At 35.7% G+C, this 112,715-nt stretch overlaps 9 protein-coding genes across 10 annotated transcripts; 7 read left to right on the forward strand and 2 right to left on the reverse strand.

The window, feature by feature from the left end:
• Positions 1–925: 925 nt before the first annotated feature.
• On the forward strand, positions 926–8,569 carry LOC110686152 (thiamine biosynthetic bifunctional enzyme TH1, chloroplastic-like). Of its 2 annotated transcripts, XM_021862741.1 has the most exons (11): positions 926–1,087; positions 1,416–1,649; positions 3,063–3,137; positions 3,915–3,990; positions 4,078–4,153; positions 4,701–4,835; positions 5,946–6,010; positions 6,127–6,254; positions 6,458–6,512; positions 6,621–6,708; positions 7,794–8,569. In XM_021862741.1, the coding sequence occupies exons 1-11, from the start codon at positions 1,049–1,051 to the stop codon at positions 8,323–8,325; spliced, it is 1,503 nt and encodes a 500-aa protein (XP_021718433.1). In that variant the 5' UTR covers positions 926–1,048; the 3' UTR covers positions 8,326–8,569. The 2 variants fall into 2 exon arrangements, with proteins under 2 accessions (XP_021718433.1, XP_021718432.1); XM_021862740.1 differs by having other exon boundaries at positions 6,458–6,708.
• A 2,698-nt stretch (positions 8,570–11,267) lies between these two features.
• Positions 11,268–16,070, forward strand: LOC110686154 (26S proteasome non-ATPase regulatory subunit 10-like). Its single transcript, XM_021862743.1, has 5 exons — positions 11,268–11,600; positions 11,699–11,831; positions 14,503–14,627; positions 14,774–14,920; positions 15,671–16,070. The coding sequence occupies exons 1-5, from the start codon at positions 11,412–11,414 to the stop codon at positions 15,803–15,805; spliced, it is 729 nt and encodes a 242-aa protein (XP_021718435.1). The 5' UTR covers positions 11,268–11,411; the 3' UTR covers positions 15,806–16,070.
• A 1,478-nt stretch (positions 16,071–17,548) lies between these two features.
• Positions 17,549–18,891, forward strand: LOC110686155. Its single transcript, XM_021862744.1, has 4 exons — positions 17,549–17,893; positions 17,981–18,070; positions 18,253–18,349; positions 18,589–18,891. The coding sequence occupies exons 1-4, from the start codon at positions 17,671–17,673 to the stop codon at positions 18,725–18,727; spliced, it is 549 nt and encodes a 182-aa protein (XP_021718436.1). The 5' UTR covers positions 17,549–17,670; the 3' UTR covers positions 18,728–18,891.
• Positions 18,892–19,863: 972 nt separating this feature from the next.
• On the forward strand, positions 19,864–28,085 carry LOC110686156 (protein GDAP2 homolog). Its single transcript, XM_021862745.1, has 15 exons — positions 19,864–20,124; positions 20,590–20,979; positions 21,433–21,510; positions 21,903–21,958; positions 22,488–22,607; positions 22,690–22,760; positions 23,405–23,498; positions 23,638–23,847; positions 26,108–26,359; positions 26,555–26,663; positions 26,760–26,827; positions 27,010–27,079; positions 27,181–27,255; positions 27,360–27,451; positions 27,682–28,085. The coding sequence occupies exons 2-15, from the start codon at positions 20,662–20,664 to the stop codon at positions 27,755–27,757; spliced, it is 1,689 nt and encodes a 562-aa protein (XP_021718437.1). The 5' UTR covers positions 19,864–20,124; positions 20,590–20,661; the 3' UTR covers positions 27,758–28,085.
• A 3,810-nt stretch (positions 28,086–31,895) lies between these two features.
• Positions 31,896–34,715, forward strand: LOC110685727 (pentatricopeptide repeat-containing protein At2g03380, mitochondrial-like). The gene is made up of 2 exons (XM_021862250.1): positions 31,896–31,907; positions 32,021–34,715. The coding sequence occupies exons 1-2, from the start codon at positions 31,896–31,898 to the stop codon at positions 34,193–34,195; spliced, it is 2,187 nt and encodes a 728-aa protein (XP_021717942.1). The 3' UTR covers positions 34,196–34,715.
• A 1,842-nt stretch (positions 34,716–36,557) lies between these two features.
• LOC110686157 lies at positions 36,558–44,034 on the reverse strand. The gene is made up of 4 exons (XM_021862747.1): positions 43,191–44,034; positions 40,133–40,368; positions 39,188–39,989; positions 36,558–38,992 (listed from the first exon to the last, which is right to left on the reverse strand). Exons 2-4 carry the CDS (start codon positions 40,364–40,366, stop codon positions 36,927–36,929), a joined length of 3,102 nt encoding a protein of 1,033 aa, XP_021718439.1. The 5' UTR covers positions 40,367–40,368; positions 43,191–44,034; the 3' UTR covers positions 36,558–36,926.
• Positions 44,035–56,560: 12,526 nt separating this feature from the next.
• On the reverse strand, positions 56,561–62,562 carry LOC110686158 (malate dehydrogenase, glyoxysomal). Its single transcript, XM_021862748.1, has 9 exons — positions 62,312–62,562; positions 62,014–62,232; positions 59,987–60,301; positions 58,647–58,736; positions 58,483–58,566; positions 57,679–57,714; positions 57,384–57,473; positions 57,177–57,271; positions 56,561–56,938 (listed from the first exon to the last, which is right to left on the reverse strand). Exons 1-9 carry the CDS (start codon positions 62,381–62,383, stop codon positions 56,866–56,868), a joined length of 1,074 nt encoding a protein of 357 aa, XP_021718440.1. The 5' UTR covers positions 62,384–62,562; the 3' UTR covers positions 56,561–56,865.
• Positions 62,563–71,529: 8,967 nt separating this feature from the next.
• LOC110685728 (LRR receptor-like serine/threonine-protein kinase HSL2) lies at positions 71,530–74,562 on the forward strand. The gene is made up of 5 exons (XM_021862251.1): positions 71,530–72,458; positions 72,521–73,148; positions 73,496–74,047; positions 74,190–74,235; positions 74,327–74,562. Exons 1-5 carry the CDS (start codon positions 71,530–71,532, stop codon positions 74,560–74,562), a joined length of 2,391 nt encoding a protein of 796 aa, XP_021717943.1.
• A 10,973-nt stretch (positions 74,563–85,535) lies between these two features.
• LOC110686159 (tubulin alpha-1 chain) lies at positions 85,536–88,630 on the forward strand. The gene is made up of 4 exons (XM_021862749.1): positions 85,536–85,819; positions 86,967–87,201; positions 87,282–87,652; positions 87,744–88,630. Exons 1-4 carry the CDS (start codon positions 85,727–85,729, stop codon positions 88,398–88,400), a joined length of 1,356 nt encoding a protein of 451 aa, XP_021718441.1. The 5' UTR covers positions 85,536–85,726; the 3' UTR covers positions 88,401–88,630.
• Positions 88,631–112,715: the final 24,085 nt, after the last annotated feature.

Raw genomic sequence — 112,715 nt, forward strand, 5'->3', positions numbered from 1 at the left:
TAGCTTCCCTATGCAAATTTTGCTTTTTCTATATACTTTTATTACTTTCTCTCTCTACTTTTTTGCAATTTCAATGTAAATTTCCCTTTTCAATGTACTTTTCTTAGTTTCCCCATACACTCTTACACTTTCATTTTAACTTCTTAATACCCACGAAATCAACCCAAAAGGGTCGAAGTTTCGGGGAAGGAGGGAGTAAAAAAAATGATATGTTTAAAAATTTGAAATTTATTGAACCTATTGAATTAATTTTTACCAAATCATAGAATTGATTTGATTTTTAGAAATGCGTATTGAGATTGAGAAACGGAGGAGGATTTTTTTTTTCCCCATAAATAATGAGAAAAGAGAAAGGTGAATATTGATATTATATATGCAATTACATTCTTTGGTTACATCCATTCAAAAAAAAAAAAAAAAAAAAAAAATCTTTGGTTGCATTATTTATATTTCAAGATCCAAACAGTGGATTAATAGGTGGTGGAAATGTTAACAATACATTAAGTACATCATAATAAATAAGGGTGTTAATGAGTCGTAGACACTTGAGAAAATTGAGCTCAAAACCTTCGACATAAGCTCGGCTTAGGGCTCAAACATCAAATGCTCGATTCTAGTCTCTAAATTACTTGTGTTTTTATCAAATGATAATCAAAATCCCTCAATAAAGCCCAAATATGATAATAACTTTTAAAGTCCAAATGTTAATAAATAATTTTAGAGTACAAATTTTATACTTTAACTCGTGAAAAAGAAAACAATACTTCAACTTTTGAATACAGTAAGAAATCAAAAAATTAAGTTTGCTCACAAGATTGCGAGTCCAGTTAAAGATAGCTCAAGTCTTACCCTGTTAAACTAAACCTGATCTTGAGATGAGCCCACTCGAGCCGAGTTTTGACATATACTTAATGCTTTGTAATTGTAATCCACGCATTGGCTTTCTAGAGGGAAGAGTTCATTTAACCATATCTAGCAACTCGCCTTCCCGGCTTCTCACGTACGTTAGAAAAGCGGCATTTTGGATTCTGGAACATCTTCCATCTTCATGCTGCATTCTCACTCATTTTCTCTCTCCTCCACTCTGGTATCTCTCTTTCTCTCCTCTCTATTTTTTTGCTCTAATTCCCCTTATATTCTGAATATTTATTCTAACATTGAATTGCATGATTACGACCCAAATTACAACGTTTCATTTTGGAATTTGATTGAAGCCAAAGAACATGAAATTTCGCTCTTAATTTGTTTTCTTTCATCGAAAAATGGACCTAAAGTCACAAGTAGCAACTCTGATTTTCGTTCCCCAATCACCCCAATTGATATACATAGAGAACAAACCAAATTAATTGCTAAAATTTGTAGGTTTTCATGATTTATTAATAGAAATGGGTATTGACGTTTAACATTTGGACCAGGGCAAATTGAGTTTACATAGGGCTATCAGAAGCTCTCATTGCCCTAGATTTTCAATGGTTTCAACGGAGAACAACGGCCCCAAGATGAAAATACCGCATGTTATGACGGTGGCGGGTTCGGACTCGGGGGCGGGTGCGGGAATACAGGCTGACTTGAAGGCCTGTGCTGCACTTGGGGTTTATTGTTCAACTGTGATCACAGCTGTTACGGCTCAAAATACTGTTGGGGTTCAGGTCTATTGTTTATCTTCCCTCATTTATGTTTAGAAAATATTTATTCAGTTGTTTATGATGTATATGTGATTAAGAATTATGTGAATTTTAGCATTTTGGTTTGTCTCTTAAGGAGAAATTGAACACAATTGTGAAAAAAATTCAGTTGTTTTATTGATCAATGGTCTATGGATTTATAACCGCTTAGTATTTGTAGAGGAAGGCTAACAATCAATCAATCAAAGCAATCCCATGAGTAGGGTGTAGAGGAAGGCTAACATTAATTGTAAATGTGATGGGAAAGCTGGATAGATTTGACCCTGTTTAATCCTGCGTTCTAGGTTGTAGCCTTGTTATTAAAGTTGGTTGTATCTCGAAGGAACAAATGATAGAAGCATAAGGATAAACTCTATAGTGGTATTGGAAGTTCAGCTTGATACTCACTGAATCTTGTGAAATCTTAAAAAGTTAGAAGTTTAGTCCTATGTTCACCACATATAATGCCGACCCTTGGGTAAGGAGCCTAAGGTACCAATTCTTAATTTGACATTGGTAAGGAGCCTAAGGAGACTAAAACATGTATGGAGCCTACAATTTACAGCATTAGTTATTGTTTATATACTTATATGAGTTTTATCCACAATCATTTTGATCCATACATGTTTTAGTCCTTCCAATTCATTGTCATTGACTGACAATGAATTCATAAAAGAAAGAAATGGCGGCAGATGGTTGACTGTAGGATCGTGGATTAGAGTATCTAGCTTGCAATTATTGTTTGCACACTTTTAAATCTTGAGGCTTCTCAATTGATGAGGTTTGTGTGAAGGTTGAAGATAACTCATGGTGTAGGAGTTTTAATATGCTAAGAGGTTTCGCTAAAGTATCAAGCACTGTTAAGTATCGGGGAGTGCAGCGTGAAAATATTTTTCTAATCCAGCTTAAGTCGACGAAAGCACAAGCTTTTATTGAGGGTGTAATGGAGTTTCTGGATAAAAGGCGTGCGCAAACAACGCAGTATGTAGGGTGTACAATTGCGCATTACATTACACATTAGTATCTCTCAGGGTGTTAAAATTGTATTCTTAAGTGAGGGTGAGAAAGTGCAATTAAATCCGAATAAAGTTACAATTGTATTCCACTATTTTTTTTTTTAATTGGGGACTAACCTTTGCAAAAGAGGTTGTAGTGTAGGTCTATCAGGGGACTAAAACTCATACTTATTGTGTGGTCTCAGTTCTGTCTTCCTAGATGTTTTACTATTGGTTGATCTAGTTGCTTACAAACACTTGTGGAATCCTACAAGGTATTTTTTTTTTTTTTTTTTTGGTATTGTATTGTATTGTTGGTGCTAACATGTCAGGTTTTAATGCGTTGGTGAGCTGTTTGCGTACTTTGATGATTTAAATGGGAAATATTTGGCTTGTCTTATAGGGTGTCAACATATTGCCGGAGGACTTTGTGGCTGAGCAAATGAAGTCTGTGCTTTCAGATATGGAAGTTGATGTGGTAAGTTCAGTTAAAGATATCTGAATCCATTTTGTGAAGGGTTTTTCTTCAAGAGGGAAAGGTTTTTCTTCAAGAGGTATATAAGTGGCTGAACTTGGTCCTGATAGGACATTCTATGGGTTAGGTTTTGCTGAGCTGCTACTTTATGCACAGTTGTTGACTGCTTCAACTTAACATTCTCCAGTCTCTCATGATGTATAAATGTATTTATGTCAATTTATTCAAACTATATGGCCCGGCATTCATCAGTTAATTGCTTCAAAAACTTTGAAGAATATCACTATAGATCTGGTTCATTTTTGTTTCCGTGCCGGTATTCATTAGCTAATCAGAAGCTAGTTGCTTAATTTATCTGCATTTGAATTAGTAAACTTTTTTGAACTTTTTCCAAGAACTTCCTGTGGTAAAACTTAATTATCTTGATACTTGTTGCATTAATGTAGGTCGAACCAATTATTCAATGAAGTATGGATTTTTGTCCTGCTAAACATCATTTAATTATATTTTAGAACAGGAGAGCACAAGTGATTGAGATTAGATGCTTTGTTTCAATGGAGTTTTGATCATGGAACATGAAAGAGTCCTTTTTGTTTTGAACTCTTGATGTGATTTCCACCCATCCCCCCCCCCCTCTTGCCCCCAGCTGTCACCACTTATACTAGTTTATCTTTTGATCCTCAAAAGCTTACATTCCTACAACGGAAGCTTACATTTCTACAACTACAAGTCCTGTCTCGTGTTACTAAACTGTGGGTTTGCTGTAATGATTTGACTCAGGTAAAAACGGGTATGCTTCCTTCTGTTGGTATGGTCAAGGTCCTCCTCCATTCCATCAAGGAGTATCCAGTTCAAGGTATGTATGCATCTCTGGATTTAATTATACTTAGTTTTTGCTGCTGTTGTGTATTGTGAGCTGAGTTGATCATGTTATTGAAGGAAGCTTTGGTGGTGGATCCTGTGATGGTAGCAACCAGTGGAGATGTGCTGGCTGGTTCGTCTGTTCTACCTGTATTTAGGTACGTGTCAATGTGTGACAGTTCTATGATGCATTGCCACCTTAGTGGAAGTGAATATGATATCAATGTCTATGTGTGATGTATAATAAAATTTTATCCTACAAATAGGAAAGCAGAATATTGATCAGTGGTGTTCTTTAACCAAAGATAGTCACAAAGCAATTAAGAGGCAAAGTCAAATTGAATTTGTTAGACTGTAGTTGCAAAAAGAGGTTTATATGGAACTAATGGAAGGTAGCATTGTTCTTTCTGTCATTGTTTTTGTCAGTTAATAGTGGAACTTTAGGCTTTTTGGCTCGATTAATTATTTCTTCCCTTTTATCAAGGCTGTAGCGTTGATACCGTGTCATTCAGCTTTTAATATACGAAGTAATTATTTTCCATTTTCAGTAAAAGAAATTTTAAGAAAAAATCAGGCTTTCTTTTGAATTTGGATGTTTTAATTATAATATTTGTTGATCTGTTTCTTTCTGGAATTTCTTTTGATAGTTCTACATGCTACCCCCGTTTCTTTATTAATTTTTTTTAAATGAACTGTATAAAACAGGGAAGAGTTGCTTCCTATGGCTGATTTAGTGACACCAAATTTAAAAGAGGCATCATATTTGCTTGGGGGCATGCACCTTGAATCAGTTGCTGACATGCGGTCCGCTGCAAAATTGATACATGATATGGGTCCACGGTAAGATCTCTACCACCCTTTGATTTTCTTATTGTACACTTCTCTTCTTTACTGTGCATATTAGTTGTAATAAGGATTTTTCCTTTTATTCAAATGTTTGTAATTTGTAACTGATATATGTGACTACTTTAAGTGTGGAAACAAAATTTGTATGATTTTAGTTGGAGCTACAGAACTTGATGTAGTTTTTACAGCGAACCTTGGCCTATGAAATGGGGAGACAAGTGAAGAAATATGATTTCCATCTGGTGAGAGTTGCCATTATTATCCCAAGCCTTGGCCTTATTATACTAAAGAACTTACAAGCAAATTCTATAAATGATTGCAGGTGCCCTTTCTAAGAAATTAGCATGAAAATTAATATAGAACAGCATATTGCAACAATAAACTACATAATGATTTCAGACCATAAAGAATAAGCTGCCATCTGGTTAAAGCTAAACAAATCCAGCTATGTTTTGGGTTAGTTTTCATTGATAAAAAAATGTTTCTTGCAGTTTGTTTTAATTTTGAAGTATGTGGATTTGTGTTCTTCATTCTTCTATATCTAATACTACAATCATTGTATCACATTCTTAAGAAGCTGATAAAATTATCTCTTTAGTTTTTTTCTTGAGCTATATTGCCTTGTTGTTAAAGGTGAAAGTTACTTGATGCACCAGTGCACATTTAAGCCCATACCAATTATATATTTCTAGGTCACCATGTATCTGCCCCTATTTTTTTCCTAGATGGCCCACCACTCCCAACACTATAAATGCTTTGATCAATAATTGGCTTGGGTGATGATCACATGATGTTTTTGGTGCACGTAATAACATCTCATGCAGTTGCTATATGTAGGAATTGTATAAAAACCATCACTCTGTGGTGATGGGTCTTTGGTTAGTAGTTGAGATTGAGGCCCTGGGTCCTGGACTCTGGGTTTGACTATTTGTAGAAGAATTGCGGCCAAAAAAGAAACAGGGAGAAAGTTAAATGAGGGATGGATAATAATGTCAAATTGAAAAACTAAAATTGTGAATCGATTATTAATTTTTGTGCCTGATGAAGAACACAAGCTGCAAGGTTTTGCTGCTAACAAATACATAATATACTTTTTTATTTCAGAAATGTGCTTGTGAAAGGTGGTGACCTCCCCGCCTCAATGGATGCAGTTGATGTATTCTTTGATGGTATGCTATTACATCCCTTAAGGTCTACTGAGGTCATGAGGATGACCTTTTCTCTCTGCTATTTCACCTTTTCTTTGTCAGGTTATGCAGTTTTTTAATTATAAATATATTTACAGGAGAAAATTTGTATGAATTGGGATCAAAGCGCATTAATACTCGTAATACTCATGGCACTGGATGCACATTGGCATCAAGTATTGCAGCTGAGTTAGCGAAAGGTTTGCCAATGCTTTCAGCTGTTAAGGTAATATTTTTTTTTTTTTTTTTTGTGCAAGTATTTAAAGTTTCTAAACAGTGTGTATGGGGAGGTCAATTTCTTGTAATCTTTGATTTTTGTGTCATTATGTTCTTCTAAGATCTCATAGACTACTAATAGACCCATTTGGTAGATAGTAATAAATATGGTTGTAATGAACTTCTAACATCTTTCTCTATTTTCTTTTGCAGATTGCCAAACGTTATGTTGAGACTGCCTTGAATTACGGAAAAGATATGACTATTGGTAGAGGACCTCAAGGCCCCTTTGATCACTTGTTGAAGCTTAATGTCTGCAGATCAGTTGCACCTCGTGCTTTCAGTCCATCAGATTTATTTCTCTATGCTGTTACAGATTCTGGGATGAATGAGCAGTGGGGTCGTTCTATTACAGATGCTGTTAAAGCTGCTATAGAAGGAGGAGCGACCATTGTTCAACTCAGGTATGTTTTGATTACACATTCATTTTACTTCAACTATAGACTTGAGTGTGGCGTGAGTTCAGTTTGGCAAGAAACTAGTGTTAAGTAAATTGCAGCTTGAGGGAAGTTATTCTGTTCTGTACTGGGAATATGCATTTATGTGTTCAGCTGATTTTATTTTTAAATGGAAGTTTTCCTGAATATTGGGATTTTCTTTTGAGTTCTGATTGGTGCTGCAAGAATATTACTTTGCACTTCTTCTGGTTTATGTCTTTTATTCAATTATGAACTAGGTGCTTAAGTTTATGGACCCTTTTCTCCAACATAACACATGAAGTATAGTATAGTATTTCACTAGTTGAAACGTGAGCATGACAAATTATTTAAGGAATCTTAATTTTGAAAGTTCTGAACTCATAAGTGGTGCTAGATCTTTCAAGTTCAGTTGCTATGGCAAAGTAGTTAAGATTTGGGACATCTTGGGACTATTGTTATTTTATTTTCTCCTGATCATCAGTCATCACCTTCTCTAGTTTCCTATACTCGCACCAATGATTATCTCTCTCCACCTCTTCCAGAAAAGCATTTTTTATGATAATGAGCTCTCCATGTTTTGGTCCGGTGCTTTCTAAGTGAATTCGAAATGAAGCTGAAAATTGGCAGGCTAATTAGCCAAGGGCTCTATTATGTTCGAAAAGGATTCTAATGATGGATTGTTTTAAACGGAAAAAAAATTATTTTTAGACAGTAAAAGAACAAATTCTACTCAGGGAAGTGTTTTCTGCTTTTTATTTAAAATTTGTTCTTGAGGAAATACATGTATAGCTTGTTGCTCTTGGCTTCAGAAAGTTGACAAAGTATTTATGTACGATGTTTTCAAACAGTTGGCCTTTTTCTCCTCCCTTTTGTGTGTTACCTATCTTCCCTATTTCTCTTTGTTGCTTGGACATTGCCACTTGTTTGCAGCTAACAATTTTGCAGCTTATGGTAATTATATTTGGTTTTGTTTCTGGACATGATACTGTTTCCAAGATTTGCTGCTAATATGTGCTGATAGATCTGGATTTAAGTCCCTTTTTTTTTTTTTTTTTTTTTGTGCTTATCAGGGAAAAGAATTTGGAAACCAGGGACTTCATTGAAGCAGCCAAGGAGTGTGTCAGCATTTGCCACTCTAAAGGAGTCCCAATCTTAATTAACGACAGAGTTGATGTAGCATTGGCTTCTGTTGCTGATGGTGTGCATGTTGGCCAATCTGACATGCCAGTATCTCTTGTTCGATCTCTTCTAGGACCTGAAAAGATTATTGGTGTTTCATGTAAGACCCAAGAACAAGCTCAGGAAGCTTGGATCAATGGGGCTGATTATATTGGTTCTGGCGGTGTTTTCCCAACTAACACTAAAGCAAATAATAAGACCATTGGCTTGGATGGCCTGAAAGAGGTCTGCTTTGCATCAAAACTACCCGTGGTTGCAATTGGTGGTATAGGCTTGTCCAATGCTCATTCTGTTATGGAAATCAATGTGCCAAATTTGGAAGGTGTTGCTGTTGTCTCAGCCCTTTTTAATGCCGAATGTGTTTCTTCAGCAACTAAGCAGTTGCATGAAATTCTAAAGCAGGCGGTACAAACAAGAAAGTAGGGAAAGAAGAGTCGTGATGGAAATGCTGTTGCTCTTCATCATTCTGATCATATGTGTACTCTAAAAATGCATTTTTTTTTTTTTGATGAGGTGAGTTTAAAGCTTAACATACAATGCTCAACAGATGAGAAAGATCATGTGGAAAATATTAGAGATCACATGCCTTTCATTGACTCATTCTATTTGTTTATGATTTTATTGATTTTGGATTCATTGCTACAATGAGGAATGATAGATCCATTTACCGCGTTGTCATTTGCCCATCTATTATATTCTATATATTTTTGTTACTTTTCTTTTTTTTAATAATGTACTTAAAATGTGGCAATTATAAATTTAAGGGTGAGCTTTTTGAACACTTGTAATCTTTAAATCCAACATTTACTATTGTTGGTCTATCATTGTGATTTGTGAAGCAGATTGATGTACTGGTAGATTATTGAGTATTAGGATAAATGGTTTTTATGAAGGATGACTTTTGATTATGCGATATGGCCCATATGTAGGGGTGTCAATTCGGGTAAACAGTTTGGGTTTGGGTTGGGTTTGGTTTATCAGTTTTGGGTTATAACGGGTTGGTTTATAACGGGTTGAAATGATTAGCAGGTCGGTTATGAAAATCATCGGGTTAGTTCGGTTTGTTTTTTTTTTTTTTTTTCTATTCGGGTCAGGTCCAATCGGGTCAAGTTGTAGTTAGTTCGGGTCATAATCAGTTTGGGTTGAACCAGGTCGGTTTGAAAACAAGTTTAGCCAGTTTTAAGTGAGTTTCGGAGCCAGTTTTAAGTGAGTTTCGGTTCAAAACAATTCAGGTTCTAATCGGGTTAGGTTGTAATCGGTTCGGGTCATAATCAGTTTGGGTTAAACCGGTTCGGTTTTAAAATGGGTTTCAGTCCAAAATAGATCGGGTGAATCGGGGGTCCGGTCATTATCGGTTCAGGTCATAATCGGGTTGGATTGAACTTGTTCGGTTTGAAAACGGGTTTACCTAATTTGTAGCGGGTTTCAGTAAAAATCATATTGGGTTAAAATCGAGTTGGATCATTATCTAGTCGAGTTAGTCAGATAATGGGTAGGAACGGATCATGTTATAATCAAGTTAAGTTATAAATAAGTTGGGTTTATCGAGTAGTGGGTTGAAACGGATCAGATCATAAACATATTGGGTTACGTGTTGTAAACGACTCAATCATAACGGGTTACCAGTCGTAAACGGTTCGGTCTCAACAGGTACGAGTCGTAAACAGTTCGGTCTCAACGAGTTACAGGTTGGAAACGGTTCGGTCATAACGGGTTATGGGTTATAAATGGTTCGGTCACAACGGATTACGGGTTGGACCGGTTCAGGTTTATCGGATTTTTGCTGGGTTTAAACGGTTTTCGGTTTAAAATTGGTCTGGCTACTATCGAGTTCAGACGTAATCGGTTCATGATGTTTTCAGTTTCGGGTTGTAACGGTTTGGCTTGATAACGGGTCGGGTTAGTAACGGTTTGCACAAATTTGGTTCAGTTCAGTTCAGTTTCAGGTTAAAAAAAATTGGATCGGGTCGATTTTCGGTTTCTAAAAAACAGGTTTTAGACAGTTCAGTTCCTTTTTGAATTGGTTCGAAACAGTCGAGTTTAACGGTTCGGGTCAAAAACTGACGACTTTACCCATATGGAACGATCTTTCATTAAATTTGGCGTTACTTGACTTCCTAGTTGGATGTATTCATGTTATGCACAAATTTGCAACTTGGCCAATTTCACGAATATCTTGTGTATGGAGTATGGACCCAATTATTGGTAGATGTAACAAGTAATTATACCAAAAATTAATACTTTGTATTAAGTTTACGAACTAATAATAACAACTAAACAATGATACTGATGGATTTGTAGTCCCGATCACTTTTTCTCTCTTCCCTTATGCTTGTCAGCCGGTGCACGAAACCTATCTAATTTTCCTTTCTCTGGACTTCCTCGGTTCCTCGTGTTGTGTGCACCTTTTGGTGTGGACATGTTACATTTACCTCTAGTATCAAAACGTATGGAGGATGTATTCATCAACTAGTGTTACCTAGTTTCTTAGAAAATTATGGAAGGGATGTATGAGTTTTGTACAATTGTACGTAGTCTTTCAACTCCTTACTCTTCTAACTACTTGTTGCCTTGTTTTGTTTGTGAAGAGTGAGGCGAAATTAAATGACAACATCATGGAAGAATTATGTCAAAATAACTACCAATGTCGTCATGTGGCAACATAATGTCATGATTCAACCTTATAAAAAACCAAGAATATCAATCATATGCAAACAAGTATTAAATCAATGGAGAGGCAAATACAAATGAAACTAGAATTTAAGTCCTAAAAAGAAAATAGGAGATACACCCCAGAGGAGTGAAAACTGAGAACACAGGATGTAATTAGCTTAATTTGCATTATTAAGATTGCTAATTATCTTTTGTGTTCTCAGGTCACCCCTTTGGGGAATATCTTGTTCTTCAATATTATTGTTATTCAATATTTATACGGTCAATTGCTAAAGGTATAAGTTTCTCTTGTTATATTGCCTATTTTTAATAATGTAATAATGTAAGTAATGTTTATACTCTATAACACTGCTATGTGTGACAAATAGGTCGTTCAATAATGAATATCTAAATCAATTCAATTCTTATATTACCACTCCGTCTTTAAAATGAATTTCTCAAGATCTGTCTTCTTTCCCATGTATCCTTTTGTATTGCATGGTTCTTTAATCTAGTAAGAAGACAAAGGCTCGAGGGATTAAAACAAAATTTTCATCACGAGTTTATAAAACAAAGAGGAGAAGAACCGTGTTAATTTTGGAGTAAAATTTCTCACCGCAATAGAAAAAGGCGGCAAAATAGGTTAAAATATAAACTAATGGAAGTCCTTAACAAGAGGTTAACTTTAAAAAGTCGTTTTTACATGGGTCACTATGTAAAAAACTCAATAAGAATTTGAGGCCTAATGGGGTACTTGACGAGTTAATTTGAGTTTCTCTGTCCACATTCTACATTGTACAATACCAAAAATACAAAAAAAAGAGGAAATACTGAAAAGTAGTGATCTTCTACTGAAAATGGAGATGGAGACAGACGCTTCAAATGACACAGAAATCACCTCAACCCAACTCTTCAAAGCCGCCGAATCCGGCGACGCTTCTCTCTTCAACTCTCTCTCGAAAACCCAACTTTCCAAATTTCTCTCTCTTCAAAACGACGACGGTCGCTCGCTCCTCCACGTCGCCACTTCCTCTGCTCACTCCAAGGTTGCATTCTTCAATTTTATTTAATTTTTTTATTTTAATTTGTATCGTTAGGGTTTTTTCTGGTTTAAATCAATTCAATTTTTCTGGGTATTACTTAGGTGGTTGAAATTCTAGCAGAAGCTGATTCAACTGGGAAAGTGATTAATAACAAGGATGAAGAAGGGTGGGCCCCAATTCATTCTGCTTCTAGTATTGGAAATCTTGACATTCTCCGAATTCTCCTTACTAAAGGTTTGTGATTTCCTTTGTAAATTAAGTGGAATTAACCTGGGATTTTATTTTATTTTAGGATTCTTGTCATTTACGCTTCAAATTTTAGCTGGGGTTTTGGGTTGATTGAGGAATTAGGGGCTTAATGAATCGGTTGTTGAACTTTTAGATTAGTTTATAATTTGAAATACTCCGTATATGTAGTAGTTCATAACAAATATACAAGTACTTATATTTGGATTGTGATTATCTTGTGGTGATTATATGTGAACAAGCATTTGTAGTAGTATGTTTAACTCGTGGGCAGAGGCACGTTGTGTTTGGGATGCATGAAATCTGAATGTTTCTGGTTATATAAGTTGGTATTAAGTAAGACACATTTTTGTTTGACAGGAAAGATGCATATCGCCAACATTGGTGTTGGTGTATACTTGTATTGTTGTATTGTTATTATTGATTTTGGTGCGGTCTGATGATAAGTTTGGGTTCAAATGATGATAGTGGACTGAGTGCATGAAATGAAATGAAATGTGATACTTTAAGCCCCATTGTTTTGGCAGACAATCATTTTTTGCATGGAAAATATAAATATAGAGTAGTTGTCATTTGTTTCTTTACAAAATATATTGTAGATGAAGGGGGAAAATGTGAGTGGAAGAGAGGAGATAATGGGAGGAGAGGAAAGGGATACTAATAGTAAGAAAAATGTGGCAATCATTTAGGAAAACTATTTTTCACTTTTGAGAAAATTGTTATAAAATGTTTTCTGTCAAAACAAAAGCAACATTAGTGTGCTTATAAAAAATGAAGCAACTTTAGTGGATGAAGTGATTTCTTGTAGAAAATCATATTCTTTGGTTCTTAACTTAATGATTTTGTAATTGACCACTGTTTGTGGTGTGATCCCTTGATTCCATCTCTTTACTTTTTATGTTTTGAAGTAATAGAGCTAATTTTACACTCCTTTCTAACTTTATTAAGTTAAAATGTTTTCCTAATTACTATTCCGTAATCCGTATATTATATTAATATCTACAAATTGACACTCATATATATTTACACTTGATATAATCTTGCAATTATATTGTCAAGTAGGCTTTGAGTTAATTTAGTTATCTAATATAGTGTACTGATATGTCCTAGACTCCTAGGTCTCTGGACGACACCTTTAAATGCTCAAGTATCGACGGCATTGTCATAGAGTTGAAAAGCCTCTTAAGAAACTATTAAAAGGCTACGGGTGTTGATGTGCTGTGTCAGTAGTATGGTACTACTTTAAGAGGAAGTTCATGGAGTGATGCAATAGGTGAGAGAGTGGTTTTAGTTTCCCTTGTTCCTATGTCCTCAGTCTATCATAAGAAAATTAAAAGGTAGCAATAGGTTTATAGTTTATACAATTGGAAAAATGAGGATTGTTAATGAGCGAAATGAAAAGAAGTTTAAACTGCCGTTGGTTTCAAATCTCTTGCTAATAGGATCAGCTTGTAGGAAAATGCAGAGGTTGTAAGTGGGCAGTAAGAGTAAATTATATACTAACTTTCCTTCGTCATCTTCTTGTTTGTTTGTGTGTCAGTAATAGAGGGTATGACAAGTTTTCGTGTCGGTGATCGAATTGATAGATGCTGAATGCTAGGAGTAAACCGGCCTCTGTTCAAGGCATAGGAAGTGAAGTCGAAGTGGTCAAGGCCTACTCATAACATCCTAGAGTTGAAACAAGGAACCAGGGGGTTTTACCTATGACAGAAATGCAGCAAACTTAGGTTGTAGGTCAGTCATGATTAGGTTTTCCCATGAGGAGTAAATGGGTCCATAATTTGGAGCCAACATTGAAGTACAGTGAGGTCTTTGTTATTCTTTTTATTGGAAAATTAGGGGCACTGTCGCACTGATGTATGACTAGGAAAGAAATATGATGAAATGACAAGCTAGGGATGCTGGTAGGCATTGGTTAGGTTAAAACAATCTGTGAGGTTAGATGTTTTAATGGAACGTAACATCTCTGAAGGCAAAACGTTGGTTTGTCAGTAGATTGAGTGATTTAAACCCCTTTAGTGTTTGAATATATCCAAAAGGCACAACTTTGGTGATTTTATCTTTTTTAGTTCTTAGGACCTGTACGTGTGAGGGGGAGTGTTGTTCCTCATGTTATTCATATGTGAGCCGGAGAAATAGAAATATATTTATAACCTTATAAGCTCTAGGAGCTACTCTGCCCAATGCTTATCAGTTTTGGGATGGAATGTTTTAGTATGGAACCTGACTTGGGGTTGAAATTGGTCTAAACTCTAAAATTGTCATTTTCTGTAAATTTAAACATTTACATTATTGGGTAGAGATGAGATTTTTTTTCTATTTTTTTTTTCAGGGTGTGTTTTGTATACCTAGATTTTTACTTCTTACCTGAAATTATCAAAACTTTATTTAGCTATAAATTAAACATGGATAATCCTTATCAAAACTTATTTGAACTTGTTTTCCTTGAAAAAAGTGGAAATAAGGTGATTAAAATGGGGCCTTTCGTATAAAATAATTATAAATTTTTAGTTATTTTATAAACACACAAAAATTAGTCGAATTAATAATTTGAGAATCTAGTCATTCTAGTGATTTAATTTACAGCATGATATATGGGTATATAATACATGGTTTTGACCCCCCTAATAAAATTTCCTGGCTCCACCCCTGTGGACAGGAGCTGATGTTAACTTGAAAAATGATGGTGGTCGAACTGCTCTTCACTATGCTGCTAGCAAGGGATGGGTGAAGGTTGCTGAGTTGCTGCTTGCCCATGGTGCAAACATCAATGCTAAGGACAAGGTTCATTACTTGTCAAAATAACTTTTTATAGAGAAAATAAACTTTTTATTTTTTTATTTTTTTTTATTTTTTTTTAATGTTATTGTACCTTTTGATCTATGTACTCGTGTTGCACATTGTGGCTAATACTCAAGTGTTTGTTTTAGGTTGGATGCACACCACTGCATCGTGCAGCTAGCACAGGGAACTCAGAGTTGTGTGAACTCCTCATTGAAGAAGGAGCTGAGATTGATGCCCTTGACAGAGCTGATCAAACTCCTCTAATGACTGCTGTCATTTGTGAAGACAGACAGGTAATTTTTAGTTGACTGCATCTTTGTGATGTCTTCTTACCAGCCTTAGCTATGCAATTCTTTTTCTTTCCATATTCTTTCTTGAGTCTTCCCTTCAAAATATCACTAATGAATGAAAATTTAAAGAGGGTTAAGTTTGGTGGTTTTCATCTTGTTCTGTTGAAACTTTTGAAAATTGGCCCTGTCGCTGCTCTTGTGATTAAGATTTCTTAGATGATTGACAGCAAACATATTCCAATAAGAATTTGTTGTTACATTGTCCACCCCTCTCATTTCATGTTGTTATATAATTTTCAAATGCACCCTATATAATAACTGTGTAATTTTTTTCTTCTCCCCATAACTTGAATTAAGGGCATATTAGGATTTAGGATATCGTATACCCTATATATTAGAATCTGAATGGCTAGTATATGTACCAACCAATATTGAACAGAGGAAGTTGATTCTATTCTAGAATAAGATTTACTGCCACTGTCCAGTCTCCAATTAAGTTTTTGACAATGTGACCAATATGAACTCTATTCTTTTTTAGTCTTTGATATCATTCAAAATTGCAGCAAATCACCTTGATAATTTTCTTTCCGCTATTGCCCGCCTAAAACTCTGTTCTTGTTATCACACTATTAACTTTTTAACTGCATTTACCGGTTTCAAAAACAGCACTTCATTGCTATCAGCAGTATATACCTCACTTGTTGTGAGGAACTTGGCTTCATAATCTGATTTCTGGAATTGATTTGGTGACAGGTTGCACTACTTCTAGTAAGACATGGAGCAGATGTGGATATTGAAGACAAAGAAGGTTATACAGTCTTAGGTCGCGCTCCAAAGGATCTTAGGGATGCTATTATTGATGTTGCAAAAGCCATGATGGAAGGCTAAACCAAAAGATGATGTGGTTTCAAACTTGACCAAGGGAAACTCCCTCCTAAGTGGTTTTGGCATGCTTTAGGTCATGCGTCCATATCTTCCTTGTTGAGCCTATACACTGATGTTAATGGTGTTGGAAATCCAAAGGCAGTCTTAATACTTGTTAGACTTCCAATTTTGTAATCAGCTGAACTTTGACATCATTTACGGAGTAACATTTTTGTTATTACTTGTACACATTACAATCATCTCAATGAGTCATGCCTCACTTCTATCAGCTGATTGCGCTAAAACCTAGGCTATATAGAAGGGAGTAAACCAAGTTTTCACTTGAATTTGAGAGGTGAACATTTGCGGTGGTGTCAGTCAAGTAGTTTTGAAATATAGTCCAAGTAAACACTTCTTTGTAAGTGTTATTATAAATCATGAATCCACTCATTGAACACTTGATTGAACCAAGATTCCACATTATTATAATCTCCTTGTCGAATGACTTTTTCTCCCCAATCGGAGTAGAAGGGTCACTATAATTGATGTTATATGAAGGAAATAATCATTAACTCAATTAGTAGGTGAATAGTGCATAAACTTCAGTCATAGTAGATTAGTAGGTGAATAGGCATTCATAAACTGTTAATTGAATTAGAGGTTTATTAAATTAAGAAAGACCAACTAGCATAATAAATCGCTAGATGCCTCAACGAATTATCGCAGACTTATTTAATAATGATTAACTTGTTAATTTGGACGGTATGAGATTGTAAAAGAGATAGTTTGATGAATTTGAAATCTTTTACGGAGCGTTTGGCATGCGGGAATGGAAATTTGGGGAATATAAAGTGAAAGTGGGAATGGGAATATATCAAATATTCCCAATCTCTTCTTTGGCATATAAGTGGGAATAAAATTAGGATTAAAGGACAAATTTACTATTTTATCCATATTGTTTTGAATTTCAAGGGCTCAAAATTAATATGCATTATTAAGTTGAGGGCAATCATGTCTTTTACTTAGCTAGAGAATTCCCACCATTTTATTACCTAGAGGAGTAGGTAATAAAATGGTGGGAATAGAGGGTAAATATTCCCAAGCTTATTCCCACTCCCTTGATTCCCATCAAATAGACATGGGTTTATGGAGACTTGGGATTAATAATCCTATTCCCACCTTATAATCCCACATACCAAACACCCTTTTAATACTTCCTATTATGTATTATCTAGGGAAATCATTCCTCCAACTTGATTATTAAATTGGATTCCCTTATTGAAGATATTAAGTCTTGAATGATTGGATCTCCAATGATAAATCATTTGCATCCTAGTATCCTACATAATTCCTAGCTTCATCCTATATTAAATGATTCACGAGGAAGTAGCATACATTTTAGAAAAAACACATGAAGAAAGATACTCCATAGATGAAGAGAGATTAAATAAAAATACGAGACAATATGACAAAGAGAGAGATAAAGTAAACATTTTTTTTTTACAAAAAATTGACAATCAACAAAAAGAGATATATATATAGCTCGCCCCTTTTTTAGCATTCCATATACAGAGCAAAGTTCATTATTAAGATGTGAGATAAAATTGTGCACATAGGGTTGCAAGTAGGGTTAATAAAGAGGGAGAGAAAATTTACCAAGTAGTATCAAGGGGCACCCCATAAAAAAATACGGAGTACGGAGTACGGACGTAATACTCTAATACGGAGTAGTTTAGGCCTTTGAAAAGGTGAGAGCCGTGAGATAATCAAAAGTTCAAAACTAATGCCAACCGTTTATTTTTGTTCTCTTGTTATCTTTTCTCTACTCTCTTGCAAGAGAGGGAGTTGAAAGGAAGAAGAAAGAAGGTGAGAAACACCCCTACTTTCCAATGATTTCTTCATCTTTACACTCCTCCTTTCATGGCTCTTCTCTTCAATTTCCTCTTTTTAATCAATACCCAAAGAAATTCCAATCTACAATTTTCATTTCCCAAATTAAATCTCAAAAAAGCTTAGTTTCCAATCATGTTAACAGTCCTCCTTCTGCTAAACTCACCCAAAAATATTGTGTACCTTTAGCTATTTCATTAGTCCTTTGCTGGTCAACTCCAGGTAATCTCATTTCTAATTTTCTACATTTTTATTATTTGCTGAATTTTGGATTTTACTGATTTTTTCTTTTTGGGTGAAATTATGTAGCTCAAGCAGGGTTTTTGTCTGGCTCTACTGGAATTGAATCTATTCCAGGTCCTGAACTTCCTAATATTGAATTCCTAGATCGCTTTAATGGTATGTAGTCCATAAACTCGTACTACCTTACTCCGGATATTATCCTCATGTCATGTGTTAACAGTGTAATTTGAACTAACAACGTGACAACTAACTGTGATACAAAGTACGGAGTACCAGTATAAGCTTAAGTCCTAATGTTTATACATTGTGTTGTTTGATTACTTTGATGATACCTGCAGAAGAGAACCAAAAAAAGTACGCTGAAAATGATGAGAGAATCAAGTCATCCCCTATCATCAAAGAGCTACTTGAGCGATCCAAAAAGAATAAGGAGAAGTAAATTTCTTATACCCATTACAAAGTTCAAAGTTACAGTATTATTTGATGCACTTAATAACATCATTTTTATACTGCTAGGAAATTTTTGTAATGTGTTTGAAATCACTCTGCCAGTCTGCTTGTTCAAAATTAATTGTCACGTTGATAGCATGTAATAATTTGCATCCATAATGTGACAACTGAATCTGAGACGAAGGCGTAGTATTTAATTAGTTTGGTTATGGTAAAATTGACAGGAACAAGCAAGAAATATTGGACAAGTATTGCTTACGAGGAGCAGAGTGGGGAGTTGGAGATTGCTCTACCGAAGGAATGACAGCAGAGGAAAGAGATACTTTCATAGAAACGCTCAAGCAGAAGATTGGCACCAAATGATTGATTTTTTTTTTTTTTAAGAGAAAAAAAAAGTTCTTTTTGTAAGCCGTTAATTAGCTAGTCATGATCCATGTACACAAAATGTTAAAGTTTTACTCTTGTTTGATCTCATTTGAATCTAATTTTCATGGAAGTGTTCTTATAAAAATTACTCTGTTATAACTTATACTACATACATATAATTTTTATAGAGTATCTCTAGTATTATATAAAGAAAATAATAGGCGTAATAGGTCCTATGAAGAAAATACCATATTATCAACTTACCGTGAAAAAATGTTTTAAAAAACCATTAATTAATATAGGCATTTAGACATTTGACTTTAACGCTATTCTAATGTTAATTATTATGAAGTATATATTTATATGCATGTAGTTACATTATGAGGGAACCATTTAACTCAATACTAGATGTTTTGAGAGGTAGGTATCAGTGATAAAACTTGATGTGTAGAATCAAGAGTGAGTATCATAGACTCTTTCAATTTTGGGGCAACTAAGGTGACTTTTACTCATGGTTAGGAAAACCTAAAAATTGCAACCAAAAATCAGGGAGGAAGCAAACTCCAAAATTGAAGATCAAAACACATACAAGTATACAACATAGTTGGGTGTATCTTGAAGGAAATTCTAAGAGGGTCACTATTCATTACTCACTAATGATTAACTTGTTACTCGTATAAGTTTTAGGATTTCAATCATACACACTTTCGACATGGATATCAAATTACACCTTCTCACATTCTACACATAAAGGAAGTATACGAGAGAAATAGTTATAGAATGAACATTGTATTATAAGCCATCATGTAACTCTTTAAATCTTGCTTATATTATAAAGTTTTAAACCAAAGGCTCATGAATACTTCAATATTTCATGAAGTAATGTAAAAGTCTTGTTAGTAAACAATATAGAAGAACGCAGTCTACCCCAACACAGTACCACTGGACGAGGACCTGAGACCCGGCCCCTGTAATTAATTTTGATTAATTAATTATTAAACTTAAATATCCCTATTTTATGATTAGCTTTGAGTGAAAGGTTAGAGATTCAAATCCCAGTCTTTCTACATTTTCGACAAGATCTTCCATTAAGTACCACAATACCTAAGTGATAGAGAATCGAACACTCAACCTTTGTGATGCGATGCTATTTGATCCTCCTACGAGGCTAAAGAAGCTAGGCTGGCAAACAAAAAGAAAAACAAATGGAATAAGCCAATATCCAAGTCAAAATACCCAGAATAATTGCAACGAAAAAAGAAAGGAAAAAAAGACGTCTTCAATCATATGTCGGGTTCTGGTACAAGTTGATCCTTTCAAGCTCATCGATAATTCTCCAAACTCATTCGCCCACCTTTCTTCCTCTATCTCCATCTCTCTCTTTCTCTCTCCAGGTATTTTTCTGTTCTACCCACTTCTTTTTATTATGAACTTGTTAATTTTTCATCACTTTACTTCGTTATTTTCAATTCTTTCTTAATCATAACAATTTTCAGGTTATATGGTTGCAAAAAGTGTTAATCTTACTGATAATATCCCCCCATGTTTAATTTTGATTCTCCTTCTTTCTATTTTTAATTTGGGTTTTTTCTGTGGTTTTTGGGGATGTTTTGGTGTACTTTGATTCTAATTGCTGACACAATATTTTCTGCAATCGATTATTTAATCATTCTTATTTGGGTTTTGTTTTTGTTCCAAGTCTAGATTTAATTTAAATATGTGAAATTAATTGTTTATGTGCTGTTGAATTATGGATCTGTATTGGGTCATTGCTCAAATAAATCCTTTTCATGGAAGTTGAATTGTTGTTTCTGCAATGCTGAAGAAACCCTTTTCATGATTATGTATTTGGTGGGCAGGAAAATGAGGTGTTAGTTTATGAGGGTTGAGGTAGAGGAGCCCAGGAAGCTTTGTTGAGTAATTGGGGAAACATGTATAGATCAATGCCTACTGAACCCACTAGGGACGGGTCACCAGCTGATACTGGAGATTCTGTTGTGACTTTGGATCAAGTTCCTCGGTGGAGCGATACTGAGGTTCGTTGGTCTTCAGAACACAAAGGTGATGACTCGAATTTTCCTAGTTCTCATTTCCCTGATCCTCTTGCATCAGCTTCTACATCAGAGAATGGAAGTAATGGGATGGTGTCTAGATTTCCTGTTGACCATGAGATAAACTCGAAGGTTTATCTATGGAGGGGAAATCCTTGGAATATTGAAGTAGATGCTGTTGTTAACTCCACGAACGAGGTAACTTACTATCACACTTTTGATGTGTTTCTCTTTGCCTGTATTACATGCATAAATTTCTGCGCAGTCTATAATGACATGATTTACTTCATTATGATCTCTTTGTTGGCGCCAGTAAGATGTCTTAATTAATTATATTGATAATTACAATTACAACTGGGCCTGGAATATGATCGTGGTGTACAAATGAGGCTGCATTGTTTATTTAAATACTTGAGCGTGCAGTAGAATGCAATGGGGTCACTCGTGGTTTAAGTCACTTCGCTGCTTTTGATTGTGTATGTTATCTTTCAAGGTGCTAATCAAAAGTCTAGATTATAAAGGGATTACTGTTTTAGCTAAAAAAGTCAAAATTGCTCTAGAGGTGAACCTATGTATGAACACTTTTTACCTGTATTGTTTTTACAAAATTGGCCTGATGATTATTGATCACAATGCAATTCTTCTGGACAGAATATGGATGAAGCACATAGCAGTCCTGGTTTACATGCTGCTGCTGGTCCTGGCCTGGCTGAAGAATGTGCTACACTGGTAGGCCTTTCCACTCTCCAAGTTTCTCTTTCATTTGATATAGGCGTCAATTTAATGTAGAATCTCATTACCTTTGGCTTCATTTACATGCTCCCTTAATTTCCTAGTATTTTAGCAGATCAAACTTAGACTATAAATTTGTCTCAAAATAAAATGTTTACATAAAAAAAATATGAGGTTATATTCAAATAATAAGCTAGAAACTTAACTTTTACTGTGTAAATTAGAATGGAGGGGTATTCTTTTTAATGTTCATTGTTTGATCTTTCTTTTACTGTGGTTGATATTACCCAATGGTCTGCTACCAATCTCATTGGTTTAGCTACCCATTTACTTGGTTGGGAATTTATAAAGGGCAGAGTTGAAATTTAATATGGCATTGTCTTTGGCAGGGTGGGTGCAGAACTGGGATGGCAAAGATGACAAGTGCTCATGAGCTTCCAGCTAGGTATGTTTAACATAAATATTTTAAAGTGATATTTCTGATAAATCTTGTTTCATGATTAACAAGGTTTAGAAGCAATACTTTCCATTGCCCTGGAATCTCAGAGCAGTTTTTCAAGCACTAAATATAATTCTGTTTTTATTTATTGAATGTTTCAGTCCATCTGTTCATCGTTCTATTGAAATTGATTTTTACTCTAATTGAGCCTAATATATGTCATGCTTAAATGTATGCAATTGGTAGATCAAGGCTGTAACATATTATTCAATTCTTATTTAGGTAATTGTTTAATTAGGTTGCATTACTCATCTAGTCTAGGAAAGAAAAGTAAAGACCAAAAGAATATGAAGATGTTTTATTTGGAAGCTCTATATTCATGAATTCTTGATTCTAGACATGTCGGAGCATTTTTATCTGTTGACTCTAGGACCTTTTTATTTATTTATTTATTGTTTTTAATCAATTGTCATCCCCTCAACTGATGCTTTATTTCCTTTGTATTAGACTGACTTGTGTCCATTTATTTTCTTAGGAAGGTTATTCATACTGTTGGCCCTAAGTATGCAGTCAAATATCACACTGCCGCAGAGAATGCTCTTAGCCATTGCTATCGGTCATGCCTTGAGCTGCTTATAGAAAATGGGCTTCGAAGGTTTAGGAGTGTATACTTGTTTTTATTTACTCCTGTGGTATTTGTTCTCTGTTGTATAAATTTGATGTTTTTTCTTGTGCAGCATAGCAATGGGTTGTATTTATACAGAGTCAAAAAACTATCCTCGTGAACCTGCAGCACATGTGGCCATAAGTAAGATGTTTTAAAATCTATTTTCTTTCCTTTTAGAAAAAGTGACTTCCTTGATGGGCTCCTTTGAAAATGTAATACTGCTAAAAAAAAATGGAACTATATAAGACCTTCAGACTAAGAGACAAACATTTTTTTTTTTTTTGCCTTATCATTGCTCACTTTTATGGGATTGGTGTTCTAATAATTTTGTTGTATGTGAAGATGAGTAGCTTGATCTTCCAACCTCCTTATAGTGTTAAATGTCACTTTGACTTATGTAGACTAGTACCTTTGTTTTAGTGGCTTCCTTAGAAAATATAACTACTAGACATGTAGAACTATGTAAGGCCTTCACACAAAGAGGCAAATAATGTGTTCGCTAATGTGCCTAACCGTTGCTCACATCTATGGGATTGGTGCTCTTAATCTTGTTATATGTCAAGCTGAGTAGCTCTTGACCTTCCAACCTCCTTATGGGTTCTATGACAGTTGGACTCTTCATTTCACTTCTAGTACCCTTGTCATATTCTCGACACTCCGACATGGGTGTGGGTACTTGACATTTCATTTTGGACTGGTATTTTAAGTGGATAGTTTCTCTTATTGCCAGTTGTGTAAGAAAAATGGTCAACATATTTCTGAGTAGTTCTGCTTTTATTTAATAGGGACTGTTAGACGATTTCTCGAGAAACAGAAGGACAAAATTACTGCCATAGTGTTTTGCACTACCACATCAACTGACACTGAGATATATAAAAGGTAAAGCGCTTCTGTTCATAACCCTTTATTTTTTTTATTAATACAAATACAAGTCAACTTAAACACTGGATGCTTCTAATTGATTTCTGCTGTTTATATTCTTATATGTGAATTATTTCCATGTGCTCTTTATGTTTAGACTACTTCCACTCTACTTTCCTCGTGATAAACATGAAGAAGAGGTTGCTATATCAAAACTTCCTGCTGATGTTGGGGACGAGAATGGTGAAACTGTTATAGATGAGCGTAAAATCAGAATAAAGCCACTTCCAAATGCTAAGAAAACAGAGCCCAAACCTTCTCAAGTCTCAAATGACCTTCCTCTAAGTGAAGTTGGATTGGCTAGAAGGTTAGTTTCTCTAAAGTCTATGTTTTATTAGCCTACCATTTGTTTACGTATTGAATTTTATTTTTACTACAGTGCATGAATAAATCATTTGGAAGCACCAGTTCTTACTGTAGTATTTCTATTCAATGTTCAATGATAGTATTTCGTTTGTAACCCATCTGTCTCAAACTGGTTGGGATATAGATATTTTACCTATATCAAAATATGTTATCCCTTTTAACTGTAGCATTTGATCAATGGTATATAAGCTTAACAGCTTAGATAAAAACATTTTGTTGAATGTGCATTTATGATTTACTTATTAAATATAGGACAATCAAACAGGTTATTACTAAATGGAAAGTTAAACAATCTTTATGGGGTGGAGTTATATGGCATGGATGTTAGTTGGACAATCTGATTGAGAAACTTTTTTCCGACTCTTAATGTGATTTTAATGTTGACCATACATGCCAAGTGGCATTTAGCTTTATGCTTTTTAAGCGTTTACCATGGTCACATCACTCACTTGCTTCATGTACTCCTTCAGTTTGCTCATAGAGCCTCAGTAGACCACCAACTTACCTGTTCCATGTAATAGTAAAAATGTTGCTTTTGTCCTCTAAGTCTCGAACATCATTTATTGATCAAAGTATTGAAAGTGTGTATGCCTTTTCCTTTGTTAATTTGAGAAATTTGACATTGATGGAAAATTGTGGAAAAGATACGTTATGTTGAAATTTTAAGGGAAGAAGGTATATATTTGTGTTTTGTCATTTTTAGCTGAGAGTAGATAACTAGCTGGCAGAAATTTGTAATTCTAAACAAATCTAAAAGAAAGCTAGACTCTATGGTGTAGTTGCTACTTTGTTATCTTATATGTTGAATTCTGTGGTGTGAAAAGCTGCAGTGGATTGGAATGTGCTGATGGTGGTGGCAATCTATAAACTTGTATTGAATATATGGTTGTTCAGCTTTGGTTCTCTTATCAGTTGGTTCTTGATTCTGTTTAACAGAGTGATGGACCAAAGGATTTGTACACCGACTGCAGTTATGAAATCTAAAGCATATTAAACATAAACAGGAGAGTAATTAGAACATTATGCTGTTAAAGATTTGGGATCCGTCACTGCATTAATTCTGGGAGGATGTTTGAGGAGGGGTGGCAGTTTTGGTTTTCATTTTCCATCAATTGTATAATGTTTCTTACATTTCATGGCTCTTCTGTCTCTGCTTTGCATGTTAGTAGTGTATGGGGAACTTAGGCATCCTCCTGACATGTGATAGATGAGCTCACCTTAATTTTTTGAGTTTCTATCTACTCTATTATGAGTGGAGGATCTTAGGTAGTGGGTGGGTGATGCTTCTGAAAAAAGTTCTATGGAATTACTCCATCTAATTTTATTTGGAACTTTTGGAAGGCCAGGGTTCCTCTTAAGATGAGAGCCTTTATGTAACATTGGGTGGAGTTAACTTAATGATGTGATCCGAATGATAGACCAAGGATGGCTATTTACTGTTTATGTCATGATATGTCGTGCCTATAGAAGGTCTTGCATGCATGTCTTCCTTCATTATGAGATGGCATTTAATACTCTGAGGAGGCTTTTTGATGAGTGCGGGAAGTCCTGGGTTTTCCTTTATACTATTCGGAGTTGCTGCAGATTTTTTCTGTGGCTTTTGAAAAGGCCAAGGAGATGTTATGTCAGAATGCGTTATGGCTATTTTGTGGTGTTTACTAGGCATCTTTGTGGGCCAAGGTGGCAGCTCTTCAAGTTTTGAGCTTTTCACAGTATTTTGTTGGGGAAATTCAAAGGAACTGGGTTAATCAGAAAAACATTTCTGATGTCTGAGGACATCTTGTCCTCTTTCACACTTTGTGTAATCTTAGCATCAAGCCATCAACAATGATCAGTTGTTAAAAATACATACAGATTAACACCTCAATCTCCTGCCAGAAATGTCTGATTTTACCCTTGCACAAACTAAATTTGTCCTTGCATAGCTACATTTGAGCTCCCTAATTGGCATTTTCATGTTCATGAATAGAGATGTCAAAGTCTTCAGCCGCATAAGTGCATAACCGATTAACCGTGCATGTTTTGCTTTCCCCCCCCCCCCCTCCCTTTTTTTTTCCTTGCAACTGGAGGCTGTTCATGCCTGTGACACACATCTGGCGTGGAAATTCCATGACTTGTCCGTGAAATTTCGAAGGTCTTAATTTTGGGTTCTATGAATCAACATATTGGGCCTAATTAAATTTTTTTACACAACCTGACAGGAATCCCTCCTATTTGGACACTTATTTGGATCCTGCATTTATGTCACTAATTAAGGATCCAGATCAAAGACGAAAGGAGCAGTGGGAAAAGGCTGCTCAAGCTCAAAGTGGATGGAATTGTGCGAAAATGCTTGGATATGGAAACCTTGGTGGCCCTCCACTATCTGCTGCTGAAGAATATTCTCTCCATTCAAGATACCTCGCCAAAGCTAATTCTACTAATCTTTCTGAGATTGCAGAAATGAAAATTGTGTAAGCATTACTGTGCCTCTCCCCACCCTCAACAACTGCTGCTATTTGCTCAGCCTTTCTTGGGGAAAAAATATATTAGAGAAAATTTTCTACTTCGGTCTTGATTTTTTGCTGACTTAAACTGAAGGTATATTTATCAGACCTCGGTATATTAGGAATCCACTTAATTTAAGTTATGCTACTGGTTTTCTTCAGATATCGTGGTGGGATTGACAGTGAAGGACGTCCAGTTATGGTAGTTGTTGGAGCTCATTTCTTGTTGCGGTGCCTTGATCTTGAGCGTTTTATCATGTATGTAGTGAAGGTAAAGTACTTTTTACTTTGATGATTTTTCTTCTTGATGTGGACGTAATGAGATTGTGGTTTCTTATAATAACATACACTCATGATTGTTTCTTAGGAATTCGAGCCTATAGGTCAGAAGCCGTATTCTATTGTCTACTTCCACTCTGCTGCCTCTTTACAGCCGTAAGGACTGTCTCTTTAAAGTTTGTATGTGATGCTGTTTACTTTTTATGTGTCATTGATGTTGTGTGTTCACATGTGTGAAATTGAACATTTCTAAGCTTGTTATATATTTTGTATTTCGCATGTATAACAATATTCAATTTATGTCCCAATTTTTAATATCTGCTCTTCTGGGTCTACAGTCAACCGGACTTAGGGTGGATGAGAAGATTACAGCAAATTCTTGGCCGCAAACACCAACGAAATCTGCATGTATGCTACTGGATGACTTCAATCTTACAAGATAATCTATTGCCTTACCTAACAAAAAAGAGATCAATTTTAGGACTTATGGTTTGATTTGTTTGATATAGGCAATATATATACTACATCCAACATTTGGATTGAAAGCGGCCATTTTTGCCTTACAAATGTTTGTGGATAATATGGTATGCATCTATCATATTTTATCTTTTTTTTGATGTGTTGTTTTTTCTCACTTCCCGGCCACCAAGTTTTTCATTCTTTACAATGCATTAAAATTATTGTTTAGGTCTGGAAGAAAGTTGTATATGTTGATCGACTACTACAGCTGTTCAGATATGTCCCTCGTGAGCAGTTAACCATCCCTGATTTTGTATTCCAGTTGAGTATACACTTTCTTTTCCTCTAGTGTTACATCACCCCCGCTGTTCTTTGAACATACGCTCATTTGTATCTTGCAGTCTCCAATTTGCACCTTGACCATAATTATCATTAGTTTCATATTATGAAAATACGCATTAAAACAAATTTAACAAGATGCCACATGATTATGTCTTTTCTTTGTATGAATCACGTAAGTTTTTATGTATTAATGATGATGGGTTAAGCAGGCATGATCTGGAAGTGAACGGAGGAAAGGGTCTTATTGTAGATCCCAGAACGAAGTATGTGTATCAACGCCCTTAAGCTAGAGATTGGTGGTCTGTGCAGTTAGGGACTGTATTCTTTATTTTCTTTTCTCTGGACCATAATTTGTTTGAAATTTTACTATAATTTTTTTTTTCTTTTTCTTTTTTGAGATAGAATTTATCATCAATCTTGTATACTAGTTTCACATCTTTCTCTTTAGCTTTTCTTTCCTCTGCTTGATTTTTTCTGTTCTATGTTTAGTATAGCTATCCAAGAAATATCTTGATGTAGTAAGATGCTAAGAATAAATTTTCATTTTATTCAGTGTATATATTTTTATCTAATTGTAAATTTGTAACATAGAAAGGTTTTTAACTACTCCGTACATTAATGGGCGTCGTCTCATCCTATCTGCTTACATTTATTTCCTTTTACTACTAATATTGGAATGTCATAGTTAAAGCCACAACTTCAATCATATTTATTGATGTATAAAAAATAAAAAGAAAATTCTCTTTGATACTCTTGTACTTTTTAATTTTCTCTTTGGTGAAATGCAAAAAAAATTATCATCTTTGGTAATCTTGAATTGTTAATAAAAATTAATCATGACATTAATGATAAATTTTCATTAAAATGTTTAACTAGGGTTAGTTTTTTTATTTGTTTAATAATTAAATTATTTTTAGGCCAAATTAGAAAATAACACCTGCTAAAGACCCCGATTTTGTTTTTAACACCTGTTAAAAAAAAAGTTTTATTATAACACCTCCAAAAATCCCAAAATTTTGGTTTCACCACCCACTAACGGATTTTTGGATGGAAATCGTTAGTGGGGGCCATCATGTACACGTGTCAGTTGTTTATTGGCTTAAAAAAAAGAAAATTTAAAAAAAAAAAAAAAAAAAAACCTAACCCCCTAACCGAGCCAGCCACCGCACCGGCACCACCTGCGGCCAGTTGCCTCTTCCCTTCCCCTTCCCTATTTCCTACCCTGATTCCCAATTTCCGGCGCCAATCACCAATTTCCGACACCTCCCTTGCTTCCCCCACCCCAACCTAGCCCAGAAACCTTAGTCATCGGGAGCTTAGGACCGTTTTTGAAGGTGGGAAGGGAAGAGGTCGGTTTCTGGGTTGAGGGAAAGGAAGGGGAGCCGGTTTCAGTGGTGTGGGAAGGGAGGGGGCGCCGGTTTCGGCGGTGCGGGAAGGGAGGAGGTCCATTTAAGGGGTTGCGTTGGGGAGGGGAACCGTACTTTGGCGGCTTTGTGAAGGATGATAGCGGTTTTCGAGGTGGGTTAAGGGTGGGGGAGCCGATTTCCGGTGTTAGAGGTGGTTCGGCGGCGAAAATCGATGGCTGGTGGTCGGTGGTTGGTGGTTGGTTGGTTATGGGGTAGGCAGGGGAGAAGGCCACCGTTTGTGGCTGGCCGCAGGTGGTGCCGGTGCGGTGGCTGGCTGAGTTAGGGGGTTAGGTTTTTTTTTAAAAATTTTTTTTTAAACTAATTAACAACTGACACGTGTACATGCTGGCCCCACTAACGGTTTCCATCCAAAAATCTGTTAATGGGTGGTGAAACCAAAATTTTGGGATTTTTGGAGGTGTTATAATAAAACTTTTTTTTTAACAGGTGTTAAAAACAAAATCGGAGTCTTTAGCAGGTGTTATTTTCTAATTTGGCCTTATTTTTAAAAGTAATAAAAAACGAACCCACAACCAACCCAGCCACCTGCCCCCGGCGCCAACCGCGCCCAGACACCACCTCCCCTGACAGCGACGCCTCCCCCTCCCCCTGAACCACCAACTCTCCTCCCTCCCCCCGAAACTCTACCTGAAAGAGAATTGAAAATATGGGAGGGGTGGTTTTAGGTGAGTGGTGGCTGAGTGACTCATCGGTGCGAAAACAGCTTGGAGGGTCTTTTTCTCTCATTCAAGTTTTCTCTCTCATCTAAAAACCACCAAATTTCAAGCTGTTGAATTTCAATTCCATGAAAGAATTGACAAAGATTCAAAATCTTTGAAATTAATAATTTCCTCAAATTTTAAAAATATTTAGCAAAGTAGAAATGACTGTGAGGGCGTTCGGGCAGCGGAACAGCGGGAGATGTTTGTTTTAATGGAGGAGGAAGAAGACCCTTTAAAGCAACCACAATGAAGAATGAGGGAAGAGAAAGAGGAGAGAGAAAATATGGGAGGAATGGTTTAGCTGGGGTTTTAGGGAGGCGCCGGCACCGGGGGGGGCAGGGAGTCGGGCTGGCTTGGGGGGCAAGCGGTGAGCCGGCGACTGTATTGGTGGTGGTTTTTTTCACATTATTTTAATAATAATTTAATTAAAAAAAACCAACCCTAGTTTAAAAAATTTAATTAAAATTTATCATTAATTAATGTCATGGATAATCTTTATTGATGATTCATGATTACCAAAGAAATAAGTTTTTTTGCATTTCACCAAAGAGAAAATTAAAAAACACAAGAGTAACAAAGAGAATTAAATATATATATATATATAATAATAATAATAATAATAATAATAATAATAATAATAATAATAATAATAATAATAATAAACTCATGTTGAATCTTGTTAGATTCATATCGATGCACAATTTAAATTAGTAAAATATTTATGTATTTTATATTTTGTAAATAAAGATATTAATAATGTGCAATAAAAATTGTAAACATATAGATGGACTCATGGGAGATCAATGAACTCTTATACTGAATGTATTTTAGTTGGTGAGAATGTCAACACTTTATACTGAATGTTTTTCACATTATTTGAGATTTTGCAGGGAAATATAAAAGGACTTGGCTAAATTAAAATGTAAATTTGTGAGGCTTGAGTGGAATAAAGAAAGTTAGGTAAACTTCTGATGGGAAAAGTGATTAAGATAAAGACTTGAGAAGAAAGGGCTGATCATGGAGAAGACACTTAATGAAGTATACCATTGCCTGTTCAGGGATGGGATATATTCGATCCGAAATCGCATTTTGGATCGGATATCTGAATGCTCGGATATCAGAAACTGATATCCAAATCCGATTCGAAATATCCAAAGTTTTCGAATCAGATGCTAAAGATACTCATTATCTAATATTAAGTAAAATTGATTATGATTAATTTCTAAATTTCACTAAATTTCACTCATTATCTAATATTAAGTACAACATATTTTAATAAAATAATAGATTTTTTGCAATAAAAATTATCATCAAATATATTAAGAATATTATAATAAGTTAATAATATAGGGTCAGTTTTATATGAATAATTTAAAAAATTTATATATATTTCATTATTTCACCTTTTACATTTCGGATATCCGAAATTTTGAAAATCAATATCTAAATTTGCATCCGATATCAGATTTTTCGGATCAGATATCCAAAAATCCGGATTACTTGCGGATCAAATTATCGAATTTTCGAATTCTCGGATAATTTTGTACATGTCTACCATTGAATAAACTGCTAACTGATTACACATATAATAAGCGACCTATAAGCTTTAATGGGAATCATTCTTTAAAATTTCTTTGAGATGTTATGGTTTGAGCAACTTTTGTAAATTTAACTCCGTATTTAAATTTGTTTAGGTTCAAATATGGAAAAATCAAAGTGAATAAAAGGCACACCTACTTTTTTTTTTATTATTATTATTTTTTTTTATGAAAAAGTACCTTAGACCCTTAGTTATACAAAACTAATTAGTTATAGAAAATTAATTGTGTTCATTTGTGCAAATAATCAACTGAATGTACCTCTCTTCATTATACCAATTTTATGTAAAGATGGCACCGATACTTTGCCAGCGCAAAAATAGCATGGCACAACATGGGCACGGTTTAGGTATGATACAAAATGTTATTGTGCGTATCGGACTGTTTTTTATTTAGGAGAAATACAATAAGGCACAACATGACTTACCACAATAAAATCGATAAGATTTTTTCTCGATTTTTTTGTCGTCAAGAAAAAATCTATAAGATTTAACTTAGACACGTGAAGCCGCATGCACGACATATCTGACCGACATAGTGACACGTGGACTTGGGTTTTGAGTCGTGCATAAGCTAAACTTTTGACAATTTCGACGGCACAACAAGTAATTTGTGAGCTGGGCCATAGACCACGCCTAGCTAGCCCCAAAACCCGTGGGCTCGGCATGAGGCACGGCCAGGCACCATCTTTAGTTATATGGCCGTTCTCGTATTAGTTGCCTTAAACAAACCAACAGGCAACAGTCGATTTGCCGCCAATGCCAACAACCAAAACCTGCCCCAATTAGAAAATGGCGACAGCAATTTCATCCCCCAAATTAGAATCATCTTCTTCAAATCATCATGAATCAATTATCTCCCCATTTTCTGAAGCAAATTTCTGCTTTCATCACCAAATACCCTCATCAATGGCGGGCAATTTCTCTCTCTTCCTTCCCATTTCTCCATCCTCCTCCCAAGGAGTACCACACTTCCCAGCAAACTAAAGCTTCATTGCTCTCCATTTCTTCAAACCCAGCCTACCTTCTGCTGGGTACCTGCAAAAATCTTTCTGCTCTCCAAAAAGTTCATGCTTTACTCACTGTTCATGGTGTAGTTGATAACCTTCTTTGCCTCACTAAATTGGTGAGTTTGTATGGTTCATTTGGGTATTTGAGGATTGCCCGTAAGGTGTTCGATAAAATTCCTAACCCAGATCTTTATTCGTTCAAAGTTATGATTAGATGGTATTTTTTGAATGAATTGCATCTCGAAACAATTATGTGCTACAGGTGTTTGAGGAAATGCCTCAGAGAGACCGATGATATTGTTTTCTCTATTGTGTTGAAGGCTTGTTGTGAGTTGAGGGATGTCAATGAGGGGAGGAAGGTGCATTGCCATATTGTCAAGGCAGGGAGTCCTGATAGTTTTGTGCTTACTAGTCTGGTGGATGTGTATGCTAAATGTGGGGAGATTGATTCTGCTCGGGGAGTTTTTGAAGAGATAGAGGATAGAAATGTTGTTTCGTGGACTTCGTTAATCACGGGGTATGTGCAGAATGATTGTTCTGAAGAGGGTTTGATTTTGTTTAATAGGATGAGGGAAAGCCTTGTTGATGCAAATCAGTTTACATTGGGGAGCTTACTGACAGGTTGTGCGAAGTTGGGAGCTTTGCATCAAGGGAAGTGGCTTCATGGGTATATGCTCAAAGCTGGGATCAATCTGAATTCCTTTCTAGCTACCGCGCTTCTAGATATGTATGTCAAAAGTGGGAGCATTAATGATGCTCGTTTTGTATTTGATGAGTTCTGTTCTACTGATGATCTAATCTCTTGGACTGCTATGATAGTTGGGCACACTCAATGGGGCCAGCCTAATGAGGCCCTTAAGTTATTTGCAGACAAGAGGCGAGCTAGAATTTTTCCTAATTCCTTGACCATAGCTAGTGTACTTTCAGCTTGTTCTCAACTTGGAGATCTGAGTATGGGCAGGTCGGTTCACTGCCTTGCAACTTTGCAAGGTTTAGAAGATGTTGATGTCAAACATGCTCTCATTGACATGTATGCAAAATGCAACCTGATGAGAGATTCTCGGTATATCTTTGATTCAATACACAACAAGAGTGTGATTGCTTGGAATTCAATAATTTCAGGTTACGCCCAAAATGGGTATGCTATTGAAGCCCTTAGACTCTTTCATCAAATGACTTTAGAATCTATGTCTCCAGATGCAGTGACTTTGGTCAGCGGAATCTCTGCTTGTGCTTCTATAAGTGCTGTTAAAGTTGGTTCTTCTTTACATGCTTTATTAATCAGAGAAGGGTTGTCATCTGTTAACATCTATGTTGGCACGGCACTTCTAAATTTTTATGCCAAATGTGGTGATGTGATATGTGCACGTAAGGTTTTTGATGAGATGGGAGTAAAGAATGAAGTAACTTGGAGTTCTATGATTAGGGGTTATGGAATGCATGGTGATGGGGAGGAATCTGTGACACTGTTCAACAATATGTTAAAGGAAGATGTGGAACTGAATGATGTCCATGTTACTGTTCTTTTGTCAGCATGTAGTCACACAGGAAATGTCGGTGAAGGATGGAAATATTTCACTTCTATCTGTCGGGAGCATAACTTTGTGCCCTCCATGAAACATTATGCATGTATGGTAGACATATTAGCTCGTGCAGGAAAATTAGAGGAAGCTGCAGACATCATGGAGAATATGCCTATTCGGCCAGATATCACTGTCCTAGGAGCATTTGTTCATGGATGTAGCCTTCATTCCCTGTTTGAACTGGGAGAGATTGCAGCACGGAGAATGTTAGACATGCATCCTAACGAAGCTTGTTACTATGTGCTTTTGTATAAGTTGTATGCTTCAGATGGAAGATGGGACAAGGCAGATGAGATCAGAAAATTAATGAAGGAAAGAGGGTTGAGCAAGTCACCTGGTTGGAGCTCCTCAGAGATGGAAAGTTTTAACCAGCTTCCTTCCTTGCAATTATCTTCTACTAGGTAATCGCTCAAGACAGAAGATGTCAAGATGGTATTATCTGCAGTGTCACTGAGTAAAAGATTAAAAAACACTGGTGATCATCTCTGGAGCTTCCTTGCCTATGAATATCAACAAAATCCATGTTGTAGTATTGTGAGGTTTTGCATTCTGGACCTGCGGGCTGTGGCAAAGCCATCTAAAAAGACTGAACTTTCAAGAAACTGAGATGGCTTAGTGGCTATGACGCACAAATTTGTTAGCAGGAAACAAAGTGTTCTCTCTTCAAAGATGATTGTGGTTTTATAAGTTGATCTCTGTGAAAGAGTGAATTTTTGGGGGAATTGAGCTGGTGAATACAGAATATAATACAGCTAATTTTGTTCAATGATGTTTACCAAATACTGTATCTGACATAAAATATATAGAGTTCCTCCACATTGTAATTATGTAACTGTGTTATATGCAAATGGGGTTTGCCCAACGCTTATTATCCTTGATCATCTAGTACCTAGTTCATCATATAAGAGAATTTTAATTTTAGCTAGTGGAGTGAGGTTTCTGTGCAGTATCCAGACCATTGAATTACTAGAATGACAGAGGAAGTAAAATTTAGTGACCATGGTACTCATATTGAAAACCCTCTTCCCATTCTTACTTTAATTAGACCGTAAATCTCAATTCTTTCTTGAGCTTGTTTTTTTCATCTAATTTTCACTAAACAGAAGTTTTCTCCGCATTTTTTTTCACTCCCTCCGTCCGTGGAGGAATGCAGGACACAACTCGAGAAAAAGCAGAGTGAAAAAAATTCTTAAAAATTAACTTGGGAAAGTAAATTATGACAGTCCAAAAAGTAAAATGGACCTAGTAAATGGGATGAAGGTATTAATTAACCTAATTTATATGGTTAAAACTTTCTTCTTATGTTTAAAAATAGTTGCACCATTTTGACTTTCACGTTAGTAATACAATATTGTTAAAAATAAAAAATAAAAAATTACATACTTAAAAAGTAAAAAATAAGACAAATCTTTCAAGATCCTAAATTACATACTTTTATGATGTACTTTTCTATACTTCAAAAAATTATAAAAATTACTTTTTTTTGAAGTATAGAAAATCATAAAAGTACTAGATTTATTTCCATTGGAATCTCTCAACATCACAAATGAGACAAACAATAGAAAACTGTGGGAGTATATTTGTAAATTTTTCTAAAAGATGATATTCTTAATTAGACATTGAGATAATGAGAAACATCCAATTAAATTTATACTCTATATTAATTTTATGATTTTATATATCACTTAAAAGAAGGGTTAACGTTAGTAAATTCATAGTGCAAAAAGTTAAAGTAGTGCAACTATTTTTGGATACATTGTATAGAAATTGAAACTGATAGAAGTATATTAATTCAGTATTACTCGCATTATTTATTATGTGAGGTTGATGGTTCGTGACCTATAATGACTCAAACTTTTTTTTTTTTAAATTGATTAAATAAAATTCATTTATTAAATTTACTTATGGATTGTGATTCTCTTGGTGGTCCTTATACACTTGAAGTCAGGAGATGCCTCAAAACTTGGTGCTTGTTCTTTTGTAAAAGTATCCATAATTTTTCCTTTTATTATTTTCCTACATACTTGTGATCAAATAATTCTTTACAGGACAAAAATAAAATAAAATAAAAACAAATAATTTACTTTGGAAGTAGTAGATTTTTTGGCAAAGATGTTCAACAAGAGTATTTCTTTTGGTAAATATTACGGATATATTTTGTATATACACAATAAAAAAAATAAAAAAAAAAAAAAAAATCGACTTTAATATCTCCGCACTCCCATTCTATATCTAACCATATTAAATTCCGTATCCATTTCAATGCAATTTATAGAATCACCAATAAAACGGCGATTTTAAAACCCAAGTCAAAAATCTTAGGATACACAATCACGATTCTTTATGTATAGAGTTTATTCCAAATTAAGTACTATACAACAACTCAAAGACTTTAGTCCCAATTAAATTTAGTTGAAATTCAAGTTTTTCAATTTAATTAAACTCCTATATCAGGCAAAATCAACACTGCTGTTACATTAAATAGACAGCAAAATCCCAACCGAGTGAGTAGGGTCCAAATAAAAGGATGAAATCCCGCAACAAATGCGGTAGCACATGGCCACATTCAAGATCATACTTTTAGACTGAGTCATAGGACATTTATGAACATTTTTATATAACTTATTTTAGGACAAAAGAGACTATAACATTTATGAAAATCTGTGACAAAATCTTAAAAGTATATGAAACTCAAAAATGATTATATAAAATATATATGTCCTAGATTTGAGCAGAAAAGGCTTTGTTAATAATCATCAGAAAGATATGAAGAAGACAAGCACACAATACAGGTGCATGATCTACTATAGTTCAAATTAGCTCATGCACAAAAGCATAAGCTAAGGACAAGAAACCCCATGCAACATTATTCATGAAACAATACAAAGTTGGTTGCAAAAAGGGGACCCAAATTTTGGGCTAAGGAACATGTACAAAGACAATCCCCTTTTGTGACTAAAAAAAAAAAAAAAAAAAAAAAAAAAAGAGAGAGAGAAAGAGGAGGAGAAAGGAGAAAGGAAAAGCTCAGTTCCGAAGGTCTTCAACGAACAACTCTACTCGAGCATCTTTTTTTGTTTTGTTTCCCTCTATAGATTTTTTTTCCCGATTCATGAAATCAGAGCCTCGATTCAATAAATTAGGTCAAAGGTACGGGAGGAGGGGCAGATGCAGGATTACCTGCAGGGCACCTTTGTCTTCTGGGACGTCTAGTTGTTTTTCCCCATCCCGTCAGGCTTCTATCTTCCAAAACCACTTCTGTATTACTATTCTGTAAATGTTGCTGCTGCTGCTTCAATGGAAGGGCACATACTGCATTTGCTGTTGAAGGTGCAGGTGCAGGTGCTGGTGCTGGTGCTTGTGCTGGGGCTGCTGTGACAGACCGTCGCCTGCCTCTTGCACACCCAGATCTAGTAGCATTCCGCCTATTTGGCCCAGATTGCCAAGGATGACCTGTAGCTCTCATCAGACCACCAAACATCTGGAGGTCTTCAGTTACTTCGTGCCTTGCAAGTGATGTTAGGCCAGGAAGAATGTCTCTTTGAAAGTCTCTTCTTTGTCTTCCTCTACGACCATGTCCCTTTCGTGCTCTAGTTGTAGTTAAGACACACATCCCTTTTTCTTCAATATTAGGGACTTCAGGAAAGCTTGGTTTCGGGAAGGACTCTTCCGCAGTGCACTCCTTCTGTCTCAAAGTCATCAATTCAAAATCATCCAAATCTTCGGGTATCCCATCCACATTTTCAAGATCAGATCCATTAGAACAAGCGATATCAACAAACCACTGAAGGGGATCATCCAAGTCAGTTTCGACTTGTAGGAAAGTTGCTTCCTTGGATTGATTTGGGTTAACAAATGATGAAATGGCAACAATTGCCACTGCTGCTGACTTGGCAAGTTCGGCTTCTCCATCACCAGCATTATGTTGGGGTAATTCTGGCTCTTTCTCTGTCTCTTTTATTAAAGAATCTTCATCTGGAGGAATGACCTCCTCGTCTTCAAGAATGAAGGGAGCTTCCAAATCTATACCAGTGCTGATCCTCATGGAGGTTTTATTTTCTGGAAGAGGGGTTTCACTCGGAATTTCCTCCTCAAATATGCAAGAATTAAGATCAAAATGATGTCTGAGACTAGCAGATTCAGTTTGAATATTCTCTCCTACAATCACAGCTTCCTCTTCAGTGGGGTCGCAAGGTAAATTCATATCAAAACCACCTTTTCTCCCACTTCTTTCACTCTCCTTGTTTCCTGAACATTTGTGAATAAGCAAAGGATTGGAAATCTCTTTCTTCGGTGTAGGAGGGTTTTCAAAAATGGGTACCCCAAGAATTTTTCTGCTGCTATCAAGAACCTTGGCTTTAACATCACCCTCACATGAATTTGAAGCGACTGAACCCCATTGAGAAAGGGCTGACTCCAGCGAGTTAAGACCTTTCCTTGAATTCTCTGCCTCCTTATTGCAAGCGCCCTTTCCTCTGAGCCATGGCAAAACAGCTACAGGATCCTCGGATCTGTAATCCTTGTCTAAGATCCTAACACCTTGCTTGCTAAAATGATCGTCAGACACACCATTTGGAAGTGCCACATTCAAGTTCGCATCTTTTACAGGATTCACATTGGAGCAACTTGTAGCCTTGAAGTAGTTGATACTGGAACAAGGCACCTTTTTCTCACTGTAATTGCCATTAGCATAATCAACGCCTTTATAAGAATAAGATGAACCTTCATAAAAACCATTTCTCACAGGTGTGTCAGTCCCCAAAGCTGAAGGGCTGCTATTTAAATTCCACTTATTATTACCAAACAAATCATTGCTTTGGGCAGACGATTGGGGACTCTTGCTCAAGGTAGCAGAAGTTGGATATGGACTTGTCTGAACTGGTATGGGCTTTTGGCCAAAAAAGCTGCCCGGTTTCCCCCAAGATGAGTTACATTGATCCCATGACTGAAAAAATCCCGGTTGATTTGGAAGATGAGAGGCACCTGTTCCAGGAACATTATAGCTGGATAGAGAATAACCTCTGTCAGATTTTTCTACGATGCCACCAGATTTTGCTTTCCAAAGATCTCCCTTGACACGATCACTGGTCAGAAAAGCCGGAGGTTGACAAACTTGATCAAGCATAATATGTACTGGCTGAGATGGTACAGGCACTTTTTCTGGACAGATTCCTTGATTGATGGATCTAATGCTACCTTTATTATCTGCAATTTAAACACGGAAATAATGATCAACAGTACGCACAACTACCTTGATAATACAATAAATATAACAAATGAGAAGACTCAAGTATGCATCACTCGTCTAAAAGTGAAGGCATGCCTTAGTTCCTAATTCTAGAGATCAAGAATCCAAATGCAGGAAAACCAAAATTTAAGAGCAATGAGGTTCATTATTACCTTGTTCTAATGTGCCAAACCAGTCCGCGTCATTTGATCTATTTTCTAAGTGTACATTGTTCAAAGCCCCATTCATGCTGCCATTATTCTTGGGGTTCTGAGGAACATCATTAGATGACCTTAACAACCGTGCAGAAAGATCCCTGTACTGAACATCACAGTGACTACCACCACGGCGCAAAAAGTCAACAGATGAGACAGAGGTCGCTTCTTCCACAATTAATGGCTCATTCAAGTCTGCCAGAGCCCTAGGTTTACTGACATGCAAATTAGATCTTGAAGCATCTCCTTGAAATTCAATCTTTCCAGGATAGTCCATTAACCGTTTTCCATTCCCCACAGCAAACTTTCTGTTTTTATCAGGGGAAGGACTCATATTATCAGAAACTTTTACACCATTAAACTGATCCACTTCATCTGTGTCAATATACTCATCAGCTGGGAGTTGCAGGTCAAGCATTCGTCTTCTAAGTTTTGTCGGTCTAGACTCCGATTCCAAGTTCTTTGGGCTATAGCAATTCGGAAGTGAACTTGGACTGGCTTGTATGCTCTTTCCTTTGGCAGATAATGGTGAAGATTGAACAGTATCTGGGGCTGAAATGGGAGGTCTACCACAAACTGAGTTTGACATTGGAAGGTTTGGACCATTCCATCTTTGCACATCCTCATATTGCATTTGGGATGGTACAGGGCTTGATGAAGATGATGTTTCATAAGGAATTCTCCGTTTAAATTGCTCTTTCCTCCTGGCCTCATCCATCAGATCTCTTTGTACTCTGTATAGTCGATGTAACTCACTCACCTGGATAAATAAGCATGTGAATGGTCGATGGAAGAATCTTCGAGAATTAAATTAGGGCTTAAAAAATCTTCATTAATTCCATCTATTCCAGAAAAAGGTTATTATGTAATGATTAGATGACTGAATTTGGTAATAATACATACCTGATCTTTAAATATGGCTTCATGCTCCAGCATTGTTTGCTTTACAATATCCTTGTCATACCCTGGCTGTGAATCGGCAACAGTCCTAGGCAAAAAACCATAATAAAATTGTCCGTTGGATAAATTGCTCTCACCAAAACAAGAAGGCCAATTAGCACCATTAGATTCACGAGTAAGATCCTTCATTGAGTAATATGCAGGCAAGTAATTCTCAAACTGCACTTTTGTTCCCATTCCTGTCCATTTATGGAAAAACTATCCAAATAAGAAACAGACACTAACAGAATACACACTTACACTCGAATACTGCAGCAACAACGGCTTGCACAAACATATCACCAAACAAAAACATTACAGAAACCTATATCCATTTAAGCAATGCCTTCTGCACACCCACCAGTCCACCACCATATGTTCCCCTACTCCTCACATTACACATCTTGCAAATATTTACAGGTAGCAAGCATAACTGATACAAACATAGACATCATTGCAGAGATCAACTTGTTATCTAACAAGATTTGCAAACTTGTTCAGAATCTTGACCAGGTAGGACTTCAATGAAGAGCCTTTGTGTGTGTGTGTGTGTGTGTGTGTGTGTGTGTGAGAGAGAGAGAGAGAGAGAGAGAGAGAAATATTATGCATCCAAACATTAACAGCAAGAAGATTGCATCTGACTTGTGGTTGTCCGAGGTCAAGAAGCAATAAAGATAATGGAGTGTGTACATATATTATAACTCGACGAAATACAAGTTTCATGGGTGTTAGGGTTACCAGCAGGGACCACATTTCAGATTTTCGTATGAACCAACATCCCCCAACGCCCACCAGGATCTTTGAGTACAAGCCATATTCAGCTTCGGGAATAAGACATGCATTTTAAGTCATTCGTATCTATCATCATAAGCATATAAATCTTCAGTGCCATAAAAGGACATACTCACACCTGGATACAAACTTACAAGGTGAATCATATGGAATTTTCCATGGAACAATGTACTCAAACATCTCAGCATATTGAAAAGGGGATATGTAGAAATATGCCAGCTAAAACTCCCCGCTGATATCACAATTACACTTGAACATAACAATGTCCAGTATAAATACAGTTTTAAATAAATTAAAACCTTTAACATTTCCAACATAAGACTTGAAATCTATAACCCACTATCTGTGCCCAAACATCATTCTTTCTTGTGTAATGAATCTATCTCTACTAGAAACATACTACTGGTAGATCCATTCCAATAAAAGAGTATCCTAATTTGTTAAGAGCAGTTTCTACTATGCCATCCAAGTCTTTCAAGAGCTCATGTGTTACAATAACTATATGGAGAGTGCCCTTATGTCGTCCCTTCCCTCTTCCAGAATCACAGAGAATCCACAAAAAACCATATTCGACAATCGTTATTCTCTATTTTACCGAGTTGCTTGACTATCTTGTCATATAAAAAGGCTGTATCCTTCAATCAAATGTCCACCACCAGTCCCCCAAAAAAAGTTATTTAAAAAAAACAAAGGAAATAAAATAAATTAATGTGGATATATTTTAGTAAATAATCCTTGTATTAAGGAAACAAGTATTTGTTTCCTAATCTTAGTATATTTGCCTAATTCATGTACAGGTTTCAGGTACAGATCATCTTCCCAGAGCTATATATATTGTAATGTTTCCACTGATTAATGCAGGATCAATTGACTCCCTAAAGTTTATCAAAAATCACCTCAGCAGTATTAAGAAATCAGTTCAGTAAATGAAAAGATGTAATTATAAATCGCAAGCCATAAGATTTATTCATAAATCTCACACGTACAACTCTGTGACAATAAGTTTGTTGAATTGGCAATCTACTAATTGATAGCAGAAACTACGCTACAAACACACAGCAACTATGCACCAACCTAACTGACACTTAAACACAACGTTCACAATAATTTTTCGCAAAGAAAGATTGAATAGTTGTCTCTCACCCAAAATAAGGAGCAGCCTAACACCATGGATATCCCAAGAATACAGTTCAAGATACAGATATATAAGCTGCAAACCTCAAAGCCACTACCAGACAATAATAGCCCAAGTTTTCTAAAGCCTCTAACAACTCTCCTAATCAACACTCTCTTCCAGACATTCAATAAACTCAACAAACCAATTTTATTTATCATCCATCCACCGGAAAACAAGGTGTCGCTTAGCAAGTAACCACGTAAAGTCCAGAAACTCCCCCCCCCCCAACTACTTGAATGCAATTCCACGTCAATCATATAACGAACTCCATTTTGTCGCGAAGCATCACTATATAACAGAAAACGATGAAATTCAAAATGCACTCTAATTAAGCCTATTAAGTTTAGAAAACAGGATAACGAAAATAACAAAAGCAGCAGCATAGCCTTCAGCTAAATGCCCAAAATATCAAGTTATGCTAAATTTCGCTTAATTTAACCACTTAAATGACTCCAACAATCAATCATAAATCAACGGAAAATGTAAAGATTCACCCATTTTACACATAAACAATTAAAACAACATTTCCAAAGAATGTTAAGAAAAGTATATTCCGTAGATAAAACAAAAATTCAGCTAAAACACCAATTAAAACACGATTAACAGTGATATCTAAGAAACAAAAGGAAAGGCAATTGTTCTCATAAAAGGAAATTTACCCAAAATTCCAAACTGAGACTTATCAAATTGTCAAAACCCTACTCATATAACATGAATAAAGCACAAAATTATCAATGATTATTGATAAGGGAATATTCATCCAAAACATATAATGAGGCATTAGATCCCCAATTAGATATAATACCAACAAATTGAAATTAAATGCAATTCCCAAACCCCAAACCCCAAATCCAAGCAATTATGAATTAAACAAAATGCAAACATCATCTAAACAACCAAAAACAACACCCAATTATATCAATAGAACAAGAATTATTAAACAGAACTAGATTAGTACACAATTGATCAAAAAACCCCATAAAAATCAAAAACCCACAAATTTAATTTCTGGGTAAATAGTAGAAATCAAAATAAATAAATAAAGATTTTTACCTTTAGACCCACATCCTCCAATCACTCTCCCTCTCTCTCTCTCTCTCTCTCTCTCTCTAGAACTGTGTTTTCCTCTCTAAAACAAAGGGGATTCAATCATTCATGAGTAAGAGAGGTTTTTCAGAGATGATAATAAAAGAGAAGGGAAAAAAAAAAAAAAAAAGTCCCATCATGAAAATTCAGTCCTCAGAGACTGAAAAAGGAATGAACTTTACAAATGAGTTTACAAGAAAATTAAATAAAGATAAAATCTTTAATAACAAAACTATAAGTAATAAAAATAAAATAAAAAACCCACCTTTAGTTAGAAAACAAAAATAAAATATTTATAAATATATTAAATAAAAAAAAGATTTTGAAAAAACCCCATTGAATGAAGAGCTAATTAGATCGTCATGAGATTAAGAAGGGAGGAAAAAGATGAAGATTTCGATCTGCTGGGCCAGTGTCTGAAACAAAGAGTTAATTTTTTTTAGAGAGAGAAAGTGAAGAAATGAAGAGCGAGAAAGTAGAGAGAGAAAATAGAGTTTTTATTTTTTGTTAGAGAGAGAGAATGAGAGAGATCCCAGATAAGAAATCTTCACACAAACAAACGACCTTCTAAGAACAGTGACATGAAATTTGTCAACATCCGGTCTCTTTTTATTCTCTGCTTTTTCCATTTATCTTTCTTCTTCCTATCTCTCTCTTCTTTCTCTCTCTACTCTTCTCTGTCTCACTTAATTAGCTTTTAACATAAGTTTTTAATTTTTATTTATTTTTAGGTTTTTGTAACTTGCTAATCTTGTATAGACCCGATCCACAATAATATAAAGTATCAATGTATCATTATTTATAAACCTAAGTTTATTATTTTGGTATATTTGTATAAGTTATGTTACTATATCATCTTTTTACAGTTAAAGTTTATAGTCGTGTCTTTAATACTGCAGTATTTTGAATTGCATTTTTAATGTGATTACTTAAATGCGCAATTAATACAATACTTAATAAGATAGTATTAATTACTTTCAATTATTGAATTGATTATTATCATGATTATTTAAAACCTAATAATACTTGTATAACTTATGTGTGAAAAAAAAAAAAAAAAAAAAAAAACCTTATGTGTGAGAAAATAATTATCTTATTGAACTTTTCTAAAATGAAAAAAGGAAATAAATTAATGGGTTTTACCCTTTGGGGGCCATTTTCTAGATTCTCTCCACCTTCCTTGCTTTTGGTACTTGGTACAGATACTTATAATCCAATATAATATTACCTTTTTAATCTATATTATTTACCATTTAAAAAAGATTAGTCTTAATTTTTATTTTATTTTATTTTTAAACAAGATTAGTCTTAATTTACATAATAAGATATTAATTTTTAACATTTGTACTGCACACCCAACACGCCTGCGGTACTGCAAGCAGCAACAACACAACAAACTGGACAAGTTGCAACTATTGCTTTTAAACATTATTATTAGTACTAATTATAATGTTAGTAATTATTTTATGCCAATTTATCCTATGATAAGTGTGATTAGATTCAATTTCTGTTGCCATTGATTTAATGTCTTACTGGAAAACGTAAACTGAATGGAATAAAATTTTAATTTAAATCATGAATATAAATGATTAAAAAGATCAGACCTAAATTTAATATAGTAGATTTCATTATTGATCTTCAATAGAATAAATCCAGTCAACCAATTATTTTTATTTCCTAAAAGTTTTTCTTTCATCTTTAATATGGAGTACTTTGTATGTGGTTGTAATTTAATCACATATTTGTAGTTATTTGGTAATAATACCTTCTTTGACACATTTTATTTACAGACATTAATTTTTTTTTTTCCTTTTTGTTTGTCACATTTTATCTACAGTGTACTTTAGTTTTGGTACTTGTATGGCTTTTTTTTTTACTATAGTATTGCACTCCGTATTTCTCAAAAAATGGGCCCCACATTTTATGATTTTTTTCTACGGAATATCTAATTTAATCTCTTCTTAAAAGGGCAATAAAAATGTGAGAAACTCAAGTAAAATGAAAATAAAGGAGTATCAATAATTCAATACGCAATAATGCACACAGACTTTTCATTTCTCATTGTTAAAGCAATAATGACATTACTTAACAAAAACGTGAATACTTAACTAGTTAATTTGATTTATGCATTATGGGTGGTACTCAAGACACATGAGATAAAATTTTACTTACATTATTTGTCCGTTATGGCTCTATGCCCACATAAACAATACAACACAATTTATTAATAATATCATAATTGCAAGATCCAGCATGATTTGTAAACATAACTTGGCCTTAAATAAAAAAACAAATGCTCATTTGAAATTCAGATTTGAAGCTATCTGGTCAAGCCCTCAAGTAATAACAACAGCAGGCATGACAAATATCAAAGCTTTTACAAACTTTTTATTTTTCTTTTTACCAAATTTTATATTCTATATATGGTCAACAAAAACCATTTCTGTTACTTTCTATTAAAAATAAATAAAAAAAATTATAATTATTAGTACAAAAATCTATAGAACTTGTTAACAAGTGTAGATTAATTCCTGTATCCACTTAAACCAAATCAAAAGATGTATAAGTGGCTTTTATTAATCTATTTTATTTTATTTTTCTTTTTCTTTTTTTAAGCTAAAGTATTTAATTGGCTAACTCTCGATAGAGAGACAACAACTGGGTCCCACACTACTGTCTAAAATCAGATGAGGTGTTATTATTTTATGAGTTTTTTTGGGTTGGTTGGTTTAGCAAATTGACCTTTCTTTTTTATTTTTTTGAAAGGAAACAAATTGACCTTTAGATCGAAATTTTATTTACGAAAAAGGCAGATTTTTTATTCAATTTCCTTAAAAAAAATCTCAATATTTTTCACTATAAAAACATTTCAATCAATAAATGTTTAGTTTTCATTATAAAAAAAAAAAAAGAAATTGCAAAATATTTTATATCCTAAAATTATATATTGAGAACGCTGATCATCAATAAATGCATCAGTTTACCTAATATATATGCCAATGAGAACATTGATCATCGTTATATTTTATTGTTTATTAGCAAAATTACATAAAATTGATTTTATGATGTGTGCATTGTGATTAATTTTATAACATTTTACATTATAACAAAAATATTTATATACAGACCACATTAAGCTAAAGTTAGTTTATAAACAGGTCAAAAATCAAAGTGGAACACTTATTAATATACAGAGAGAATAATAACATTTTTTTTATTTTAAATAATAAGAGTTGCACTGCCTTACCGATTCACAAGTTTGTATGTAACGCAACGAGTCAATCAAGCTCTGATTAACTGATAAAACACTTAACATAATACATCTGTTTTTTACCTATTAAGATAGAAGAAATGATTATTTATATGTATATAAAATATAAATAGTGCAAAAATTAAATTGAAAAGTTTTTATAGGGAGAGTATAATTAAAAATTATTGAGGATGATAGTGATACGAAGTTATTTTTTATCAATGATACGGTGTTTTATGATTGGCTGATCTTCACGCTTAATTGTGTGAGCTAATGTACCTTAATAAAGCCGAATTTTTTTTATTTATTATTATTGCAATATGCTTCCACGTGTCCAAAAGTTTAGAGAAGATCAAAGCCACACAATTGTAGGGACTTAAATTCACTTGAAAATCAAAAATCAAATGAAATGTCACATTTCCCATCTACGCATGTGAGATACTTTAGGTCACATTTCTAATAATCTCTCCTTAAATAATTACAAAGTAAATGTTTATTTTGAACATCTCTTTAAAACCGTTAGATTCTCGAAGATAATCCGGGGTGCGAAGTAAATGTTTTTTTTTTTTTTTTTTTTTTTTTGAACGGAAATAAATGTTAGTTTGAATTGCTAACAAGTAACAGCTGCCTTTAAGTGCTAACACATGATATTCCCTACATTAAAAATACCCATTTTAGCTGTCAAAAAAATAATGTTATACCCATTTTAATATTTGTATGTTTATATATTCAAAGTGTTTATTATTTAATTGATTTTCACTTGTTTGAATTTATTTTATCTTATTTGAATTTATTAGACCTTTTTATAGTTAATTTTAGTCGAAATTTAAACATGGTAATCCTTATCAACGAACTTAATTTTCCTAAATTATTTTACATAAACTTATGAAATCTAAAATAAGTGAAAATAAGTTGAACATAGCACGTACTTAGTTTGACCGACCATAATTGTACTAACAATTAAATAAATAAAATATGTGGTTATAATAAATACAATGAATTTTTATATTCAAAACAAATGAAAAATTAATATTGTTTGACAATTGAGTATTAAATTAAACTATTTACACATATTACTCCATTTAAATTAGTTACACATGACCCATCAAAAAAAAAAAATTAATTACACATGTATAGTACGTAATTGTGAATATTAAATCTTTCGTTTGTTATGTTTCGAGGTACATACGAGTATTGTTTTTCTAGCCACTTATATTTTCTTTAATCTTTTGTCAAATTATTTTATCTTACACATTTCTATTCACCTTTATATATTGAATCTCATTCAGTTGATCCATCTTTTATCTTATACCTACTCACATGAAAAGTAGTGGTTACGTAGAATATGATTATATGAAGAAGTGGCCAAAAATCAATTGGTCAAATATGGATTATTTGCTTATGTACGTTTTTAGGCCTTATTCTTGGTTTGATGGTTAGAAGTCCTTAACTTTCTAAATAAGTTTTTTGGGTGATTTTTAATTTTTAATTTCAAGTTAATTTTGGTTATATACTTATATCTTTAGGACGTGTCATATTCAACTTATTTGATTCATCTAAACTTAATTTTACTTAAATATCTTATTTGAACATGTAAGAATGTTTAGAATTGTTAGAACATACTCCGTATTTTGTTTTAAAATTATTTAAACTAGCTGAAAAGAACACCCTCTTATTGTCCTTAGATGTGATACACAAGTGTGGCAAACTGTGGGCTTTATTTCAAAGAAAGTGTGGCAAATAAAACACAAGTGCAAATTTGCATGTAATGCTGTCCACTCAAAGCATCGCAAATCAGCTAAAAGTTACGCGATTTAACTCAAAAAAGTTGAGCAAATAAATCTCCACATTTTGCAAGAAAGTCTAAGAATGTCAAAAGAGACCTAACAATTTGCGGAAGTAAGTGACTAGGATAATTGAGAAAGTTGTGCAGATTGACTTAAATCTTGCACATATAATTGCAAGTAAAGCAAATACGAGTAGATCATTTTCCTAGTCCCAAAATATCCATAAAATTTCCTATATATATCCCTTCCCTAGTTCCTTAGGAATAATTTTTTTCTGTTAAAATATATACATTTTATCTGTTTTAAAATACTTGCAACATTTTGATTTTTGCAACATTTACATACACGCCCATATATTTCTTACAAATGCCCGCAAATAGTAAGTGAATGACGAAAATACCCAGCTCTCATTCCTTACCTAGTTACCTCACTCATCTTCTCTAACTTTCTCTCTCTTCTAAGTTGACCCTATATATATGAAGGCGAGTCAACTTTTATCCAAATAACCTAATTAGTGGTCCGTTTGTGACAAAATTAAACTTAATTCAAATGGTCTCTAAAAGGCATATTAATTATCTAAATACATAGTAAATCATCATATTAATATCAATAACTATATATTAAAAGACACACCCGCAATGACACGTGTCATCTCCTGGGTGTCCCTATTTTATTTTATTTTTATTTTTTTTTGAATAAAATTCTATTAAAGAAACAAATCTTATACAAAAATAATTCCCTAATGTTATACAATATTCTTCCTCTGTTTCTTAATACTTGCAACACTTCTCTTTTCACGCTTGCCAATGCACTAATTCAATCGTTAATATCTTTAATTACAAATGTGTAAAAATTATAAAAATTTGATATTATGAAAGTATAAATCGAGACGAGTAAAACAAGATCTCACATGACTATATTTTTCCTAACTTATAAATCACCAAAACTAGTCTAAGTGAGATATGTGAATAGTGTAAAAGTCAAATGGTTACAAGTAAAAAAACGGAGGAAGTAATTACTTAAAATAAAAAAGATTTGACAATCATTAACACAAATATATATATATATATATATATATATAGCTATAAAAAAACATTCTGAACATAAATTTTGATTATTTTTACATCATTTTATATCTAACATATCTTTCGTTATCCTTTATTTTGATCAAAATTTATCAACTATATTTTTCGATTTTATTTTATTTATAAAAAATTAATTATAATGATAGTTTAATAATAGATATTGAAAATTACCGTGCAATGACTTGAAAACTAACCTAGCCATCCAATAAAAACAAATGACACTCATATTAACATATGGTGCACAAAAAGTGAAAGTGAGTATTCGAATTCTTCTAAAACTAAACACCGCTTTTCTAACAAAACTACGAGGTTGTCCACATGTAGAAATATTGGCCTGCTAATTTCCTAACTTGATTGATTTAATGGGCTTTACTCTTCTTTTCTTTCTACTATTGGGCTCTTTTCCAGGTTTTAACTTACCTTTTTAAAACTTTTTACAGGTTCTATCAAAATACTCCGTAATTATTACCGCACTCCATGATATAAATCTACAAATAGGGGGATATCAATGTCATATCTTAGCCAAAAAAAAAAAAAAAAGAAAAAAAAAAATCTTAGCAAAAGAAATAAAAGGTTAATAAATACTTGTACAACTTTAACAAAAAATGAATTTTAGATCTAAAAATCACCATTGACTTGAGTCGTTATTCAGCAATTTTTCTAGATAGGTTTTTGTAATTATTTTTTTTCAACTCATATATACATACTTTTCCCAAATTTTATTTTTAATTTTCGTTGACACATTTATGTATTCATGCATACTTTAGCATGATTTCAAATGTTAATATCGTATCTTTAATTATCAATGCAAACTATTTTTAATTATATACTAATGTAAACCCAAAACAAGAAAAAAAAAATTATATGATATATATAGAGTATATGTATTGGGAGTTGGAATACATCTAAAAAGATTTTAAATAACTTTTTTTTTAAGCACAAAAAGAAGTTATATGAATAGTGACCATAGTCAAATTTTATCAACTAAATTGATCTAGATGAATTATTTATTTACGAAATAATTAAATCTTCAACTTATTCTAACAAGGTGTGCTTTGTTATTAGTGGAAATTTAAACTTTGAATAATTCAGAAGACTTGTTATTCTTTGTTTTATGTATGCACTAGGTCACAGTCTTGTTCTAGTAATTTTCTTGGTTTTGAACAATTGGAATAATATATAAGTTGACTCACTACTACTCAATCACTAGGTTGATATAATGTCCTAATGTTTTTATAAAGTAGAATACCCATAAATTGATATTTTTGGTGATTTGAGTAAGATGACAAATGCAAACATGTAACTAATGAAGTATGTTTAATTTAGCCACCAAAGTGAAACATGAACTTTTGAAAAAAAACAAAAAAAACGCCAAAGTGATGAAACTATATATGCAACTCTAGAATGAACATTAAAGTTGGTGTAGTTATGTATATAAGATGAGTAATAACATCAAACTTTCGAATTAATGCATCATGGAGTGTTATTTACGAGTATAAGTTTCCATCCAATGAATTTATACAACTTAAATTTGGCACCACTCTTTTTGTTTTTTTTGTTTGTCTCATGTTTCTTAGCTTTTTGCATAGTTTTAAACATACATATACGAGGCTATGAGCATTATTTTATTCAAACTACTCAACATACTCCCTCTGTATTAGAATAACAAATTTTAATAATGTATTAAAAACAAATCTAATCATGAATGTTGTTAAAAAGTATTAATATCAAGTTTCATAATATCAACTTATTTATATAGTAATGTATTTTTTACTAACATTTAATAATACATCTAAGGTCAAATTAGTGCATTGATATGTATCAAGTTAAGTTTCTTCGTGTCCATCATTTTGAGACAATGGGAACATGCATTGTTAAAATTATTAAAAAGTTGTTATTTTGAAACAATTTGTAACGAATTAATAAGATCTCTAGCTATGACTTTTAAAAATCATTCAATTCATAACTAAAATTTATCTATTCATTTTTCACAATATTTATATTTAGAGAAATAATAATAATTCTCTCAAAAACAGTGATTATTATGGGTGATTAAGGCTGCTTCCACGTCCAAGTTCCGGCAACTTCCACGTCCATATTCTGGCTAATTACAGGTGCTAAGAGATTAGACGACTTCCATGGCGGCAGCTATGGTTTATAATAATAATAATAATAATAATAATAATAATAATAATAATAATTATTATTATTATTATTATTATTATTATAATTAATTATTATTATTATTATTGTTGTTGTTGTTGTTGAATAATGAGTAGAGTAATTTTTATTTATTAGGTACCAGAATATTCACATGATCATAGGGTTGTACCCCGGTGAAAAAAATAGATATATAAGATATCAGGGTTCGTTTGGTATCACTGTGGGGTTTTTTTTTTTGTTTTTTTGTTTTTCAAAATCATGTAATATATGTCATGTAACAAATTAAAAATTAGTCAAACTTATTAAAATCATAATAATTTTAAAAACTGACAATAGAAGAGTGGAAATACGGAAACACCTTTTTTTAATTTCCTTTTTTGGTTTTTTGTTTTTTAAAAAAAAATTAAAAAAACAAAAAAAAAAAAAAAACGACGCCAACACAAGCCCTTAATTTTTATTTGAGGTGGATGGGGTTAAACCAAAAAAATTTCGTCTTAGCCTAGTTTGTACTCCCTCCGTTTTTTTTTAATGCGTCACTTGGTGATGTACAGAGTTTTAGGAGAGTAATATAATATTGTGAGTGGGTGAATTATTTATTTATTATAGTAAAAGTAACATGGGGGCCATGAAAGAGAAAGTATGTGAGAAAAAATAGATATTTTTATTATTTAAGTGGGGACCATAAGAGAGGGCGAAAATGATAAAATAATTTAAGTGGAGTTTAAAGTAAGAGAGAGAAATAATAAAATATAGTATAAAGCTACCAAAAATAGAAGTAATGCATTTAAAAAAAAACATAAAAAAGAAGTGATGCATTTAAAAATAAAACGAAGGGAGTACCTAGTTCTAGACTTCTTCACTCTTTCAAAAATTAGGTTTTGCATTTTTTTAGCCACAAAATTAGTATTTGCATTCAACAAGAACCAATGATTAATAAAACATATTGTATATATTAGCGTTTAACATTGAAATATATATCTTCATAACACCATCAAAATCAATTAAAAAAAGGAAATTTTGACATTTGCTACCACTAAAATGACCATGTTTGATATTTGCTATTCATCTAAATTTTTATTTTATTTTACTACCACCTATAAGAAAAAAAAAAAAAAAAGGTTTTGCTACCACTTAATAGAATTGGTTACTACTTCTGTTAGTGGGCTCCAGCCACCCTTACTGCCAGCCCCCAAACAATTATCCTTCGGCGCCGGTGACCCCACATTTCTACCCTTCCACTAAAGCGCTGCTACCACCAACACAACTGGTGCTTCCTCCCTCCTCTAACCTTAACTCCTTCTCTCTCTTCTAACTTCATCCTTCAACACCGCTGCTACCACCAAAGCGCATCTCTCTCCACCATGAACACACATAACCACCACCCATGCCGATTAACCATCACTTCGCTGACAGTAAATCAACCCTCGTTCACCACCAAGGCAACCCCAAATTGAGACCTATACGCTGCAATTTTGATTTTAGGGTTTCGTTTTCACCCGTTTAGGATGGTTTCAGGGCAGTGTGAGCGGGAGAAATGGAGGAGGTTGGGTCGCTGACATCGGGGGAACGTTTAGGCGCCGACACGGGGAGGGGGAGGTGGTTGGGAATTTTTTTAAAATGTTTTTTTTATTTTTATAAATTAAATTATTATTTAATGAAATAATGGACCCTACTTAACGGAACCCTAACGGATTCTGTTAAGTAATAGCAATAACTATATTTTTTGAATTTGGGTGGTAATAAAATAAAATAAAAATTTAGATAGGTAGCAAATGTCAAACATGGTCATTTTAGTGGTAGCAGATGTCAAAATTTCCTTAAAAACATATAGCTTGAAAAAAAAATTATTAAACTATTTTAGGTTGAATGAACGGGATAAAAAGCCTATAATCAAAATTACTACCTCCGTAAATTATTATGCGCAACTTTGAGATATAAAAAAATTCAATGTTGTACATAATAATTAACGAAGGTAGTATAAAAATATGGGTAATGTTATATGTAGCCCTAAGTATTAAATACACTCTTGAAAATTGTATAAAACTAGATGAAACCCGTGCGATGCACAGTTTGTTTGTATTTTTTCAAATAAAATATTTTACTAAATGTATATTTATCTAATAAACTTTGTGATATTCGCTTGCTTACTACTTGAATTTTTTATTATAAAATGAATTATTAACTTTGTTTCTCATATTTAGATAAAATTCGTAATGTAAAAAGATAATATTTTATTTCATAAAGTTTCATATGTGGCTGGTCACACCGTGTAGTCAGGATTACTTGGTCAGGAGTTGCTTGATTGATCAAGGGTTACTCAATCGATCAGAGTTACTCGGACGGTCAGGCGTTACTCCAGCTCGGTCAATGTTTGGGGTTGTCTCAGTCGGCCACACGATATGGCCAGCCACACAAAAAACGCGCTGATTTTATTTTTATAATTAATATAAAATATTTGATCTAAAATAAGTTGCAATTCTTTTTTTTTCATTGGCTGAAATATAACATTTTCCTATGTGACGCTCTAAAATTAATCATACGTGGCATAACCCTATTGTAGCGTTTTAAAATTATTATTCCTACGTGGCGTTTTTTTTTTATTTTTTTATTATCATAATCCTACGTAGCACTTTAAAAACATATCTTACGTGGCATAATCCGATTGTAGCGTTTTAAAAATATTAATCCTAAGTGACGCTCTAATAATTTTTTTAAAAATAAAATCCTACGTGGCGCTTTAAAAACTCGGGAAAAAACTCCCTTTATATATATATGTAGGATTTTATTTTTAAAAAAATTATTAGAGCGCCACTTAGGATTAATATTTTTAAAAAGCTACAATCGGATTATGCCACGTAAGATTAGTATTTTTCTAAAAATATTATATATATATTAAGAATTTATGACAAAAGCACACGTAAATCAGTATAATTAGTGTTTATATTTTTATGATTTTCAAAATTTATATAATTTCTAGTGTATATCTAATACTTATATATAGCTCTAAAAGCTATGTATAGCATTTTCCTAAAAATATTATAATCGAAACAAACCCGAGCTAATGGACTAAATCCCTATACCCAGTCCGGATTTTGCACGCCCACGCCTACAAGTACTAAGACAGATGAGAAAATCCCATGGAGGAAATAACGAGATAGGGAGTACAGCATACGGGTAAAGACTAAGACCGTAAGATTCATCCAGAGCAAATATAGCAAAATCTGGTTCACTACAAATCAGCTACTATTCCTGTTCTTTCGTATTAATTGCCCCCTTCAAAAAAAAAGGAAAAAAAAAAAAAAGAAAAAGTAGGTAGATTAGATTCCAGGAGTATATCGTAAATTACGACAGTATTAAGAATGATCCGTACAATCTAGTCAAACTCATTACCACTCACACTCTCTTTCTTGGGAGTCCCGCGAATCTGGGACTTTCAGTCCAAACTTAACTTATTGCACTTAGTTTTCCACTTTATTTACTGATATACCCCTTGCTGACGTCACTCAAGTACTCCCTCCCTTTCAGTTTCAGGTGGGCCTACATCTACTATCTAATTCTTGATTATCTGTACTTGTTTCTTTTCTTCATTCACTGCTTTCCACGTGTCTTCTCTCATTATCATTAACCATCTTTTCTTATTTTTTTTTTTTTTAAAAATAAAAACAAAAACTTTTTTTAGATTTTATTTAGTAGTATGAGATCATGGTATGGTATGATCTCATTTAACATAAATGAATTGAAAGAGGTATTAACATGGTGCATGTGATGTTGCATGTCCATAGATTCTTGGGCCCACTTAGTTTAATCTTAATCCAATGGACCTTGATATCGGGCCGCTTTAGTCCACTTTTTTGGAAAATTGCAAATTTTAGTTTGTTTCCTAAAATATAAGGGATTTTTGTCATTTGACAACCATCATACTATTAAAAATTGTTGTTTCTTATTATTTACAACAAAGAGATATTATTTTTAATAAAAAAAAACAAAGAGGTATTATTTGTGAGACATAAACTATTCCTTTGTTGCACATAATAAATATACGAAGGTTGTATGTAATTTATTTTTCCGACGTATAAATTACAAAAAAAAGAATAAAAAAAAAATCAAATAAGTGTGAATAATGTAAATTTTCAAACATTGCGACTAAAAAAAAGCGGATGAAGCTTGATACATATAGATAGATTATCTTTTTTTTTTTTTTTACCTATGCTTGTATTATGAGTTCATGTGAATATGATCAAAATTGTGATTTTTGCCTATATTATGTAGAAATTGCACAAGATACTTTTGAATTCTTAGTTTAAAGTTATTATTAGTGATTGGATGGATTTTTCTATACAGTAAATTATTTTGCATCTTCTATATAGTAATATCACTTTCAAAGTATTCTATGTTGATTTACTGTAATGATTAAAGAATCTAAAAAGAGAAATGTCAAACACCTATTATTCAAATTTCCTAATTTGAAACCTTGTGATTAAATTAACCCATAAACAAACTCTATACAAATCCGGCTAAAAGTAATAAATAACCTTGCGATCAAATTAACCCATAAACAAACTCGATCAAAATCCGGCTAAAAGTGATATATAACCTTGCGATCAAATTATCCCATCAATAAACTAGTTTAAAATCCAGCTAAAAGTTGTATACATAGTATATACATAAATACATAATCATTGTGAAATGATTAAAAAAAAGTCCCGTTTTCTACAACTATGCTCTCTTAACAATCCATACCAACAATATCCTCTTCTCCATATAAAAGAGGAATATGCCACAACATTAAGAATATTGACATGAATAATCCCAAGTCTATCTTTTGATTATTCAACAATAACCCAAATTCTAGAGAAATCTAATCATTGTTATCAAAAAAGTTAATTTTCCTTTCTTAGTTTCTCTTTGAAAGCAGTGTCACAAGGAAAGTATGTTGTATCAAAAATATATGAAAAATCTTTTTTTGACAGGAAAAGAATAGGATAGTTTTGAGATTATTCATGTCACCATTTTGCTAAGTAACAAGCTAAAGAGTAGATAATACAAGAGGAGGATTTGAGATGGACTTCACAGCCACATTTATTTTCAAGATTTCTGATAGCTCACTTAACAACAGGATTTGCGTCATTTTCTGTACACTATGAGCTTCAAAGTCTTATACAGTAGATGAAAGGTTACAAGAAACGAGGTAAGAAACCCTAACATGAAAATTTGGATCTAGTATTTCGAGGTAAAGAGAAAAGAAACTATCATTCTCCTGAATGTCTAACAATGACCGTATCAGATTATATGACAATTTTTCAAATACATTTGACAAACGAGAATCACCAGCTATGAGTTTGCCTGTATTATGAATTTCACTTCCTCGTGAAGGATACACCCTTGTCAATGCTCATTGCCAGCTCCTTTTTCGCCTTTTCCAAACCAGCCCTATTACATACAATCATGAAAATTATATTCAGAAAAAAGAAATTCCATATGAACACTAGTGCAAACGTCTCAATTCAGCTGCAAATGGTAATTACTATTATTACTAACTTCAGATACCTCTCATACAATTATGAAAGTTAAATTCAGAAAACAAAAATTTATACGAAGTAGAAAGATCAATAAATGCCAGTACCAAGCTCTCATACAGCTTCAAATGGTAACTACTAAGTTTCTGTACCTTTCATACTCATTTAGAGGGCCAAGTGGGAATATCTCCTCGGCTCCACTACGACCAAGCCTTACTTTTGTTGCAAAGAATGGCAATTCAGTCACCTAAAAGTAAGAAATAAATCTTTGTTCTCCCATCAGTTGAGATAAGTAGAATTGGTAAGTAGCAGTACATGTTTATATAAAGTGTGTACGTGCAAGAGAGAATTAAACATGCCTGAGATTCCACAAAAGAGCATTCAATAACACCAGCATCTCCTCTCAAACCTCTAAGGCAGGCATCGGCAAATTTAACAGCAGCATAGGCCTGCAGTTTGAAGAATATAATTCAGTCAGTCTTGATTTCATTTAAAAAAAGAGCAGCCAGAGGCTGGGTGATAATAATTGATCAAAATTCAAAAATCATTAAATACTTAAGTTAGACCAATACAATAATCACCTACCCCCTCCCTTCGTTAAAGTATACATCAGAAAAGAAAGAGACAATCAAATTGAGGTTTACAACAACTTACCATTGAAAGAGTTGCAGATCCAGCCCCAGCTTTTGCCTGCCAAAGACAGAAAAATATTCAGAGCCAAAAAAATGATCAAGTCCATTGAGACTTTAACAGCAAATTCGTTCTCAGTTCAATATAGGCCAAATAAAATGAATTCTACAATTCTATCCTAATCTGGCAATAAAAGAAGGCTCCAAGGAACAACATACAAAGTGGGAGCAAAGGCATAATTTTCATATCCTTCCACAGTTCCACTTGCTTATCTATTCATATCCCAAACTCGCATAAACCAAGTAAATTTTGAAAAACGCTAAGCAAGATAAATTTTATGTGTTTTGGAAACAGTAATTAAGACATTAAGACCTCTGCATAGAAGATTGCATCCATATATCATCAGGTAAATAGAACGGGTCTACAGCAAATAACGTAGGCATTAAAGTGAGTCAGCCACATGTAAAATGCTAAAATTTCAAACGAAGAGAAATATTGATCAATTGGTCATATCCTCACTCAGAACAATTGAGGGGAAAACTTTAATTAAAAAGCTGTTGAAAATGATGCATTAACTTACAGAGTAAAGCAGTGAAAAGGCAAATGATCTCATATATAGTCAGCAAATTTAGGTAATAGTGTGAAAAGGAAAAGTCCTTAAGCTCACGATGTATAAATACAATCTAAATTGAGGAATGACCATCGACTTGCTAAAAAAATAAAGATCAAAAGCATGACAAGCAAACAAGAATATCAGGATTTTGGCACAAAGCAAATATTATTATCAGTCAAATTAAAAATAAATTCCGGATTGAATAAAGAAACTACCTCAACAACTTCTGTTCCACCATTTTGGATGCGATCTGTCAGGTAATTGATTTCTTCAGGAGTAAAACTGCATGGAGGCTTAACCTGCATCAAAGAAGAAACTGTAACATTGCACCATTCAGTAAATTAGAAATTCAAAACAGATACACATTCACGTTCCAGACCTGGGACAAGAGTGGAAGAATTGTAACACCAGCATGGCCTCCAACCACGGGAACATCTACCTCTCTAGGATCAAGTCCCAAAACTTCTGCCTGTAGAAATATAAAGACAAATTTATGGGTAGAGAAAGTCAGAAACTAGAACAGACCACATATAAAATTTGAATTTCATGTATGAGGCCCACCAAGGAGCTCATGCCATAACAGTAAACGCATTCTTCACTTTGCAGAACATGGTGCATTAGAAGAGAGGAACCACAAGTCAAGCATAAATAAGTTTTTGTTACCCCATTGCAGGGAAATGGATTCATTAACCTCAAATATAAGACAAAACAGATTGGTCCAGATGAAACTTTTTGTCACGAGGGATAGGATGCATTGGAAGAAAATGGAGAGAGAGGTTTTACTGCACTGACAGGGGACCAACTCATTGATATCATTGCAGCTACAGTCAGAATTTATGGGGACGCATGTTATTGAAGAAGAATTGGTGCTACCACGCTAGTGTTTGATATGCAGTTAGCATAGTTTGGGATGTGGCCACATGTGCATCCAAAAATCCATATTGGGAGCAGGCAATCTGAATAACTGAATATTCATCCCTGGGTTTGTTGATTGGTGACAGTAAACCAATTACTAATTGATTTGTATCAGTCGCCTTCCTTATGTGGGAAAGGAAGGTACCTCATGTGGAGTTTAAGTCTTGCTTTCCTTGGAGAAGAAAGAGTATGGATGGAGGACACTACCACAAACCTCATTTATCTTGTAAGGGGCTAAATGCAATTTCACTAATCCACGTTACTGTCATTTGATCAATTTGCAAATAAAAAATGAAGGACATAGCCTATCTAACGCGCAAAGGAAAAATCGAGTGCATCTAAATTCTACTTAAACTGCCAAGGGGACTAAGCACATGCAAGGCACTCGTTATGATATGAATATATGATAACAGTAGTTATGCCGCAATCTAAACATAATTCTGCCAACATACCTACAGGCAGCATGGGAATCAAATAATTCAGTTGGCTTTTGATGCCATATTGCTATGTGTGTCAAGCTAACAATCACAAACCATTCAGGCTGTTGAAACTTGAAAACGCAGCAGATAGAAACGATGCAATGCGACCTAATGAGTTGGGAGTCAGAATTACGAAGATGTTTGTTTAAGCATGACTTAATATCAAGGATGATAAAAATCAGGATATCACAACAATAATTTCATGATATAATCAAAGCTAAAAGTAAATGAACAGCATCATAACTTGAGTTGGAAAGCAAGAAATGAAGACAGAAGTATCTCAAAGTATACTGCATACAAGGAAACAATGAATAATAAAACATACCACAAAAGTGTTGGCCCTGACAACGTCGAGCATTGTGACACCAAGCAAGCGCTTTGGATCGTACATACCGGCCTGCTTGAAAACCTCAGCGGCAATTGGAACTGTAGAATTCACAGGATTACTGATCAAATTGACAATTGCTCTAGGACAGGATCTAGCAATTCCTTCACAAAGTGTCTTAACAATTCCAGCATTGATTTTGAATAAATCATCCCTTGTCATCCCTGGTTTTCTTGGAACCCCAGCTGGAATGATGACAAGGTCCATGCCTGTTAAGGCCTCATCCAACTTGTCTTTCCCCAAAAAACCACGTACCTACCAAGTGAAACATGGTAATCAGTTAAAAGAAAACACGAGAAAGAACCAGTGGAATTGAGGGAAGATGGGCAAGAGATGGGAGGGAAAAAAAATTCAAAATTTTCCTTTCCAAGGAATTTTTAACTTATGTGAGTTCTGAATTCATTACAATACATGTCAATCATCTGTAATCTTAACCAACCAAATGAGTAAGAAAATCCTATTCTTCCCCGCTACTGCCATTGCTCTCTACAACCAATAGCTTATAGTTGGGGTTAACAGTTTGTCAAAGCATTCATCTAACAATAGCAACTTTCAAGTTACATGCAGTTAGATCATTTGATCAACAAATTTACTTCAAGATCATTATATATCAATTATCAAACACCCAAAAATCCTAACTCCATCAGAAACATAAAATTGTGTGCAAGATTCCCTTCTTAAAAACACTCACCTTGGTCGCTCACATTTTCAATATAGTTACTGATGTGAATCAAAAGGCTAATTCCTTTGAAGGGTCCAAGACACTTTTAGAAGGTCCAAATAGCTCCATTATAGGCTGTCCAAGCAAGGAAATAAACAAGGAAAGGTTCAATAGATCAATTGGGAAAGAAGGAAGCTTAATCATCAAGGAAGAAGAAATGGAGCGATTTACTTCCAACGGCAATTATGGAGGCCACGCGCCACTCCAAGGGCCACGCGCCACCTTCCCGGAACCACCTTGAACCCAGCTACAACCTGAGCCGGCGCGTGAGGCAAGAGGCAGCACGTGTGGTGGTTGAACGGCGGCGATATGAAATGGATGATTTTTTATACTTAGTTTTTAGTTAGTTAGAGTTTGATTAGGAATAAACTACCTAGCAATCTTATCTTTGATGGGATTGAAATTCTATCTTGTGTAGGATTATTAGAATCCTATCTAGGTTAGATCTCCTACTTCTAGGAGGACTAGGAGACCTCTTTGAGGCCTATAAAAGCTTATTTTCGTGGGTTTTGAAGAGACACACAACCAGAAAATTTAATACAATCTTATTGTTTGTTTTGCTTAATTGCTTACAAATTCTTTTGCTAGTTTTCAATTCAAGGAGTTGTTTTGATAATTAGAACGTTCAATTCTTAGTTCTAGGAGTAGTCTAAGTTTAGTTCATCAACATACTTAGTTCCAGGAGTGGTCTAGGTAGTTTGAAAGGCATTGAATTCGTTCTAGGAGTGGTCGCTTTCAAGGTCATATCCGATCCGTTATTCTTAAGTTGTTCGATTTTCTTAGGGAATTTGAAGGGCTTGTGTTAATTGTGTGATTTTAGATTCTTTATTAGGTTAAGGGGTTTAAATCCACATCTTACCATCAGAGAAGACTGTACCCAAACTGATTAAGCTATAAGATTCGATCTTCACTCCGAGCTCCAAGATTCCTTCCCATGCCTACTCCCCAACCCCAATCAACCCAAAATCAATATCAATCTGTTGATCTTTTCAAATCTACAACCTACCCAATTACGATACATAAATTTTTCACCGCATCTTCACTAAAAATATAAGTGTAACAAAAAATATTACTCCTGGTATCTCATAAACATTGATCAATGACTTGAATAACAATGACTACAGAAATCAACACCACCTTAATCCTTGCTTAAACTTCACTTAATTCAACAAAATATTACCGAAAAGCAATCAAATTAGCAATAATTCTATCCCAAAAATAAAACTAAAATTAGGAGCATACATACCACAGCACCAGTATCCATATGACTGATATCAGCGGTAACACCAGGGGTATTAACAACATCGTATAAATGAAGAACAGAAACAAGAGGATTCATCTTCATCAACATAGAAAGAGGTTGACCAATTCCTCCAGCTGCACCAAGAATTGCTACCTTAAATCCAGGTGCTGCTCCTTTTGCTCTGCAATTCATCTTCCCAATGCTCGAATTCCCCTCCATCATCTACCCAACATTCAAAAATTTCTCAGAATCATCGAAATTGAAATTAACAGGAGAAAAAACTAGAGAAAAAAAAAATAACCTGGAAATTTGGGGGATGAAGATGAGCTGCGATTCTGGCAATGCGCTGATTTGCTTCCGATGTGCTCTGCATTTTGGAATTTTGAGAGAATTTAGAGGTTTGTTGAAGATGAAATTAGGGATTTGAGAGAGGGAAATTGGGGAATTGTGATGAAATTAGAAATTAAAGGAAGGAGGGGCCCTTTTCCTTATCCTGCAAAATAAAACTTCCAAATTGGTTTTGGCCTTCCGTTTAATCTATGGTTGTTAGTTTGTGTGATCTGTCGAAATGTCGAATACGGAATACATATATACGGTTTGTGTTGGATACTGGATAGTGCTGCATTTATAATACTCGTATTATGCGGATAAGATAAATAGTTGACTCTTTGTGTAAGTCGTTAGCAAAGCAGGATGAGAGTTGATGTTGCTGTAAAAACTAACCCATCTAGCAATTCAAATGCTGATTTATTGAAGAAAAAGCCACATTGGTAGTCTAGGGAATAAAGAATTAAGGATTGAAAGAATTGAAAAACACCAAAATACCATATCTAGGTTGAAAGTTGTCTAAATTCATACGTCATACATTACTAGATATCTTGAGGCAAAAATTATTACACTAAAGTAATAATAATTAATTGATTTAAGAAAAAAGGTGAAAACCATTTGCATGAGAAATTCTTTATGAATATGGTTAATAGTTATTGTTGTTCTATTGTTTTATGATCTTAAGGTTTAGTATATTTGTCGTGAACTCGTGATTATTGTTAGAATTTTCAAAATAACTCGATATTGTCCATTAAAATGTACAAATCTAAATTGTTTTTAAGTTAGGCTAATTATTTAATTTTTTTTACAGCATAGATGTTGCATTTGTTTTCACATTGGGCCATTGTTTTTTAATAGACTGTTATGGGCCCTTATGACTTCATACTTGCGAAATTACAAGCAACAATCTACGAGTAATAGTTATGTTGGTCTGTTATTAATTTCAAATTCCTCCACTTTTGTAGTTGTAACATTTCTACCGTGTATATATTTAACACATATACTTCACTTCAATTACATTTTATAATTTGTATTTGATGAAAATTATATGTTATCTCATTAAATCTGTCTCAATACCGATTGTATCAAAAATTTAATTTTTACATTAATTTTTTACATAATGCGTAATTAATGGTCGAAATTATGCATTTGGAGATAAAAAACAGAAATATTGCAAGTGTAAAAATAAATGGTTAGGTAGAAGTTATTCTAAAATCCGATATTGGTTTCAAGTATTTGATATATTGGTTATACGTTATATAGTGGTTTTTATCAAATAATATGTGGTTTTGAGCATTTAATTTACTCACATCACGTATATAGGGATTTGTTTGCTTCGTGATTTCAGTCCTAGACTTTTAGGTATTTGAAGAATTAGGAAAGAGTGAGATTAACAGGTATGGGTACTCTATAGAAAACAATTCAGACGTTTTTACAAATTTTAGGTGATAAGCAGGTAGTTTTAGAAGATTTCATGGTAGCTTGACAAAATTATTACTCAGTATACACCCATATCTTTAAATAAACATTTCCCCGTTTCATACGTAAATACAACATACAAAAATATTTCTGGCGATTAAATAATTTAGGGCTAGCATAGTAGCAATTGAAGATTCCATGGCTTACAAAAAAAAAAAAAAAAAAGGTCTTGCAAACGGTTGGTACACGGTGAGTAAGTAACGTTGCCCTCATGTAGTTTGGTTGTTGGCATCACAAGGAGCAGCTGCATTAAATCATTTATAAGAACAAGTAAGGAACACATTCCATATTTCCATATTTCCATATAATAAGTTATCCTCCTTGCTCGAGATCGACTTCCGCCTCCTCCTTGTATTTTACTATTCTCTCTCCTCCCTCCTTCCACGCAATCTTCACCATTTATGATAAGAATTTTGGATTTTCTATATGCCTGTTTTTTTTTTATTTTTGATTGGGACTGAAAACTAGGAAGAAATTGCTTAAAAAGCTCTATCCTAAATCACATTTTGGATGCATTTAAAAATATCTTTTGTAGAAAAAAAATATATCAATAGTGAAATGAACATAATAATCTAGTTGCAGACTTGTAATCCTGTCATGTGTAGCCCTTATAAGACCGAATAACTAATCAACTATAAACCAAAAATTATTCTCACTAAGGACTTGTTTGGTTGCCTAACAAATTCATAGAAAGTTTATTTTCCTAGGAAATAGATATATGTATACTTTTTTGGTTGACAATAATGTAAGAAGTGAGACTTCCTTGGAACTTCTACTTCCCACAAAATGGGGGAATTAACTTACCTAGCCCCCCTAGGTAAATAAAACTTCCCATGGGAAGTAGAAATTCCCACATCCAACCAAACAATATTTGACAATTCCTAGGAATTGCATTTTCATGGGCATTGAGTTTTCATGGAAATTTCCACTTCCTACATCCAACCAAACAAGCCCTAATCCTTTACTATTCGGGGCTTGAAGTGTGGCTGCAACATGGGCCCTCCTGTGATTGATGAGATTCGAACCCGTAACCTTTGTGTCACGCTGGCAACGATACCATGTTAGAGGACCAACTCAACCAAAAACTTAAGCCAATGGTTGAGGTCCATTAATATGTTTTATATATACAAAATTTGGAGTTAGCAATCGTGCGTCTTATTTAGGGTATGCAATTGTTTTTAGAATGATACCAAAAACTGGCGTATAATCGAGAAGTAGTTTAGTTGTAGAGAGGAAGCTAAAATTACATCTTACCCGGGGGCACTACAAAAAAATTGTCTTTTTGTAGCGATTATTTTGTAGCGATTGTACATTCGCTACAATATACATATATGTTTGTGAAATAGTAGATCGAGGAATCCGTATCATTTTACAATCGACATAGTAAACCCATATGAAATTGATACGAAAAATGCAATAATAATTATTCACCTTTTTTCTGCACATTTATAAAATTATGGAAAATCGTATCGTTTACAATCGCCACTAAAACCCAAAAATCGATACGAAAAGTCTTTTTTTACATTAGATTTTAAAATTTTGTTTGACAAAAAGAACATAAAATATGTCATAACTTATTGGAAAAACATTTTATATTAGAGTTTGAGGTTGCATGTTTGAATCTTGCATAGATTATATGTAGGGATTTTTTTTTTCAAGAAAATGAGTTCAACATTTGTAGCGATTATAATCGCTACAATAATCACCTTGATTGAATGTAGTTTTTCGTATCGATTAATTAGGACAACCCCAACAAAAGCGAAAAACAATACTAAAGGCTATACTAACGGCAAATATGTATCGAATAACCATTCATTGAGATTTTTTTTTGTAGCAATTACAATCGATACAAAATGTTAAAATAATCGTTATGAAAAGGTATTTTTCTTGTAGTGGGGTAAATGTTTACAAGAATCATGCGTTTTACTTTTGTATGATTTTTGTTACGCAGTACTCGTACAATATAAAAGAACATTCATAATATACTTTTGTCGTATTTAGAGGAAAAGTAAAATGGTTACACACATGTCTATCAATGTCACGTTTTCCCTCAACGCAACTAATTAACATAATTTTATTCCTTAACTGATTTACGCATAAATCTCTTGATTCATGACAGGGCCTGAGCCCCAATGTATCTTTGCCCCTGTATGGTTGATTAAGATACGAGAAGTGTATGAACAACATCCACGAAGTAAGAAGTTGGTGAACTAATCCCTTTTAGGAAATCCGAATATTTATTTTCAGCGAAATTAAACGAACAATTTAGGGTTTGATGATTCTGTAATCCTAAAAACTGATAACTATTTTATTGCAATTTATCAATAATGCATTATAGACATTATATTATACTTCATATATTCTACTCATAGTATGACATTAATTATATTTTTCTAATTGATTAAATACATGACACCTCCCTCCCTATATTTCTTACGGGCTTACGGCATATAATGGTTGCTAAATGTGTCAACAAATATTTTCTAAATATATTACATCCATCCAAACATTCACTAATACAGAGTAGTTTTGAAGTAGTGATCTACTAGAGATAAGAGGTTCTGATGGGTGAAAGATCAACCTCAACTCGATTGGTATAATTAGAATATTTTGTCATTTTAAATTTTATTTCCTCTATATAAAATACATATGGGGTTTAAAACTTTTGAGTTATTCCTAATGGACTAGCTATATAACCCTTCAATAAATAAGGTACACTAAAGAAATCAAGAATTTTTACAATAAACTACTATGAATCTATGATACATGGAACACAACATATTTAATCATATTATGATATACATATAATTATTAAATTTCAAAATCATATATAAAATTATACGGAGTAATAATGTTGTACATCTGCTCATTAGTATTTTCGATATTAAGTAGAATGTTTAAAACCCTAGAAGACAACGATAGATTATTTATAGACTTCTCAGTTTCAATTCAGCATGTAAAATCTGTCAACTTATTAAGATATGTTACTGACATAAACTGCAATTCAAAACTGATAAGATTATTTATAAAATTATACAGAGTTATAAGGTTGTACATCTGCTCATTAGTATCTTTGACATTAAGTAGAATGTTTAAAACCCTAGAAGACAACGATAAATTATTTATAGATTTCTCAAATTCAATTCAACACGTAAGATTTGTCAATTTATCATAATATGCTACTGACATAAACTACAATTCAAAACCGACAAAAATCTCATAAAAAGACAATTGTTTAATCATGTTATATATACAAAATACAAGTTAACCAAAACATTACGAATACGCTTCTAAAATTACCCATTACTTCATCACACAAAATTTAAAGACGTTTTTATTCCTCCATGTTAATTAATAAAACAAACTCTGTAAAACTAATTACGAAAAATATAAGTTGTTTATCAAAATAATCTTGGCCAAATAACCCCTTAATCCTACCATATTCTCTCTCATAAAAACAGAAAAAAGAATCAGCTTAAAAGAAATGTAGAAGAGGATGGGGATCGAGGAGGAAGAAGCACAAATCACGTTCATCCCTCGCATCTTAAAGAAGCAAACGACACTAATTATGCCTTCTTTCAAACACTACACTCACATTTTACACAACCCATCTCAAAAAGCTCATTATTAAGGATTTCTTTCCAAACTTGCAAGTTACTAACCTCCCTCCCTCTTTCTCCGTCAACCGCAAATGGTACCTTTTTAAGATTTGCCTCGTTTTTTTTCCATTCAAAAAATCCCTCTTTTCCTCCTTTTTTCCAACCACAAACTCCCACACCAAAACCTGGGCACGGGCCGGGTTGGCCCGCGTGCCGCCTGGCACGGCACGGCACGAAGTTCAACTTCCGTGCCACTGGCCGTGCCACGGACACGGTTGAGAATTCCCAGGCACGGCCCGGCACGAGCACGGGCATGGCCCGCCGTGCTGGCCCACAGGCACGGCCCGCGGGCCAACGGTAATATTACCGTTTCATGTAGCTAGAAGCCAAAAAAACGGCTATAAAACGGCTAGTTTTTTGCCAATTTGCTCCCCAAAAATTCTATAAATACTCACCTCCATTTCATTCCCAAATCACAAAATCACAATCTCTTCTTCTTATCTCTTATATTCTCTAAATCTCTAATAATCCTTATTTTCTTAAATTCTCTAATTATTCTCTTAAATTCTCTAATTATTTTCCTAATATCGGAAAAAATTAAAAAGTTCGTAATCGTAATTAGTGGAGCGTTGAAGCACGGTTGTAAAATCTAAACTAATCTTAAATTTATTATTGTTTTATTGTTATTATTAGAATAATCTTGTTTAATTATTATTGTTGTTAATTGTTATTGTTGTTGTTATAATTGTTGTTATTAATTATTATTATTGTTACAATTGTTGTTATTATTTATTTTTGTTGTTATTGTTATTGTTAATAGTTGTTGTTATTAATTATTATTATTGATATTTTTATTGTTAAAATTGTTGTTATTAATTATTATTATTATAGTTAACCACTTTTTATTAAAAAATTAATTGTTAATTATGGTATCGAACAACCCATCATCTAGGTCTAGGGGGAAAGGCCGACTTATCCGTAGTAGTAGTTCTAGGGAACCACCAAATACAACGAGCCCCCAAATTACGAGTCAAACCAATGACCCCATTTACTTCCCCCCGGGCTATGAGCCATATAATACGTCGGGATTTCCAGCACCACCACTAAACCAATTTCCACTACCACCATACCAATTTCCACCTAATTATATCGGTAATCAACAAAACTATTGTTCTAGCCAAGGTAGCCAAGAAAGTACCCGAATTCCCTCCGGTTCTACCCCTTCTACTGCCACTCCCACTAGTCCCACTACTAACCATCACACACATCATGAATGGTTAACCGAAACTGAGATGCTACTTTTGAAAAACCGAAGGAGTGAGGTATGGCGTTATTTTGTCCTAAGTAAAGATGGTGAACAATGGGCAAAATGTAAAACATGTAATAGTGTATTCACGGCAGTTACCAAAAACGGGACGGGACACTTATCTAGACACATGAAAGCTTGTGCAAAACCAGCTAGTGATCCAACCCATCCCAAAATTTCCCAATTCCATCCATACGGCTTTACATACAACTATGAGAGGGATAGGGATGAACTAGGAAAAATGATAGTACACGCCGAACAACCTTTTCTTTTCTCGGAAAGTGACGCATTCAACACCTACATTAACAAAGCACTACAACCCCAACATAAAAGAATCTCTAGGAAAACCGTTCGTTCCGCCGCAATGAAAAATTTCCTAGAGTACAAAGTCCGGTTACAAGCCGAATTGAGTAACCTTAACTGTAGAGTATCTTTAACAGCCGATTCTTGGGATAGTGGTTATAAATATCACTATTTATGTGTGACTTGCCATTGGGTAGATGATCAATGGATGTTACAAAAAAGAATAATACATTTCAAAATGCTGGAATACCCACACACCGGCATTAACATTGCTCACCATTTAATGCAAGCAATAGACGAATACAACCTTCGAGATAAAATGATGTCTATGACTTTTGATAATGCAACCTCTATGACATACCTAGCTAATCTTATCAAACAAAACTTAACCGATGTACTATTAGACGGTGAAGCTCTTCATACTAGATGTGTTTGCCATGTACTTAACTTATGTGTACAGGATGGAGTTCGGGCAATTGGCCCATACTACAGCAAAATCAGAGATGCTATTATGTCTATTAATAGCTCTAACATGAGATACCAAGAATGGAAGAGTTTTCTAAAACAACAAAAGATAAGGGTAATAAAAATTAGAACCGATTGCCCAACTAGGTGGAATTCCACCTATGACATGTTAACAAAGGCAATTGAGTACAAGGGCCCGTTAACATTATTTTACAACCAAAAATTTCCACAAAATGCTTTGTATGATGATGATTGGAAAAACTGTGAAAGATATATGCAATTTTTACAGTTATTATATAACATGACGTATTATTTTTCTACTGTTTACAATCCTTGTGCTCAAAACTTTCTTTCTAATGCATGCTTACTCGCCCAACTTTTCGCTGATCATCGCGATCAAAGTGATTATGATCAGTATCTTCCAGCAATGGAAAAAAAGTGGCGTAAATATTATAGTGAGATTCCTTTGATTTATATTTTTGCTTCCATATTAGATCCTAGGCAAAAGTATGAAAACACATTTATGTTAGTTGACATTTACTTTCAATGCATGTTTCTTGACGATGATGTAGAAAACTATAAGACTAATGTGAAGGATCAGTTTTTTGCTTTATATAGAGTCTATGAAGCCAAATATGGCACCGTTCCTCGCTCAGGGCCTTCCCAACCATCCAAAAACGTAAGTAAGAAGGCCAAACATTTATTTTCACAAGCTACTAACTTGATTTCAAGGTTTTCAGGTGATTCATCAATCAGGAGAACGCAAAGCGACGTCTCGGAGTTGCAGATGTACCTGAGTTACGACTTCACCAAAGGCATGGACGACGATGAGATAAACAGCCTCGACCTCCTTGCATGGTGGAAACAACAAAGCTCGAAGCATCCAACTTTGGCGGCAATGGCACGAGACATTCTTGCTATCCAAGTTTCCTCCGTCGCCTCCGAACGAGCTTTCAGCGCATCCGGAAGGGTTTTAGACGATAGAAGAACAAGTCTAAAACCCGAAACACTAGAAATGTGCGTGTGTTTCAAAGATTGGTTGGATGCGGAAAATCGCTCACAAGACCGTTCTTACGACCACAACGACAACGAAGAAGGAACCTCCGCTTCCGGTTCGGGTTCGGCTAGTTCCCAATCTATGCAACTAGCCGATGACCTTGAAGGCGAAGGCGAAGACGAAGACGAAGACGAAGACGAAGACGAGCAAGAAGAAGGAGAAGAAGAATAGACAATTATTGTATATTGTACGATTTTAAAAATATCAATTTTATCATTTTCCAATTTTTGTTTAATACCATCATTGTATGATTTTTATCATTGTTATCATTGTACAATTTTCTCAACTCAAGTAATAATAATATAAAGTACGCATTATTCACATCCAAAGTCCAATTTGCCTTTTTCCCCGTTTTGTTACAATTTGTAAATTCATATTAAAAAAAAATAAAATTATACCAATTACTAATAAATCATAAACATTAAATTTTAAAGTAATAGTATAAAGTAAATATATAAATATAAATATTGAATATACAAATTATAAAACATAAATATTCAACTTATAATTATAAAATTCATAACTTAATAACTTATAACTTATAAGTTATAAACTTATAAGTTACCTTATAAAACTTATAATTATAATTTTATAACTTATATACATTATAAACTTATTAATTTATAATGTTGTCATAAAAAAATAAAAAAAAAAAAAAAAAAAAAAAAATTGAAAACTGCACCAGCCCGCTGCCTGCCCGCAGGCCGGCACGTGGCCGGCACGGCACGAGCCCGCCAGACACGAGGGCCGTGCCGTGCCGTGGGCTGGCCTGTGAAAATGGCCGGCACGGCACGGCACGAAATCCTGGGCCCGCCGGCACGACCGGCACGGCACGAACCAGCCCGTGGCCCGCCAGGCACGGCCCGCGGCGGCCCGGCACGGCACGGTGCCAGGATTACACACCATAATCTCACTCCCTATAAATTCTCACTTCCTACACTCCCCCACTTGCTTCTCACACTATCCCACCACACTCCACCACCATGACACTCTCCCATCTCCTCCCTATAACCATTCTCCTCCTCTTTTACTCCCCTTCGTCCTCGGCCTCGCCCATTTCCGACCCCGCCATCCTCCTTCGTGTTAAAAACAACCAAATACTCGACCCTAGTAACCGCCTCTCGAATTGGCTCATCCTCCACAATGATCACTCCAATAGCACTAATAACCACTCACATTGCCACTGGACTGGCATAACTTGTAACCCCCTCTCCTCCGTTATCGCGGTCAACCTCGATAAACTCAACCTATCCGGCCCCTTCCCTTCCGGCTTCTGCCGCATTCCCACCCTCCGCAACTTCTCCATCTCCGACAACTCCTTTAACAACATCACCTCTCTCTCCCTCTCCCACTGCTCCCACCTCCACTCTCTCAACCTCTCCAACAACGACTTCTCCGGCAACCTCCCGGATTTCTCGCCGGAGTTCACTTCTCTGTTTTCCTTAGACTTCTCTTCCAACGACTTTTCCGGCAAAATTCCCCGGAGTTTCCGGTACTTATCCTCTGTAAAAATTTTACGCCTCTTCGGTAACTACCTAACTGGCCCTGCTTTTCCCGAGTTCATCACCAATTTAACTCAAATAACTCACTATGAGCTCAGTTATAATCTATTCGATTCTTCTGAGATACCGACCACCATTGCAAAGTTATCGAAACTCGAAGTTGTTTGGTTAACCGAATCGAATCTCACCGGAAAGATTCCGGAATCTCTTTGTACTTTACAAACATTGAAAAGCTTCGATGTCGCAACAAATTCTCTTTCTGGTGAGATTCCGCAATGTATCGGAAACTTAACGAAACTCTGGCAATTAGAGCTCTTTGATAACAAATTTTCCGGCGAGTTGCCGGAAAATTTGGGAAATTTGAAGAACTTATACATTTTCGATGCTTCTCAGAACAATCTCACCGGAACGTTGCCGGAAAGTCTCGCAGCTTTACAGCTAGGGTCGCTGAATTTAAATGATATTTTTTTAGAGGGGAAGATTCCGGCAATTTTAGGGAAAATAAGAACCTCTATCAGTTAAAGCTTTTTAACAACAGCTTTGCCGGCGAACTTCCGGCGAATTTGGGATCAAATTCTATATTAAATGAGTTCGATGTGTCGACAAATTATTTTTCCGGCGAATTTCCGACGACTCTTTGCAGTGGGAAGCAACTCTGGCAGATTATTACCTTCAACAACAGATTTTCCAGTAAATTTCCGGAAATTTATGGAAATTGCAGTTCATTAAGTTATGTAAGAATTCAAAACAGCAACTTTTCCGGCGAATTTCCTCAAAATTTCTGGAATTTACCTCATCTGGATACTGCTGACCTTCAGGATAATCATTTTGAAGGTACTCTGCCACCTACTATTTCTAATTCCTTTAATTTGTCAAATCTTTTAATTTCCGGCAATATGTTCTCGGGAAATTTACCGTCGGAAATTTGTGGATTGAAGAAATTAATTGAGCTTTCTTTGGGTGAGAATCGGTTTAGTGGAGAGTTGCCGAGTTGTATAACGGAATTGAAAGGATTACAGAAGATTGAATTGCAGGGGAATATGTTATCCGGGGAGTTTCCGATGAATGTGAGGTCGTGGGTTCAATTGACGGATTTGAACGTATCGAGGAATAGGTTTTCCCGGGGGATTCCGAGTCAACTTGGTGAGTTACCACTTATCTCGACTTGTCGGATAATTTATTTTCCGGTGAGATTCCGGTGGAATTGACTAAACTCAAGCTCAATGAGTTCAATCTTTCGAATAATCAACTAGAGGGACAAGTCCCTCCGGGTTTTAATAATAAGTATTGTGTTGATGGTTTGTTGGGTAATCCGAGACTATGTAGCTCAAATCTTAAACCATTTCCGTCGTGTCCTAAACCTATACCTGTGTCATTCTTGGTCTCTTTTTTATCGGTTTTGGGTTTTGTTCTCCTATCCTCTATTTCCTTGCTTTGCATTACCAAGGTCCAAACAGATGGTGAGTTTAAGAAAAGGCGTCCATTCAAAATGGTTTCCTTTCAAAGGGGTGGATTTAGTGAGCAAGAAATATTCTCTCGCCTTACAGAAGAGAATGTGATTGGGTCCGGTGGGTCTGGTCGAGTATATCGTGTTACACTCAACTCGGGTCGTAATATAGCAGTTAAGAAGTTATGGAGTGGCGAGGACAAGAACAAGGATATGGGTTTATTGTTCAAGTCAGAGGTTGAGGCCTTAGGGAGTGTACGTCATGTGAATATTGTAAAATTGTTGTTCAGTTATATAGGAGAGGGTTTTAGGGCTTTAGGGTATGAATATATGGAAAATGGGAGTCTAGGAGATGTTCTGCATGGTGAAAAGGGTGGTGAGATTTTAGATTGGTCTAGACGATTTGCAATAGCTTTGGGTGCGGCTCAAGGGTTAGCTTACTTGCACCATGATTGTGTCCCGGCTATCATCCACCGAGATGTAAAGTCCAACAACATATTGCTGGATGACAAGTTCCTGCCACGGGTTGCTGATTTCGGACTTGCTAAGCCGGTCATAAAGATTGTCAATTTATTGGTGGACCACTACTGTTTTTCTTTTGATTTAATTTGCTATATACACATTGTCTTCTTTTGCTTGAATGCTTGACATGACATGTGAACAAATACTCGATTTGTCGATTTACTTTGGTTAGGATCTACTGGCTATTCTTTCCATTAATTCTTTGATTTATTGTACGAGTATGAGTTTAAAATTAGTCGTGTTAATATAACTGGATTATTGCTTTTAACATAAATTAAGATTGGATTCGCCTCTAATTGTGGGTGGCAGAATATGGCTACACGCTCAAGGTGACAGAGAAGAGCGATGTATACAGTTTTGGGGTGGTGCTTATAGAGCTAGTAACAGGGAAGAGACCAAATGATGCATCCTTTGGGGAGAACATGGACATAGTGAAATGGATGACAGAAGTAGTGTTACAATCTCATGAGTTTGATCAAGCAAAGCAGCTGATAGACCCAAGAATGAATCCAGATACTGAGATACATGTAACTATAAACAAATAAAGAAGGTTATTGAAGTCGCGATCCTTTGTACATCGGCTTCCCCTGTGAACAGGCCAACCATGAGAAGAGTTGTTGATATGTTCAAGGATCAACTCACATTGACCGTGGATACAAAATGATCCTCTATATATTGTTTTCTTAGTTAGCATGTAGAGCTCTAGTCTGTGTCGGTGTGTCCTATTATTTGTAAAATTTGTCTAGTTCTCTTCTCTTTGAGAATTGTATATCTAGATTCTAGAATAGTACGTGCTAGAGATCTGTCCCAACTTCTAACTCCTTTGTACAAAAAATTGCTCAAAACATGCTACATTGCCTACATTGTGAATTATCCTTATCAGTCTATTATTATCTTCATCGTCCTCCATAATTATTATATAGAGTATTCCTCTATCGCGTGTTCCATTGAGTTTGCCTCATACCATAAATGACACAAGGAGTACTTACTATTTGAGTCTACTCTCTCATTAACTTGACCCAACTATTAACGTAAAAATAAGTAATTCGTATATGGGGTAATTTTACTAAGACGGAGGGATTGATCTTAAATGCAACATTCTCATATCTGATATTTCCATATATATTTCTGGTCATCTTTTGCTTGAAGTAAGGCCTTGTTTAGTTCAACTTATTTTTACTTATTTCAGAAAAAATAAGTTCAGCTCAGATCAGATCAGAAAAAATAAGTTCAGATCAGAACATCGTTTTATGTGCGGTTTTTTATCACTAAATATTCTTAATTTCGTAATGAAAAAAATTGTGAAAATTACATATTAATAAATTAAACATTATTACGAATCTAACAAGATCCCACTTGATATATTTTTTCCTTATAGATTATCGTACACTTAAGGTCAAAGTTTGGTCAAATCAGATAATTAGATCAGATCAGACCAGACCAGATCAGATCAGTAAAAATAAGGTGAACCAAACAAGGCCTAAGACTGAACTTGGACATTAAAACTCATCAAGCTATTAGTTTGTTGACACGGCCCAGCCCATACTCGTAATATTATATTATTATTCCCTGTGAAATATTGATAGGGGCAGGGAGTCACATGGTAGAAGTAGAGCTGTCAATTCGGGTAAACAGGTCGGGTTTGGGTCGGGTAAGTGTGGGTCGGGTCAACTCGGGTCGGGTCATTTCGGGTTAATGTCGTAACCTATACGGGTCGGGTTCGGGTTGGGTCATGCTTGAGTCGGGTAACGTTGGGTCATACATCTTATCGGGTTAAGGTCGGGTTTAGGTCGGGTTAATAACAGGTCGGGTTACATTCGGGTCGGGTGAATAATAGGTCGGGTTTAATTCGGGTTTTCACGGGTTAAAACGAGTTAGGGTCATTCTCGGGTTCGAGTCGGGTTCGGTTCAAGTCAATAATTTGCGGATTATAATCAGGTCGCGGGTCATTCTCGGGTTTGAGTCTGGTTCGGTTCAAGTCAATAATTTGCGGGTTATAATCAAGTTGGGCCATTTCCAAGTCGGGTCATTCTCGGGTTCAAGTCGAGTTCAGTTCAAGTCAATTATTTGCGAGTTACAATTAGGTCGGGTCATGTTCAGGTTCAAGTCGGGTTTGGTTCAAGTCAAAAAATTGCAGGTTATAATCAGGTCGGATCATTTCCAAGTCAGGTCATGTTCAGGTTCGGGTCTCAAATATTGGGTTAATATGTGTATCGGGTTGATTTCAGGTCGGGTCATATCAGGTTCAAGTACATATTTTGGGTCGGTTTGTTAACAGTTCATGTAATGACATTTACGTTTAATCATTATCAATTACTTCATTATTTATTGTAAGAAAAATAATTTCTGATAAGTCTTAATTCGAGGTAATAAGTTCTGATAAGTTTAGATTAGATCTACGTAATAAGTTCATATTAATTCCAATAAGATATGTTCAGTTTAGATTTTTAGAAGATAAGTTCAAATCCTATTCTAATCTATTCACATTGATTCTTCTCATTTTAGGGATAGTAATTTCAGATAAGTTCATATTCCAGATGACATGTTTAGATAAAATACAATAAGTTCATATAAATTTGGATAAAATAGGTTTAGTTTAGATAAGTTAAAATACAATAATTTTTTTTTCTAAACTTATTTTATTTGAAATTATCTAAACTTATTTATTTTTTATAAGTTCATATCCGAGTTCACGCTTTTTTAATGGCATTTTTTAAAAAAAATTTAAATGGCATTATTCAAAACATTTAAATAAGATTAAATAGGCAAATGAATAATAAAATTAGAAAAATAAAAGACCAATAAAAGCCTTTTAACAACTCTAGTTCGGGTACGGTCACCACTTTCTTGAGTCCAAACAAGTCAAGTCATGATCGAGTACAGGTAAATTATTTGGGTCAAATTATCGTCGGGTCATTGTCATATACTCATGCTCGCATTCAATCCTTATCACGTTCAATTCAATCATTATCCGAAATTATTTATTTATTTTTAACTTTTTTTAATTTGAATTTTTTTTATGTATAAAATATAAGATAAAACAAACAAGCATAAGGTCAAATAGTATTTGTAAACCGTAATTGACTACATTAATGCACATGCACCTACAAAGTAGTAGTATTCGTAAACCATAATTGATTAATTGAAATATAGAATGAACTTACACCTAAAAAGTAGTAGTATTCGTAAATAGTAATTACTAAATTTAAATAAAGAATGCACATGCATCCAAAAAGTAGTGGTATTTATAAATTTTTATTGGTTTTTTTGAGACATATAAATTGTAATACATTTGATAATAGAGAATTTTATTGAAAATATTTGAATAAGCTTAAATAGGAAAATAACTCATAGAATTAGGGGAAATAAAAAAAAAAAAAAAAAGATATGACGTAATCCTAGATTGCTAGTTAATTTCGGGCCAATAACAAGTCAGGTTGATTTCGGGTCGGGTTAGTGACAGATCGGGTTGATTTCGGGTCGGGTTAGTGACAGATCGAGTTGAATTTTGGGTCGGGTTAGTAATAGGTTGGGTTAAATTCGGGTTGGGTTAGGAATAGGTTGAATTCAGGTCGGGTTAAATTCGGGTTTTGACGGGTTAAAACGGGTTTGGGTCAATTTCGATTCAGGTTGGGTTCGGTTCAAGTCAATATTTTACGGGTTATATTCGGGTCGGGTCATCTCCAAGTCGGTTCATATTCGGGTTTGGGTCTCAAATACTCGGGTTAACTCGGGTCTAGGGTTGGTTTCAGGTCGGGTCATATCGGGTTCGGGTCATCATTTTTCCGGGTTTAAACGGATCGGTTAATAATCGGATTCGGGTCGGTATTTCGAGTTAGGTCAGCTTTTGACAGCTCTGGTAGAAGTGAGGATGGGATGGAATTGGTATCTTTGTGGATTTCTCTTTCTCAGTTGAAAAGATGAAAACTTGAGGTTGAAGCATTGTTAGAGACACTAAACGTCTAAACCTTTAGTGATTAAAAAAAAAAGGCTATACGGAGAAATGAACACGAAGTATTTCGTTGATAAAAATTTGGGTGGAGGAAGTCCTAATACATTATCGTTGGACACAAGCAAAATCGTATAACAACCTTTTGTACTACTGAAACTCTGAAATTCCTAATAGTACTACTGAGATTTTTTTTCCGTACTACTAAGAGTGTTTTTTATACTACTAGAATCATATATAGTACTACCGAGAATGTTAAGTAGTACTATATTACCTCTCATTAATACTTTCAAAATGTCATTATTTACAAAATTGTCATTGTTATGTATTTGCTTGTGTCTAACTGTAAGATCCTAGGAAGCGTTGGTTTGGGTGAAAAGAGATATTTGATTAGTTTATACTATTAATGAGTAATAAAATGTTTGGTTGGAAGAAGTTTGATTGAAAAATACTATGTATGTAAGATTCTGTTCACTTTACCTTATTTTTGTTGAACTGAAATTATTCTTGCTGATTTAAAATTATTTTTAATGAAGTGAAATTATTTTTGTTGAACTGAGTTTTTTTATTGATTTTCTATTATATTTTTTCTTCAAAGTTACTGAATTTTACTGACTGGATTTATTTTTACTGAACTGAAATCTATTATATGTTAACTATTACTAAAACAAAACATGTTGATGTCATCAATTTCCTAAATTGTCTAATGTGTCAAACTCTCATTAAAAATTTCCCTCCAAACTTAAATATGATGTCATCATTTTTTATTTTTATTATTTTTTTCCCTTTAATTTTACTTGTTAAAAATTAGGACCAAGTAGGTATGAAACTAAAAACCCGAAATTTGAATTTTTCATCAATGTTTTCTATACTCTATACTACTTTTGATTATTTCCAATACAACAATGTTTAATGGATATAGATAATATTTCTTTAGCTTCCACTCTTAACATATATACTCAATAGATAATGCAACATTAAATATATATTGTCTAAATATCATTATAATATATCTGTAATATCATATTGAATGTTATGATGTAGCATTAAAAGTAACCATTTAAAAAAAAAAGATTGTGTACATGTTTTTTTTTATATTTCTTAGCAAATATTTTTTACCCAAAAAAAAAAAAAAAAAAGTTGTCAACAACAAAATATATATACTTATAAAGGACCATGGATTAATTATAAAATACTTATCACCACCGTACAACGTACGGGTATTAATCTAGTTATTTTTACTTAATAATATTTTTTTAAGGTGAAGTGAACATGGCCTAATTTTGATGAAAAAAAAGGCGGATGTAAGAGATTTTTGTTTTAGATTTACTCACTTCTACCATAGTTGTAGGAAAAAAAAAAAAAAAAGCTTGTAATAATTATAGTTGAAAATAGTTTTGTCTACACTAAAGTTAGTGAAGTTTTCATTACCTTTACAAAAGGATTCCTGTATTGGCCTGGCATGGCATCAACCAAGGAAATTTTAACTATCGTCCTCCTAATAGAGGAAGAGGAAGACTTAGGGTGCGTTTGGTTCGCTGGTTTCAGGAAAGGGAATGAGAATCATTCCCTTTCAACCTGTTTGTTTGCCACTTTTTCCCTCAATCATTCCCCCATTTCATTTTTCAAAATACCCCAAAACCCCTCTTCCCCATTCCCCACCCCCCCCACTTTCCCATTCCATTCCCCACCCACCCTAACCCTAACCCTAACCCTAGCACTAACACCCATATACGTCGGTGGTGGTCGGACGGCGACTGTCGGCGAGCACCGGGGAGTGGTCGGGGAGGCTCGGCGAGCACCGGGGAGTGGTCGGCGATGTGGTGCTGTGGTGGAGGAGGGAGATCGAGCGTCGGGGAGCGGGGCTGGAGCATCGGGGAGGGAGTTCGAGGTGGTGCTGTGGTCGGTGGTGGTCAGCGACCGTCGGCGAGGGGGACTGGAGGGTCGGCGAGGGGTCAGCGACCGTCGGCGAGAGGGGCGCGACTGTCGGCGAGGGAGTTCGAGCATCGGGGAGCGGGGCTGGAGCATCGGGGAGGGAGTTTGACGGTCGGCGATGGGGGCTGGATGGTCGGCGATGCTCGGGGATGGGTCGGCGACGGTCGGCGGAGGTCTGTGAGGGTTCGGCGGCGGTCGGAGCTGCGCTGTGGTGGTGGTGCTGTGGTGGAGGGAATGATTCCCTGGTTTTTGTAACAAACAACCTTCCAAATTTTCCACTTTGCCATTCCATTCCATTTCATTCCCTTTGTTCATTCCATTCCGATTCCCTTCTGTCAACCAAACGGCCCCTTATTGTATTGGCCTTGGCATAAACACAGGAACCTAAACTGTTAAAACAGGGTATGTTTTTTTAGCAAATCCTGAAGGAGGGAGAGAGTCCCCCCATAAAAAAGAATTTTAGCAAATCCCGAAGGAGGGAGAGAGTCCCCCCCATAAAAAAGAAATCTTTAATTTTTACAAAATTTTATGGCACCTGGACATTCTTCCCAAATGGCGTATGTTCTTATGGAAACTTCCTGTCAATGGAATTCTTGCCAGAGCTAATCTTCGAGCTAGTGGAATTATCACTGATACATTATGTGACTATTGCGGTTTAAAGGAGGAGGATGGTTTTCACCTCCTTATTGACTGTTCTATAACTCGGTGTGCTTAGGACAACTGCTAACTGCAAAAAACCAACGAGCTCTACTTCTCTTCAGGAATGGATCCGTAGCCATATTATGCTTTTTTATAGTCAGGATGGAATCCGAAATAATCGTATTCAGGTCTTCGTGGCTACTTTGTGGGCTATATGGATTACAAGGAATAAATGTGTTTTTCAAGGAGAAAATGGGTACTTAAGATGTTACTTTGGTAATCTTAAAGAGGTGTTTCTCCAGTTACACAATTTCACTAAGTCAGATACTTGATTACAGGGATCAATATCTACTACAGATTCCTCTAATGTTCCCTCTCCGGGATTTTTGCAGGCTTCTTTAGGACAAATGAATCATGTCCTACTTTTCAACGATTCTTTAGCTCTAGGTACTATTTGAGTTGATGGATCATGGCATAAGGCTAGTAGACACTACAGGGTAGGGTGGACGATAGAGCTGCGTAACCATGGGGAAAGGGAGGCTGGTGTCTACTTTGGAATTGCGGCCTCAGCTTTGCAAACTGAGTTTTGGGCTTGCCTTTATGCTATAAGATGGGCCCATGACAATGGTTATAGGTCAATAAAAATCTTAATTAACTCTGCTTTATTTTTCATGTCACTTAAGAATAAGGGACCCTCGGATATTCACCTTTTCTGGACTTGGAAGGAGATTATTAAAATCGGAATCACCTTTTAACACTTCATCATTCTCAAGGTTGACAGAGCGGAAGTCAGTCTCTCTCATCATATAGCTAACTAGTGTTGGGTTACTTTAAATAGTTTCTCTATTCCTGCAGTTTTTGATGTTTTTTAGTTTCTTAGTTGTTCTTTTCTTTCTGCTGTTGTATCAAAAAAAAAAAAAAAAAAGGATTATTAAAAACTCCCCGAACAAAGTAACAATAGATTGTTCCACTTTTTTAATTAATCTTTGATAAAGTAACTAACATATGCAATCAATAAACAACTAACTATTAATAATCAAACAAGACCAAGTATTAAAGATATATTAACACCCTTAATCTTAAAGTCTAAGACCTCGTGTCATAATTATATTAGGCCTGATTGAAATTTATTAGATCTGTAAAGCTTATTAGACATGATTTGAACTTATTGAACCTGATTGAAACTTATTGGACCAAATAGTTAAAACTTATTTGAACTTATTAAACTTAAAACTTCTTTTTAAAGATAAAGAAAACACGCCCTTTATTGTTATGTATGAGGTAGTTTAGCTCATTTAAGCAATTTGTTGAACTTTTTAAATTTGTAATAGTTGATAAATAAGCCTACGTCAAGATAAATCCCTACCGTTTTAAAAGTATGAGAAAACACTTATGAATAGTGTGAGGATTATTATATTCTTAAAATGTTTGTTACCTATATGCCCTATTGATATGATGTTAATTGCCTCTAAGTTTTTCCTAGTGTGATTTAATGATTTAACTCTTATGAATAGTTTTGGACAATTATACCCTCTAACATGTTTATTTAGTTATTTTCCCTCATTTATATTAGTTGTTTTTTTTTATTTGTTAACTCTTAATAATAATGTGTGAACATTCATACCCCTAAAAGTATTTGTTTACATATATTTCCTCATTTTGTTGTCAACAACTCATCGGATATGACTAGATATGATGCGCGCAATGCGTGTGTTAGCCATCCTAGTAACCAAAAAAATCAAAGACACATGAAAAGATCAAGTGTCTTTTTTCTTTTTTTTATATGAGTAATTTAATTGGGTTTGCGAATCCAAATTCAAGTAATATACTCTCAATTAGGGTAAACTACGGATACAATACAACAATATATTTAATTGGTTCTCCTAATATTGCACCATATAATGATTTATGCTTCATTACAAGAGCAAAAGTTGTGAGAAGTTGAAATTTATAAGGATATATTCTGAGAAAAATGTAACAAGAACCACATAAATATACCTTATTTACGTAAAGCACAAGATGTAGTTGATTGAAGAGATCTACATACTAATGTTAAATGATTTTTTTTTTTTATGGTAAGGAGGACCTTAACTAGACCTCAACCCATGTTAAATGTACAAATAGTGTAATATCAAAAGGGAATTGAATTCTTGAAAACCATAAAGCTATCATCAATTACACCATTCTTTTAGACAACATCAATCATTGCTTAACCCAAGCATCAATTCATTGCTTGGCTTGCTATACAGCATAGACTGAAGACTATAGACAAAATGCACATTTAGTTTCAACAACATGAGAAGAAATGTTTGCTTTTTGATGATCTTGATGAACCACACAGTCATTTATTCTTCGATTGTATGTACAACATAAGGGTCTGGCAAAGTATCAGAGACTGAATTGGGGCTGGTCCTCAACATTGTTAGGGTTTAACAGTTTATTCTATACAAAAAGAATCACTTAACAATGGTGGACAAACCCTAGAATGTGTATAGATTTCAATAAAATATACAACACCAAATACTTAACGTATTACCACAAACCAAGCACTAAATTAACAATATAATTCAGAAATTACAACAAAATAACACTAATGTGAAAGATTCTTTACTTGCCTCTCTCCAAGCCAAAATCCACCAAGAACATGAGAAAATCAATGACCACGTGAGTCTTCTATACCGGATACTTGACTAAGGTGTGTATACACTTTCCTAAAGTGATAATTTCCCCCACCACGGTGCTTGGGTTGATACCGGAAACTCACTTTGAGATACAATAGCCAACACCACACTCTAAGCACAAAGATGTGTGATAAGATGATTAAATTCTCAAACTATAAACTTAATGATGGAGAATCAATGAAGAGTTTGCAAGATTCTTCAATAAAATTGTAGAGAAGAAAGAGTTTTTCAGAGAGGAATATTTTTTTCTATCACTCGAAAAAACAAAAGCATCGATACGATATAAAGGAAATAACCGCAAAATCAAAGACGAGCGAGGAGGCGCGGGCGCGAGCGAGGAGGCGCGGGCGCGCCACCACAGCCGCGCGGGCGCGCCACTTGCTCGCGCGGGCGCTCCACCTCGTTTTTTCAAAACACCAAATTTCCAGAAACCTTGCGCGATTTAGGCCCGGTTTAGGCGCGGGTCGCGCCAAACCATGGCACGGGCGCGCCTCCAAAACTTGGCAGATTTTCTAGAAACTCAGCGCGATTTTGTCGCGCTTTTGGAGCGGTCTGCGCTTGTCTTTCACGAGTGCGCTAACAAGTGGAGCGATCTCTCCACTACAACACTCTAAATAATCCGACAAAACATCTACATCTGGATAATATGGTCAGACCTGTAGTAGATAAAGTCTTGATTTCAGAAGACTTTTGGTGACAACTTGCATTTTGGCAGTCATGTACCAGATTTGGAGAGTCAGAAATATAGCTTAGTGGGAGAGGAAAATTGCGATCGAACATCCCCAATATAGTTATAGCTTATTAAACATAGTGTAAAACATATATTTTTAGCTATATGAGGCAAAAGAATAAGTGTAAAAAATAGGGAACGACTTGAGGGTCTTACCGTATAGTTGTACAACTGGTTATATAGCTGTTTGGGCTTTTAGCCTGCATTGTTTGTCTTCAGGGTTAAGTTGTATATCTGATTTTGAAAAGTAATAAAATCTTGCTTACTTAACAATAAATAAATAAATAAATAAAATAAATAAAAATTACACCATTCTTCTAGGTGGTCGGAAATGGAGAATGCTACCATATTCTTAATAATTGTCGTTTTCTATTAAATTCTTCTAGGTGGTCGGTTCGTGTTGTTCATTGTTATCGTGAAGGAAATAAGATAGCGGATAGATTAACAATATAGGTTTCATCTAAATGGAGAGGATAGTTTATTTTGATGTTGTACAATGGAAATTACCTCCCTCCTCCGTGAGGATATCATAGGAGTGGCCTTGCCACGCTTAGCTGCTTAATTTGCTTTTTCTACGGGGCTTCCCCCCTCTTTTGCATAAAAATAACACCATTCTTCTGTATACCCAGATGTAATTAGTTACAATACAAAATATTTTGTAGGTGTGTGCAAAGTACAACTCAAATGTAATTTTTGACTTGGTTCAAACTTATTGATCAGACCATACAAAACGAAAGATTCATGTCCGATCTTGATCTTTGGTATGAGTAAATGTTGATTTTGAATTTGTGGTTTGATTTGGTCTAAAATTGTATTTTTTTTTATCCTAACCAAAAATCATACTCCATATGTATTAAACAAATACATTTTTTTTTGGTGTTTAGAGAGCCACGAGGGCAGAGGTGATGAGAATCGATTCTAGGATTACCTGAAATCGGGAGAGGAGATCACTAGAGTTATCCCCCTTTTTTTTTGAAATAAAATACTAGAGTTATCCCTCACTCTCATTATTAAACAAATACATTGTATTATATTAATTATACATTTTTTTTTCTTCAAAATTGACTACACAAGTTTCAAAAATGAAAAAAGGTCCAAAATGAAATTAGACTAAAAATTTAAGATTCAAAGACGGTAAATCATTCCGATCCAATCCTTAGTTCATGAGATCCCAAAATTTATCTACCAATCCAACCAATTCTGGACCGTATGAATTTTCAATACTCGTACTCTGTAATTAAGATTGTGATTTTTTTATTTTTTTTTCTTTTAACTACGGTAGTACCAGACTACCAGTGTACCACAACACTGGGGCAGCAGTCCACTACTCCATTTATAACCCCCTCTAAGCCTCTAACCCTCTTGAGTCTAAAAACCGCCAAGAACAAGACAATCCACCAATAAAAAAACCAATCCATTTTCAAAATTTAAAATTTGAAATTGACAGCACACTTCACCGCAAAGCAAGGCCAACAACTTAAACCATGGTTAAATCACCCCCTCACCTATCTGTCAACCATAGTTAAAATAAGAAAACCCTCATTTTTTTTTTCAATAATAACTCCTCACCATCCTGCAGTATAAGAACCACCACCTCCACCCTTTTCTTCCCTCATTCTCAAAACTTCTCCTTCTTCTTCGCTACTTTCTCTCTCCTCTATTCTCTCAAAGAAGGCGTCTTCATAAACGCCTTCGATTTTCATCTCCATTTTTGTTCCTTCTCTCTCCTCTTTCTACAGTTTTCTTCGGTTTAGATCTAGAATTTTCTAGCGAAAATGAGGGAGTGCATTTCAATCCACATCGGTCAGGCTGGTATCCAGGTCGGAAATGCTTGCTGGGAGCTTTACTGTCTCGAGCACGGTATTCAGGTATATTTCTATTTCTCTTTCTAGATCTATCGTTTTTGCTTTAGTTTTTGCTGATTTCATGTTGTTTCTGTGAGAAATTTGTTGTTTAAATTGATTTGAGTTCGTTGAATTGAATTTTTGGTGCTGCATTTTAGGTTAATTGTTAGATCTATGATGTTTTATGCCAGATCTGTTGTTTTTGTTCGGTCTATAAGCGATTTCTTGTTAAATGATGAATTTATTTGAATGAAATAATTCGCAGTTTGTTTTTCGTTCGGTCTACTAGCGATTTGTTGTTAAATGATGAATTTATTTGAATTTGAAATGATTCGCAGTTTGTTTTTCGTTCGATCCTTATGCGATTTGTTGCTAAATAATGAATCTATTGAATTTGAAATGATTTGTAGTTTGTTTGATATTTGAAACTCGATTTAGGATGTTTAGTGTTTTTTTAAATCTGAGGCATTTGCTTGTTTTACAATGTCGTGTTCTGATGATTTAAGTTTGATTGAGTTTGTCTAGATCTAATTATGTTTGTATAGAGTTGAGTATTTCTGGTGACTTCAACAAAAAATGATCTGGATTTGTATTTTGATCCATTAGAGCAAATAGAAATATGAAAAAAAACCTTTATCGACGGTCAATAATAAGTTTTTATGTAATTGATTAATCTGATTTAAACAATGTATATGCTAATAAGATGTTAGATAATCATTCCGAAATGAAATTATGACAGAAGTAAAATTAATGTAACAGAAATTTTATTATTGTGTATGAATTGTTATAAAAATGGTTATATATGAACAATTATTTCTTATTTAATCAATTTATTAACAAATAAGATGTAAAATATTAGGATGTATTGGCCTCAAGCTTCCATATGATTTCTTAGTTTGTAATCTTACCACGAGATGGAATTTTAGAATGCAATGTTTCTAGACATAATTGTGCATAGTTATTTATACTGTGCCTTTTTCTCTGTTCATGTGGAAATGATTTATTTAAAAAACTTGCTGTATCTGTTACATTTTTCTTTATTAATCCTAAGCCTTGTATTATTGTGAAACCAGATTGAAGGACTCTTAAGCTTGATTTGATATATTGATTGTTAAATGTTTTTGCGGAATAATACTGTGATGCTAATTTCTTTGCCATTTTGCATTGATAGGCTGATGGCCAAATGCCAAGTGATGTAACTGTTGGGGGAGGAGATGATGCCTTCAACACCTTTTTCAGTGAAACTGGTGCTGGAAAGCATGTCCCCCGTGCTGTGTTTGTTGATCTTGAGCCCACTGTCATTGATGAAGTGAGGACCGGAACTTACCGCCAGCTTTTCCACCCGGAGCAACTTATCAGCGGAAAGGAGGATGCTGCCAACAACTTTGCCCGTGGTCATTACACCAGTAAGTGTCGCAGCTTGACGTTGATTTGATGTGATGTTAGGTTATGCTGATTTGTATCCTAATTGTTTGTTTAATTGCAGTTGGTAAGGAGATTGTCGACCTCTGCTTGGACCGTATCCGCAAGCTCGCTGATAACTGTACTGGGCTCCAAGGTTTCCTTGTTTTCAACGCTGTTGGTGGAGGTACTGGTTCTGGTCTTGGGTCCCTCCTCTTGGAGCGTCTCTCTGTTGATTATGGAAAGAAGTCCAAGTTGGGTTTCACCATCTATCCCTCTCCCCAAATCTCAACCTCTGTTGTTGAGCCTTACAACAGTGTCCTCTCAACTCACTCTCTTTTGGAGCACACTGATGTTGCTGTTCTCCTTGACAATGAGGCCATTTACGACATCTGCAGGCGTTCACTTGACATTGAGCGTCCTACCTACACTAACCTTAATCGTCTGATTTCTCAGGTAATTGTTGCTGACCAGTTAATTACCAGCACATATTATTACAACGGTTTATGCCTTTGGTTTATTTAGATTTTGTTTTTCTCATCCTCAGGTTATCTCATCCCTTACTGCCTCTTTGAGGTTTGATGGTGCCTTGAACGTGGATGTGAATGAGTTCCAGACCAATCTTGTCCCATACCCCAGGATCCACTTTATGCTTTCCTCCTATGCCCCTGTTATCTCTGCTGAGAAGGCTTACCATGAGCAACTCTCTGTGGCTGAGATCACCACCAGTGCCTTTGAGCCATCATCCATGATGGCCAAGTGTGACCCACGACACGGAAAGTACATGGCTTGTTGTCTGATGTACCGTGGAGATGTGGTTCCCAAGGATGTCAATGCTGCTGTTGCCACCATCAAGACCAAGCGTACCATCCAGTTTGTTGACTGGTGCCCAACTGGTTTCAAGTGTGGTATCAACTACCAGCCACCTAGCGTTGTTCCTGGCGGTGATCTTGCCAAGGTCCAGAGAGCTGTGTGCATGATCTCCAACTCCACCAGTGTTGCTGAGGTCTTCTCCAGGATTGACCACAAGTTTGATCTCATGTATGCCAAGAGGGCTTTTGTTCACTGGTATGTGGGTGAGGGTATGGAGGAAGGTGAATTCTCCGAGGCTCGTGAGGACCTTGCTGCTCTGGAGAAGGATTATGAAGAGGTTGGTGCTGAGGGTGCTGAAGATGACGATGGTGATGATGAGGGCGAGTACTAAGATCCTTTGGGTTCTCCCTAGTAGTAATGCTTGCATGTTGTTTTAAGGACCAGTTACATTGTTTTGTTTGTTGATTTGTGCTCCTGTATGGTGCCAACAATTATGGCTGAGACTTGGTTATCTGTGTTTCCTTGAATAGTTTCTGGCTATGAAATGGTTACTTATCTTTGTTTGTGATTCGGTCTTTTGTGTACAAGCTTAAATGCCAACTTTTGCAGGGTTTGATATAATTTGTTCTGGTTCTGATTTCTCGATGACTCTTATAGTCTTATGTACAGTGCAAAGCAAAGCTTCATTGCTGAGTACTGTCTAAAATTGATCTTACTAACTTAGACTGGTGAAATCTTCAATTACTATAGTATTGCTAATACATCATTTGTGCTCAATGATATTGCTAGCAACTGTACTATTTGGGCTGAATTATAATTTCTTCTATCCTAGCATCTTAGCGTAGTTGGCGGTCTACAAAACTATAATTCCCAGGATATATCATATGACAAAATGTATTGTCTTACAAATGTATGAAGTCTGAAGTTTAATAGATTTAAACCTAAACCTTGTAGTGCTTGTACTAACAGCTGCTGCAGATCTTAATTTTAGTGTTGTTCTTCTGTTAAACATAATTTTCCTCTCACAAAGCTTATTAAATCTTGCTTTTTTTTCGAGCCACAATGTATCAGCTGCTGGTTTGTTTCATTCCCCCAAATCAACTAGGATTCAGTTCACATCCATAGCTGAGGCTTCAGCAGCCTTATCATATGATTCCCAGAATCCCAGTATTGGCTATCAGCTGGGATATGCATATGTTGATGCAGGTACGCTTGCAAACCTTTCTTGTTTACTATGTTAGAAGAGCACATGTTTCTTTGATTGTGTAATGTTTTCGTTGAACTATAGGTCTATTAGTGTCTAGTAGGTTGAATTGTTCTTGAAATCGATTACATTATACCCATATGCTGCTATATGGAAGAACATTTCAAGTTACACAAAGGCTGCTATAGCTATTATATTTTAGCCGAATTTTCTATTGCTTCTAACACATTATTAGAGTTTCATTATTTTTGCATTGACAATCTTGCTCTAGCGTCTCTGCCTTTGCTGCCTGTTGTGATGCCTTGCCCTCATCCTTCCCCTTGCATGACCTTCCTTGCGCAGAATGTCATCACCAGTATATGAAGATACTTGCAATCATTCTCTATATCTCCTGATATAAAGTAGAGGTCCTAAAGAGATAGTGATCTCAATTCTAATGTTGCTTCCCCTGCTAAGATAATTTCCTGTTAGCTTGTTTAATAATTTTTTAATCAAGCCACATCATATCAGCTGTTGCTTTGATTCATTTTCACTAATGAAGCTAGTAACACGGTATGTTTACATCAATGGCTGAGGTATTAGCATACATACAATCCCCAGTACTATTAGCATTCATCTGGGTTTGCATTTCTATGTTATATACATGCTTGTGAACTTTTCTTGTTTGTGTTAGAAGAGCACTCTGTTTATCTAATGTCTGTTGAGCTACAAGAGCCTACTTGGTTGAATTGTTCTTGAAATTGATATTACACCATATGTACGAACCTTTCATATTTTACTTAAAAATTTATTGTCTCTAACTGAATTCATACCGTTTCAAAGCTAAGCTACCATATAAAATGGAGCTTTATCATTTAAGTCTCATACAATTAGCTATTATAGTCCATACACAACTAAAAGTTTGATATAACATCATTCATTACTCAAACAAAAGTGGAGAATGACTGGACTTTCATTGTTTCTACCGCACACACAAATTAAAAAGCTCATACTTAAAATTGTACTAAATGCGAAGTACTCCCTCCGTCCTCTAATACAAAGCCTCTTTTGGTTTTTGCACGGGAATTAAGAAAGTTGTAAATTTTTTAAAATAAATGATTAAAAGTACACATGTGCATGTGGGGTTAAGAGAGATAGAGAGAAAGAAAAAGTAGTTGGGAATAATTAAAGAGATTGAGAGAGAAAATGTTGAAAATTGATATTAAAAGTAGAAAAAAGTAAAGGAAAAAAGGATAATTTGTAAATTACCACCCAAAAAATAGACCAATTTTGATATAACCACCCAAAAAATATTTTATTTTAAATTACCATCCAACCATCCATTAAATTAAAAAAACGCGCAGATTACCACCCATGTAGAATTTCTGACGGAAATTTCCGTCAGTGGACCCCACTTTTTTTTTTCCCCTTTTTTTCTTCTTCTATTTTCCGGCTTTCTCACTCTCTCTCCCCGATTTTTTCACTCTTCTTCTTCCTACCTTCTTTCTTTCTTCTTCCCAACCACCACCACCACCATTGCTCCACCTTTCACACCACCTCTGGCAACCGTTAACCACAACACCACCACCGAAAACCGCTTAACCCCTACGCCAGCCCCCCATAATTGTTCTCCTCCCCTTCCGTTCGCCATCGAAAAGATGCCATGATTAATCAATCAATCAAAAATTCAAGTTACTCAGAAAAATTAATCTCTTGTCAGGTATAAATTCATCCAAACAAGGAACAAGAAAGGGGATTTGGGGATAATTTGGAAGAGAAAAAATAACCAACAAAGAGAAAAATTGAATTGGGGGTTTTCTTCAATTGAATTGGGGGTTTTCTTAAAATAGGAACCCTAATTTAAGAAAACCCCTAATTCAATTGAAGCATGAACCCTAAATCGACCCTTATTCTTTCGGTGGAGTTTGTTGAGGGCGGTGAGATGTGTGTGGAGGGCAGTGAAGTTGAAGGCGGTGGTCGGACCATCTGGGTTTCAATTGGGGTTCAAGATTGAAGATGTTCTTTGCCAAATTGCTGCAATTAAATCCCGGAATAGTAGTAACTGGCTACCGAATTGCTGTTTGCAGTAGGCCAAGTAGTGATTGCGGGCTGTAAAGGTTGCTGAATTGCTGTTTGCGGTAGGCGAACTGGTGGTAATTATGGTGGCTGAAGTGGTGGCTGTTTGTTGATGTTGTTGTTGCGGGTTATTGTTGGCAGGCGCGACGGGGGAAGAGGAGGGGAAAGGTGGAACAATGGTGGTGGTGGTGGTGGTGGTTGGGAAGAAGAAAGGAAGAAGGTAGGAAGAAGAAGAGTGAAAAAATCGGGGAGAGAGAGTGAGAAAGCCAGAAAATAGAAGAAAAAAAAGGAAAAAAAATAAAAAAAGTGGGGCCCACTGACGGAAATTCCACCGGAAATTTTAATTGGGTGGTAATCTGTGCGTTTTTTTAATTTAATGGGTGGTAATTTAAAATAAAATATTTTTTGGGTGGTTATATCAAAATTGGTCTATTTTGTGGGTGATAATTTACAAATTATCCAGGAAAAAAAGATGAAAACTCATCAAAAAGAGGGTAATATGTAAGAAATTTATGGACCTAAATACAATAATGTATGTGGAATATACGATTATGATTGTTTTATACGCTATCATATAGTTTAGCCCAAAAATAAAGTGATCCATTTAAGTAATTATTATTGTTGGGCTTGTTACGTCTTTTATAGAGTATGAGTTTAGTTTTTTGTGTAGAGAATATTAGACCCTTTCTAATGCATGATGGGTGTATTAGAAAGGGAGTCTATATAAATAGACATCTAGGGTTATGATCCCTAGTAATACATATGTTAGACTCTCAGTTATATCCCATCAATAGAGAGAAAACCCTAGAGTGTGTATCTACTAGAAGACACATAATTAAGAAGGAGTTGGATCAATTATCATAAAATCAGGTATGCTTCCGCAATTAAGATTTACCGATTAATTTGATATGAAGATTTAAGTTTACTATAGGAATTAATCCTAACAAGTGATATCATGAGCCTCCTTTTATATTGGATAGTTGGTTAATTTAAATCTGATAATTTTTGTTTATTCGTATGATGTTATACGAATTATTATGAAGTTGTTGTGTTGTGTTATTAATTAAATTAATATGGCCGTTATTTCGTGTATTTTGTTGAAACGAATACTGTATGTGTTAATTGAATACGTTCGTTTCGACTAATTCGTCTTATATGAATTATGATTTTGATGATTGATGGTTCGATCGTAATGCTTGAATATGCGACCTTCGAATTTTTCGGCTCTCACATGATGCTTAATTGTGGTGAACAATGGTTGATGTTATCTGGTTGTTCGTTTGATTAATACAATGATATGATATGTATTTTGTCTTTTATGAAATTAATTTCACAACAATTGTTAGTTTTGTGAATAACGTTAGATGCGTGCTTGTGTCCCCAACAAGGGATAGATTCTGCTGGTCATACTGACACACTATTGAGGGAGCTAGATATACCAAGTATGAACGATAGCGCCCTTTTTTGCAGACGAGATCCGAAGAGCAATGTTTAGTTTAAATGGGGATAAAAGCCTAGGTCCAAATGGTTTCACGGCTTCCTTTTTCCAGAAACATTGGGATACAATGGGAAATTCTGTTGTTCTTGCGGCGCAGAGTTTCTTTAGCACGGGGTTTATACTCAAGGAATGGAACCATTCAATTCTGGTGATGATATCGAAGGTAGAGATTCCAACAGTGACAGCTAATCTCAGGCCGATTAGTCTCTGTAATACTGTCTACAAATGTGTCTCCAAATGTTTAGTCAACCGCTTTTACCGGAGCTCATTTCACAGTCTCAACATGCTTTTATTATAGGAAGACAAATGAATGATTGATAACATTCTTTTAAGCCATGAGGTGATGGATAAAATAAATAGCAAGGTGTCAGGAACGGATTATTTGGCGGCAATAAAGATTGACATGAGTAAGGCTTATGATAGGGTAAATTGGGTTTTTCTAGAAAGGGTTCTACAACACTACGGATTCCTAGGGACATGGATTCGGATGATCACACAGTGCATCTCGACGGTTTCTTACAAAGTTCTCCTCAACGGGGAGACAAGTGATCAGTTTCGGCCTTCCTGTGGTTTACGCCAAGGAGATCCTTTGTCACTCTATCCGTTTTTATTTTGTATGAATGTCCTCTCTAGGATGCTTCAACAATGGTATCAAATTAGGAAAACGAGGCCCTTCCATCACACATTTGTTTTTTTTGCGGATGACACACTCTTATTTTTCAAAGCGTCGGATCGAAGTTGCATGGCCATTTCTGGCATACTCAACAGGTTTTACATGGTCTCGGGTCAGCAGCTGAACCTTGGAAAGTCACATTTCAAGGTCAGTCCCAATACCCTAGTTCAGATTCAGAATGGATTTAGATCAAGATTGGAGATGAATTAAGGTAATCAATTTGGTGTCCATTTGGGGGTGCCTATTGATTTTTTGGGGCATAAAGGGGCGTCCTTCAGTTCATCATTGATAACATTCGGAAAAGAATCTCTAGGGGAATGCGGTTTCTCTCTCTTAACTTCAAAAGATTATTTTGATCAATTCTGTTCTTATCGCTATTGGATCCCATGTGATAAGTTGTTTTGAGATGCCTACTGGTATTTCAAACAGAGTTGGCTCTCTGCTAGCAGGGTTCCTTTGGGCAAACAAAGAATAGCGGGGATGCACTGGGTAAGCAAAGATAAAGTCAACCTTCCAAAAGGAATTGGGGGTTCAGGGGTCCGAAGCCTGGGTTGTTTCAATGAGGCTTTACTTATGAAGCAGGCGTGGAGATTATATCAAAATCCACAATTATTACTGGCTAAGGTCTGTTCAGCAAGGTTTCATTTTCGCTCTTAAGAGGAACTCAGGTAAGAGTAATAAATAAGAATTTCTTTTAGGGAATGCGGGGTCTCGCTAGAGCCCTGAATAACCTTCTTAGGGGTTGTCGTTGGGAGGTGGGGAATGGAAAGTCCATATTGGCAGGTAAGGACGGGTGGATGGAAGGGGAGGTACCGGTTTTTAATTCCAACATCACGCTCCGTGAGGCAGGAACTTTTAGGGTGAGTCATTTTTTGCGCCCTAAAGCTCATGGTTAGAACCAGGCACGACTAGTCGCTGCTTTCGAGCCTAAGGATGCGTCGGTAATTGCAAGCTTGGAATTACCAGTTCATGGTGAGGAAGACTACATGTTCTGGAAATTTCACAAGTCGAGAAGATTCACAGTCAAGACGGGTATGCTTTCCTTAAACGTTCTTCCGTGGACTCGAGGGCTGTGGTACAGGAGGATATTTTTAAGTCCTTTTGGTCCCTCCCGATTCTGCCAAAGTGAAAAATTTTTATATGGAAACTTCTCTGGAATGGAATTGCTACTAAAGCTAATTTGGGGAGATGGGGACTTGAGATTTCCGTGGATTGCGACCTTTTTGGATCATAGGAGGAGGATTTACAACATTTGTTCAGGTTTCGCACAACTGCTCAGGATGTTTGGAGGGGTGGAATTTTATATATCCACTCAGAAGCTAACGCAGACTAGTCTTTTCATGATTGGATTCTGTATTATATCCGCCTATTTCTAGGCCAGGATGGTCACAATGGTCATAGGACTACTTTTTTTATTGCAACCTTGTGGGGTTTGTGGATAACAAAGAATAACCAGCGCTAATTTATGAGGGTTTGTGCCAGCAGGGTTTGTTCTATAAGAAACTTGAGGATAGCCTGAGATCTTTACATCCACCAGAAATGGTTGCAGACTACCAGGCAGGGTTTATGCGAGTTTTCCTTCGTGATAGTGGGATGAGTGTGTTGCCTATAGTGATTCTGGTTGATGGTTCTTGGCATAAGCATACTCATAGATCAGGGATTGGCTGGTGCATAGAGAATGGTGTTCAAGAAAAAAGGGCCACTATTGGGGGGAGCTAGCAATGGTTTGGCTCAATCGGCTCTACATGCGGAGATGACGCCTGTCTACAAGGTCTCCAATGGGTTTCGACAAGGTCCTTGCCAGCATTAACTATATTCACGGACTCTTCATCTATGATCCTACTATTGTGGGATACACATGTGAGTGATATTGGTCTTCGTTGGACATCAGATTGAATTCGACAGTTGAGCACGTGTTTTGATTGGTGTTGTGCCCATAAGGTTCAATGAGACATGGTACAGAAAGCTCATGACCTAGCTACTATAGCGAGCATTAGTATTTCGTCTTTTAATAATTAAATGTAATCTGTTTAAGCTTATGTCCACAAAAAAAAAAAAAAATAACGTTAGATGCGTGTTACTGTGCTAGTAGTTGTTATTGATCCCTTAATTGAGTTCTTGAGTATGCGTTTAATTGTAATATATATTTCAGTTTAATTTATATCACCGCATGATTAATTCTTGTATTAAGGTTAAAGCAGATTTTAATATTTGACAATGAGGTAAAAATAATAATGTGTCTCATATTGTGGGTTTATTAATTGAAACAATATGTTACCAAAGTAACCTCTTTTGTGTAGATTAATTTATTTGAAATATTGAGATGTTTGTGTGTGTTTAATTTTCATGCGATTAATGGTCGGCCCAAAGGAAGACTATTATTTAGCCAGAAATTAAACATGCTTATGGTAATAAATATGTTCAATTATAAGGATTTTCATGTGAATGTTAAGTCGATCCAAATAAAGGCTTAATGTTTGACAGGATTTTATTGTTAATATTTGATTACTACACCAAAAGGATCACTTACAAGTTAATTTTTCTATCTAAAGACTAAAAATTAATGTTGTGCTAGGTCTCTTGTGATGGGATGTGTTGTCAATATTTTAATCTGATTATTAATGTTGAATTTTGGAATTAATTGTGAGCTTGTTTTGTTTGTTTGTGTTCTCTTCAGTGATACTTCTGCTAATGTGATATTTGCCAACATTAATAGTATACCCATGCTTTATGGGACAAACTTTAAGAGTTGGAAAGAGAACGTTATGATCGTTGTTGGTTGCATGGATCTAGACCTTACTCTTCGGGTTGAGCATCCCGCTGCTCTTATGGATTCTAGTTCCTCTATTGAAAAGGGGAATATGGAGAAGTGAGAATGCTCAAATCGCATGAGTCTATGATCATGAAATGTGCAATTCCGGAATCATTTAGGGGCACTATGTCCGAAGAGGATGATGCCAAATCGTTCCTTACAGAACTTGAAAAATGTTTTGCTAAAAACGAAAAGGCGCAAGTAAGTACTCTCTTGAGTAGTCTTGTTTCCCAAAAGTATAAAGGAACATAGAACATAAGGGAGTACATTATGGAAATGTCTCATATTGCTTCAAAATTAAAGGCTTTAAAGTTAGAGTTGTCTGATGACTTGCTCGTGCATTTGATTTTGATATCTCTTCCTAAACAGTTCAGTCAATTTAAGGTCAATTATAACTGTCAAAAAGAGAAATGGACTCTAAATGAGCTCATTTCTTATTGTGTTCAAGAGGAAGAGAGATTGAAGCAAGAAAAGATAGAAAGTGCTCAATTGGCATCTTCCTCTAAGGATGGCAAGAAAAGGAAGAAGGGTAAGGATGTAGTTTCACAACCACAAAAGAAGCAACATAAGGAAGATAAGGATGAATCTAAAGCATTTGAATACTTCTTCTGTGGTGGGATGACTCACAAAAAGAAATTATGCACTAAGTACCACACATGGCGTGCGAAAAAGGTATGTTTCTTTCTTTTGTCTATTATGAGGTTAATTTAATTTCGGTACCTAAACACACTTGGTGGCTAGATTCTAGTGCTACTACTCACATAAGTGTGTCCATGCAGGGTTGCCTGAATTGCCGAAAACCAAGTGATGGTGAAAGATACATTTTTGTGGGTGATGACAAGGCAGTTGAAGTTGAAGCTATATGCATTTTTTGGTTGTCATTAAAGATTGAATATCATTTGGATTTGAAAGAGACTTTTGTTGTACTGTCTTTTAGGCGAAATTTGATTTCTGTTTCTACATTGGACAAATCTGATTATCTTTTGTTCTTTTGGAAACAATAATGTTAGTCTTTTTATAATTCAAAGTTAGTTGGATCTGGTTCTTTATTTGGATTTGAAAACCTATATTTGTTGGATACTATTGCTTTATCTAATGAAAGTTTGCATGTAAGTTCTAGTGGTACCAAAAGAAAATTAGCAAATGAGAATTCTTCATCACTTTGGTATAAACGTTTTGGGCATATTTCTAAACAATGAATTCAAAAACTTGTGTCAGATCGAATTCTTGATTCCCTTGATTTTTCAGATTTTGATGTATGCATTAATTGTATCAAAGGTAAACAAACAGACAAAAGGAAATTAGGAGCCGAACGAGCTTCAAATGTCTTAGAACTAATACATACGGACATATGTGGACCATTTCCTACAGCTTCTTGGAATGGTCAACAATACTTTATTACGTTCATAGACGCTTATTCTCGTTATGGCTACCTATATTTGTTTCATGAGAAATCCCAAGCATTGGACGTGTTCAAATCTTGTAAAGCTAAAGTTGAAAATCAACTTGGGAAAACAATTAAGAAAGTCAGATCTGACCGTGGTGGTGAATACTATGGCAGAAATGACGGATCTAGTGAACAACGTCCAGGGCCATTTTCTAAATTCCTAGAGGAATGTGGAATTGTCCCTAAATACACCATGCCAAGATCACCTCAAATGAATGGTGTAGCTAAGAGGCGCAATAAAACATTGCAGGAGATGGTAAGGAGTATGGTTAGTCACTCTACCTTACTAGAATCCCTCCGGGGAGAGGCAATTAATACCGCAACTTATATTCTCAATAGAGTACTAACTAAGGTAGCTTCTAAAACCCCTTATGAACTATGGACTAGTAAGCAACCCAGTATAAAGCATCTACACATTTGGGGTTGTCCAGCTGAGGCAAGGCCTTATAGGCCAAATGAAAAGAAACCAGACTTTAGAACTGTTAGTTGTTACTTTATTGGGTACGTACCCTGAGAGGTCTAATGGGTATAAAATGCTAAATTTTTTGAAGATGATGAGTTTGGAGGGGATAAGGTTAAAGAGTTTATTTTCGAAGAGGAGCAAGTTTCTCTTTCTTCAGTTGTTATCAATCATGATCAGACATCCATTCCTAACATGATTGAAGGAACAACTCAAGAAACTCAAAATGATTTCCCTATTCAGAATCAACAGGAAATTCTAGATGAACAAACTCAGCAACTTCAAGAACCAGTACCATTAAGAAGATCCACTAGAGATAGAAGAAGTGCAATTTCACATGACTACATTGTTTTTCTCTAAGAACAAGAGGATAACAATGAAATTAGTGAAGAATTTGTTGCACTAATTCAAGAAAAAGAGTTGGATAATGAAATGGTGGATGATGATCCAATCACCATTCGCCAAGCCATTGAAGGCCCTAACTCTCAAGAGTGGATTGATGCCATGAATGAGGAAATTAAGTCCATGATGGACAATGACGTTTGGGACCTTGTTTCAGTGCCTGAAGGTGTGAAACCCATTGGTTGTAAATGGATTTTTAAGACCAAAAGGGATTCAAATGGCAGTGTGATAAGGCATAAGGCTCGTCTTGTCGCTAAGGGCTATACTCAAAATTAAAGGAAGGCATTGATTATAAGGAGACTTATTCACCAGTTTCTTCTAAAGACTCCTTTAGGATTATGATGGAACTTGTGGCATATTATGATCTTGAGTTACATCAGATGGATGTTAAGACAACATTTCTCAATGGTGACATTAAGGAAACCATCTATATGCAGCAACTAGAAAACTTTGTTTCGGGAAATTCAAAGAATATGGTTTGCAAATTAAAGAAATCCATCTATGGACTCAAACAAGCTTCTCGTTAATGGTACTTTAAATTTCATCAAGTTTTTATGTCTCATGGTTTTGAGACAAATGCAGTTGATGATTGTGTGTACCATAAGTTTAGTGGGAATAAGCATGTTTTCTTAGTTTTATATGTTGATGACATATTGCTTGCCAGCAACGATATAGACTGTCTGCACGAAACCAAGAGATTTCTATCAAATCACTTTGAGATGAAAGATCTTGGGGACGCCTCTTTTGTGTTAGGGATACAAATTCATCGAGATCTCCATCTAGGCACTCTTGGATTGTCACAAAAGGGCTATATCGAGAAAGTTTTGATAAGGTTTGGCATGCAAGACTGTAAACTAGCTGATACCCCTGTGGCTAAGGGAGATAAGTTCAGTCTCACACAATGCCTAAAGAATGACTTTGAGAATAAAGAAATGAAGAAGATCCCTTATGCGTCAGCTGTAGGGAGCCTTATGTATGCTCAAGTTTGTACCCGTCCAGATATTGCATACATTGTTGGAATGTTGGGTTGATATCTAAGCAATCTAGGGCTTGATCATTGGAAAGCTGTAAAGAGGGTTATGCGGTATTTATAGAGAACAGAGGATTACATGCTCACTTACAGAAGGTCAGATCAACTTGAGATCATTGGATACACTGATTTTGACTTTGTTGGATGTCAAGATAGCCTGAAATCCACATCTGGTTACATCTTTGTCATAGCTGGAGGAACTATCTCTTGGAAAAGTGTCAAACTGACACTTACAACTACTTCCACCATGGAAGCAAAATTCATAGCTTGTTATGAGGCATACAACCATGCATTATAGTTAAGGAATTTTTTCACAAGTCTACGCATAGTGAATGGTATTGATAGACCACTTAAATTGCTATGTGACAACAAGTCAGCAGTATTGTATGCCAACAATAACAAAAGCTTGACAAAATCAAAGCATATTGATGTCAAGTTTAGAGCTGTGAAGGAAAGAGTGGAGAGTAAACAATTGTCCTTTGAGCATATTAGCACAAACTCCATGATTGCGGATCCGCTTACGAAGGGTTTACCACCCAAAGTATTTCATGAGCACATTGCTCGTATGGGTGTCATGCCACCTAAGGATTTATAGTTTCAGTGGGAGTTTGTTATTTCACTGCTTGTATGACACAAACACATTTTGAATATTGTAGTTTTAAGTAATTCTGCAGAAATAAAGTATTTAGTTTGGTTTACTCTTCTATTAGATCATATTGTGATCTTGCTAAAGTTTAAAGTGGACCATTTGGAAATAGACAATTTGGATCAAATTTATGTTATTTCCATGCTACACACCTATGCTTGATTCATGTCGTTGATTGTGTTAACATTGTGGCCATTGACGGGTCTAGTTACGTTAATTGTAGCTTCGATTGCTTTGACTCTATGTTAATATAATTGATGGACCGAATTGTTTAAAGACGTTTGGAAATGATAGTATTATGAGCTTATAAAGTTTTAAAGTATGATGCAATTAACAAGAATCACAAACATGTATTTGTATTTGGTCCAAATGGGTGATTGTAAGAAATTTATGGACCTAAATACAATAATGTATTTGGACTATACGGTTATGATTGTATTTATACACTATTATATAGTTTAGCCCAAAAATAAAGTGATCCATTTAAGTAATTATTATTGTTGGGCTTGTTACGTCTTGTATAGAGTATGGGTTTAGTTTTATGTGTAGAAATCATTGGACCATTTCTAAAGCATGGTGGGAGGATTTGGAAGGGAGTCTATATAAATAGACATCTAGGGTTATGGTCCCTAGTAGCATATATAATAGACTCTCAGTTATATCCCATCAATAGAGAGAAAACCCTAGAGTGTGTATCTACAAGAAGATGCGTAATCAAGAAGGAGTTTGATCAATTGTCATGGAATCAGGTATGCTTCCGCAATTAAGATTTACTGATTAATTTGATGTGAAGATTTAAGTTTATTGTAGGAATTAATCCTAGCATAATAATGTCAAAAAAATACAACCTTTAAATAGAAAGAAGTATTGTATTTTGGTTTACCTAAAAAGGAAATGAGGCTTTGTATTACGGGACGGAGGGAGTAAGAAAATATTGAACACTAGCGAAATCACACATTATTTCTACATTGACAATCTCAGCTTGAAACAAGTCTCAACTTTAACGTCTACGCCTTTGTTGCCTGTTGTGTTGCCTTACCCTCCTCCTCCTTCCCCTTGCATGACCTTCCTTACGCAGAATTTTCATCACCAGTATATGAAGATAGTTGCAATACCATTCTGTATATCTCTTGATATAAAGAAGAGGCCCTAAAAAGATGGTGATCCTAACAGGAAACCCAACTTCAGCACCCATCAACATCCACTCAAATGTGCTCTTTGAACTCCAATCTGAACCTTGTGAATTCGTTCTTGGATGAACTTCATTTCTATTAAATGGTGTCAATGGTGGACCATAGAGTCCTTGGTTGCCTTCGTATGAAGATGGGTTAAATGACTGAAGCTGAGTGCTTGTTGGGATCCTTCCCGACAACTTATTGAAAGATAAGTTCAAATACGCGAGGAAATTCAGGTTTGCAAGTTGTGGAGGTATTTCATCACTTAAGGCGTTGCATGAAAGATCTAGAGATTGAATTTGGCTAAGATTACCGAATGATAAAGGAATCTTACCCGAGAAAGAGTCGTGTGAGAGTTGAGTACTACAAGACCATTTAGATTTCCCAACTCTTTTGGTAGCTCCCCATGGAACGAATTATAGGAGAAGTCAATGCTGCTAAAGATTGTTAAGATGTAAAGTAGCTCATATGTATTACCTTTGAATGTGACTACCACTGAATTTCTATATTAACCAAGTAAAAATGAATAACTTAGGACATATCTTGGTTTAATTCCATTTTATTTGTTCCAACCATCATTGATGTCCAATAGAACAGAAATTGGGCTCTTAAATCCCCGTAGAAGTGATTGGAAGCAAGGTTCACAATTTGGAGCATTGGCCAAATAGAGTGAATCTCTGGGTAAACCAAAGTTCCATGGAATTTGTTAGATCTAAGGATGAGTACTTGCAAGTTGGCTAGACTTTTTAAGTGGCAAGGAATTGTGCCGTTTAATTGATTATTTGCAAGGTCTAACACCTTTAATCCTCTGCAATTTGCAAGTGACTGAGGTACACGTCCTTGTAGAAAATTCCCATTCAAGTCTAGTGTTTGTAAGGAGCAGTTTTGTTGATCTCCCAATATAGCTGGGATTGCACCTCCTAGATTATTTCCTCTCAAATTAAGTACGGTGAGGTTTCCATGGATATGAGACAATCAGGAATCGTCCCATTCAAATGGTTGAACTTTAGATTGAGAAAATTTAGACTTGTGGCATTGCGTAGTGCTACAGGGATTCTCCCATGTAGTTCTTATTTGAAAAATAGAAGATGTAAGTATCAGTAGATAAAGATTTGCCAATGTGTAAGTGGATAGGAGTGAAACGATTTTTGGAACAATCCAAATAATGTATTTTGAGTGGCAGAATGGGAAATGTCCCGTGAAGATTGTTGGAATGGACTCAATGGAGGTCTAGAATTAGAATACTCATTAGATGCCCCGATTCTAATGTAGTCTTATGACTTTTGACTACCACAATTTTTTTTTAAAATGGACGGCTGAAGTTATTTGTTTTTTGAATTATTTTTAATTACAAATAATTTTTTAATTAAAAATAATTTTTAATCATTTAAAAAATATTTTTAATCATTGAAACATTCTCTCCTTCTTAAGAGCACCGAGTGATGATTAATAATGTAACTTACCAAAAAAAATTTCCGACTAGACTTAAATCTTACACTAAGTTAGCAACAACAACTACAAGTCATAATTCTAATGTTTCTTTCCCTGCTTAGATAATTTCCTGTAACAAAGCTTATTTAATCATGTTTTTAATCGAGCTGAGCACCCGAGCCTCATCATATCCGCTGTAGTGCTGTTTCATTTTCCCTAATCAAATTAGTAACACGGTAACATCAATGGTTGAGGTAATAGCATACGTTACAATTCCCATTATTTGGGTCCAATTCATCATAATTGGGTCAGTCCACAAATGATTCAATTGTAAAGCCCAAAGAAGGTTCAACTTTCCTAAAGCATGCCGGGTCAGTCAAAGGCCCAGTCAACACGACAAACCAATTTGACTTCAAGGCCCAATCTATCTATTTGAGCAAGGTATAAAAGCCCTGACTTCCCACTCTTTAAATTCATTCACTTCAAGCCTCAAGCAATTAATTCTCTTACATAGTTTTCTCTCTCTTGAAACACTGTACTGACTTCGGCATCGGAGGGGCCTTCCTCGGCACAACCCCCGAGGCCAGTTTACGTGTATTTGTTATACAGGAAACCCTCGTCCCAGTCATCACTTGGGCCGAGTCCAGTCTTCAACCCACAAGAAAGGTCCAGACGAAGGACCCTTGTTTTCACCCAAAACAATTTGGCACCGTCTGTGGGGAAGACATTAAAAAATAAGCCAAAAATCCATCATCTTAGCAACATGACTAAGAGTGAAAAGAGCGCCAAGAGTGCCAAAAAGAATGGCCCTTCTTCCTCGAAGAAAGGCCCAATTCCATCTTCACCCTTGAAGAAGGGTCCACCTTCTTCATCATCTTCCGAGGCTACCTCGTTAGGGAATGCTGCCTCGGACAAATCACCACACAACACACAACATAGGTCAGCTGTCCAACTCTTGGCAGCCGAGCCGATCAAATGCTAGGAGTCTAACTCCTAGCCGTCGTTCCTAGTCTCGTCCAATGGGGATGCCCCAAACGGGTCCCACTACGAAGGAAATGGCAAGAGCCCTTGCTACCTTTATGGACTTCATGAAGGCCCAAGCGAATCAACATTTCCCACCTCCTGCTCTTTCAGTGCGCGCTGACACCATAGAGCAGCTAAGACACATGAGAAGGAGAATAGGACAAGAGGAGGGAGAGCGAATTCCATCTTTTAAGGAGCTCGAATATTGAGACGAGGATACTTGGAGAACTGAACGGGAAAGAAAAAGAAACCCCCAGTTCATCGAGGGGTCCGAACCCCGAAGCTTCAAAAGCAACAACATCGCTTCCACGCGGCAAGAGGCTGCCCGCCGAAAAGTTCACGAATTTATTGGCCTGAGGGAGGGGAGCGTGCACAGTTGCCTCACCTACCCCGAGGGGACTGTACCTTACCTTGAACCGTCCTAACCAAGGACGAAAATCACTTCTACCTCTCTGAGAGGTGGAAGCGAGGTCCCAACAGCTGGGAACAAGGGGAAAGTCGTGATGGTTCCCTCCAGTTCCCCATTCCAGAGCTGGATTTTGAAAGAGCATGTGCCGACGGTGAAAATCCCGGCACACATCACATATGACGGTACTTCGGACCCGAAGGACCATTTGGCCTCCTCTGAGGGGCACATGTATCTAGACACCAGGTCCGAAGCGACCTGGTGTAAATACTTCCCAACCACTCTGAAAGGTGTTGCACAAGTGTGGATCACCAAAGGAGTGAAGGAAGGCTCGATAACCGGTTGGAAAGACCTCACCAACAAGTTCAAGAGCAAGTTTTCTACGGCAAACCGCCGAGAGAAAACAACTGCAAAGCTTATGGCCTGCAGTAAGGGGAGGACGAAAGCCTCCAGGACTATTTGACTTGCTTCAGCAACGAGTCGTCCAGAATTACAAGTCTGGACCAAGGGCTAGCCGTCTTTGCGTTGCGGAACGGGCTACAGGTTGGAAAGTTACTTGACTTCATGGTCATGCACACCACGCAAACCTTGGAGGAATCCCTCGACGCTTCGGATAAGTACATCCGAGTTGAGGAATAGAACAAAACTAAGTCCAATCTCAAACTAGGACTGGGAAGGCAAAAGGACAGCAGTCCGAAGGCCAGGGCTAGAGGAAAGGAAAGGCAAAAGCCTCAGAACTATCCTTGGCAGTTGAGCCGATGAAAGGAAAAACCCCATTCATAGGGAAATGCAAATCCTACACTCCTCTCGCTCTTCCGCGTGCTAAAATTAACAGCATAACGAAGAACGAAGAGAAGTGGAAGAAGCCGAGGCCATTTCCATCGTGGCATCCAAACATAAATAAAGACCGTTGGTATGAGTTCCATGAGTCTCCTGGACACCACACAAAAGACTGTATCCAGCTGAGAGATCAGATCGAGGATATAGTCCGAAAGGGCTGTCTGAAAAAATACCTCGCGGATCGCCGCGAAGAGAAAAAAGCCGAGCTAGACTCTCAGCTGTAACTAGACTTCAACCGGAAGAAAGACAAGCCGTAGGACAAAGAGACTCCTGACATCCTTGTCATTTCCGGTGGGACGAGCTCCCGTAACGCTCGAAAACGCCACTTGAGGGGTCTGACCCATCAAGTCAACCTTGCCTCCATCCGAGGTCCACAGTCTCCGGTGCCGAACATTATGTTCACAGCTAAAAACTGCCGGGGGTGGCATACCCTCAGGACCTCATGATGACTTGCGAGGATAGCAAACCACAACGTCTAGCGAACCCTCGTCGACGGTGGTAGTGGGGCAAACATCCTATTTCGGGATGCCTACGACCAGCTAAAGTTGAAGACCAAGAACCTGAGTTCGGTACCCTACCCGGTATCTAGATTCAATGGGTCTGCAACATATCCAGATGGGAAGATCACCCTCCCCGTCACCATCGGCAGAGACTTTTGGTCATGGACGTTCCATTTGTTTACAAAGTGATTATGGGGAGATCCATGAGTCATCAGATTCATAGAATGGTCTCCACGTACCATTAGATGATGATCTATATCTCAAATGAAGGCCACTGCAAAAGAATTCAAGGGAGCCAACAGGCTGCTCGCGAATGCAACTACCTCAAGCCATCCAAAGCTCGTCGCGACGACAAGGATGATAAGGAGAAAGAAAAAGAGAAAGACCGAAGCGCTAAGAAACAGAAAGGCTTAAGTGCTTCGACTAAAGGTACCCCTACCTAAGAAAAATCTAAGGGGAAAGGAAACGTTTGTTCCTCATCCGAACTAAAGGATTTGGAAAGCCAGCTGAAGTCTGGGACGCTTGCTGACATTGACAGCAGGCCAGATTGTGAAGAGTCCGGTTCCAAAGCAATGGAGAGGGACCAGCAGACTGAGTCAATCGAGTTAACCGAAGGAGATCCAGAAAAATGTGTCAGTATCGGGCTCGGACTCCATCCAAACATCCGAGTTAAACTAATCCAACTCCTTCGGGACTACAGAGATGTGTTCACTTTCTCAGCAACAGACATGCCTGGGATTGATCCGAACCTCATCTCCCACAAGCTAAACGTCGACCCCACCTTTCGACCTGTTAATTAAAAGAAGCGGAATTTACTCCGCTAATAAGAACTGAGACATCGCAGCCGAAGTAAAAAAACTTTTAGATGCAGACTTCATCAAACCCTGTCAATATCCGGAATGGTTGGCCAATGTGGTGATGGTTCAGAGGGAAAATGACACCTGGAGAATGTGCGTTGACTTCACGAACCTAAATAGGGGTTGTCCGAAGGACTTATATCCTTTGTTGAGGATCGATCAGCTAGTCGACTCGACAAGTGACCATGCTCTGATTAATTTCATGGACGCATTCTCGGGGCATCATCATATCCTTATGCACCCCGACGACTGATAGGCCGCCGTCGAGCCTACCAAAGATATAAATTCCTATCTTGGTCTCACTAACTAATAGCAAGGATAAGAAAGGGTCGAACCCAAGAGAGGCGTTGAATCAACCACCGAGATACTATCGGTCAAACAAGCTAAATGAATTCTAAATTGGTTGAGTTTCAAGTAACTTCTACTAGTTCAATACAACTAAAAGCTAATGGAAGATTAACAATATTAAGAGGAATCTAGGGCTCGGGTTATACCACTCAACTTCATCACAAATCACAATTAGCATGCAACAATCAAGGTAAATTAATGGGATAAATTAGGGGAAGTCATCTAAGGCACCCAACTACTCTCTCAAGCTAGAGGGATTACTTGAATCATGAATACAACCTACTCTCGTGGTTACATAGCATAAAACAAGTGTTAAAGCATAATCACGATGACATAACATTCACTTGACCGGAAATTCCTATTCTCATGGCATTTCAAGTCAATCAAGCATAAGGGAGCTAACTCAAGTTCATCTCTCGATCCTTCGTTGAGAAAGCTTGGATAAATAGTTCTAGAAATGGCCATATACAAGAACTAAACAATCAAACCACTTAAGCTCAACTAATTAACATCCCACAATAACCAAATTAGCACATGCAACATATAATTAGTGACTACATTGAGGGTTTTACCCAAACCTTAGAAATTAGACTACTCACAATCCATGGAGATTAAAGCAAATAGAGATTTCAAGCAATTCATGAACAAGTTCAAACTAAGGATTAATCTAATTAACAATCTAAGCGTGCAAGAATTAAGCAAGCAATTAACAACAAAGTAGAGAGTAATGGAAGAGAAGAGTAAGAAATAGTTACTATGAAGCTTCAAAGTGAGCAACAATGGTGGAACTTGTCTTCTACAATGGTTGAAATTGAATATTTCCAAGCTAATGATTAGAATCTAACTAATGATTAGAGAATTTAATGTTCTAGGATTGCAAAACTAAGCGAAAGCTCTAAAAACCTTGCTAGCCCGTACAAATGAGTTCAAGGGGGGTATTTATAAGACCCCCAAATAAAAAGGACGGAGAAAACGAGGAAGGAGTTTGACTGCAGGTCTGCACGGACGTGCCAGATTTAGCACTGATGTGCAAGGCTCAGCACGGTTGTTCTAAGTTTGGCACGGACGTGAAGGAGGGCAAAAAAGGAGGCAGAACCTACTGCCAAGGTCTGAACAGACGTGCAGATTTTGGCACGGTCGTGCAGCCTTGCACAGACGTGCTATCATCTTGCACGTCCGTGCAGAATGCCCTGCTTAGGCAGCTTAACTTTGGGAGGCTGTAACTTCTTCGTTTCTTGCTAGAAATGGACTTGTGACCTGTATTTGGAAAGCTCTTGAGACGAACTTTAATCTCCAATTTGAATCATTCAAAAGGTTAAGCAGATCAAAAGTTATGGTCGGCTGAAGTTGACGCTTACGCAAACGACCTTTCAAGGTTCTCCAAAAGCTTTTCATTTCCCTTTAAGGCATTCCTCCTTTTTCCATGGCTCTATCAACCAAGCTTGCCCTTATCCTTGCTCACTCATGCTTGATCACATCCATAGAGCTAAAAATAGCTACATTACATCAAAAATACAAACAACCCGTGAAGCATGGATGGTACAAAATTTGCATAAAAATAGGATAAATAATGAACTTTGATGTCGACTAATAACAAAAACGAGGTTCAAAAGTACCCTAAAATCATGCCAAATAACAAGTTATCAAATCCCCCCAAGATAAGCTTTTGCTCGTCCTCGAGAAAAACAATAATGTCAAACCCAAGAAGGGGAATAACTTGCTGGAATCAAAACAAGGAGGGGAAACAAAGAGAATGCACATACACACTAATCCGCTTGGTAGCAACCACTATCACTTTTAGCGGAAGTGAGAAGCAATTTAAATCTCTAAGTCGCCCTAGAGGACGAGTTTTTATCTCGTGAGGGTTTCCAATGAGCTTACCCCACAACTCACACAATCCACATCACATCGTCAAAAATCACACAATTTTAAATTTTCACCCAAGTCAACTCATCGGGATATGAGACACAAGCAAGACAAGTGAACAACTTTCAAGAATTACCAATCATACCAATGTACACATGAGTTGGGGGTAGAGAGGAGAACTAAGCAAGGTTGCACTAGGGTACTTCCTTACACCTTTTACTAGTTCATTAGAGCACATCTAGATATTCCAAAGTTGTAACAAGCCCTCTTTCGGTTATAAAATCTCAAAATGCTAGTCCACCTCCCAAAATGCACACCCAAAGCCCCTTAACTACACTCTAACTCGGGAATTTCACAAGAAACAAGAAACAACATAGTAGACAATGTGTGGGAGGCATCCACAAGTTGACCTCTAAAGAAAAGAAAATCAAAATTTTATTTTGGGGGAGTTTTTGTCCTCCCTTATTTTCTATGGTTTTTTTTTTTCTTTTTTTTTTTCAACATTCATTGCCCTCGCCTCTTTTAACTGTGAGCGACTCTTTCTTTATTCGAAACGTGTGGCTTATTATGCCACTTATTACACATATTACAAGTAGAGCTAATTCCCTAATAGAGTTTCATTTCGGGGAGGAGAGGAAGCACATTAAAGGCACAAGGGACCGCAATTTGATTCAAACATATCCTACTTTGGGAAAATTTGACAATATCCTATGCTAGACGTGCAATTGAGCATTCATCGACTTTCATTTCAAATACACTAATGCAATCAAGATTAATAGACCTCTAAAGAACCCTAACTCTTGCATACACCCTTCTAAAAGAACTTTTACTCATCACTCAAGAGTCAGGAAAGCAAAACATATTAGCATCATCATTTGAGTGTCATCCTTGGGCATTTTTTTTTTATTTTTCTATTTTATTTTTAGAAGAATATTTACAGCATTAGGCTAATATAAGCATAAAAATAAAGATAACTATACATCTAAATAAGGAGATAAGAGAGGTATTTACAAGATAAGAGATTTGGATTCAAGGGATTTGGATGTATTTGGATGTTAGGGAAAAGGGAGCAACAATCATGTAAAATCAACATTAGGCTAACATGAGAACACAACATGAACCAATGACACATGAGAAAACATTCCCCCCAAGTTATCATAAACATTGTCCCCAATGTTAAAGCAATGCAAACACAAAGAGAAGGGGAGGAAGGAACTAACTCATTGGTTTGGGCCTGCTTAGGAGCTTGAGCCCATGGGGTAGAGATGCCGGTACACATTGCGGAAATCGCCCAACTCCGATCTGAGACCCTCGAAACTTGTTCTCATATTGTCAAAAGAAGTCCTCATGCCTTTGTCTAACTTCCTTAAGTTCTCAAATTCAGTGGTCATGCGGGCGAAATTCGCATATGTTGGCGATTTGCTGCTCAAAAGAGAGGTATGGGTTGTTTTCACCGACGCCTTGATCTTGGTACCCCTTTTGGTGCCCTTGTTGGAACTCGTGTTGTTGATGAAAATGTTGATGATGTTGTTCCTCACCGCCTTGGGCTTGGTCATCTTCTCCACCCGGAATCCACTCAAAATCCGGCTCAAAGACCCAATTCTCGGGGTCGTAAATAACCATGGCTTCCGGGTTGGGCAGGGTTGCTTAAGGGCGCCTACTTACCAACCATGTGTAGGTCCTAGCTCCTTCATCTTCCTCCAACCAATGCATAGTCTTGAGGGAGCGAATGTCAAGTGTCGTTGGTTCGGGAACGATCTCTAAATTTGCAAAATTAAGATCAAGAAAAACAGCAATAATAGTGATCATCCCCCAATTGTTATCACTCCACTCCCCGAGGTTACGTCATCTAGGTGGTCTACAAGCCAAGCCCCTAGGTTTAACCTTCACCCTCAGTCAAGTGCCAAAGAAAAAGTAACTCACGGTTAGAAACTACACCCAAACTATCTCCCCTAGCAAAAATAGTGTTAGCTATTAGGCGTTGGGATAGTCTAAAGGCGGGGTGTATTATGGCCGTGGCCTGGTCGGTCCTAGGATCTCTAGTAAATAGGCTGGTGATTTTTCTCCAAAAAGATCCCAGATTATGCTTTCGGGAAGGCTTATGCTTAGGTCCAAATTTGCCATCAGTTGGCCACCCAAATGCTTGGTTTACTTCTTCTATGGTCATCTTGTGACGGGTGTTCATCAATTGGAAGGTCAAGTAACGGGGGTTGTTGCGGTTATCTTGGTGGACATATAGTGAGGAGAGGAATTCTAAGGTAAGTCGTTTGTAGGTATTAGCATGCATTTCTAACCAATTTGGGACACCGGTTTGAAAAAAAAGTTGTCTAACATCATTCTCTACACCTAAGGTTTCGGATACCTCATGGTTGTAAAATTTCGTTGGCTGAATTCGTCTCCTACTAATTCTTAGGTAATTGTTCATGAAATTAGAATTATTAAAAACAATACCTAAGGTATCCACTTGCGGTGGTTCGACGGTGGGTGGAGGTGGAGGGTTTCTAAGCCTGGCGGAGGAGGTGTTTCTTGGTTGGTTTCTTCTTGACATGATTAATTTTTTTCTCAAGAACACTTCAAGCAAGCACAACACCTAATAAACAAGGACTTGAAACACACTAGAAATTTCGGAGCCACTAGAAACGGCTGCAGCACCAGTCCTAGCCCTAGGGTTGTGGTCGCTAAGGGGTGGCATCATCGCTAAGGGACGGTTCCATCGCAAACCCAACTGCGGAACCTCTTCTTCTTCCTCAGAACTCGGCTCAGCCTCTACCTTTTTCTTTCCATGGTCGCCGGCCATTTTCGAAGGTGGTTGTGCGAAAGAGGGAAAAAAAGGGGGTACTTGAAAAAGCAAGAAAACCGAAGAAAATTTGTAGAAAATTACCTTGATCAAATGCGGAATTTGCCGATCTATAAGTTCGGAGCAACAAATTTCAGTTTCAAGGCTCGGATTACTGAATATGAGCGAAAAAAAGAAAAGGGTTTAGCAGCAATGATTAGCGAAAAGAAATTGGAAATTAGCAAAATGAAATAAGGAGAAAGAACGGGACGAGTGGCTTAAATACCTTCCAGAAATAGGAATCTTGGGAGTCCGCGCCACTAACACCCCCACTAACTCCACTTTAATGATCCACCTTTCCATCTTCTTATCTAATTAACCGCCCACTAAATTGTCCACATCCTCCATTAACTCCAAACAACCGTTATTACCTCAATAACCTCAAAAAGTTAAATGCTAATTAAATCATTTGCTTCCCTCCAATTTGCAAGTCAAAACCCACTTCGTCACAATTACGAACCGGGTTTGGGGGGCAAGTTGTTTGGGTCCAATTCACCATAATTGGCCAGTCCACAAATGGTTCAATTGCAAAGCCCAAAGAAGGTTCAACTCTTCTAAAACATGTCAGGTCAGTGAAAGACTCAAGCAACATTTGACTTCAAGGCCCAATCTATCTATTTGAGTAAGGTATAAAATAATCTTTGACTTCCCTCTCTTTACATTCATTCACTTTAAGTTTCAAGCAATTAATTCTCTTACAAAGCTTTCTCTCTCTAGAAACACTGTACTGAATTCGGCATCAGAGGCACAACCCCCTAGGCCAGTTTACGTGTGTTTGCTGTACAGAAAACCTTCGTTCCAGTCATCACTTGGGCCGAGTCCAGTCTTTAGCCCACAAGAAAGGTCCAGGCGAATGGTCTGACCCATTGTTTTCACCCGAAACACCCATTATTATTAGCATTCATCTGGCCAGGGCTTGCGAACCTTTCTTGTTTGTGTTAGAAGAGCATTCCGTTTGTTTAATGTATGTTGAGCTACATGAGCCTAGTTGGTTGAATTACTTGAATTGTTCTTGAATCACCCATATGTACGAACTTTTCATGTTACAGCAAATACTGATGTTATAGCATTCATATTTTAGTTTATTTTCTATTGTGTCTAACTGAACCCATACTGTTTCAAAGCTACCTTATAAAACGGAGCTTTATAATTTAAATCTCATACAATAGCTATTATAGTCCATACATAACAAAAAAT

This window comes from Chenopodium quinoa, unplaced genomic scaffold, assembly GCF_001683475.1.
Source record: "Chenopodium quinoa cultivar QQ74 unplaced genomic scaffold, ASM168347v1, whole genome shotgun sequence".
Lineage (NCBI taxonomy): Eukaryota > Viridiplantae > Streptophyta > Magnoliopsida > Caryophyllales > Amaranthaceae > Chenopodium > Chenopodium quinoa.

Coding starts and splice junctions, on each gene's coding strand:
- LOC110686152 (XM_021862740.1), top strand. CDS start 1,049: ATGCTGCATTCTCACTCATTTTCTCTCTCCTCCACTCTG. Junction 1,650..3,062: donor AAAATACTGTTGGGGTTCAG/GTCTATTGTTTA, acceptor CTTGTCTTATAG/GGTGTCAACATATTGCCGGA. Junction 6,255..6,457: donor CAATGCTTTCAGCTGTTAAG/GTAATATTTTTT, acceptor TTTCTTTTGCAG/ATTGCCAAACGTTATGTTGA.
- LOC110686154 (XM_021862743.1), top strand. CDS start 11,412: ATGGAGATGGAGACAGACGCTTCAAATGACACAGAAATCACCTCAACC. Junction 11,832..14,502: donor CCGAATTCTCCTTACTAAAG/GTTTGTGATTTC, acceptor CCCTGTGGACAG/GAGCTGATGTTAACTTGAAA. Junction 14,628..14,773: donor ACATCAATGCTAAGGACAAG/GTTCATTACTTG, acceptor TGTTTGTTTTAG/GTTGGATGCACACCACTGCA.
- LOC110686155 (XM_021862744.1), top strand. CDS start 17,671: ATGATTTCTTCATCTTTACACTCCTCCTTTCATGGCTCTTCTCTTCAA. Junction 17,894..17,980: donor CCTTTGCTGGTCAACTCCAG/GTAATCTCATTT, acceptor GAAATTATGTAG/CTCAAGCAGGGTTTTTGTCT. Junction 18,350..18,588: donor TCCAAAAAGAATAAGGAGAA/GTAAATTTCTTA, acceptor TAAAATTGACAG/GAACAAGCAAGAAATATTGG.
- LOC110686156 (XM_021862745.1), top strand. CDS start 20,662: ATGTATAGATCAATGCCTACTGAACCCACTAGGGACGGGTCACCAGCT. Junction 23,499..23,637: donor GACACTGAGATATATAAAAG/GTAAAGCGCTTC, acceptor CTTTATGTTTAG/ACTACTTCCACTCTACTTTC. Junction 27,080..27,180: donor AACACCAACGAAATCTGCAT/GTATGCTACTGG, acceptor TGTTTGATATAG/GCAATATATATACTACATCC.
- LOC110686157 (XM_021862747.1), bottom strand. CDS start 40,366: ATGGGAACAAAAGTGCAGTTTGAGAATTACTTGCCTGCATATTACTCA. Junction 39,990..40,132: donor AAGCCATATTTAAAGATCAG/GTATGTATTATT, acceptor TTATTTATCCAG/GTGAGTGAGTTACATCGACT. Junction 38,993..39,187: donor GTTTGGCACATTAGAACAAG/GTAATAATGAAC, acceptor TTTAAATTGCAG/ATAATAAAGGTAGCATTAGA.
- LOC110686158 (XM_021862748.1), bottom strand. CDS start 62,383: ATGCAGAGCACATCGGAAGCAAATCAGCGCATTGCCAGAATCGCAGCT. Junction 57,715..58,482: donor GTGGAACAGAAGTTGTTGAG/GTAGTTTCTTTA, acceptor TGTCTTTGGCAG/GCAAAAGCTGGGGCTGGATC. Junction 57,272..57,383: donor GCTCTTTTGTGGAATCTCAG/GCATGTTTAATT, acceptor TCTTACTTTTAG/GTGACTGAATTGCCATTCTT.
- LOC110685728 (XM_021862251.1), top strand. CDS start 71,530: ATGACACTCTCCCATCTCCTCCCTATAACCATTCTCCTCCTCTTTTAC. Junction 74,048..74,189: donor ATTTCGGACTTGCTAAGCCG/GTCATAAAGATT, acceptor TACTTTGGTTAG/GATCTACTGGCTATTCTTTC. Junction 74,236..74,326: donor TTCTTTGATTTATTGTACGA/GTATGAGTTTAA, acceptor TGTGGGTGGCAG/AATATGGCTACACGCTCAAG.
- LOC110686159 (XM_021862749.1), top strand. CDS start 85,727: ATGAGGGAGTGCATTTCAATCCACATCGGTCAGGCTGGTATCCAGGTC. Junction 85,820..86,966: donor GTCTCGAGCACGGTATTCAG/GTATATTTCTAT, acceptor TTGCATTGATAG/GCTGATGGCCAAATGCCAAG. Junction 87,653..87,743: donor TTAATCGTCTGATTTCTCAG/GTAATTGTTGCT, acceptor TCTCATCCTCAG/GTTATCTCATCCCTTACTGC.